Here is a 139,099-nt window from a genome sequence, read left to right as displayed (position 1 = left end):
CCCATGTGATCCAATGGCAGATGAAGACACGGGCTCAGAGGGAGGGCTTGCCCAGGGCCCTGCAGCCCAAAGGGACAGAGCTGCCCCTCTTCCCAGACACCCTCTCCCTCCCGGGGTCAGCCCCTCGGACTCTGCTCCCCACCCGCCCCTTCCCAGGCCTCCTTCCTGCCGCCACCCACCTGGGACAGCATCCTGGGCTGGGAGGCATCTGCGAGGTCCTCCTCGGCCTGCCTCAGGGCACAGCTCCCACCCCCACAACGTGGGAGCCGCTGACCTCACCACTGACACCAGCCGCGTGCATCGTGGGCTGCACCCTCCGATTTCTTCACTGGGGAACCCCAGTTACCTGCAACAGGCACAGACGCTCATGCCGTGTCCTGGGTCACCCAGCTGGCGAACCATGGGACCGGCCGGGGTGACCCCAGCGTCCAGCTTTAGAGCCGAGAACCTGGTGGGGCTCTTTCCAGTGGGCTCTGGGCCGCAGGTGAGGCCCATGCAGGGCACCAGGTGGACGGCACCCCTTCTCCACCTGCCGCCCGCTTACTCCTTTTCTTCTCCCCTCCCCAAGTTGGCCAGGATCCCCCTTCTTCTACTGGCCTTCTGTTGGTTGGCCTGTGTGGGGACCCGCCGGGACCCTGCAGGTGGAATAGGGAGGCAAAGATAGGCCGGCGCTGTGGTCCATCCTCAGGGTGGACTCCCTTGGCCAGCGAGCGACTGCAGGTGAGTGGGCTCTGTGGGCCGTAGCTGACCGGCCTCGGTCCCGGGACCGGAAGGCTGGCTGTGATGTCAGGCTGGGGCACCTGTGGCAGCTAAACCACTGGTGGCCATCTGTGGCAGCTAGACCAGGAGCCCCGCGAGACAGCAGTCCCTCCCCCACTGCGCTCAGGGGGGCCACCCCAGTGCCTGGCCTGTGCTGGGCACTCATTTGACATTTACCAGGTGAAGGGAGGGAGGGAGACAGGAGTGGAGTGAGGACAATAAACGCTTCTCCAAAGCAGGCTTCATCTGGCCGTGTGGCTCCCCTGCCTAGATCTCACCCGCTCCTCCCCGTCCTGGGGTCGAGGCCTTGGCTGGCCCCTGCGAGGCCTCTGGTGCCCGTGCTTGTCTCTGCCTGGAACCCGCGCGCCCGGGCCCTCCAACCTGTGCTTGCCGGCTCCTTCCTATCCCCGCCCAAGCACCACCATCTCAGACACCATTTTCCCGTTTACCGAACCCGAGGACAGTGGCTGCGTCTCTTCTAGCCCCTTGTCCCTCCCCCACCCCTACCGCACCTGACGGTGACTCAGGGCCTGTGCTCCTCTTCTGATTTCGTATTTCTATCCTATTTCTAGCAGAGGTGGTTCTGAGCCCAGGGCTCTCCCTGTGCTTTATAAATAAATGCTCAGTTAATCTTCATCACAACCATCACAAAGAGCAGGTGCTGTTTTGCAGGTGGGGAGCAGAGGCACAGAGTGGCTCAGTAGCCTGCCCAAGGTCACACAGCCCGCAGTGGAGGAGCAGATCTGAGCCTGAGCTCGGAGCAGGAGGGGCCTGTGGGACTGGACCACAGCTGGGATGACCACAGGAGGAGCCAGCCCAGGCCTGGGCCACTCGGCCGTGAGCACCTTGATGTCTCCCATTCCCCACGTCCCAGGTCCCTCCCCAGCACCCGCTGGAGTGTCTCTGCCCAGCCTGGCCTCCCCCTCCCGCCCCAACCTGGCCCCCCTCTTACCCTTGGGTGTCTGGGAGGAGAGTCGGGAAGAAAGGGGTGGGAAGGAGGGAGGAGTGTGAGGTGGGAGGGGGGCCCTGGGGAGACAGACGCAGGAGCAGCTGGGCCTGGCATGGGCCGGAGCCCGGCTGGAGGAGGCGTGTTAGCAGCACTGCCCAGAGGTGGGAGAGTCCTGGAGTCTGATGGGGCCCCTTGACGCCACGTGCTCTCTGCTGGCCTGGGCCACGTGGACGCTCAGAGTGACCACGGAGTGACTGCCCGAATCGAGCGGAAGGAAGAAGGTGGCTGGGTGGCTCCGGCCTGTCTGGCCTCTACTGGCGGCCCTGCTGGCTGGCCTGCTCCATCAGGCCGCCCCCTGATTGCCCCACGTGACCTTCCTCAAATCAAAGCCCCATTCGCCACTGCTGCTCTGAAACCCCAGAAGGCTCCCTCCTGCCAAAGACAGAACCTAAATCCCAAGCCCTACATGTTAATAGGACACCAGCCCACTCCCCCTGCCACGTGGGCCATGTGACCCCCCCACAAGCACCTCCTTTGCAAGAACATCCCCCACCCCAACCCTGGGACTTGCCTTTGCTCCCGTCCCACCTGCCCTGAGACCTGCTGGGTTTTCCCAGCTCCACGCCTTTGTGTGCCATTCCCTCTGCTGCGATTCCTCTTCTTTCCTCAACATCTGGCAAACTCTTATGCATGTTTCAAGCCCCAGCTCAAATGCCCCTTCCTCTGCAAGGCCTGACCTGAACTTCCCAGGCAGAAGTGGACTGTTTCCACTGAGCACCTGTCTCTTTGAGCGGCTGTCCGTTTATGAGTCTGTCTCCCTACCAGGCTGTGAGCCCCTGGGGGCACAGACTGCCTTGCTCACATCTTTTTCTTCCTTTTCCAAGCTGATAGAAGACAGTACATTCTGGGTGCTCAATTATATGTTGAATAAATGAATGAGTCAGATGGTGACAGCCTGTCATGGGGAGCCGTGGGCTGCAGCAGGACTCAGAAGAGCCTGTGTCGTTTCCATCCTGTCTCCCCACCAAGATGGGATCCATCTGAAACTTGAGTTCCATGCAGCCTCCGACATCCTGCCCAGCCCTGCCCCACCCCCACGTGGACTGTCTGGCAGCAGGGAGCAAAGCAATCGCGTAAGATGTGCCAATTCCCAAGCACCAGCACAGCGTGTGCCTTGGGCAGAGCCGGACCCTCGAGGGGGGAGCAGGCTGGACTGCCAGACCCCCAGCCTCTGTGAGGGTGACCGTGCCCCGCGCTGCTCTCCCCAGCGCTCATCCAGGTTTCTACATGCCAGACTCTGGGCTTTCCAGCTCTGTGGTGACCGGTGCACACTGAGGGGTCAGAGGCGAGTTCCGGGGCGACAGGGGGCACGCAGGGGGTGGGTCTGTCTTCGCCCCTCCTCTGGCCCCCAGCCTCCTGGGGTACCCGGGGGATGGAGCCTGTTCTCTGGGAACACTCGGGCCACCCCAGCTTCTGCCTTGCATGGGTGCCAGTACCTCCTGCCCGGGTAACTCACAAGTGCTTGAACTCCAGCAGCCGCAGGGGGGATTTTCCCCCACCCTGAAGCCTGCTTGTCCCTCGCCGCCATGTTCACCTCTGGATTCCACCAGTGCAGCGTCCGTCCGTAACACCCTCCTCCCCCCTCCCCCGCCACTGAGCAGGTCGCACCACCTCCCAGGTATTGGCACCCTCCGCCCTCCAGCCACACGCAACTCACACCGTTTCCCCAAGAGCGCCCTCCCGCCCCCGGTCCTCTGTCCCTCTCCTGCCTCCGCCAGAAGCCTTCCCAGGCCGTGCGGGCTCTGTGTCCTCCCCATGGCAAGGGGCATCCCCAGCTCGCTCGGACCTCTGGATCCTTTGTCCCTGGTCCCCAGACCAGAGCACACTGGCAACACCACAGGCACCTGAGCTCTCCTAAGAATCGCCCTTTAAGCCCTGGTCACCCACTAATGTCTGACCCCAACTGCGATGGACCCTGTCACCTCTACCCCAGGGTCCCTGAGCCTCCATTTCCCCACCTCCTCAGGCCCAGCCTCAGGCCTCTGTTTCCTCTCTTCCTCCTCCCAGGACGCCTCCATCCAGGCTGGTTGAGGGCTCGGGGCAGAGCTCTCTGGGGGAAGGGCGGATGTGGCCTTGGAAGGGGGCTGTGCTGAGTAGCCCCTTGGGGCTGTGCTGGGCAGCAGGGCCCTGGGTGGAGACTTGGCAGGGGGCACTTCCTAACTCTCGTCCAGGAAGGGGTCGTGCTGTGTCTGCCTCAGTGACCCCCTCTGCTCAGCACTAGGGCTGCACCCCTTGGTGTAGACCCCCTGCGCTGAACCTGCCACTGGGCAACTTGCTTTGCCCTAAAAGGGGCTGCTCCCACCCCCCACCTGCCGTGGTGCTCAGAGCTTCGAAACAGAGGCCCCCAGTGCCCACGTATCACCAGGGCCCTCAGCTCAGCCCCTCCCCCTCAGCGGCCTCTGTTGCCATGGAAATGGCACCAGCCTCCAGGAGCCCCACGGACGGAGGTGCTGATTCAGATCTGGGGCCTCTGAGGACCATGCATCCTCCAGGGTCACGTAGCCCCAGTGTGGCCTGGTGGGTCCAGCTCCACCCCGCTGGGATCTGAGGGGTATCAGGGGTCTTTACAGGTCCCCCCGTTACACACCGCCGGGGCCCATTCTGGTACCTCTTCCAGTGGCAAATGGTCCTGCCACAAGCCCAAAGGGTTTGCAGGGACCGGGAGACGCCCGTGTGTCCCTCCAGTGCCCCAGAGCCTGGACTGGGCTGTGTCAGGGTCGTCTGTCCTCCCCCAAATACCCACAGAGGCCAGAGCGACCCTGCGGGCCCTCGTCTGAGAGCATCGGGCAGGGCCGAAGCCTCCAATGTGTCCCCACGTCGCTGCCACTCCCAGGAGGCCTGGTGCTGTGGGCCCTCCCTCTATAGTGGCTTTCTGGCTGCAGGGAGACTGGCCAGCTGCCCGCGCCCCCCGCTCTCCCCGAGCCCCGGGGTCCACCTCTCCAAGGTGCTGTTGGCATGGGGGCACTTATGGTAGAAACCCCCCCAAGTGATCGTCTTGTGGGCTTGCCCCCTGGGTTCCTCGGGGACCTTGCTGGTGGCTGCGGGGCCCCGAGAGCCGGGGTCACTCTTCTCGCCTCCCTTCTTCGTCCCCCCACCTGCCCAAGCCTCAAGACACCTGCGGGCCCACCCCAGTCCAGCCCTCTGTCCGCGGGTGGGCGGGGGCCCTGTTTTATCTCAACGGTGTGTGGCTCTGAGGTTTCCTCAGCCCCAGGAATCGGGGAGCCACGCTGCCGGGCAGAGATTCCCTCCAAAGCATCCCAGACGCCAGCTGGAAACCTGCGACCCCCTCTCTGAATGGGCAGGGCGTCCCGGAGGAGTTATCCCTTCAGACTGCTACAAGAAAGAAAGGCGACAGGGCACAGACCCTGCTGCGGAGCTGCCCTGTGCTAGGGTGTGGGGCAGGGAGGAGGGTTTCCTACAATTTTTCAGATCCCTGGAGGGGTTGGGGGGCCCAGGCAGGGATGGGCTGCTACCCAGATGCCCCGCCCCAGGAGGGAGGAAGCAGCTGGTGTAGCCACGCCCCCAGCTGCGCTCCGGGGTGTGACCGGTGGAGGCGCCAGTCTTGCGGGGAGTACTAGCCGGGTCTGGCCAGGTTCCTGCTCTCCTGGTGGCTGAGAGCCAAGGCTGAGGTCAGGGAGGCAAGGGGGGGACCACACACTCTGGAAGGAACCCGCGAGCCCAAACCCATGGAATGAATGCAGGCGGGCAGCACCCAGCGCTGGTGGTGGGGACATGCGCCGGGCCCTTCCTGCTGGCTGGCGGGAGTGGGCGCGGGAATCCGGAGAGCGAAGCCTGGGGCGGCAGGGCCTGTCCTCGGGCTGCCACCGTCTCAGGGAACTGTCTGTGCCCGGATCGGATCATTCTGGGCCCCAGAGAAGCAAATTCAGGGCCACGCACCTGAAGGACCCCTCAACTGTCACTGGCAGAGGTTGGAGGATGGAATTCTTAGGCAGGGTGGCCTTTGGGAAGCAGGAACTGTGGCTTCAGGAGCCCTGGGACAGGACTCGACTCACAGAGGGGTCTTTCGGGAGGTACCCACCCTACCTATGCCGGCCCCCCCATCCCCCGCCGCCTGCCCCCTTCTGGGCTCCCAGCATCCCCAGACCCCCCCACCGCCAGGTGCCCATTCAGCTGCTTTGCTCAGAGAGTGACACCTGCCTGCCACCATTGGCGACATTGACCATGACGTTGGTCTGCCCACTTCAGTTGTCCTCAGTGGGCCCTCCTGACCTCAGAACGACCTGGAGAGCCTGCACACGCTGCTCCTGGTCGGGGCTGCTGGGCCTTGGGACCCTGTGGCTTGTCTCTGCCCCCACCCTGTGAACTCATAAAAGTCCTCAAAACCTCCTGCCTTGGCCGTCATCAGCCGGGCTTTCTCCGAATACCTTCCTCGCTGCTCTGCCGGCTGCCAGCGTCAAGTGGAAGCCGCAGCCACGTGGACCCAGGCCAACCCGCAGGGTCCTGAGTGACCTCGGGCACAGCCGCCTCCTCTCAGATGTCCACAGGGTGGGCAGCACGTTTACCACCGGCCAGAGGGGCTGGGGTCCTGCCCCCTCAACCTCTCCCGCCACACCAGCGCCTCCGCGGCCTGAGCCCGGCATCGAGTCCTGAGCCCTCTCCATCTTCTCAGGACCCTTAAGGCTGCCAGGCCCTCTGGACCTCAGAGCTGGGCAGAGCCCCGTGCCAACTCCCCCTCTGGCCCCCTGCCCAGCCCGTCCCCAGGACCTAAGGTAGTGTCTGCTGACGTTTTTCATTTTTTGCTTAAACCTCACGTCATCTTTGGTCTTAAATAAGTATTTTTTTTCTCATAAGGGTAATCCATTCTCATTGCAGACAAGTTGGAATTTGAAAAGGATACAGGAAGAAAAATCCCCCCACTCCCAACACCCAGAGATAACTCTTAATTTTAAATTAGAATCGTATGGTTTTTCATTCCACGTGGGATCCACCTCGTTCATCTTCAGAAACAGAATTTTGAACCACTGCCTCTTCCTCCTGTATTTTTGCACATGCGTGGCTATTTTAAACCAGAGAAGAATCCTTGAGTAGTGAATTTTGTATGGAATTCTCATTCATTCCATTGATTGAATTCCCAGAAGTGGGATTCTCGGCCAACTAGTGTGTGCTCCTGGGGGGGGTCTTATCAGAGACTCCCCTCTGGGGGAGGCTGTTGTCTTTTATAACCTTTTAAACAATCATTACATTTGAATAGCACCTTCTGTAAGTGATTTCCGCGCTTGCCTGGAGCTCATTTCTGAGTCCAGGGTTGAGTCCTTCTCCAGGCACCTGACCCTCGTGTTTGGGGATACTCTTCCCTGCTGTGAACGTAAAGCTTCAGGGAGACAGACTGAAGGCCCACCCTAAAGGGGGCTAAAGGGAACCCCAGGCTTGGAAGGATGGGGAGGACGGGGGGTGGGGGGCACACAAGGGGCAGAAGGGCAGGAATGTTCCAGGCATTAGCACAGCTTGTGCAAAGGCCCCGTGGCAGTGGGAGTGGCAGGGCTGAGTGCAGGAATGGAAAAGAAGGCCTTTGTGGCCTTTGTGGGCGGGCCCTGGGGGCCAGCAGTGGCCAAGGCGGCAGGATGGGCAGGCTCCATGGGGCTGCGGCGGTTCCCTCCCTTTGACGGCAGAGGGAAGCAGGTGGAAAAGGAGGAGGATAGTGTTGGTGGGACCAGCGAGCAGCGGAGCTCGAGGCGCCCGCGCTCTCCCCTCCGCCATCTGCTTTACCAGCGGACCTCTGCTCTCCGGCCAAATTATCCTCTCTGGGGTTCAGTTACCCTGGGCCACCCTAACATTACCTCCTTGGGTTCACCGTCCCCTTTGCTGACTTGGGTCTTACTTCCGCAGACTCTTGCCCACTGTGACTTCCACCCCAGGTGTGGAATGGATGACAAGGGCCTATCCATCCTCCATGAAGGCGGTTTGGGGAACCAGTTTGCAGAAGGGGGGGTTCAACCTCCGGAGAAAACTGTCTCCTCTAAATAGGGCAACAGCCCCCCAGCCAAAGCCAAGAGCTGGTGTGCGTGGAGGCGGGCGCTTCTGTGGGCATGGCTGCTGAGGGGGCACCGCTAAGAGTCACACGAGACTGGGGACCGCTGGGTGGGCAACAGGGCCGAGGGAGGAGTGGACGCTGCCACTGAGGGGGAAAGGGCCAGCTCAGGGGCGGTGGGGAGAGAGGAGGGTGGGGCAGGGCCTGGCACCTGGTGGGGCTCGGAGTGTGAACCCGGAAGGGACAGGGCCCTGGAGGGTCTGGACAGGAAGGGCGGGCCAGAGGTGTGGGTTCGGAGGGTGGGGCTGGGATGAGGGGAGAGAGGTGGGAGGGGAGGGAGACCTGTGAGGCTGCAGGAGTCCTGAGATGCAGGTTGGGCGCATTGAACTGGGGGTCCCAAGGACGAGGGTGGGCCCCACCCACCCAGGGCGCCGGGCTGGGCGGGGCAGCGTGCAGGGGTAGGTGCCAGGCGTTCTTCTGGGGGTCCTTTGGGAGGGAGGGAGGGAGCCGGAGCGTGGGCCGTGTGCACTCAGCTAGTGGGGGGCCTGGAGGGAGGTGCTGAGAAGAACGAGGCTGGGGCACTGGAGCTGAGAGGTCAGGGCCAAGAATGAATGGGATGGCGGCATCAGGGGGCATCAGGGTCTCCTGGGGGCCTGGGGAGAGACAGCGCAGTGGGATGGGCTGAATGGGCAGTTTCGGGGAGTCCTTAGGAATTACGGCTGGAAGCGGAGGGAGCGGGGGTGGGGTGGTGGGTCGGGGTGGCTGGTGGTCACGGAGATGCCGCCTTCCAGGGGAGGAGCTGTGCTGTCGGGGCCCTGAGGGAGGTACACCTACCGGGTCTGCAGCCACTACCTGGGTCCAGGTCAGCGAGGGACCTGTGGGGCCTCCTCAGCCACCCGAGACGGGCAGCATCTTGTTAGAGACGCAGATTCTGGCCTGGCCCAGACCTGCCAGGCTGGAAGGGGCAGCGGAAAATAAACGCCTGCCACCCGTCATGCTGGGAAGCGCAGTGGAAGCGTGGGCGGGGAGGGAGTCCCAGCGGCCCCCAGGGGTCGGCACTGGGGTTGGCACCGTCTCCCAGGGCAGGTGACCTGTCCACCCGGGCCCAGACACCCGGGCGCAGTCTGGAGGTGGGGCGGGCTGGGCACCTGGGCTCTGGCCAGCGGGTCCTGTAGAGGCTCTGCTGAGCTCCTCGGGCCGGCCCTCAGCCCCCGTGCCTGGCGGCCCCTGTGGTGGCCACGCCTGAGCTGTGAGTCTAGGCGTGAGGGGCAGGTGGCCACTGCCACGTGGACTCCAGACTTGGAATCACGGAGCTGCTGGGGAAGGGAGCCTGCGGGGCCGGCTGGGGCCGAGGGGCCTTGGAGGACGGGCAGCGTGAGGGAGGAGCTCGAATGTCAGCCTGATTTAGGAAACAACTCCTTGTCCTTCCCCAGGTCCCCTGGAGGCCACGGAGCCGCTGACGGACTGTGACGGCCTGGTAGGTCGGGGTGAGGACCCTGTGGCGGGAGGCTGGCAGGTCGGGATGGCTGACTGAGGTGGGGGACCAGGTGGGCTGGCCCTGCTCCGGCAGGTGTGAGCGATGTCGCCCACCCTCTGTCATCCCAGGACCCGTCTCCCAGGAGGGGCCGCTCTCGATGGCAGCCACCCCGGCGACGGCTTCCACCGCCCCCCCCCGGCAGTCCTACCGCCTCTCGCCCGAGGAGCCAGAGATGGACACTGGTGACAGGGCTGGGCGGGGCCCCGGGAGGCCCGCTGAGCTGTCTCTGGGCAGCGCTGCCCAGCCCCCGGGGCTCCGAGCGGATCCCCTCTTCTGGGTCTTGGTTCCCATCACCATGGCTAAGCATTAGCTCTGTTCACACCCTCCCCTCCGGGATTCTCTCCCGACACTTTGTGGGGGAGCGGCAGACAGAAACTTCTGGAAGGGCTTCAGTGATCACCAGGGACCAGCCTTACAAGGCAGGCGAGGTCCCCCCCGTCACCCTTGAGCCCAGCAAAGGGCCACAGCTGTCCCTGCACCCAGGAGGTGAGCCCAGGGGCCTGTCGCCCGGGCTGCGAGGCACCTGGTCCCCCCTCCGTGCCGCCCTTCCTCTCCCCTGTGAGGGAGGCACAGGGCAGTTACCCATCACCCTTCGAACTCTGGGGGCACAGACCCTCCCCAAGAGCCAGGTAAACACGAGCCTTTTGCATTTGTTTGGGGCTCCAGGGCCTGGCAGCTCAGTGCCAGCAGGGAGGCCACCTAACAAGCGCCCCTGCAATGTGACGTGGCCCTGGCTGTGGGTGGCAGCTGGGGCCTTCCCAGAGCAGACCGCCGCCTGGGCCAGCATGAGCCCAAGGCTATGGGGCTGGCTGGGGAAGCGTGGGGCCCTGCAGAAGGTGGGCGACACTCGCACCTGGCCACAGGTGGTACCTGAGAGGGCGGGGCCCATGTTGCACCTGACCACCTGACTTGTTTCCATTCCCAGCGGGACACTGGCTTCACAGCCCTGTTTTTTTTTTTTTTTTTTTTTTTTTGGATCAAAGAAATATTGATTATCTTTGTGAAAGTGAGGGACAATTAGAAACCCGTCCTCACTGTTATAGAGCTTCCAGGCTTTCTTCTGTCCATGAGAGAGGAATCCTATCAGCTGAGTGGTCTGAACATGCTTTTTATTTGCATTTGAGAACGGTTGCTAAATTATCTTTCAAACGAATGGTTCCTCCTCCCACCCCCAGCCGCATGAGGAGGTCTGTCTTCACACTGGTTCATCTTTGTCTCGCTGACAAGAAAAGAGCCTCTCTCCTCATTCCAGTTTGTGTTTCTTTCCTCACTGGTGAGGGGACCCCCTTTTGGTTTAATTATTGGCCAGCAGGATTTCTTCTGGAAGCGTCCTCTCCATCCCCTTTGCCTGAGTTTGAAATGATGGTGCAAATCCTTACCAACTGAGAGATAGGAGCCTTTTATAGATTGGTAGTAACCCTTTGTTATAGATGTCACAAACATTTTTTCAGTGTTTAACCAGTAAACACTGAATATAAGGCTTGCTTGGGCCCCAAGTTCACGTCGCCAGCTCTACAAGTTCCTTCCTTTCGGTTTCTGCCTTTGCGCCATATTTAGAAAGCCTTTCTCTATCCCAGGATTCAGAGATACAAACCCCTCGGTCTCCTCTGAACATTCACGGTTGTAGTTCGGAAATTCAGATATCAGGACGGTCTGCTGTTTACTTTGGTGCGAGGAGCAGGGTTGGGATCCAGGTTAATTTGGGCCCCAAATGATTAGCAAGTCCTTGGCACCCCCTTCTCCCCTTCATCGGAGGTTCTGAGTTCCTGCCCTGCGCCGTGTCCCCCTTTCCTGGACTGGGTGCTGGTTCGGCACCGCGCCTCCTGATTGAGTCTCAGCATCTGGGGAGGCGTGGGCCCTCTGATGCTGTGTTTAGAGTTTCCTGGCTACATTCACAGCAGATGCCTTGTGCACCAAGCAGCTGGGCTGCTGTGACTTGGGGCTCCAGCTGGAGCTGGAGCCGGGAGGCCTGGCTCCTCCTCGGTGCCCCCAGCACTGCCGCTCTGCTTCTCTGGGCTCTGCAGACCACTCGGGCAGCGTGACTCTGCACAGGCCCCTGAGCGGCAGCCCGCCCGGGGAGGAAGCCCTCGTCAACGAGATCAGGACCCGGTCAGCCGTGGAGAGGAGCTGGTGTCGGAGTGCAATCTCTGCTGCGTCCAGCAGCGCGGCCAGGTGGGCCGCTGAGAGAGGCCTGTGCCCTCGCAGAGGCTCACACCCCCCCCTCTGCCACTGAGGGTGGGGTCTTCTGGGCCTCAGGGTCCACTCCGCCCCTTGGCTACCACTGGCCTCTGCAGTTCCTGAAGCCCCTGACCTCCTGGCACATGCAGGGGAAGGTTCCCCAAGGCAGGAGGGAGTCAGGGCACGAGTGGAGGGCAGGTGGGCACACGACCCCACACGTCAGTGCCCATCAGCCGGGCGAGGGCCTGGGCGCCACCTGGAGCCAGGGCCCCGGGGCCCTGGGGGCTCCCGACGACTGGGCGGCACTGGCCCACCTCTGCAGCGCGCAGGAGACTCCTCGGCTCGGGCCTCCTGCGGCTGCTCTCAGACCGACGCGAGGGGACGCCGCCCGCGCTCCGGCCCTCTGTCCAGCGTGAAGGCCTGGGCTGCCGCCGGACTTCATTCCTGTCCCAGATTCTCTGGGGGTCTGGGGCTGATGGACAGGACCAATGGGGAGGGGTCACAGCAGGGCACGTGTGCTTACAGAGGGGGACAGGCTCCAAGCATAGCTCGGCTCTGCCTCAGGGGAACCTGGCTGACGGCTGACCCAGGCACAGGAGATCTGGCTCGGGGTGGGGAGAGCTGTCCAGCCATGGGAACAGCCTGTGCAAAGGCCGTGAGGCTCGAGACAGCAGCACAGAGTGGGGGGAGTACTCTCTGCAGATACTGCAGGGCCAGGCCGGTCTCACCAGCCACATCAAGGGACTGGGCCTCTGTCCTATGGGTAGCTGGCTGCCAGGGGTCAGGCAGGGGTGGGCATGGCCAGAATCCACTTAGAATGAGCGCCCTGGAGGGTTGCTGGAGGGGTAGCATCCTGGCCCTCGCCTTACCCGTTCTGGGAACAAGTTGTGTGTTCTTTGCCTGCCCAGGGGTGACTGCTGGCCCTGGAGATTCCCAGCGGACTTGGCCTCCAGCTCCCTGTCTCAGTCCTGGTGGGGCCCTGGCTGCCCTGTGCACTCTGGTCTCTGTCCCGCCAGCCTTGGGGGTGGGGGGTCTGAGCACTGCGCTCTGCCTGCAGCTCATCAGGAGGGAGAAGGTTCTAGATGCCAGCATCCAGGAGCTCCTGGAGCCCTTGAACCTGGACTTCAAGTCTCCTTTGGAGAAGGTCGGTGCCCAGGTGGGGCTGCCAGGGCTTCCCACGGGTGTGGCTCGGAGACCCCTGGGGGGCTGTGACTGCACAGATCACCCCCCCCGTTCCCAAATGCCAAGCCCGGCCCGGAAAGTGCTGGAAAGAGAACGGAGAGGCGTTGCTCATACCTTGGCAGCTCCAGGACACCCAGACCCAACCAGCGGGGCAGGCCACCACTTTCTTTGACGTTCAGATCTGTGAAAACAAAGCCAGCCAGCCATAAACCCTGCTCTGGCCTTCCCCATCCTAGGAGCCCCCATCACTGAGAGACAGCAGATGGGGAGGCAGCCAAGCAGGCACCTGGGCTGGGCCCCTGGGAGCAGACTGTGAGCTGGGAGGCAGGTGTAGATGTTAGAAGACAGGTGGGGTCCCAGGAGAAATGGGCCACCTCTGGCCCAGGGGACACTCAACTGGGGCATTGTCCAGCCCCTGAGCTGACCAGTCACTGGCTATGGCTCCCTCGGTAAAGGGGCATAATACTGAAGGGCAAGTCCGAGCTGTCGGCAGCCAGGAGTGGGTGCCTGGATCCTGGAGGGGGCCTGGGCCAGCACGCACGTTCACCCGTGTGTCTAACTGGAGCCAGTCCTGGCGCATCGGAGGAAGGGCCACGGGGCGTGACGCTGGGCAGGCACTGGTTTTGGTTTTTGGACAGATTTGACAGTTGAGGAATAACTAGCATACCCAAACTGGACATATTTGAAACGTACGATTTCACACGTTTTGACCTATCACTGTGAAATTATCACCCAAATCAAGATAATGAGCAGATCCACGACCCCCAAAACTTCCTTGTGCCACTGTGGAACCCCTCCTTCTCCCCCCCTCGCCAGTGAAACCACTATCTGATTGCTGTCACTATAGATCAGCTTGCATTTTATAGAAGCCTGTACTAATGGAATCGCACACACACAGTTACCCTTGCCTGGGGTCTTCTTACTCGGCACAATGAAGTTGAGATTCGTCCACGTTGTACGTGCATCAATATCGATAGTTCACTCCTTTTATTGCTGAGCAGTATTTGATTTTATGGCTTTACCACCATTTGCCGATCCACTCGCTGGATCATGGGCGTTGGTTTTGCTCCCAGTTTGGGGCTGTTACACACAACGCTGCCGTGGGATTCATGTAAGGTCTCTGTAGAGACATATGTTTTCACCTTTGTTGGGTGAGTCCCTAGGGGTGAAATGGCTGGGTCATTTCAACCAGTTGCCAAGTGTCCTCCCACCCCTCAGGAGCGAGACTTCCTGCAGCTCCAAATCCTCACTGAGACGCGGTAAGGTGGGTCTTTTAAATTTGAGCCGTTCTAATGGGCTTGTAGTGGTGTCTCGTTGTGGTTTAAATTTTCATTTCTCTACTGACTAATTTGGGGAACATCTTTCCATGTGCGTTTTATATCCTTATATCTTCTTTGGTGAGGTGTATGTTCAAATTTTATGCCTAAGTTTTAAGTCGCTTTATTTGTTTGGCTATAATCTCTACGTGAGCCCTAATCAGTTATGTGATTTGAAAGTATTTTCTCCCAATTAGTGGCTTGTCTTTTTATTCTCTCACTGTCTCCTCTGAAGAGCAGAAGTTCTCAATTTTGAGGAAGTTCAATTCATCTATTTTGGTTTTTGGTATCGTACAGTTGACCCTCTGCATCCATGGGTTCCACATCTGCAGATTCAACCAAACTCAGATAGAAAATATTTGGGGAAAAAAATTCCATAAAGTTCCAATAAGCAAAACTTGAATTCGCCAGGCTGGCAACTATTTCTATAGCATTTACACAGCATTAGGTTACTTATTACTTATAAGTAATCTAGAGACGATGTCCAGTGTATGAGAGGATGTTCATAAGTTGTGTGCAAATCCTGCACCATTTTATACACTAAGGGACCTGAGCATCTGCGGGGGTCCTAGAACCAATCTCCCACGGATACCAAGGGATGAATCTATCTAGGAAATCTTTGCTGAACCCAAGACGAGAGATTTTCTCTATATTTTCTAAATTACGTTTTCTTCTACAAGTTTTGTAGTTTTAGGTTTAACACTTAGGTCCGTGATCTGTTTTTTTTTTTTTTTTGCGGTACATGGGCCTCTCACTGTTGTGGCCTCTCCGCTGCGGAGCACAGGCTCCGGACGCGCAGGCTCAGCGGCCATGGCTCACAGGCCCAGCCGCTCCGCGGCATGTGGGATCTTCCCGGACCGGGGCTCAAACCCGCGTCCCCTGCATCGGCAGGCGGACTCCCAACCACTGCGCCACCAGGGAAGCCCCCGTGATCTGTTTTGAATTAGTTTTTATATGGTATATGGTATGGGTTGAGGATGAATTTTTTGCACGTGGATACCTAGTTGTTCCAGAAGCCCACTTCTCTATTGAATTAACTCTGCACTTGTGTCAAAAATCAATTGACCACATGTCTGGTTCTGTTTCTGACCTCTTTATTCCGTTCCACTGATCTAGAACTGTCTTTATGCCAACACCACATTGTCTGCTCATGGCAGCTTTATGATAAGTCTTGGAAGTTGAGCGCTATGAGTCCTTCAACTTTGTTCATCTTTTTCAAAGCTCCTTCTGCTATTGTAGGTTCCTTGCGTTTCCATATGAATGAGAATCAGCAGACTGGCCGCTACTGAACAGCATGCTGGAATTCTGTTTCACCTCTAGATCAGTTTGGGGATAACTGACATCTCAACATTGTTTTACCTTGTGCTCTGTGACCTCTACCCACCTCTCCAGTTACTCAGGCTTCTTTAATTCCTCCAGACCATGCTTCTCATTTCTTGCATATCTTTTGTCAGATCTTGCCAACGTATTTCATGCTTTTTAGACTTTGCTGATGATATTTAAAGTTTTTATTTTCCATAAAAATTAAAAAAAGAAGAAATATTTTAATTTCCAGTTGTGCCCTGTTGGTATATACAAATGCAATTGATTTTTGTATATTGATCTTGTACCTTCCTGCAACCTTGCTCAACTCACTTATTAGCTTTTTGGATTTCCTGTAGATTCCATAGGATTTGATGCATGACTTCTGTGCGTAAAGGCAGTTTTATTTAATAAAGTCTTCCTCTCCAATCTCAGTGCCTTTTCTGTCTCATTCTTAACTTCCTGCACACGCTAGAACCTCGAGCACAGTGCTGGCCAGCAGTGGTGAGAGCAGACCTCCCATCTTGCTCCTGATCTGATGGAGAAGGCACCTGTCTTTCCGCTCAAGCATCTGCTAGTTGTGGTTTGTGGTGGGTTTTTAGAAGCTCCTCGTCAGGTTGAAAAACTGCCCTTCTGTTCTTAATTTGCGGAGAGCGTTTATGAGGGTGGAGGTTGGACTTTGTCAAATGCTTTTGCTGTATCTACTGTGATGATCGATTTTGATATGTTGTACTTTCCTTTTCACTTAGTTCAAAATACTTTCTAAATTCAGTTTAGATTTTTAAAAATTTGTTCTATGACTTATTTAGAAGTACGTTAATTAGGTTCTAGTTTAATTCCTTTTTTTGTCAAGGAAAACACTTTATACAAGTGTGAATCTTTTAAAATGTATTGGCCCAGACTACAGCCTCTGTCGGTAAACATGCTGGGCAGGCTGACAAGGGCGGTGCCTCCCACTCTCCCTGGGGCGAGCCCACGAACGCCAGCCAGGTGAAGGCGGGGGTAGCGCTGTTTAAATCTTCTGTGTACTCACCAGTTTTGTCTCTTCTATCGGTGACCGAAAGGGGTGTGGGAATCCCAGTACAGCTGTAGATTGTCTCTTTCCTGTAGCGGCATCAGGTTTGCTCCGTTTACCTTGAAGCTCTGTTCCACAGGTGTCTTAGGACACCTGTCCTCTTGGAGTAGGGACCCCAGAACCATTAGGGAACCACCATCCTCACTACGGTTCTGTTCTTTGCTCTGGAGTCAACTTTGTCTAGAGTTAATGTAGCTTCTGATGGTGTCAGCGTCACAGGCCTTTTTCCTTTTAACCTATCTGTGTCTTAGAGTGGGTTTTTTTTCATGGGAAGCATAGAGTTGGGTCTTTGCTCTTCGGATGAACTGCCCGTACGGGGAGGGGAAAGAGGGTCCTCCTGTGATCAGGAGGTGCTGGAGAGGAGGTGGCCCTCCCCTGAGGAGCACTGCCTCCCAGGGACAGAGGTGTGAGCCCCACAGCACCCTGGCAGCATGGACTCAGCGGGAGAGGCTGAGGGCTTTGCAGAGCGAAGACCAGTCAGGTTGTTCCCAACTCAGCAAGGAGGGAGAGGCCAGGCTTGGGAAAGGGGCCTGTCTTAGCCAGCTTGGGTTGCCGTAATGAACCACCACCGATATTGCCACTGAGGCCCAGACCTCGGCAGGGCTGGTGCTCCTGAGGCCTCTCTCTTTGGCGTGTAGACAGCCATCTCCTCCCTGTGTCCTCACGTGGTCATCTCTCTGTGCGTGTCTGTGCCCTGATCTCCTCTTCTTATAAGGGCACTAGTCATACTGGATTAGGGCCGCTCTCATGACCTTGCTTTAACTTAATCACCTATTTAAAGACCTTTTCTCCAAATACATTCATATCCCGAAGTACCGGGGGTTAGGACTTCAACACAGGGGTCTTGGCGACACAATTCTGCCCATCACGGAGATGCAGGGACTCTCTAAAGGGGTCGTGAGTCCAGGGCCCGTGGCTGTTGGGGACTGGTGAGTGAAGGGCCAGCACTCTTTCCTTGGGCGCCCGTCCCCTGGACCTTGAGAGAGGCCGTCGGGGTTGGGAAGGAAGTCTCCGTGGCCAGGGCGTCACTAGCCTCTCTGGAATCTTCCTGTGAATCGGAACAGGATACCCACGGGGCTTGGGGAGTGCAGACTGTCGTCGGGGCACCGCTTCCACCCTCGCGAGCACAGCTGCGAGTGGGGTGCTTGCCGGGCCCGGGGCCTCAGGCAGGGCCAGGGGGCACGTGGGCCCCCGCCCGATGCCGACCCCATCTCTCCTCCCCCCCGGGTGGAAAGCAACTGCAGCAGCTACCAGCAGTTTCTCATGCAGGCGCTGGTGCCCCTGGACAGCCCCGACAGGCGCCTGAAGCTCACGGCCATGCAGTTCATCGGTAGGTGCCGGCCATCACCCCGCCTACGTGGCAGCCACACTTCTGGGCCCTGGGGTCCACTCCAGCGGGCAGTCCCGTCAGCCAAACACCAGCCTCCTGTCCGTGCCCGGCTCGCCTGCAGGGGCACCACACCTCCACCCTCCCTCCCCGCAGGGGGAATCCTGCAGGACTGCTTCACCGATCTCTGCTTCTGCCTGAAGAAGGGTGACGTGAAGACCCTCAAGAAACGTAAGCACGGGGCCACCCTGAGCCGGGCTGGGACCCCACACAGGGCCTCTCGTCTGACGCTGGGGGGCCTCTGCTGGCTTGTGTCCAGCCTCAGCCTCTCCCGCGGGCAGGCCAGCATCTTGTCCTTGAGAACTGCTTCCGGGACAGGCCGTGACCATCCCCCGACACACACACCCCACGTGGGCCCGGGGACAGGCCGGGACTCCCCCATGGACCCCTGAGACGGAGCCCCCTGGAAGGGCAGTGTCTGCACAGACCGAGGTTTCCCGTCCCTCCATCCGTGCCTGCCCTCGGCACCACAGCAGGCCGCGCTGCGGCGGGAGTGGCCGTGCAGTTGGGCACTTGGGTCTCCACTGCAGACTTTGAGATGCTCGAGCAGGACCCAGGCTCCGTGAGCCGTAAGTTCTATAAGAGCTTCTTCGAAGACATCGTGGAACCGTCCCAGCATGTGCTGATCTTCTGAGTCCGTGGCTGCTGATGGCTGCGGTTGATTTCGTCGTGTTGCGTTGTGTTTTTTGGTTCGGTATTAAATGTGACAAATTCCCTCCGGCCTCCCTGGGCTCTTCCCCCGCGCCCTCCTGCTGCCCCTTCCTCAGCCAGGCCCTGGCGGCCTCCCCTCCAGACCCAGACACTAACTGGCCCTGGGGCCCAAAGGGCCTTGCGACACAGGGTCCTCAGCAGCTCGGCTGGGTGTTTCCTTTGGTCGCACGAGCCAGGGACCCACCCGCGGGCACTGGGCCCAGAGCCTTGGGGGTCATCGTTGGCACCCATTCCCTGCCCCTCCCCGGCCTTTCCAGATCCAGGGATGCTTTCTCCCAACTGCTAGAAGCTTCCCACATGCTTCACGTCGGTCCAGGGCCACGAGCCTCCTGCCCTGCGCCCATGCATTTCCAAATGCACGTCCCACCCCATGCCTGTCCTGCCCTCAGGGTCCTGTCTGACTCTGGAGCGTGGCCCTGGGACCCTCGGCGATCTGGTGCCCGCCTTCCACTGCCTTCTGGCCTGAGGTCTTCTCCCTGCCTCCCCAGTGCCCAGTGGGCAGTGCCCGGCCCTTTCCAGAGTGGTCCTGCTGCCCGACCTAGGCTCCACCACTTCCAGTTCGGGGTCTTCCCTCCTGCCCCAGGCCCAGGTGGCGGGCCCTCGAGCAGTGCCCCATGGCCCCTGAGCTCCCCGAGGCTGGTCTGGGAATGGCTTCTACAGCTGCTCCGAAAGCTCCTGGCCCGAGGTCATCCCTCAGTGAACGCGAATCCAACGAACGAGTGAGGACGGTGCCCGGGACGCGGTTCGTGTCTGCACGGGGCACCACAGGCCCTTTTGGGGAGAAGCACAGACGCGCCCCGGACAGCTGTGGGGAATGGACCGTGTCGAGGCCCCGGCATCCCCAGAGACTTCCACATCCAGCCAGGGCAGGGAGGGAGCTCGGTGGGAAGGGCCTGCTGTCCCCGGCCTGGAGGAGGCCCACACTGAGGGACAGGGGGTGCTGGAAGGCGCTGAGCTGGGAGCCCGTCTTGCTGCTTGAGGGGAGGGGAGGGTGGATTGTGGGAGGCCGGCTGGAAGGGCAGCTGAGGATGCCTGCCTGGGGGGTCTGGACCTGCGTCTGCTGAGGATGTGGGCCCGTGTGGGCGCTGGGCAGGAGAAAATCCCCCCACAGCCCTTCCCCAATGGAGGCCAGAGTGCTCCTCCTAACAGCGCTGGTCCTTGGGTGCTCGGCCGGCCCCACTGCGGCATCCAAGCTCCGTGTGAAGGTGGTGCGGAGGGGCGGGGGCACCAGTGCACCTGGCCGGGCAGAGAAGCTGAGGGCAGCAGGTGTGGGCCTGGCGAGGGAGCTGTGGAGGGGCGCCTGCAGCACCAGTGCACCTGGGCCCCAAGGAGGAGCAGGCCGGCCAGCGTCTGAGGAATTCCTGCTTGTCAGGGCTGGATGGAGGAGAGCAGCCCAGCGGGGACACTGCCTGAGAGAGGAGGGAGCGGGGCAGCGTGGGGCCTCAGGAGCCGCTAACGGACGCATCTTCAGCCAGACGGGGGGCGGGCTGTGCGGAGCGCTCCCGAGGCTGGGGATGAGGAAGGCGAAAGGGCTGAGCTCTTCCCGAGGTCACTTCGGGCTCAGCAGGTGGGGACGGAAGTTTCCCAACTCCGCGGTGCACAGACTAGATGCTCTGAAGATGCCTCCCACCAAAATACAGCCAGATCTTGGATAAAGTACAGTAACTGTACTTTTTAATGTATTGCTGCCTCTCAGAAACACTGGTGTGGGCAAGTGGAGAGCAATCTGACCCCTGGACCAAACTAAGAACACACATATCTGATAACCCAGGGATCCCACTTCTGAGTTTACAAAACAAAGCAATCCCTGTCCAAGTCCAAAAGGGGCTCGTTGTGAGGATATACGGCACAGCAATGCTGGTGATGGTGAAGCGTTTGAGAAGTGGACAGACGGAACACAGGGAAAGCGTGCCACGTAGATCCCCGCCCGAGACAGTAAGAAATAATGGACGAGAGCCAGCCCCGATCTGGGCAAGAGGGGATGAGCGCCCTCCACACTGCTGTCCTGTGAATGCAGCTGAAATTCCTGGACCACGTGCGTGGGGCAGCTCTCTGAGGACTTTGCAAAGTAAATACCAGCATGTGGATTGTGGAGCTCCAAGTACCGCTGAACTGGTGATAAATGTCCTGCTTTATCCTCTGGTATTTCCAGACCTGGATGCGTTCACCAGGTGTAGACAGAAAGAGCTTCAAGAGAAACCCTCGAGGTCTGGTCCAAAGAGCTGGAAATTGGGTTCCTACGTGGCAGGGGAAGAGGTGGGGACGTCTTAGGCTTTTGTTTGTTTTCTGTTCTCTGCCCCAGGCCCCAGAAAATCTGCAATGAGGCCGTGGTTGTGACCGAGCCTCTGGCAGTACAGGCACCTAAAAGCGAGTGTGGGGAGAGAGGGCCCATTGCGTTTTTGTTTTGCTCTTTCTATTGTCTTGGCACTTGGTGTGGGAGAAAGAACCACTCGCAGAAGGTGCACAGCAGGGCGGGAAGCTAAAAGCCCAACTTTCTAACCAGAAGGCCAGGATGGGGGTGGGGGTGGGTCCCCTAAGAGCCAGAAAGTATAGGGAAATCACACAGAGGGTGGAGTTCAGGGGAGCAAACACACGAAGTTGCATGTGCACCCTTGGGCTCCCCCGATCTCACTGTTTGCATCCGACCCTAAACAACGTACCATAGCCTTTCAGAATTGATCTAAAGGGTAGACCACTGCTCAGGTCCCAGACTTGCCAGTGGGTGATGCATACATAAGACACATCTGAATAGCTCTGGAAACCTCTCTGACCTGAAAGTGGGACCACAGCTCACAGAAAGTGGGAGCAGCAGCTGATTGCCCACAAAAACAAACCCCCAAATCAACATTCTTCATGGAATCTGAACAAGACCCGGAGTCTCACAACCAAATATTTACAATGTCCAGGATGCAGTCCAAAATTACTAGGCATGTGAAAAACCAAGAACATCTCAACTGCAAGAGAAAAGGCGTGCAACAGACACCAACTAAGAGATGACACGGACGTTGAAATTGTCAAAGACTTTAAAGCAACTGTTGTAACCATGATCTAAAAAGCAGTGCCGCGAACAGAAACCTAGAACAGAGAAATGGAAGACAGACGAGAGTAAAATGCCAAGACTGTGGTATTGGCGAAAGAATCCACACATGGGTCAATAGAACAGAACAGAGGGCCCAGAAACAGACCCACCCAATTACACTCAGCTGATACTCGATAAAGGGGAAGAGTCAGTTCAACAGAAAAATGATAGTCTTTTCAATAAATTGTGCTGGAACAATTGGACATCCATAGCAAAAAAAAGAAAGAAAAGAATCCAGACACAGCCATTCACAAAAATGAACTCAAGTGGATCTTGGAGCTAAATGTAAAATACAAAACTATAAAACTTCTAGAAGTTTACATAGAGAAAATCTGGATGACCTTGGACGTGACAATGAGTTTTTAGGAAGAACACGAGAAGCGCAATCCATGAAAGAAAAAAATGATGTTAGAGTTGTTTTTAAAATTAAAAAATCCTGCTCTGCAAATATACTGCCGGAAGATTGACGAGACCAGCCAGGGACTGGGAGAAAATACCGGCAAAACATATATCTGATGAAGAGTGTTGCCCAAAATATACGAGGAACTCAAACTCAACAATGAGAAAACTGACGCTTCCGGGCCCCACTTGTGTGAAGGTTATGAGTGACTCCCTCTAGGCCCCACCCCAGTCCTAATGGCTGCGAGAGTTATACGTTGTCAAAACTCATCAGATCCTTAAAATGGGTGAAACTTCTTATATATACATTGTACCTCAACGAAGCTGAATAAAAAAATGTAAAATTCAAGGATCTACATCAGCATTAGTTATTATGCACAGAGGATGCCGTTATGTACAGCTCCATGGAATCTGTGCTACACGTTTGGCAGGATTTTTTATTAAAAGAAACTATGTCAAGAAAAAAAAAGAAAAAGAAATAACAGATCAGATGCACACATAGCAACCCAGATGGATCTTTAAGAAAAGAAGTGCTTAGTGGAAAAAAAGTAAAAAACAGAATGAGATATATAATTTAGATAAATTTAAAATATATCCCCTTGGTCATTGTACTGTGGTTATAGGAGATGCTCACATTAGACGAAGCTTGCAAAGGGTGTAAGGAAACTCTCTATACTATCTCTGCAACTCTTCTTTTTTTGTTGTTAAAGAAGAATATTTTTTAATATTAATTAATTAATTTATTTTGCTGCATTGGGTCTTTGTTGCTGCGTGCGGGCTTTCTCTAGTTGCGGCGAGTGGGGGCTACTCTTCGTTGTGGTGCGTGGGCTTCTCATCGTGGTGGCTTCTCTTGTTGCGGAGCACGGGCTCTAGGCACGTGGGCTTTAGTAGTTGTGGCGCTTGGGCTCAGTAGTTGTGGCGCATGGGTTTTGTTGTTCCACAGCATGTGGGATCTTCCCGGACCAGGGCTCAAACCTGTGTCCCCTGCATTGGCAGGCAGATTCTAAACCACTGCACCACCAGGGAAGTCCTATCTCTGCAACTCTTCTGTAAGCTAAGATTATTTCAGAATAAAAAACTTTCAGAAAACACTTCTTTTTTTTCCCCAAGAGCACTTACAAACCAAAAAAGGCACATTAACTAAATTAGGATAGTTGCTTATAGGTTGGTGGGAGGATTACGGGGATAAAAGAGAATAAATAAACACATAAATAAGTCGGAATGGGACACGCGTGGGCCAACGGTGATAACGCGCCAGACTCCAATCCTCTACTTGCGGAAAGAAGAGAGCGTTTACCATCAACAGACTGAAGGACTCAGAAAAATGCACTTCAGGAAGAAGGAAGGAGGCATGAGATGTATCAATAAGATGACATGCTGTGATACGGTGATTTATAGTAAGAAACATATATTTGGTCTTCCTCCTTTTCCTGGCACAGAGTTCCCCAAACCCTTGGAAATTACTAAGTGATGACAGCTTAGAGGAGTCTTTCGTATGCTAAAGAGGTGACTTTTGGACCACCAGAGGATGGGGCTGGTTGCCAGGAGAACTAACCTTGGTATCAGAGGGCTGGAACTTTCAATCCCACCCCCACCTCGGGAAGGGAGAGGGACTGGAGGGTGAATCTTCTGCCAAAGGCCAGAGAGTTAATCAGTCGTGTCTCTGTAATGAAGCCTCCACACAAACCCCAAAGGATGGGATTTGGAGAGCTTCCACGCTGGTGAACACGTGGAGATTTGGGAAGAGCAGGTGTTGAGAGAGACCTTGAGAGCTCCAGGCCCTTTTCCCGTGCTTTTCCTCTGCACCTTCCAGCTGGCTGTTCCTGAGCCTTTCCCTTTTAGCACAAACCAGTGATCCAGCAAGTGAAATGTCTCTCTGAGTCCTGAGAGCCGCTCTAGCGCATTAATCAAACCCGAGGTGGGGGCGTGGCAACGCTCAATCTGCAGCCGGTGGTCAGAAGCACAGGTGATGCCCTGGACTTGAGATGGGCGCCTGCAGTGTGGGTTGAGGGGGCAGCCTTGTGGGCCTGGGCCCTTAACCTGTGGGAGCTGGTGCTATCCCAGATAGATGGTCAGAACTGAGTTGAATCAGGACACCCAGCTGCTGTCTGGAGCATAGCTTGTTGGTGGTGTGGGGAAACACCCCCCTACACACCCACAAATCGGAACTGGGTGCAGAACCCGGTTAAATGGTGAGCAAAGAAACTTACACACATAAGTAAATATAACCAAATGTTGCTTATTGTTTTACAAAGATGATAATAGTGTCTAACTGATGGCAGTAAAAAAAAAAAAAAAATACAGGACGAAAATCATAGAAAACGTTACCATGTAAGCCCCAAGAAAATTATTTAAATGTTCTGAGGTCCTTGTATTGTATGAAAGGGGGTAATATATTGATAAATTTTAGTCCTTGTTAAGTTATATAACTGGTTAAATTTCAAAGGTAAGCTGAAAGGGAATAGAAAGAATCTGTACAGTTTACTGACCAATAAAAAAGTGGATTCAAACTAAATATTTTAAAAATGTAATCACTTCAAAAAAATCAAGAAAGAGGATTTTTTTAAAAAAAAGGTAGAGTGAGAGCAGGGCCAATATAGAGCACTAAAGTAGATGGGACACAAGCCCAAAGAGGCCCGTGATTATAAAAAAATAAGTGAAACACCAAGCCCAGAGTTCGTGCTTTATAACTGAAAAACAAGAACAAAAGAAAAGAGAGGGCGAAGGTGCGATTCAGACAACGAGGGGTGACAAAGGGGACCCAGCTACAGACACGTCAGAATCAAAAAGCAACGGGAATATTATGGGCAATTTAATTCGAATACATTTGAAAACTTAGTTGAAATAGATGAATTTCTGAAAATACCTGCCTTACTAAAAGTGACTCAGGAAGAACCAGAAAGACTGAATAGTTCTGCAATTAAATGCTGATGAGCAGGACTAGTTAAGGGAGACGGAGAAGAGAGAGGGGGAGGGGGAGGGGAGGGAGAGGGAGGAGGAGGGGGAGGGGGAGGGAGAGGGAGGGGAGGGAGGGGAGGGTGGGGAGGGAGAAAGAGAGAGTGAGGGGAGAGAGAGGGAGGGAGGGGGAGAGAGAGAGAGGGAGGGGGAGAGAGAAAGAGAGGGAGAGAGAGGGAGGGAGAGAGAGGGAGGGAGAGAGAGAGGGGGACAGAGGGAGGGAGAGAGGGAGAGTCAAGAGAGGCAAATCCCTGGTGTAAAGGGCAGACAGGCGGAGTGGAGGGCGTCCGGGCACGGGGAGGGGTGCGGGGAGGGGTGCGGGGAGGGGTGCGGGGAGGGGTGCGGGGTGGGCAGGTGGAGTGAAGAGAAGATGCTGTTGCCCTCCGGCCTGAGACCCGCATCAGGGCCAGGCTTGGGTGCAGGCGAAAGGCACGTTCAGTTGTGCCCAGATGGCCAGCACAGTGTTGTCACTCCACTACCTGCAGGCCAGTCTTCTGTGAAGGCGGATGATAGGAGCAGCATGTGCCCCGCTGCCACCACCCCTCAGTCCCAACAGACGGTCCTGTGATGGCTCTGGTCCTCGCTGAGGTCCACCCGCTCCAGGAGCCTCTGCCAGGAGCCCTGCACCCACCGTCACCGCCCCTGCAGGCCTGGCGCACAGCAGGCACCGCGTCGATGGGCCAGTGAGACCAGCGGAGCAATTTGCCTGGACTGAGGCTGCCTTGGCTTCGAATGTCCGGAGCAGCCCATGCCCTGGAGGCCTGGACGCCGGCCTCTGCCTGTCCTGCCTCACTCTGCTGTCCCCCTCCTCTGGCGCACGCCTGGAGGCAAGTAAAGGTGGTCTGGGGACCCTCCCCAGCAGGCTCCGGGGGCTGCTCCCCCAGGTCCTCTCAGGCCCCCGCAGCTGTCGGGAGAGTGGATCCCGGGTGCCTGCTGGGGTTTGGGTTGGCCCCTGTCCTAAGGGGGACCGGACGCCCAGGCCAAAGCCTGATGCAAGACGCGGGACTCTGGAGAGACTCAGGACCAGGGAGGGGCAAGGACGGGAAACTCCAGCAAGACTGGGCCAGGAGAGCATCTGGCAGCCGAGGGCGGAGACTGCTGGGGGCTGGCGAGGGCCGGCGTGGGGACGGGACTCAGGGTTTCTGGGACTGGCCGAGCAGCAGTCCTGGACCCAGCGTGTGACCCGGGCCACACCTCCCTCTTAGCCACTAGGTGGTGACCTGGGATGGGCCCCAGAAGGCTCCTCATTCCCCAGGGCCGGGGTCCAAGAGTGGACTTTCTGTCCTCCCAAGTGCTTGCACCCACCAGCGGGCCCCAAGCCTGTGTTCAGGCGGCCCACCTGGGTGTCCAGCTCCCGCCCCACCGCGCTGCGGGCTCAGCCTGTCCCGTCCTCCAGGAAGCCTTGGTGGCTCACGTCCCTGTCCTGGCTGCCCCCACCGGCTCTCAGGATCCCACCACCAGCCGGCCTCCCCTTCCTCTCCTCCGAAGAATCGGCACCCCAGCACCTCTCCGTCCCTCCTCTTTCCTGTCCGGGACCCCTGCCCCCCCACCCCCCTCCGGCGCAGAGGCTGCCTTTAGGAGAGACTGGGGTAGAGTCTGTCAGCTGCTTCCCCTCTATGGGTTGGGGGACCCTTAGCCTGGAAAGGATCTAGAAGGACACAGGAGGTAAGGCGTGGGGATGGCAGATGAGGACAACTGCGAGGGGACGGGGCCCCTGAGGCCACCACCACCCACCATCTGCCACCCAAGGAACTCGCAGTGGCGGAGGGAGGAGGGAACTGCCGGAGGAGGAGGGAGCTGTCGGGGCGCTGTCTTCTGCCTCAGGCTGACTCCTGTTGGGGCGGGGTCCACATGGCTCCCGGAAAGCATTCTGAGCAACACCTCCTCCGCCTTCCTGGGCCGGCTGGGCCCCACTCCCCCGTGGCGGGCTGTCCCCATCCCTAGTCGGGGTGTCTGCTGACTGGGAGGGCGGCTGGGGCTGTGGGTGTGGGGAGGGGGCAGGAGAGGAGCCCTCCTGTCCCCTGAGCTGGGGTGAGGGGTCTGAACTTGATGGTGCTAAGATTCCACAGTGTAAAGGCAGGTTTCCAGACCAGTCAATGTAGGTTCTGTGTTTTAAATTCCGGGAGCCAGTGCTTTTTCATCAAGCAGTGGTGCCCAGCCCAGGCAGCCTCTGGGCATCCAGCCTGAGCCCGACTTCCAGGACCCCTGGGCCGCACCCCGCCCCAGGCCTGACCGCCTTCTGGGAGAGCCCCGGGGCTGGCATCCCTGGGAGGAAGTTTCTGGAGCTGCACAGCTGGGAGCTGACGTGAGAAGTGCCAGCTGGGGGCTCGCTTCCGACTCTGCTGAGGCCTTATTTGGAGGTGCTTCCGCTCCGAGTGGGGCAGCGACTGGCACAGTCAAGAGTGTTCAGAGACACCCCTCCTCTCCGGGTTATTTTTAGGGCCTGACAAAATAACTCGGGAGCTGCTGCTACCCACGCGCGGAGACGCATGGAGTCAGACTGCGGGCCCAGAGGGGTCTCAGCAGCTCAGCCCTGCTCCCCACACCGCTGCGGGGGAGACCGGGCCTCTCTGAGCAGACCCGGCCAGGGGAACGGACGCCCCAGTGGGCAGGGGAGCAGCAAGCGAGGACGCATCGGAGGACGTCCTGCAGGGGCCAGACTCACCCCTACCATCTCCTATGGGTCTGCAGGGAGGGGGCTGCGGAATTCCCGCTCTGCGGGGCGTGAGAGACCTCCCCGGCCGCAGACAGCAGGTGGCAGAGCTGAACCCTCACTTCCCTGACTGGTGCACTCTGAGGTCCGGGGGCAGCTCCAGGCAGGGCCTTGATGCCCAGGGCCTGGGAGTGAGAGGATAATGCCTTGAGCCAGGACACTTGTTGGGGCCTGGGAAGGATGGCAGGCAGCTCAGGCCTCCAATTTTACGTTTATCAGAAAGAGCGGCCTGGTCGCCTCCCAGGGCGGCAGATGGCCGAGATGTGGCACTTTCCAGGCTTCTTCAGTGTGACCCCAGCTGCCTTGTCACCTTGGGGTGTCACACAGCGAAGGTGCAGGGAGGTGGCAGCTCTCCCAGCCCTACATTCTCCCACACAGGGCCTGGTTTCAGGAGGTCACGGTGAGCTGGGGACGGATGGAGCAGGGCTGGGAAGGACACTCCCAGCTAGTGGAAGATTCTGGAACAAGTCCTGGAGCATGAAGCGCACGTGGATTTGCTGTGGGAAGCCTTGGGGGTTCCGTCTTTCCTCTTGAATGAGACCTAGAGGAGCCAGCAGAGGCTGTGGGGTGCCCTACTGGTGGTCACGGAGCAGCCCAGACGGCACTGAGGGACTGGTTGCCAGGCTGCGGGGAGGGTGAGAACTGAGTGCATGTCATCTAATGCGGACATGAAGCTTTCCCACTGCAGCATGAATTTAGACCACAGGAAGGACTTCCCGACAGAGAGTGTGTTTGTGACTGCGTTGGGGCCAGGAAGTAGGCACGGAGAGGCGGGTGACCAGGTTTGGCCAGAAAATGTCTCTACCTGCCTGGAGGGAGGGCCGCCCCAGGGAAGGGGGGGGGACTTCTTGGGTCTCCCTCTGCTCCTGCACTGTTGGCGTCGGTGACACGAAAGGGAGTGAGCAGGTGGAAGCCAGGTGAGGAGCTGCCTCCCGTCTCAGGAGTGTGGGTGCTGATGGAATGCCAGCACCTGGCAGCTGCCACTCCTGGTGGCTCCACCCCCAGGTGACTCAGAGGCTCTAGTCACTGTCCTTATGCATCCCTCCTTCCACCTACCAACCCATTCACCCTCCACATGCTCCCAGTCTGTGGGCGTTGGGGACAAGGTGACCTGGTGAGATCCTATTTTCAATCCCAGAAGCCTCACCATCAGCAACATAGATCATGGTGGCTGCCATCTTAGGCATAATCAGCACCAAGATCACTCAGCACCATCACTACTTCCATCTGCAGCTCCACCAGCACCACCACCATCACCAGCACCACCAGCACCACCAGCACCAGCACCAGCACCACCATCACCACCATTACCACCACCACCACCACCATCACCACCATCACCACCACCACCATCACCATCACCACCACCACCACCACCACCACCACCACCACCACCACTACCATCACCACCACCATCACCACCACCACCATCACCACCACCACCATCACCATCACCACCACCTTCACCACCACGACCACCACCACCACCATCACCACCACTACCACCATCAGCAGCATCACCACAACCAGCATGACCACCAAGACCTGCAGCTCCATCCACAGAACTGTTACCACCACCCTGGGCTGCACATGTCCCTGCTCGTCATGGTAACCACACCACACTTAGCCCCCCCCCCTTGGGCATGGTGGTGCTGCTGATGGCAGATGAAGGGTAGCAGAGGACGTGTTCTCAGCTTCACCAGTGACAGGTGGCGTGGCTGCCCTTGGGTAGTCTACCCATTGAGGGGAGGATCCAGGAATTAGAACCAGGAGAGCTGGGTTCAGACGCAGTCCCACCCTCACTACACGTGAAGCACTGGCAGCATCCCCTCGCCGCCATGAGTTTCAGCCTTCTCATCTGCACATCCATCAGGACCAATGCCCTTGTCCTGCGTCGGGAGCCCAGCAGTCTGAACAGCTGGATGAATACAGAGGCAAACCTCAACCTGCAGTGGTCCCTGCCCCAGCACTGAGCACCTCACTGTCTCTGGCCCGAAATGCTGCCCAGCACAGGGCTCACCACCAGAAGGTGATGGAGGACCCGAGGCAGGGCCCGAGGGTTTTGGCAAGTCTTGTGGGAACATCCCTGGCAGGCTTCTTGCAGTGAGAGCAAGAGAGCAGAGAGCAACTTCTGTGACTGGTCACCATGCCAGGCTGTCACAGAGCATTGAACCGCTGTGAACGTGGGGCCCAGGCAGAACAAAGTGTGTGGCCTATCTCAGAAAGACACAGTCTTCTTGCAAAGAGGACCTAGGATGGAGGGGAGATTGGAGTCTGGTCACAGAATGATTCTGACCTGGTCACACCCTGAGCCCTGACCCTGGTCACATGCTGAGCCTGACCTTTGTTCCACGGTGAGCCCTGACCCTGGTCACATACTGACCCCTGAGCCTGGCCTCTCACTAAATCCTGAGGCTGGTCCCACGCCAAAGCCCTGACACCAGTGGTTCACACCACCAGAGTCACTCCTTTTGGAGGCAGGGAGTGTGTGGTTTGGGTGCCTCTTGTCTTTTTCGTTTTTCTTTCCGTTTTTCTTTTGCACGTGGTGCTGAGCATGAACAGGGCAAGGGAGGTCAGGGAGCTGGCAAGACCTTGCGCTGGTCACTCCGCAAGGACGGTGGCGAGCCCTCTGCAGGAAGCCAGCCTCGCAGACCCTGGCCTGGTGCTCTGTGCTACCTTAGCAGAGGGCGTCGCTGGGGGCTCGGGACATCGTCCACCTGGACCCTCTGCTCCTAGGTACCCTCTGGCTTCCTTCTGTAACAGCCAGAGGACGAGGAAGCCAGCGCAGGCCACGGCCCTCATCTGAATCCCCCAGACCAGATGGGCTTGGGTTTAGAGCTAGTACAGCGCACGTGTGAGATTTCACCGAACACCCCGGGGGGAACACGCTAAAATGTGCATGCGTGCGTTTAGTGGTTCAGATGAGCTATACAAGCTTCAGTTTGGGTCAGGTCTTGCTGCCAAATCTCACCGATTTTGGCTTTTTGAAGTGTTGAGAATCGGACTCAGACACCATGTGCCCTCGTGAAGCGCTGGTTCCCGAGCGCTGGCCGCGTGTGACCGGAGGGCTTAGCATCACGTCCTCCTGCTGCTGCTGCTGTGGCCACACTTCCCTCCCTCGCTGTTGTCCACTCATGTAGGGCCACTTGTGGTCACGGTCACTCAGCCCCTCCCAGGCACGCGTGGTCACCAGTGTCTCTCTCCATCCTCGGTCATTCGTGATCACCCGCGGGCACTGTGGTCACTCACGCAGGAGGCAGCACCCAGCGGGCCCCTCCCCATCCCATCGTCACCTGCTGGTGAGGACTCTGGATGGGGGGTGGGTCACAGGCGCATCCACGCCCGGTGAGATTCCCTCAAGCTGAGCCCTGAATGGGGAGAGCAAGGCCGCCATGGGAACCCCGTGCTAGGCAGTGCCCCCGGCCTTTCTGCTGGGCCTGCCATCGGTTTCATCTTGGATCACATGGTTGGGGGCCCATAATCTCGGGGTGCTGGGCCTCCAGATGGCCCACCTGCACACCTCCTCTTTGGACAGGCGGCCTCTGTCTGTTGCCTCTCGGAGCCCAGGGGTTCTGTCTGGCTTCTCGGGGCGGGGTGCACAGCCTGAGGGGAGGGGATCTGCATAGCCGCCCTCCACCCCCAAGCCTGGAAGTTCTCCAGCCAGCTCCCTGCGGCGGCTCCGGCTGCCCCCTGCTGGAAGCACGGAGGAGAGGTGGGATCCCGCACTTGCACTCTCGGCGAGCATTTCAGAGCTCAGGCTCAGAAATGGGCCTGACCGCAGGCGGGGGCGCAGTGCCCACTAGGCCTCCCCAGCCCCCCCGGACCCAGGGACCGAGGTCAGCAAAGACCTCCCCCAGCCCGCCAGGGTGCTGGCTTGCGTGCTGGACAGAGGAGGGCCACACAGTGAGGACGTGGGTTTTTAATTCTTTTTATTGAAGAAAAGAAAAGGAGAGAAAAAATAGATTCCCCACCCCTGCTTCTTCCCGGAGTGGGCTTCTGGTCCTGCCCCTGGGGTGGTGTAGGTGGGAGGGCTGTGCTCTCCGCCTGGGTCTGGGGAGGGGCCCCTGGGCCCTGGAAGGGTGCGGGGGGGCTGGCTGCTTCCCGAGGGGTGGGGGGGTCTAAAAAACGGTGCCAGGCTGGCCAGGCCAAGCAGGCTGGTCCTCTGCTGCAGCAGCTCAGGTGGGCACCCCAGGGATGCTGGCCGCACCCGGCCTGGCCATTGTCCACGGCGGCCTGCCCGCCCGCCGGGGCTGGGCCGGAGGAGGGCAGAGTCTGAGGCACCTTTGGGCCTCTGGAGCCCTGTGCCCACCGGAGCCGCCGCCTCCTGTCCCGTCTGGCTCTGGTCCCAGCACTGCGGGCCTCTGCCTGGCCGCCGTCCGAGCGCCCTGAGGCCGGGGCGCGGGTCTTGCCCGCCGCCCGTGAGCGTGTCTGTGCCCGTCCTGTGGCAGGAGCGGGCAGAGCAGCATCCCTCCTCCGTGGCCCGGTGCGTGGCCGCCGCCCGCCCGCTCAGACCTCGGTCTGGAGGTCAATGATGTCCTGGCCCACCAGCGGGATGGTGGCGCCTGACTTCTCCCACTCCACGCTCCGCAGCTCTAGCGGCGACGGCGCCAGCGGCTCCAGCTCTTTCTTCACCCAGGCGGGGGGCCCGTGCGCTTTTCGGAGACTCTCCCAGGGCCGCTTGTTGGGCGTCTGCTGCTTTTCTGGCTGCTGGCCGGTGGGCAGCGGAGGGGGTGAGGGCCCCGACGTAGAGACACAGAGCAGAACAGATGGGGAGTGGAGAAAAGAAGGCGAATAGTGAGGAAGGGACCAGACAGGTAGGTGCGGGCGGCAAGGAGACCCCGGCACGGACGGGTGAGCGCAGGCGCAGAGCCTTTCCTGGACCGCGCGAGGGTCGCGACCCCTGCCGTTGGGTGAGTCGGGCTGGCCTGCAGGGAAGGGCAGCTGGAGGCCGCCTCCCACCCAGCACCCCTCGCTTGGCTCTGAGTCCAGCTTACCCAGGCTCCCCCAGCCCAGCCACAACCCAGCTTCTAGATGGCCCCTGGGACAGACCCATCCACCTGCCCTGTCCCTCTAGGGTCTAGCATGGGCTGGGTCAGGCCAGTCCTTGGGAAGGGTTGAGTGAAGGAACAAATGAATGAACGAAGTAGGGCCGGAGGAAGGAGAGAAGAGCTTACCTAAGGGCTGTCCCACAGCCCCGCCCAGGCTCCGCCCCTGAGACCCTGCCCCCCACCCCTCCCCACCCTCAGCCCCGCCCTCCAGACCTTGCTGTCCGGGCCCAGCGGCGCATCCTTGTCCTTCTCCGCGGCGTGCTGCAACTTCCGGTTCAGGTCCTGGAACATGTCCTGGTGCCGCTTCCGGGTGTGCATGATTTTCTGCAGGGGGAGGAGGGGCGGCGGTCCTGAGCCAGGAGAGAGGCTGCCCTGCCCCGCCCCCGCCCAGCGTAGGCTCCTGGGGACTGGCCTCCCCATCAGGGCAGGGTCCTCCTCCCCAGCCCCTCCCTGCCTGTTGGAAGGCCTGGGCCCAGGTAATCCGGACAGGGCACACCAGGACCCACCTCGAAGTCCAGTTCCGCATAGCGCGATTTCCGCCGCTGTGGGGAGAAGGGTTCGTGCACGCTCGCAAGCAGTTCCCCAAATCCCCCAGCCCACAAGCTCCTGCCTGAGGATGAGGGAGGCCAGGGCCCCCTCACCCCCGCCCACCCTTGGTCCTGGCAGACACACCTCTGACTACACTGAAGCTATCGGTCTCAGTGCCCAAGCCCCCTGTAGGCCAGCCCTGCCCGGAGACACCGGGAGCCCAGCCGGGGGCCCTGGAGGAAGAGGGTGGATAGAAAGAAGGGCCACTGGACGTAAGGAAACAGAAGCCCAAGGACCCAGAAGGCAGGGGCACCCTGTGGGCGAACCCTCATTCACCTTCTGTGCCACCCTGAGGCCAGTGCCAGGGCTGGGCAAGGGTGTCCAGCTCAGGCGGCCCAGGACACGCTCCCAGGCACAAGGAGACCTGGACAGAGGGCCGTGGCACTGCTAGCCGGCCACAGAACTGGTACCCGGGGCTGCATTCACCAGAGGCCATGAGCCAGGAGGTGGGAGCCCAGCCTGGGGAGGGTGGGGCTCCCCGAGGGTGCTGGGCCTGGCTGCTCCCCACCCCGCCGTCTCCGAGCCCCTGTCCTACAGGCTAAGCAGGGCTCGGGGGTCAACTGCAGGTTTTAGGTTGGTCTAAGGGAGCCTTGCTGCCGCTGAGTGCCCAGCCATGGAAGGAACTAGACTCAAGCCGCTTCAAGTGTAGCTCAGTGTCCAGGCCGAAAGCTCTCGAGCCCTTAAGTGATGGGTGAGACCACCACCGAGGGCGACCACCTGACAAGTGGCCATTTCAGCACAGGCGCAAGCTCCCAGTCACGGTGGCCCAGCAGGCCCGGCGGTGCGGGGAGCGTGGCTGGAGAACAGGTAGATGCTGCCCCCTCCAGGCAGAGCCCTGCCACTCGCCCGCAGGGGAAGGGGAAGGGGAAGGGGAAGGGAAGGGATGGGGAAGGGATGGGGAAGGGGAGGGGAAGGGGAGGGGGAGGGGGAGGGGGAGGGGGAGGGGGAGGGGGAGGGGGAGGGGGAGGGGGAGGGGGAGGGGGAGGGGGAGGGGAGGGGGAGGCAAGTCCTCCCCTACACAGGCCTCAGGTTCCCTTCCTGCCAACAGGACTCATTCCAACAGGGGTGATGCCGGCCCCCGGGCTTCCCAGGCCTGGGCTCCTTGAGGGTGGCTGCCAGCCCCACCTGTGGAGCCACCGCCCAAACCCGCAGTGCCCACAACGCACCTGTCCCTTGTCCACTAGCCCCCAAGGCTGCCCTTACCTCCAGGGAGCTCGCGGACAAGGTGGAGACGTTCTCATTCTTCGTCCCGGCCCCCGTGCTGGGCCCCGGGTGGGCAGCGGGGTCCCCAGCCTCCCCCAGGCTGGGGGGCGCTGACTCCAGGGCGGGGGGCGGGGGCAGGGGCTGCTGAGGGGGCGGGGGCGGCGGGGGCGGGGGCGGGGGGGGCTGGGTGGGGGGCGCCTCGGGGGGCTGGCGGGAGGGCGGGCTGCGGGCGGGGAGGCCGGCGTCGGGCGCCATGTTGAGGTGGATGAGGCGCGTCTGGGGCATCTGATCGATGTGGATGCTGTACTTGGGCTCCTCCTGGGGCTTGGGCCGCAGCACGGCTGTCGCCGTGGGCAGGATCACGTAGCTCGTGTCCAGGGCCTTCTCCTGGGCTCGGCTCAGCTCCGAGTCCAGCTTCTTGAAGATGTCCCCATCGCCGACAAAGGACGACTTGGGCACCCTGTCCTTCTTGAGGGTCAGCGAGTGGTTGGGGAAGTCGGGCAGCGGGCCGCCCGGGCAGCGGGGCGAGCCGTGCAGGTGCAGCTTGGACACGTTGGCCGGCAGGCTGTTGAAGTTGGGGGGCGCCTTGGCGTGGGCTAGCTTCAGCTTCTCTTCCTCGGGCACAGATGGTCGCTTGAGCGTGCCCGTGATGGTGGCGGTGCGGCAGGCTGCAATGTCTTTGTTCAGCACTGTAGGGACAGGCGAGGGGGGTCAGGGCGGCCGGAGGCGGAGGGGCTCCGGGTCCCGCTGGGTCTGACCTGCTGGCAGCTCTGGGCACCCGCCCTGTGCTCGGTGCTGCTGCAGCTTCTCTGTCCTTTCAAACAAGGCTGGGACGCAGGGGCGCCTCTCTGTCCTCTCCACAATCCACAAGAGGACAGATGACCTCCACCCGCAGTAGCTGGGAAGGGCAAGTGAGAGGCGGCCCGAGCCACCTGGAAGTGTGGGGACCCAGCCCCTCACTGTGGGCGGGACAGCCGTTCCCAGGGGCCAGCCTCTCTTCTGTTCAGCAGTGGGGACCAGGCTGCCTGGACCTCCGACCTGGGCTCAGGCTTGCCAACCGCCCGGCTCGCCCCTGCCAGTCAGTGCAGCCTGCACTGGCCCACAGAGGGCCCAGAGCTGCAGTCCACAGCCCACTCGGGGCTGATCCTCTGGAAACCCTCTCACGCTGGCACTGCTGGGTGGACAGGCCCCCACGTCACACCCTCGCCCGGCCTCCAGAGCTCACCAGCTGCTCCCCGCGGCCCACCTCCTCAGCACACACCCTCCGAGCTGCCCAGGCCGCTGGTCACTTGCCCGCCCTGGTCCTCCTCCTCCGCCTCCCCGATGGCCAGAGGTCTCGGGCCCCTTCTCTTCTCCACCCTCCGGATGCCAACACCAGCACCCAGGTCTGCAGTCCTGCTCTGCCCCCAGTCCCCGTGGCCCAACGAACCTACCATCTTCCCTGCCAAACCTGCTTCCCACCCCTCGCATCAGGGTCAGGGTCAGGGTCAGAAAAGGCTCCCTCCCTCGCTGCCTCTCCCTTGTGTGTCCCTTCCTGCCGGCTGTCTAAGTCGGAGCCAGTGTCGAGCCCCGTGGGCCTTCCCTGCTCAGATCCAGCTGCAGGAGGCCTCCTGTGCGCTCGCCGGGGCCCCCAGCTGCCCCGTGCCGGTCCCTGCCTTCTCTCCACCCAGCACCACCCACCCACAGCTGCAGGCCGCTCACTCCTCTCGAGCCCAAGGGCCAGGCTGGGCCATGTTACTAATGACGGAGGAACTGGAGGCTCAGAGAGGCCGGTACTACAAAGGGCTGTGCCCAAGCCCCCAAAGGCCCCTAAGTCTTGGGGTCACCTCTCCTCTCAGGGAGGTTGGCTGGAGCACACAAGACTAAGATGGGGCAGGAAGGATGCTCTGTCCACCTCCTGTCCAGCCCAAGCCAGAGGTCACCTCCTCAACGAAGGCTTCCTGGGGTCCACCTGGCAGCAGCAGACACTCCCCACCCAGGGCTGTAAGCCCCTCCCCACGGCTATCTCTAGGAAAGATGCTCCACAAATATCTGACAGAGCAGAGGAACCCAAACCAGCTAGTCGTCCACAGCCCCAGACACGGCCTTCCACTGCCGCAAACGCCAAAACCAGCTAGTCGTCCACAGCCCCAGACACGGCCTTCCACTGCCGCAAACGCCAAAACCAGCTAGTCGTCCGCAGCCCCAGACACGGCCTTCCTCTGCCGCAAACGCCAAAACCAGCTAGTCGTCCGCAGCCCCAGACACGGCCTTCCTCTGCCGCAAACGCCAAAACCAGCTAGTCGTCCGCAGCCCCAGACACGGCGTTCCACTGCCGCAAACGCCAAAACCAGCTAGTCGTCCGCAGCCCCAGACACGGCGTTCCACTGCCGCAAACGCCAAAACCAGCTAGTCGTCCGCAGCCCCAGACACGGCGTTCCACTGCCGCAAACGCCAAAACCAGCTAGTCGTCCGCAGCCCCAGACACGGCCTTCCTCTGCCGCAAACGCCTGACTCATAAGAAACGACGACTGCCAGCTTCCTGCTATTAGGCGGTTGATTCCCTTTTTGCACTTTCTTCCAAGAAGCTCATGGCTAGCCTGGGGCTCAGCAGCGGGTCCTTCTCACTGCTCTCCTCCTGCTTCCACTAACGGCCCCCAATCTGAAAGCTCGACCAAACCCTCTTCCATGGCTGGAGTAACAGTGAAGAAAAGGAGGCAACACAGAACATGGGCCCTTGAGGGAGGGCAGGCAGGGTGGGGGAGGCGGGGCAGGGGGCAGGGCAGCTCCGGGACTCACAGAGCTGGCCCAGCCTCACTGTCCCTACAAGGAGGCTGGTGGGCTGAGGGCTGGGGCGTGCTGAGGGAGAGGAGAGGGCCAGGGCTGGGGCGGGGGAGGCCCCAGGTGGTTCCTTCCAGCGCTAAGGGCTCCACCACCACTGGACGTGCCGCGCACCTGCCAGGCCTGAGCCCCAGGACAGTCTTCTGCTCCTGCCCCCACAGACCTGCCGGCAGCCTCAGGGGAGCGGCTGGGGGATGGGAGGCATGGAGGTGGTTGGCGGGGGTGGGATGAGGACAGACAAGCAGACAGACGCACGGAGAAAAGAAAAGGCAGGGGGCCCGGGGAAGGGCCACCTGTCGCTCTCACCTGTCAGGCGCTCACCTGATCTACAGGCCAGATCCACATCCTTCTCGAAGTCGGTCTGCAAGGCAGAGACGGGGCAGAGTGAGTCCGAAGGCGAGTGGGCAGGGCTGGGCTGCTGCCCCGCACACCGCGCTGCCTGTGGGCTGCGGGCAAGGGCCGCCCTGGAGCTGCAGCCACGCCTCGGAGCGGCGCGTATGATGCCGTGTGTGGGCGCGCGCGCGCACGCTCCTGAGGGCCGAGGGTGCCCACGGGCTGACGTGTTCACCCACAGCGAAGCCCCGTGCGCCGCGTGTGCACAGCTGTGGGCGTGTGAACGTGCACGCACGTGTGAGCACGCGCTCCCTCCAGTGCATTCGTGGATTAGGCAGAGCTCACTCATGCCCTTGGCCTCGAGTCCCTCCAATGGGACGGGGCACACAGAGGGCCCCACGCCAGAGGCCCTGCTGCCCAGGCCACCACCACCCACTGATGTGCCAGGAGGGGGGGCCTGTCCCACATCACCCCTTTGGTCCTCACCACAGACCTGGGGACGAGGAAATGGAGACCAGCTGGCCCAGCAGAGGCAGAGTGGGGTTGGGACGCAAGTGTCCAGTGCCAGGGTGGGACCAGCTACCCCTGGAGCAGTGGCTGTAGTGCCTGCTGCGGCACCTGCCCCGTCCCAGGCTAGGAGCTGGGGGAGGCGGAAGTGGGTGACCTCGGCCCCGCCCTCAGGGAGCTCGGCCGGTTGGGGAACCCAGCTCGGGCCACCCCAGGCTGGAAGGTGGCCTTCTCCAGGGACTGTGGGGCCTCAGGGGATGGTGGGGCCCTCAGTCAAGCCTGGAAGTTCCTTCCTGGCAAACGCAGACGTCAGGTTGTCGGGAAGATCACAAGATCTTTGCCCAGAGGTCAGGGATCAGGCCAGGAGAAGTGTCAGGAGGTCCAGAACCTGGCTTCCTCCCACCGTGGGCCCCCGCCTCACCCTTGAAAACGCCTCCCTGAGCCTGGCTGCCGGCTTCTGCCAAGGCCCTGCCTGTGACCCTCACAACTGTCATGAGGTGGCCAGCAACCTAAAGACCGAAGGAGCACCTCCCACCTGTCAGGGGGCACCCAGCGGGCCGCAGGCATCAATGACAGCACAGGGAATTCCCCCAGCACGTTACCAACGTCTGAACAGGTGGCCTGATGGGGGTCAGGGAGGGCTGCCTGGAGGAGGTGACACCTACAAAGTGGGCAGCAGGAACAGACAAGGGTGTGCAGTGCCTGGGGCTGGACAGTGTGTGTAATGCCAGAAGACCAGGGAGTCAGGTCCTTAGAGGATCTGGTTGAGGACGAGGCCATGGTGGGGTGGGGAGTGAGTGGACAGGCTAGGGCCCGTCCCGGGTGGAGCGCAATGAGAAGTCTGGAAGACGTACAGAGTGGGGCAGGAGCCGAGATGAGGGCCGGACACCCAGAGAGTGGTGTCTGGCCAAAGGGCACAGCTGGTACCAGGGGGTAAGCTTGGGTGGACGCCAGCCCCGCCCAGATCCCTCGTCACCTGGACCCTGCCCATCCTCAAACCCTGGACTGGGGACTTCACCTCGGCGAGCCTCCGTTTCCCCAACCTTAAACTGGGCTTGGAGGTCCTCCTAATTGGGCTGCTGGGGCCTGGTGGAGACGCCCAGTGGGGGTGCCAAGCAGGGGCAGTCTGCGTCCCGGCCCCGAGCCCTACCATGAGCTGGGCGTGGCCATTCTGGAAGGAGCCCCCCGAGTCCCCGTTGCCCTCCTCCTGGCGATCCACCACGCGGCACTTCACAGCGTCCTGGACCTGTGGAGCAGAGCAGAGGCGGTCAATGGGCAGCCCGCCCCCCGCGACCGCGACGGCAGGAAGGGGAGGCTGAGTCCCACCAGGGCAGCATTTCAGTGAGGGGCAGCCCTGCCCCCCGGACGCACACGGGCCCACGTGCCGTGGGGAAGGGCCTGCAGTGTGGGAGGGGGTGCTCCCAAGAGCACAGGCTCATCAGCGAGCTGGAAAAGGGACAGCGGCTCGGGGCAGCCTTGCCAGCAGCCAGCCTTGGGGCCCAGCCTCTCCTCTGACCTTTGACACCCTCTCTATGCCCGTTTTGGGTGAAAACTCAAAACCATGGAGCTCTGGGCCCCTGATAATACGCTGCAGGCCCTCCTAGCCGGAATCTGCCGTTAAGAGCCCACTGTTGGCCTAAGTGGGTCACCTGGTGTCCAGACCTGTCCTGAGTCACCGTGACCTGCACATCCCTGAATGTCCGGGGCAAGCTGGGGTCAGGCCCCCACTCCCTTATCCCTGAGACCAGCGTGCTCCACCAAAGGGAAATGAACAATTACGGCCTCGGACTTTTCAGAGGGGATGGTAAGGGAGGCTCCAAGCGAGGGGCCGCGCAAGCAGCCAGCCCAGAGCTGGTCAACAGAAAGGAGCTGCCAGAGGAGGAGGAGGAGGCCCGTGTATCCAGGGACGCTGCCGGTCAATGCGGGCAAGAGCCACGGGCAGCACCTCCACCTGCCATGGAGGGCGCCGGGCACTGGGGGCAGCAGTGAGCAAAGTGCCCGTCCTCAGGGAGCGGATGCTTCAGAGGTCACCGAGGGAAGCAAAGGGAGTAAACGAAGGGGCAGCCTGCTCAAGCACGGAGGGTGGGGTGGGCTGAGCACAGAGGGCTTCCTGGAGGAGGCGTCCTGAGTGAAGGTGGGGAGAGCTGAGAGGAGGGCTCCCAGTAGACCCACCATGGACCCCCGGACTTGGTCCCACTCACCCCGGCCACTGAGCCTGTGCTGCTGTGAGGGACTTGGTCAGAGGCAGGGCCAGGGTCTTGCCGGCCTCAGAGCTCCGGACACTCAGAGCAAACCCACCACAGGTGTGCCTTCCTCCCATCCTCGCACTTGCTGACCCGGCTGACAAACACCTGCTAAGCCCTGCCACGCGCCCAGCAGGGGTGGGCCTGCACCCAGGGGACGGCAGACGTGAGAGCACGTCCTACGCTGGCCTGAACAGCAGTTGGGGTTCCCCGATGCCTAGCGTCCCCACTCTGCCCCCCTCAGGACATCCAGGCTCTGCTGGCGCAGACGAGGACCCTGCTTGTCCACTTGCTGGAACGCTCCATGCCCCCGGGGCCGGCCTCTGTCTGCCCCTCCTGGCCCATCTTCCCTGGCATGGCCGAGCTGGCCCAGGCGGCAGGGCCCCTGAGCGTGGCCCCTGCACACAGGACCCTAGAGCTCACAGAGGGCAGACAGAGAAGTCTGGCCCGCGTGTCCTCTGGCCCAGCCCCCGCGGGCGTGCTTGGGGTCTTTATCCCGACCCCACCTTCTCGTTTCCCGATGGAGCGGCCCGGTGCTCCAGACACCCCCGCGTCCGTGCTGGCACCCGGCAAGCCCTCCCTCTGCACCTCCTGTTCTCGCTCGGGGCTCCTTCACCCGACCCCACCTTCTCATCACTTTCCGTTTTCCACCTTCCCTCCTTGCAGGGACACGGCCCCTGCCTGCCCCGTCTACTGAGCACTTCCATTCCTGCTCTTGTAATTCCTACAGGCTCTCTTTCCGTTCTCGGGGTGTCCTTTCGTCCCAGCTGTGGGCCTTGCTTCACAGAAGCGAGGCAGCTGAGAACCACGAGCCTGGGTCAGCCCCCCTCCCGCCCCGTCTGTCCAAGGGGAGCAGGCAGTAGCTGCTTTGGGGGGCTGTCCTGAGACTCCCTAATGCGAGGAGGTCGGGGGCCGGGGGCACGAGGGCGTCAACGTGGGTCTGTGAGGTCGCCTCCTCCTGGGCTGTCTCCGTGGCTCCAGTGCTGGCGGATCCGCGGCTTTCCCGGGGAGACTCTCCTCAGGCCCTCAGGACTTGAGAGTGGCCGCTCGGGACCGGCTGGACATTTGCAGGTGGTGGAAACGCCGTTTCCACATGAGAAACGTCAGGTCTTCACTCCTCCTGTCTTTCCTGCAATGGGAGCCCCTGGAGAGGGGTGGCCCGTCTCCCCCAGGTGTGAGCTGGGGGGACACTCAGCTGTTCCCAGCGTGGCATCCCCATCTTCAGCTGTGCAGGCCCCCAGGCCAGGGCCCTGGTGTCCACCCCCTGGACAGGAAGTTCCAGGCAGGGGAGGCTGGGTGGGCAGCGCTGCCTCAGCAGACAGATGCCCAGTCGTCCACTCCAGACTCTCCCTTGGCATCCGGGGACGCTCCGGCCTCATGCCCCTCGGCTGCCCTGTGCTCCCCGCTGCTCTCCCCACGACCCTGAAGCGGGCTCCCACGCGCTGACGTCCAGAGGCGTGGTTTTTCACATTCCCACCCGCCTCAGATAGGGGCCCATCCCGAGCCATTGCTACCGGTCAGGGAGCAGTCGGGATGGTTTGGTAAAAACCTTCTCTTGAACCTCCTGGAGAAGCCCAGAAAACGCCAGAACGGGAGTCTCAGGTGCCACAAGAGCTGTTCCCACCTCCGGCGGCTCCCATGCTCCTGGGCCCCGGGAGGACAGAGCCCACCCGCTACCTTGGTCTGAGCCAGCGCGGGGCACCAGGGCGTCTTCTAGAAGAAGCTGTCACCTTAATGAGTGACCATTCCTGGCAGCCGTGGCCGCGTGCTGGGCCCAAGTCCAGCCTTGCGGAAGAGTCTGGGCCAAGGAAGCAGCCCCTCCCCACTAGCGGGCCTCCTCCCAGAACCTTCCCGCTGCAGCACGTGGGGAGGTGGCGCCTGGAAAAGGCTGACTGCCCGCCCGTCGGCCCACCTCTCTCCGCAGGATGCAGTGCACCATCACGATGACGAAGCCCTCCAGTGAGTCAAAGACGGCAAAGAGGATCTGGAAGAGGGCGGATCGGCGGTCGGTGACAGCGAGCACGGCCGACATCCAGGTCAGCGCCAGCAGCGGCAGCACCACGCAGGAGCTCCACAGCGAGGCCCTGCGGACGGGGCGGCGGGCGGGCGGCATGAGGGCTGCCCTGGGCCCTGCCACCCACGCCGTGCCCCTGGGAGGGGCCACCCAGGCCGGGACCCGGCCTCAGCCCGACTCCCTCACCAGGGCCGGGGCCGGGGCCGGGGCCAGGCTGCCCGTCCCACCTGGGGCACATCTCCCTTGGGGCCCCACTGGGCCTTCCCTGCCCTGGGCTGCATCCTCTCCTCCCCATCCCCTTAGAGACCCTCTCCCACTCAGTCCTGCTGCCGCCTCTCCTGGGGAGCAGAGTTCTGCCCCAACACCCCCAGCTCGAGGGCTCCCAGGGCGGCTGGGGACTCAGGACGGTGGTCCCAATGGGCTGGGCAACAGTGAGGGTGGGGGTGAGATCTCTGGAAGATGAAGGTTCCTGACTGTCCAGGAGGCCCCAGGGAGCGAGGCACACTGGAGGGAGGGGGGACAGCTGGGGGAAGGGGGAAGAGGTTTCTCCTCCCAGAGCCCTCAGGCCCCCAGCCAGGGGTCCAGGGCCAGAACTGCAAGATGGCCACAGGGGAGGGCGTTTGGTGAGGCCTCTGAGCTCTGGACAGAGAGAAGCGGGGTGGGGGGTGGGGGGAAACCAGAGAACTCCTCAGGGAGAAGGAAGGAAGAAACCTGTGAGGAAAGAAGACAGATGACAGACAGACAGGGCCAGGCAGGGAGGGCATGGGGCGGACAGACAGACAGGAACAGAGACGACAGGCGCTTCCTCCTCTTGGCGGGCCCTGCTCTGCCCTCCCCAGGGGAGGACCTGCCTTTGCTCCGAAGCCTTTGCCCCTTCTTCCAAGTAGTGCTCCAGGAGCACCCCCAAGGCAGGCATGGCCCTCTGCAGTTGGCCCCTCCCTGCACCGCCTACACACATGGCCACTCTGAGCCTGTCTCCTGGTCCGCACAGCAGGGACACTACGCCAGCCAAGGGGCTGCGTGGGGACAGAAAGCGCACCCGCAGGATGCCTGAAGTACAGTGTCGGGAACCTGCCTGACCCACCCCAACCCCATCCCCGCCGCTACCACCAGTCTCAGGGCCACTGCTGCCTGAGGACCATAGCCAGGGTCAGCTCTGCCCCCCGGGCCGGCGACTGCCTGCAGGGGCTCCCGGCGTTCCTGCCACTATCACCGGGGGGGGGGGGCATCGGGACCCCCTCCTCCCTCATGGATCACCCTGGTCAAAAGGAGAGGCAGGAACAGGTGGGACAGAACCTCAGGGAGGCCACCAGGAAGGAGCTGGGGGGCACCGGGGCTGGGGGGAGACAGGCTGGTATCCGGCCAGGTCAAGGACCCCCAAACCAGCGGGGCCTTGACCGGGGCGGGGGCAGAGGTCCCCCCCAGACTGTACACTCTGTTTCTCCACCCTCTCCAGCCTGGCTCAGCCACTGAAGCCGTGTCACCCCTGCAACTGGACCTGCAAGGGGCCCAGCCCCATGGGGAACTTCTGCCCTCCGCCCCTAGGCAGGGCCCTGGGCCTCCACGTCCGCCTCAGCTCGTCTCTGTGACCCGGGTCCCCCGTCCCAGGGCCAGCCCCGTATCTCCTCCAGGACGCAGCCTCTAACCCTGCCCCTCCCAAGGCCTGCCCCAGCTCAGGGGACAGCTCTCCAGCCCCTGCCCGGCGGCTCAGGCCAGAGCCACCGCTCACCCTGAAGCACCCACGCCTCTTCCCTGGGCACAGCACGGGCCCCAGAACTAGACCGCGGACCGCTCTCCTCGCCTCCCCTTCCAGGGCCCTGCTGCCCCCCGGCACTGAGGACAGGCGATCCAGGCGGAGGCCTCCGGGGCGGGGTACCTGCACCTGCGGGCGTTCTCCCCTCCATACCTGCTGTGCCGCACCTGGCACAGGGCCTGAGAGAAGGGGGCCTTCCCGTGACGGCAGCCTGGCCTCAGTGTGCCCACCACGGCGGGTGGGGCGCTGCAGTCTGTCTCCTCCCTTCCAAAGCAGGCCTGCTCGAGCCAGAGCCCTGGACACGGCTCCTCGTGTTCTGAGCAAGAGGCGCAGACCCCCCCCCCCACCCACCGAAACTTCCCATCCCACCGTGAGTCATCTTCCCTTGGGCCTGAGGCCTGGCATTTACTGCCTGATGCTGCAGCAGGCTGGCAGATGGCCGGGGCTTGGGGACCGTAAATTATTCAAATTCTTGCAGCCCAGCCTCTGCAGTTTCTGAAACATTTCTGCAGAGAGCCTTGTGGAGGGGTCACGCAGGTCCAGGCGTGACTGCTGGGGAGGACAGGAGGCGGGTGGGGGAGAGGCCCGGCAGCTGCACCACCCGCCCCCCTTTGGAAACTCAGATGCCTCTGGGGGAGGGGCTTTGAGTGTGGATGGGGGCAGGGGGGCGGGCAGGGCCGCTGGGAGGCTGTGTCCTCCACCCCACAGGCCTGCGTGTGTAACAAAGGAGACCCAGGGCGTCTGGGCCGTGGACCCCAGCACGGAGGAGCAGCCCGCCCTCCCGGAGGTTTCTGGCTCCACCGGACAAGTCCCCACCCCGGAACCGTGTCCACCTCTGCTCACTCGCTCCCCGCGGCCAGAATGCCCTCTCCACGGGGCCCCTGAATCCCAGGAAGCAACCAGGAGGGTCCCAGGGGACCTGTGTGTCTGGGGACAAGACGACCACTCTCGGGTCATCTGAGCCAAGGTCCCTCCGGATTTGGCATCCACCCTGGACCCCAGGTCGCACTGGCCCTGCCCTGCTCACAGACCCCTGGTGGCGGCCCGGGCTCAGCGAACAAGCCAGCTGCCCCAGCACGTCCTGTTTCCAAGGTCACGCCTGCCTCTCGCGCTCCCATTCAAATTCGTGACCGACACGCACACGCACACGCACACACGCCGCACCCCTGCACACTCATGCAGAGCGCTGCGACCCCAGCGTGACCACACGCTGATGACGGCCACCAGCTGACCGTGTTCTCGCGGCCCGAGGCCTGGCCCGGCTCCCTGCCCTCCGGTCAGTCTGATACCGCGAGGCCCCGGAGGATGGACGGGGGGAGCCTGGCCGGGGAGGGGTGGGGGCAGGGCAGGAAACGAGGTGCCAGAGCATGGGGAGGGTGGGCAGGGGCTGCCTAGGCCCCCTGGGGTGGACGGCAGAGATGACAGAAATGACAGAAAAAGCTTAAAACAAACAAAATGTAACTGAGGCGAGCAGAGCCCGGCGGGCGGGCGGACGGGCGGGCGATGAGCGGCACTAACATGGCGTTACTGGCGGCTTCGGAGGTGGCGGCGGCCGCAGAGAGGGCTCCACACTCGGCACATTTGAGGGCGCGCCCGAGGGGGGCCCGGGGCAGCTGACTGCAAGTGAAATTAAAAGACTGAAACGAAAGCAAAACTGTTCTCGCAGACACGGGGTGGGGGCGGGGGGCGGGGACAGCAAAAGCAACCAGATGGCGTCCAGCCCGAGCCTCCCCCGGCGGGGACAGGGTCCCGGGGCGCTGTGGGCGGGGACGGGGTCCTCGGGCCTCTTTCCACCTGACGCACCCGGAGCCCGGCGGGGGCAGGGGTGGAGAGCGGGGCGCCAGCTCTGTGGCTGGCCGCGGCTGGCCTGAGGGCAGGGCAGGGCTGGGACCGTGCGCGTCCACGTCCAGCGGGAGGGTGACACTATCCGCCCACATTCACACAAAAAAGCAGGACATCTGGGCGCAGCCACTGTCCCTTCCCTCTGGTCGGCCCACATCTGGTCTGACCAGGCACTGCCCCCGCCAAGGAGCGAGGGGTTCGCCAGACGGTCAACGGGGGCGTCTGTGAGCTACCTGGGCAGTGGCCTCCCTGCCAGCCCTGAGCGTGTGCCTGTGCGCGTGGGCACAGAGAGCACGGGGTGCCTCCCGTCTGGGTGGGAGCAGGGCTGCTGCGGCCTCACGGGCGGGTCCGCGCGAGCTTCCGTGCCGTGGCACCGCTGCACCTGGGAACGGGGCCCAACGGGGCAGGGCCGCCCGGACACACTGGGCTCTGATTCAGCGCCCAGCCCGGCTCCACCAGCCGCTCCCAGGCCTCAGCCTCCGTCTGCTCGGCTGTGAGTGGGCACAAGACAGCAGACCCTGCCTCTAGAGTTACTGCAGGGAGCAAATGAGACGGTGCTGCGGGGTGGGCGCGCCGCGCCTCACTGGCGCCCTGACCCCTGCGCACCCCGGGGCCGCCTCCGTGTGTGACCCACTGTTCTGGGAGCACGTGTGGGTGGCAGTGTGCGGTGGGCTGGGGGGGGGGTGAGCCTGCCAATCCCCACTTCACAGACTCAGAGAAGAGGCCCAGAGAGTGTAGGACCCAGGCCCACAGACGGCCAGGACAGGCTCCCAGCCACCGCAGGCTCTCCAGGGTCACACTCCTCCCCCAAAGCAAGTTTCTAACCAGGACAGAACCCACCAGGGACCCAAGGGGAAGGATTCCAGAAGCTCTCGTTCCCGGGGAAAAGCAAGAGCAGGAAGACAGGGGGAGGGAGAGAGACAATGAGACAGAGACCAAGCAGGACTGGCACGGAGGGGTGGTGGAGGAGGGGGTGGGGACCCCCACGCAGACACCAGTCAGGGCAGAGGGACAGACAGAGCAGCGGGCAGAGGCGAGGTGAGGACGGCTCAGTGCTGGGGCAGGAGAGAGGGGGCCTGTCCCAGCCCACAGTTGGCCCCACCCGTGATGGCAGGGCCGCCGAGACCAGGGTGCTCCTGTCCCCTGGCAGCCGGAGGAGAAGCGCCCTTCCAAGCTTGCTCCTCCCCCAGGGCTGGGCACCACAGCCACTCAGGACCGCCCACCTGCAGTGCTGTGCGCCCTCTGGCCAGGCACTGCCCTCTCTGAGCTCAGCCTCCCAGGTGGGAGGAACATCCGGCCCGGCCCCTGCACTGTCCCCATGCTGAAGGCATCACAAGGATGGGCAGGCCACGTCCTGGTTCAGGGTCATCCAACCCCACGGTGGGGAAGGGAGAAGCCCGGGGCACCCTCCCCCTACTCTGGTGGGCCTGGGGTCTCCAAAAGTGATCAGTTCCACCGTTTCTGAGAACTTACGGAGGCCCTGCTCTGTCATGGGGCAGATGGGGAAAGTGAGGCACAGAGCAAGGCGGGGCTGGCCACGCAACCCTCCGCGCCTCCGTTTCCTACTTGCTTGGGAGGGGGGTGGGGCTCGAGGGTGGCTGGGCTCTGGGTCGTTTCGACTGCAGGTGGGGCGTGGCGCGGCGGCCCCGTCCTACCCTGCTCTCTCCTTCAGCTTCTTGTCAGTGATGCCGTCCTTGGACACGAGCTTGTTAAACACCAGGATGCCGATGACCATGTTCACCTGCGGGGCAGGGAGGGGCGGCTGTGGGGGGCCCCCGGGTCAGGAGAGGGACCATGTTCACCTGCGGGGCAGGGAGGGGCGGCTGTGGGGGGCCCCCGGGTCAGGAGAGGGACCATGTTCACCTGCGGGGCAGGGAGGGGCGGCTGTGGGGGCCCCAGGTCAGGAGAGGGACCATGTTCACCTGCGGGGCAGGGAGGGGCGGCTGTGGGGGGCCCCCGGGTCAGGAGAGGGACCATGTTCACCTGCGGGGCAGGGAGGGGCGGCCGTGGGGGCCCCAGGTCAGGAGAGGGACCATGTTCACCTGCGGGGCAGGGAGGGGCGGCTGTGGGGGGCCCCAGGTCAGGAGAGGGACCATGTTCACCTGCGGGGCAGGGAGGGGCGGCTGTGGGGGGCCCCCGGGTCAGGAGAGGGACCATGTTCACCTGCGGGGCAGGGAGGGGAGGCTGTGGGGGGCCCCCGGGTCAGGAGAGGGACCATGTTCACCTGCGGGGCAGGGAGGGGCGGCTGTGGGGGGGCCCTCACGCTGTCGTCCCTTTACCCCGCCGTCTCCTCCCACAGCCCCAGCCGCTAGGTGGGGTTCTCCGTGCCACACGGTCCCCCCCCACCCCGCCCAGGGCTGGGCACCGCGGCTCGAGCCTCCCACATGACGGGTCCCCAGGACCATGGCCATCGCCACTGGGGTCGGCAGTTTATGAAGCTGGGATTCCATCAAGGATGGAGTCCAGAGGTCAGAGGTCGGGCTGGGGTCACGGTGAGGCTGTCCCTGCCCGGAGTGGGACTGACCAGAGCAGTCAAACAGGCGAGCGGGCTGGCCGAACCACGCTGCTGGGGCACTTGTCCCACTCAGACCACAGAAGGGACCTCAGGGGACCTCCAGTCCAGCCGCCGCCCACGCCCAGGCTCGCCCCGCGTCCCCTCCTTAGCGCCCCTCGTGCGCCTTCCACACACGAGCTCGCCCAGCTCAAGCGGGACCTGACGCCTCGGGACACCTCCTGTCTGGCTCTGCCGGGGCCACACTGCTCTCCGCACCGCGCAGCCCTTTCGGGACCTTAAGCCAGGGCTGCCACCCCACAGGCGTCTTCCCTCAATCCCCCACCCGGCACCCGGCCCTGGAGGTGCTTCTGGGTGTTGAGGCTACTCTCCTACTGCCCCCCAGATGGCCGCCTAGACAGAGAAGCTGCCCCAGCGTCCCAGCAATCCAGCTCCTCCACGGCCTGCAGGCCCTGGTCTCCCCTCCCCTCTGGCCTCCTCGCCTGCGTGGAGGGGGCTCCCAGCTCACACCCTCACTCCCCTAGGGCTTCCACTCTGCACAGAGGCTGCCTGACCCCCAGCCACGTTCCTGCGTCTCAGGCGGCGACGGGGACTCCATGGGTCCCTGGACCCAGAGGTCTGGGGAGGCCGACTCCCCGCAGCCCCCCAGAGCCAAGCTCGTGGCCGCACACACACCCCAGCCCTGCCTCCTGGCCGTATGGGTGAAAGCAGCTTTCCCGGGTGGCAGCGCTGGGGCGGGAGAGGGCAGGACACCAGTGGCCGCCGCCCCGCCTGCAGCAGGCTCTGTGCCTGCCTTTCCCTGCATGTCCCCGTGTTACGGGAGGAGCCCCGGGCAGGAGCGCACGGCGGGTCAGGACCAGCCCTGCCCTCCAGATGCTTTGTGGGAAGGGACCTGGGGGGCTCCTGCGTCTGACATCCCCCCTCCTGCCCCTCCTGGGGCGCCTGCCCTTAGAAGGCCCGGCCCACTGCCTAGTGGCATTCAAATGCCCGGCCCACTGCCGCTTCCCTGCCCGCCGTCTTCTAGGAATAAAGGAGCTGGTGCCGGCTGGGGCTGGCCCACGGATTCTGCCCACTAACGCCACCCCCACCCGGCTCCCCCAACTCATGCCCCCTGCAGGCTCAGCCTCCCCTGGGTGCCCTGGGCTTCACTTTCCTCTGCCCTGTCCAGCCTGCGCCCAAGCCTGGCTCAGATATAGCAACAAGGAGGTGTGGCCCTGCCCGGACAGCAGGACTCTGCAGATGTGATGCCCTTTCCTGGGGGCAGGCAGGAGGGGAGGGCGAGATGGGCTCTGAGCCAGGCCTGGCAGAAGCCATCGATCTCGGGATACCCCCCAGCCTCGCCCTGCTCATCCGTAACCGGGTGACAATAACCCCATGTACGTGTGGCACTGTCTCTCAACCCTCACTGAGCGGACGTGGGCACAGCGGAAAAAACACCCACTGAGGGTCAAGCAAGGGGAGGTGCTTCCCTCCTCCGGGGGCGACGGGCTCCCCATCGAGGGAGAAGTCCCAGGCCCAGCCGCGCCCCTGCTGCCCCGGTCGTCCGCCTGTCCGCCTTCCCCGCCCTACGGTCACTCGCTCATCAAATCCAGAAGGCCTCCTGGCAGGTACACCGCCGGGGTCCAGCCCTCACGCAGAACGTGCTCAGAGAAGCACAAGGCCGCCAGCCCAGCCGCGCCTCCGCACGCCTGCGGCAGGTTGGGGGCGATCTGTGGACACCACCCACCCCTGGTGACCAGGGCAACCCTGATGGGGCAGCACGTAAAACCCAAGTTCGAGCCAGGGGGAGGCGAGGGGCTCAGCCTGGGATGTCGGGACGGGGGTCAGTACCAGCACGACGGCCGCGGCCGGTCCCACGAAGGCATACAGCAGTCCCCCCTCCAGGGAGAGCCAGCAGCTGGGGAGGGAGACAGGCTGGTTAGCGGCCAGGCGTGAGCCCCCATCCAGTCACACCCTGGGCACCACCAGCTTCCCAGGAGGGCGGCGTGACGCTGAGAAGGGGCAGGAGGAAGCCAGGTGACCGCACGTTCTTTAGCTTCAGAACCCACGGGAGCCCCCAGGCAGCTGACAGATGACGTTTACGGATGAAGAAGCAGGTCCAGAGCAGGGGACCACACAGCAGAGGGCCAGGCCGCCAGAGGAAGGGACCCTGACCGTCCCCCTCCCCCGACTCTCCCCCCAGGCCTGGGCTCCCCAGCTTGCCTCACAGACCCTCCCCAATCTCACGTGCAGACCCTCTTTCCTGACGTGATGCCAAAATGTTGGGCTGGGTCCCCGGCCTGGACTTCCACCCACCCACTCAACCCAGGCCCTCTGCATCAGGGCCCCTGCTCACACCATGACCTGGGCCCTCCACCAGACTCGGTCACCAGCCCCAGCCTTACTTCCCCAAATCTCCTGGGCACCACCCAGGGCGTCCACAGGAGCCCTGAGCCCAGTGAAGGCTGCTCGGTTTCCTGCACGGCCACACCACGTGCCAAGTGCACAGCTCTCCACCCTTCAGAACCCGGCTGCGACACCCCGCCTCCTCCTGACGCACCCCTGAGCCCGGCAGGCTGGGTGCTCCTTCCTGTCAGCCCTGGGGACGGTGTTCGTACTTCCTTCCCAGTACTCACCCCACGGGTCCTCATTCGAGTGCAGGGGGCGCCTCAGGGCCTGGTCACGTCCTGTCCCCCTGGGGCTCTGCAGTGGGCCAGGCCTGCGCAGCCCTGCCGGCCCCTCCTCCTGGCTCTCGCTGCCCGTTTTCCCCACATCCACAGCCATGGCCCCCTAGGCTTTGGCTCCTTTCCCCCCGTCTTGGGAAGCCACACAGCCTCCAGGATAACCCTGAGCTTCCTGGCTTGGCATTCGAGGCCCCTGGAACTGACCCAGCCGACCCTTCAGGGCCTCAGTGACTTCATCTGTGAAACGGGCACACCCACCTGCCCCGCCTGCCCAGGGGCCATACAGCCCCTCTTATCCCCACACCGGCGCAGGGGCGCATCCCCTATCGTGCGGATGGGGAAACTGAGGCTCTGAGAGGCTAAGGCATCTGTCCAAGGCCATGGAAGGAGGAAATGAGGCTCCAACCGCCCCAAGCCCTGTTTCTCTTCACCCCGCTGCCCACTGCCGGGAGGAGCTGGCTGATGGGAGGCAGGTGCCTCCCCAGGGCCCGGCCTCCAGCTCCCGGGGCCCTCACTCTCGCCCAACCTTGACTCTCTCATCTGTGAGATGGGCGCCCAGCCAGCCCTCACCTCCTAGGGCAGGGGGAGGGTCTGGGGGAGCCGTGCGGCCTCCACCACGTCCCCACCGCCCCGACTCACTAGTTCATCGTGCTGTACCCTCTGGCCTTGGTAAATCCCACGGAAATGGCCACGACCAGCGCAGGAAGCCCTAGGGGAGGAGCAGAAAGAAAGGGTCGGTCTCCCCACTGCCCAAGGCCCCGCCCGTCTCAGGAAGGGGAACAAAACGCACCTCTGAAGCCCCTGAACAGAGGGTGACACTGAGCATGTGAGAAAGGGGACAGGAGGTGGACAGGATGAGGACCCACAGAAATGGGGGGGGGCGCCGGATCAGCAAGTAAGATGGGACGCCTGGCCGCGTCTGAATTTCAGATAAAAAATGGGAAAACTTTCTATCAGAAGTATAGCCCCAATACTGGATGGGGCGTCCTCATACCACAGAGTTATTCCCTCACCTGACATTCAAACACAACGAGGCAACCCCTTGGAGTGGAGGCCTGGAGGGAAGCTCAGAGGAGAGAGAGCTGCCAGGGGCCAGGAGGAGGGCCGGGTCAGAGAGGGGGGCCCCGCCGCCCGTGGGCCCCGTGGCGCTCACCCCAGCCCAGGCACAGGAAGCGCTTGCGGACCAGGCGGTTCCGGAGGCGGCCCGTCACGGCCATGTAGGACTGCCAGGCCTCGGTGAGCACCCAGCAGAAGGAGGACAGAAAGAAGAAGTGCAGGAAGGCGGCCACCAGCGTGCACACCACCTGAGCGGCGGGAGAGGCGGAGAGGTGCTCGCTCACCCGACCCCGCCTGCCCCGGCGACCCCGCCTGCCCCGGCGAGGGCCCAAGTCCAGCGTCCGCACAGTGACCAAATCAACTCCCCAGGTAGGACGCCAGCCAGCGCTCACCCGCTCCACCACCCTGCGACGGGCTGTGGTACATCGCGGTCCTGGTGGGTGCTTGCGCGACTCCACCCACCAATGCCAGGGACAGACACCCCTCTCCCCGGCTTCCTCACCCACTCACACGTGCACCGAATGCCGCAGGAGCCCACCCAAAAGCCCCGGTGTGAGCCCACCCGCTCAGCAGCTGGTCCCCCGGAGGCCACACGGCGACAGCCTGGTACCGATGGTGGGCCGGGGCCGGGGCTTGAGCGGGCTCGTGTCAAAGCGCCAGTCCAGCTGGAGGCTACAGACACCGAGTCCCCACCCCTGGCCAGGTGACGGGCCCCTCCGGACTGAGCCACGCGGCTGCTGCGGCCAAAGGACAGCAAAGGGGTCCGCACGGCTGTGGCACCCTCCTCCCTAAGCTTCTGCGTGGAGGCTCACATCACCGCCACCGGCGCCCCCCAACCTGGGACGCGGGGGCGCGCGCGGCACAGCACAGGCTGCTTACCTTATTGCGGGTCTGGGTCTGCCCGATGAGGATGAGAGCGTTGGAGGAGATGATGGACAGGCAGAAGTTGATGAGGATGACGGACCGCTCTGAGCGGATGTACCTGTGCGAGAGGGTGGGCGGCCATGATCGGCGCCCGGAAGGGTCTCAGCTTCACAAGAACCGGGGTGCTGTGGCCACTAAGGCCAGCGCCCCCTCCTCCCTGCAGGCACCGCTGCCAGTACCAGCACCGTCATCCCCACCATCTCCAGCTCCACCACCACCACGTTCCCTCTCAGGGTCGCCGACTCCACGGGGTCCTGAACACAGCTCACAGGGAAGGAGGTGTTTGAAGACCGTGGGCCAAAACCTCAGAACCACAGCTGCCTCGGGGGAGGGGCTGGGCCAGGGGGCCAAGCACGCCTCCAGGGGATTCAGGACGGATGGTCTGGGCAGGGGCTGGTGGGGGGGGCACTGGATGTTTCCGGGTCGCTGACCCTCTGGTGCCTCTGACCTTGGGCAGGACGGGGTGGTGGGGGGCAGGAAAGCTGAGGCCACCCCTCCCCCAATGGCCACATCGACCCCGCCTCGCTGGCCTCTGGCTGACATCGTGCTGCCCTTGGAGCTGACACACTGGGAATCTGGCTGGGCCCAGCGGGTGGCTGCTGGGCGGGTGACCTTGGCTTGACCCTCCCTGTCCTACTGTCCCAAACCCCTGCTCCTCCGGGCCCAAAGTGGGACGCTTGGGGGAAGGGAGTCTGTGCACACGTGTCCCTTGCCCCAGGGCTGGTGACCGGCAGCGACGGGGTCGCCCCACACCCCAGGGGCCAACACTGGTCAGACAGCACCCAGGGCACAGGGGTCTGTGAAGAGGCCTTGTGGCCTGGGGGAAAGGGTGTGGGGCAGGCGGCCCAGCAGAGACCCCCATCCTGACACTTGACCCCGGGCTTGGGGAGTGACCCTGCACATCCACGTGACGGAACAGACAACAGGCAGGGAAGTCATGATCTTGGGGTCCCCGTGGTCACGGGGCAGGGTGCTCAGCTGGGGAGTGGGCTCGGGGCGCACCTGCCAGCCCCTGTGAGCGGTGGTGCGGGCCCAGCGCCATGCAGGAGCAGGCAGGCCTGGCATCCCTGGCCTGCACCTGTGCCCCCGCCATCAGCGCCACGCAGCCTCCACGGAGCAGCCACCAGGGCGGGCGGGGTGGTGGCGACGACGGAGTGACAGGTGCTGCTAACTGGGAAGCTGGGGAGGAAGGATGCTGGGTCCCCGCCCCCCACGGCTGCCCTTGATGGGAGAAGGGATGCGACTCGACCCCAGTCAGCCCCTTCCTGGGAAGTGCCTGCACCGCCCGCTCCCCTCCCCCCCGCTCCCCTCCCCCCGCTCCCCTCCCCCCTCTGCTCCCCTCCCCTGGCCCGCCGGAAGCAGCACCTCCACACGGACACGTAGATGATGATGAGCATGAGCAGGGTCAGGGACGACACGCCGCAGCCCACGATGAGCGCCACCGACGGCACGATCGCCTTCTCCATGTTCTGGTGGGTTCCGGAGCCGGGGACAGAGAACAGGGTGAGGGGGCCCAGGCAGACATGCAGACTGAGGGTCCTGCAGGCCGTGGGGGACGCCGGGGGAGCCTTCCCCCTCCACCCCTGCATCCTCCGCAGGCGCCCCTGCCCAGCAGCCCTCGGCTGCCCTCCTGCAGCGCTCTGAGCCCCCCCCAACGCCAGCACCTTCTGGCCTGGGCTGTCCCCGGCGAGGGGTCTCATCCCCTGCTGAGGGCAGGGTCTTTGTCTGTGCCCCGCCCCGGCCCCACTGGTAGAATGAGTCGTGTGCCCAGCCTGGCAATACGCCCCCCACCAATCCCAGGGAAGGACTCCCCCACCCTGAGTCACAGGTGAGATCACGGAGGCAGCAGGCCCAGCGCCCCGCCACGGACAGCTCTCCCCGGCTCCGTGGCTCTGCAGTTCCGGCCGCGGGCAGAAGCCACCGCTCTCTGAAAGGGGCCCAGAGCTCCAGCTGCATCTAACGGGGCACTCAGCGCCCACCCCTCCAGACCTGGCCCCTCCCTGACAGCCGCTCCACCCACAGCCTGCACCAGGCGCTCATCCACCTCCTCCCTCCAGCGGGGCCCTTCCGTCTGGGCTGGGCCTCTGCCCTCCATGCCCCCAGGCCAGCCCCCGGGCTCTTCCCCAAGCAGGAGCCAGTCTCAGAGTCTCCCATGCCACCCCACCACGGCCCAAGCTGTGTCCGAAGGCCCCAAAGGCCACCAGGTCTGGCCCTGCCCCCCTTCAGCTCGTGAGACCAGCCCCCCGCACTGGGCTGCCCCCTCGTTCCCACTCCGCGCCTGGCTCAGCGATGCCCTCTGCCAGGAAGCCCTGCCCAGCCGTTGCGTGGCAGTGCCTCGGGCCGTTCTGGTCTTGTCCCCTCTCAGAGGGGCCAACGGACCCCACTGCTCCCCACCACGTGGCCCAGCGCAGCCCTAAGCACCGGCTGGTCCTTGCTTACGCATCCCTGTGTGCCCCCCGACGTGACCGCGTGAACCACGGCCACACCACAGCGCAGTGCCTGGCACACACGGCAGGCGGACCGCGTGTGCTTGCCGAGGAATGACCCAGGTCCCTCTGTGTCCAAAACCCAAAGACAAATGGAGGGACTGGAGAGAGCGAGTGCCCAACGCTTCCAGGGCTGGAGATGACGGGAAAGCTCGGCCAGGGGACAAGGGGCTGCTCGTGGGCTTCCCCGCCCCAGAGCTGACACCTTCCTGCCCGTCCCAAGTCTAACTTGGCCGACACCCTTCAGACCCCCTGCTGACCCCAGCACGTGGCAGAGCGAGACTCCCATCCACTTCCTAAAGCCACGGTGGCCCTTTCCGCCCTCAGATGCGACCTTCCACCTTCCTTGGGAGCCTAAGGTCCCGGGGCTCCTGCACAGGGCACCCCAGGGCCCACCCCACTTGACACAGCTGCCTCCCCCCCCAACCACGGTGACCGTGCTGTGCTCTCCATCCGAGGCCTGGACTGCCCTTCCCCACACCGGAGGTACCACCTCCCGCCCCCAGGTCCCTCTGCTGTCCCTCTGTCCCAGCTGTGTCCCATGGCTGGGGGTGCCTGTCTGTCCCTGCAGCCCCGCCTCCTCATGTCTGTGAGCCCCCCGTGGGCAGGCCTGGCGTGGACGCTCGGTCAGTGTGACTGGCTGGATGAATGGAGACCAGGAAGGCAGAGGCTCCGGGAGAATCGAGAAAGTCGTTCAAGGTCACCCAGGCATCCGCGATCCCCGGGGGCCTGGCCCGGGTGAGGCGCCAGCACAAACTTCTGCGTTTCCATACAGGCGGTTGGAGGGCTCCGGGTTGCGGCCAGCACCCCTGAACTCACCCGGTAACCTCAGAGGCCCGGCCAGCCACGCAAGTCATGGGTGGCCGAGTAAGTGGCTCAGGCCTGCTTCGTGGCTGGCTCCGGCCCCGACCTCGGTGGCCATCTGCCTCCATCTGCCCTCATTAGGCCTGGCAGCCGCACGCCCGCCAGCTCGCCCACCTGCCCTCCCGTGCCCTCCTCCTCCTCTCCGCCTGGCTCATCCGTCACTCCTGACAGCCCTAGCCCTGCAGGTTCTCAACAATGTGGACAGGGGTGTCAGGGATCTCAAGGTCTTGTTGGGAGGGCTGGACCGGAGACCTTAAGGGTGAGAGACTGGTCCCAATCCACACAGAGATCAGGCAGAAGCAGGCCGGCCTCTTGCTGGAGACTGGCTCCCCAGCCAGGCTCCGAGCCACCCCAGGGCCTTTGCACATGCTGGTCCCGCCACCCAGCGCTCTTCCCCTGATCTTCACACGGCTGGCTCTTCTCTCGCCTTGGCTGTCACCTCCGCACACAGGCTCTCGCTGGACATTCAAGCTGAGCCAGCCCCTCATCTCTCTGCCCGCCCCCTTGTCTTGAGTCTCTTCAGGGCACCAGCCCCTCCCCCCCCCACCTTTACTTGTTTGTCATTTACGTGGTTGTTGTCAGTTTCCACCGCGTGAATTCCCTACCTGCAATCTTCTCCCAACTCTTACATGTCTCATGTGCCCTAAACACTGATTTCCTTCCTATGGTGCTGTCTTTATCCCGTCTGCGCTCCAACACCACACGTGGCTCACAGCTACCCACGCGAACGAGCCCTACTCCAACACTGCCTGACCCCTGACGCCGGGCACACGCTGAGCCTTGATTCCGGTCAGATCAGTAGCCCAGTTTCGGGCACGTCACAGAAGCGATGCCTCCAACAACTACGCCTTACAGACTGTTTACTACACGCCAGGCTGTGTGGATGCTGTAAATACCTCAGCAGGTTCGGTCCCCACCAGGCTGAGGCAGGTGGCCTCGCCCCCTCAGATGTGACTCAGAGCAGTTACTCAACCCTCCGTGGTCACAGGCCTGCAGCGGCACAGCCGGGACCTGACACTCCGGCTGCACGCAGGCGGGGGATGCCTGCGTCTCATCCTCCTCCACTCCATGCCCACGGATCTAACCCTTCCCTGGCTCCTGGGCTGTGACCACAGCACCCCTTCTCTTCCGTCCTCTCTGGGGGCCTTGCTCTGGACTCTGGTCCCGAGACCACTCCATACCCCGAGATGCCAGCGGCCTCTGCCTGCTCAGACCGAATGCCCACGCCCCACGCACACACCCGACTCCGCGGGTGGAGACGGGCAGCATCCGCCCCCACCCACAGCCCAGCTCTCCGCTGCCACCACCCCACCTGCTGGTGGGTTATTCTGCCCTCATGCCTGCTGGGATCCCTCCAGGACCCAAGCCCACCACCTCCCAGCCGCCCAGCTCCCCGGACCTCGGGCTGAAGCTCTAGCTCGCCGGGCCCCCGCCCCGCCCGCCCGCCGAGCTCCACCCGATCTTCCGCTTGCTTCTTGCCTTTCTCCCCGTCCCTGGGGCGACCATCCCTCCTCCCCGCCAAGCCTGCTGGGAACTCCTGCTCACCCCTCAGGGCCCTACTCCGCACCTCCTCCTCGTGCCCGTCTCCCAAGCTACTCCTGGAAGGAAGGAGGCTGGCGCTGAGCCCCCAGAGCACCTCCTCCCTCCAGCCTGGGCTTGTCTCCCCGTCAGACCCCGTGCCCCTCGAGGGCCCAGTCGCAGGCACTCAGAGGGGTCGGCACAGCGTGATGGGCTGCAGGCCAGCAGTCTCCCTCTCCCTCTCGGCCCTTGCCCACTCGGCATCTCTGGGGCCAGAGCTGGCTGGGAGAAGAGAGGAAGGTGGCGATGGCTCTGAGAGCAGGTGAGCACAGGCGAGCAACCCAGCACAGGCCAAGCCCCCCCCCACCCCGCGCCCTCCCAGCATGCTCCTCTGAGCCACGCCCAGGCCTTCAGGGGGTCACAGGGTCAGCCAGAGCCCACTACTGTGCCATCGGACAGAGGAGGAAACCGAGGCTCCCAGCGGCCAGGCAGCCGCCTGCCCTTGGTCCCAGGGCCAGTGGGTGGCTCTGTGGCCACTGACGGCTCCCGAACCCTCAGACTCAGCTGCCTCTTCTGGGATGTGGGGATGGGGTGCCCCGACCTGCCAGCCTGCGTCTCACCCTCCCGTGCAGATCAGGCTGACACCAGATGCCCCTCTGACTGCAGCTGCTGAGCGCCCTGCCAAGCAAAGCCTTGAACCCTTCAGAGACCAAAGCTCTGCCGGCCCATCCTGGCACAGGGCTCCCGTCCGCGCACCCTCAGAGGCACCGCTACAGGTCAGCTCTTCCGAGAAAGGCCCCCTGGGCATCCCACTCCTCCACCCCCGAGTTCCACCAGCGTCAGCTGCTCATCCCTCACCCAACACGCTCTCCATGCCAGGTGGCCCTGGGCTCAGCCCCCGAGCGGGATGCCACCTCTCGAGGATGCAGTGGCCCTGCCACGCTCCAGGCCCCGTCCAGGAGGGTCCCTGTCAACCGGCGAAGCCCTCGCAGCCACCCGGAGCAGCATGGGGCCATTTCCGTTTTACAGGTGAAGAAACCGAGGCTCAGAGAGACTGAAGGCCAGTCTAGGGTCACCGTGTGTAAGGGACAAGCCTGCATTTCAAGATTCGACTGGCACTGACCTCCTACAGGCCAGACCCTGGGTTGGGAGAGGGGATCTGGGCATGTGTCCCGCTCTGGAGCCCCCCCTGCCCCCCAAGGAAGGGCAGCCCCCAAGGCGGGCCCTGCCCTGCTTGCTCCGGCCTCGCAGGGGACCCAGGAAGTCCCAGCCCCACTGGTTGCTCCCCTGTGCAGAAAGCCATCTCCTCTGGGGAGCCCCCAGCATGGCCCCGGCTGCTGCCTTCAGGGGCGGGTCCCCAGAATCAGCAACACCGACAGTCCTGTCACAGGGACAGCCTGAGGGGGAGGGCACACTGGGATCTGGGCCAAGACCACAGACCCCTCCAGCAGAGTCACCCCAAGACTCTGAGCAAGCCCCCCACCCCAAGCCTCGATTTCCCTGCCTGTCGATAGAAGGGTTAGTGGCAATGACCTCTAAGGTCCTGTCCAGCTCTGACCCTCCAGGGGATCCTGGCTGACAATATCGCTCTCTCTCCCCACGTCCCAGAGGACAAAGGAGGGGGGCAGACTGTTCTCAGAGAGGCCTGGGACCATCTTCCACATGGAAACTGGGGTTCCATGAGCAGAGAGCTGCGCTACCCCCGTCTGACGAGGGCCAGCCACCTCAAACACCCCCAGATCGGTGTCCCACTCCCAGTCCGCCCTCCATATCTGCCGCCTGAGGACACTTCCACACCAGGCCGGGGCCAGGGGCCTCAATGAGCAAAGACCCCTACCCTTTCCCTCCTCGGGGGGCCTAGTGACCCGGCTGGGGGATCCGGTTTTCCTAGATCCAGCGAGTGCGGCTTGGCCCTGGGCAGTAGCGCCCACCAGCCCCAGTTGGCTGGCCCCGGCCAGCAAGCTGGCCCCAGATGCTGTCGCCATAGAAACTGGCAGCCCCCACAAGAATCACGAGAACAAAAAGGAGGCCCCTGAGATGATGGGGCCTTCCTGGGGAGGGCTGCCAACCTGGGCCAAGCCCAGCACCCTCTCCACCCCCGGGACCCGTACTTGGGGACGCAGCTGCCTCCAGAGCCCACGGTCCACTTGGGGTGGGTGGGGAAGGACTCCAAGGAAGGTGGCAGCTCCTCCCCCTCCGTGTCCCAGGCAGGCCAGGAGCCTGCAGCCAGCTGCGGGAAGGAATCCCACTAAGTGAAGGTGTCTACCCGCCTCTGCCAGGCCAAGCCTTCCTCCAGCCCCTAGGGCCGGGGGCCCAGACTGCCCGGCTCCCCTGAGGGTCGGCTTCCTCCAGGGTCCCAGGCCCCCAAAGAGATTGGGTGGGGGACTCACTCACCCATCAGTCACTCTCTGGGCCCCGGCCTGGCTCCTCCCAGGTCAGTCCCCAACTCCACATCGCCACCCACTCAGCTCCCACCCGCCCTCTCTAGAGGCCCGGGCCCCACCGGCCAGGCCACGGGGGGCGGCGGGGCGCAGCCGCCCTTCCCCACGCCGGCCCCGGAGGCGACAGTCGGCCCCGGAAGCCCCCGCCCCGCGCGCCCCCGCCCCGTCCGCCCGCCCGCCGCGCGCCCGGCTGGGGTCTCACCGCGTCGGCGCTGAGCTGGGCTAAGATGGCGAAGGTGGAGAGCCGGTCACAGAGGCAGCGCGTCCGGAGGGCATCGAGGGGCACCGTGCGGCAGCCGCGCCACGACCAGGGCCCGAGCTGCGGGGGGGCGGGGGAGGAGGGTCTGGGGGGCGGGACACACGGGGGGAGGGGAGACAGGGGCGGCGTGAGCGGCTGCCGGCCGCGCCCGGGCCCCGCGTCCCCGGCCCGCGTCCGCACCTGCGCCCGCCGCCGCGCGCGCCCCGCCGGCCCTCGGAGCCCTGCGCCCCATGGCCGCCGCCGAGCCACGGGAGAGCGACTCGCGGGAGCGCGGGCCTGCGGGGCCGGCGGGGTGCCGAGCCCTGGCCCCGCGCCCGGAGAGCGCCCCGCCCCAGCGCCGGGCCGGGAGGGGCGCGTGGGCGCACGTGGAGCCGGGCGCCAGCTGGGGGGCGCGGCAGCCTGCGGTGCGCGCGCGGGCCGGGGCGGGATGAGGGGCGCCTCTGCGCCTCCGCCCCCCCGCGTCGCGCTGGTGACCTTGGGACCACCCCGCTCCCACAGCCACCTCCCCCGGCCCCGATCGGCCTTCTCCCCGCTCCCCCTCCACCCCGGGGGTTCGGGGAAGCAGCCTGAGCGTGTCCCCTGCCGTCTGACCCAGGGCCCTCCTGCTGTCTGCCGCTGGGGTGGCTCTGGTTCCCTTGAAACCAGCGCTTGTTAGGGCCTCAGTGCGCCGGACTGAACTATTCTGCGAACCAGTCGCTGTTGATCTAAGTCCCCCACCCCCATGCCGGCCCACTTGTCTGGCAGCGTCCAGCCAGGGGCGCCCGCAGAAGGTGCCCATGGAGTGCCCTCCCCAGGGCCCTGGGCCTGCAGGCTGGAGGGCTCCAGGCTGGAGACTGAAACCGCTGTTCGGGAGCCACAGCTGTGAGTGGTCTCCTTCTGACCCCAGGGCCGAAAAAGCCCCCTCAGCCCCCAAATAACTCAGACCCGGTGTCTGCCCCGGGACTTTGGGGGGGAAATTCCAGGTCTCTGCGGCAAGGGTCCACCCCCGGCCCGCCCTAGATCCCTCAGCCCCAGCCCCAGAAGGAGGGAGCTGTCAGCCTGTCTCCCCCATCCCAGGCCCTCTGTATGGAAGGCGGGCTGGGGGTGTGCACTCCCAGGGGAGCCCTGACCCCCACACTCTGAGCGGGCGTCTGCTCAACACCTGGATTTGCAAGCAACCATCCTGGGCTACCTCCTGGCTGTGTCACCTGGGAAGTCAGCTACCGGCCCTAGCTTCAGTTTCCTCATCTCTAAAATGGGAAGGAGACGGTCGGGAGGCTGACGGTGGGACACCGTCAAGGCCCCCCCGCCCCCCAGCCCAGCACCTGCAAGAACGTCTTTAGGAAAGCTTAGGGTCTCAGCTCTGGGCATCCCAGAACCCAGAGCTGCTTCTGTTGAATTTGGGATGTTATACAATCTCCTTTCTGAGCTTCAGGCCCCAGGGGAGAAGGGACACACTCTGGGCCGGTCGAGTTTGCTTTTCTCTCTTCATTTTCCCCCCACGGGGAAGGGCCTGCCCCTGTTTTACAGAGGAGAACTGAGGCCCAAGGTGACAGCTAGGCAGAGGCTAGGCCCTGGCTCCGTGGGGGTGCATCAGGGCTCTGTGGCATCCCTCTCACTAGCACTGGCCCCTGAGCCCATGGGGGCCAGGGTTTGGGGGGCCCAAAGCGCATCCATCGTAGGGGCCCTCATAAAGAATGCCACGGGACGGCCCCCGCGGCTTCCACCTCTTCGGCTCCTGACCACGCCTCCGCCTGAGCCTTCCCACCTTGGCCCACCTGAACCCGTGCTGGCCCCGGGAGGAGCCGAGGTGTGCCTGACTACACAGCACAGCAGTGCCCAGGCAGGGCCAGGGCCAAGGCCACAGCCTTGACCGCAGCCCCTGGGATGGAGGCCAGGGGCTCAGCTGCCTGTGTGGTCCCACCTCCTGGGCCGCCATCCCGCACACCCGGCGTCCCTGGCGTGGAGTGGAGCAGAAGTCAAAAGCTATTAAGGGCCCGGTAGAGACCTCTTCTCCCCTTCCTTCCTCTAGAAAAGAAGACCCCAATGACCACAGAACCAGAAACAAGACCTGGGGGATGGAAGGATCAGGAAAGGGAGTGCGGGGCCCTGGAGAGTCCTGGGAGATCCAGCGTGGTCCCCCCGCACCCTCAGCTGTGCTGCGCACATCACACTCCTGTCTCCCCTCATCCCCCAGCACTACGCAGAATGGACACAGAGTGCTGAGCCCCAGAGCACCCCATTCTCACTCCTGGGGTGCGCGTGCAAGCCACTGACCAGACGCCAAGATGGCCAAGGAAGTGCAGGCCAGGAGTCCCCAAGACCCAGGACGCTCCGGGGAGGAGGCCTGTGGGCTGTTCCGGCCTGGAGACAGCGCCTCCCTCTCTCTCAGGCTTGTCCACGACATTGGCCACGTGCCCGCTCCTAAGAGCAGGAGTCTGTGGCCGGCCGGTCCTGGGTTCAAATCTCAGCTCTAGTGTTCTCACAGTCCAGCCATGACGCTGCCTCAGCCCTCCTACTCTGAGTGAGGGGGGGGAGCCCGAACCCATATTTCTGCCTGCTGAAGGCTGCTGGGAGGGTTGGGAAGGGACAGCACCCCAAGGGCCGGGGTGAGGGGAGTCAGGCTGGCTGGGGCCGGTAGGCTGGCAGGTTCCCAGGCAGTGCTGGCGCCCAGGGTCTGCAGGGCGCCAGGCTGACGGCTGCTGGCCACCTCCTGGGAGAAGTCCAGCCCAGACTGCTGGTTCGCCCCACAGGACTCCTGCTATGGGCACCAATTAGCTTATCAGCCTCCCAGGGAGGCGACAACGAGGAGCAGGGCCCACCCTGCTAACGTTCGGCCAGGGCCTGCCCCTGCAGCCTCAGGCCACGGAGGGCACGAGGAGGCGTCTGCCCCTGGTCCAGAGGACCAACTGCTGGGGCTGGCAGCCTGGGAGGTGGGCAGCTCCTGGGCTCACCCAGACCCTGCAGGACCTCTGCAAGCTCCCTGGCCTTGGCCCCTCCCCACTCCATGGTCCCCCTGGCTCTGGCAGGCCACTGACACGCGACACAGGGACAGGGACCCTCTCCTCGTCCCCTCCCCCACCTCACCTCAATATTAATCGCTTCCTGTGCATTTTATCATTTAATCTTTGCAATAATCCTCAACTCAGCTGTGTAGATAGAGAAACTGAGGCTCTGAGAAGTGGTGTGATTGCCCGAGGCCACGCAGCAAGACAGCAGGAGGGCCAGGATTCCAGTTTTTTATCTGTCTGACCAACCTACAAGGCCTACAGTATTTGAGCCACTGAACTCTGCGGAGCAAATCTGAAAGGGACCCTCAAGGATGGCCCAAGGCCCAGACCAGGCGGAGGGGGGGGGCCTGCCTCAGGCCCATCCCACACCAGGGCAGAGCTCGGTCAATGGAGCTCTCCCAGGTCATTAGCTGTGCTTTCTGTGCTGCGCTGGGCATCAGTTGAGGGCTGGCTGGAGCAGGACAGGTGGGCGGTGGTCCCTGACCCGTGGACCCTCGCTTGCATCGTAGGCACACCCTGAACTGGGAGAGGTCGGGGACCCTCAGCCCTCTTTCTTCAACAAGACCTCTAGGACGTATCCTCTTATACCCACAACATCTGGAAGTTCTTCACCGTGTCTGACCGAAATCCCTCCTGCTGCAGGTGACACCTGTTGCCATCTCTGCAACACGGGCAGGCTGTTCCCTCCTCACACACTCCCACATGTGGGAGACCATTGGTCGCCTCTCGACTGAGCTTCAGAAACTTGGAATATCTGGGGCACAGAGCCACGCCCCCTCCCAGGCCCAGGCCCGAGGAATCTGGGTCAGTGACACCCACCTGCGCCTCCCCACCCCCAGGTCCAGGGCGAGAGAAGGAGCTGGAGCCGGGGCCCCTGCCAGCACGAGGAGGGCGGGAGCCCCTCCCTGCCTGAGTTGACTGGAGGTTGCAGGGGGCCCTGGGCCCCTCAGATCAGAGCTCCCAGAGAAAGCCTGTGCCTCCCCCATCGACCAGGGCCCCCAGGAAGGTCCAGCCATCACCCACCCCTCTGCAGGCCACCAGTTCCTCACCACAGGCTCCTCCCACCCTGCTCCTAGCAAAGCCCCCGAGTCACCAAACCCAAGGGACAACTTCCCATCCCTTTTGCTCCACTTCTGAGCTCTGAGCTGGCACCCCTCCACACGGGCCCCCACCGTGCGTCCTGACCCTGAGCTGAGACCTGAGTTTCCTCTGCCGCCCCCGACCCCTTGGACGCCTTGGGGTCAGTCCTGAACACACGGTGCATCCTCCCTCCACCACCACGCCACCCTCACCCACCCACCTCGCTCCCTGGGCAGCTGCCTCCTGCTCCGGCCTCCCCGGCCCCAAGTGCTCCTTGAGAAAGTGTTAGGCCAGTCACCGCCACGGTGAGCGCGGCCCCTCCGGTGGCTGTCCGTGCCCTGCACACCGGCCAGCTAGGCCCGGCCTGGACGGCTCCGCCTCCACGGCCACAGCCACGGGCCAGCGCCCTGGCTCTCATGGCGAGGCCGTCCCTGACCTGTGGCCTCCATCCGTGGGTCCTGCCGCCTCGGCCCGGTTCTCCCGCCACGTGTGATGGCCTGATGCTCCCACCTGCATCCTCCTCTGGGAGGGCAGGACTGGGGCCTGGCTGGCTCACCCCGCTGCCCGCACCCCAGTGGGGTCGGAGTGCTCAGCCAGGACTTGCTATGGGTGGACAAGCAAGGCCCCTCTTTACCGCTCCAACCTGGCGGCCGCCTCCAGGACCCTCCCTCCCTCCTTCCTTCTCATACCTACAGACCCATCTGCAACTGACCTTCCTTGCACGATGCACTGAGAGTCTCACTTCTGCTCCCCACGCTGTGGCTGCCACCCCGGTGGGACCCACCACTGCCAGCCTCCGCCCTGCCCTCCACCGCCTGTCCCCGCGCCACCATTTGAAATATCCCAGGACATGTCATCCTCTGCTCAAGACCTTCCCCCGGCTCCCTCCTCACTCAGGGACCCACAGCCCCTGGGGACTGGCCACCCCCTCCCTGAGCCTCCCCGCTCTCCCCCTTGAGCCTCCCCTCCAGCCATACTCAGACGGTGAAGCCCAGCTCCCCGCAACTCGCGCCCAGTGCAGACCCGCCTCACTCAGCGCCTGTCCCAGAGCCACAGCCGTATCCTGGTGCCCAGGTGAGTGGCTCAGAGCAGGCAGCCGGGCCCCCGCCCTGCTCAGGAGACCCCGCAGGGACCTCCCCTGGGGCCCAGGCTAGGTGGGGGCCAGGGCATGTCGGAGGCCCTGGGAGGAGGCTCGGCCTATGCTACCCCTCCATCCCGGTCCCTGCCGTGCCCGGACGTGCTCGTCCATCCCCGCCCCGGGAGGAGGAACTGGGCACCTGAGGCCTGTTCCCACCTCTGGGCCAATTCCCTACCAGCCACTCAGAGCTGAGCTGCCTCCCCTATGAAGTGGGCATAAATCCTCCCCCACATGCTGTCCAGGGAGACCACAGGGACACAATGCCCAGCACAGGCCCCGGCACACTCGTGGGACATCAGGGGACAGTAACAGAGGGTGCGTGGAGAGCCCCCCGCCGGCCCGCTGAGCCAGGGCCTCCGGTGCATTCAGGATGCCTCCTGTCGGCCCACGAAGCAGGTGCTATTATGGGACTGTGTGCATCAGGGTCCCCTGGGGTTTGATGGGCTAATTCACACTGGAGTGTGAGTGACTCAGGTGTCCCCCCACACAGCAGAGAGAAGCCAGAGTGGGCACAGCTCACCCCAATGAGGGAACAGGGAGTGGGCAAGGTGTCTCTGCAGGCAGGGGCTTCTAGGAGCCCCTGAAAACTCCTCAGACTGGCCGTTGTGCTCCCCAAACCATGCATTCCAGGCACAAGCCCTGCTGAATCACACTTCACACATCCAGGGTGCCTACCTCCCACCTCCGCCTACTGACCTCTGACCCACAGACCAAGGCTTGTGCTGAGCCTCCTCTTCCAGGGAGCCTGCCTGGATAAGCCGTGAGTTCCTGAGTGCTGCACCTGGCTCCTCCAACAGGTCCTACCCTGCCGCCGTGCTGGGGCTCCCTTCTTGGGTCCTACCTCACCCAGCGGCTGGAGCTCATCATGACTCCCAAGCACCCCCTCACCCCCACTATCCCAGCCCTGGCAGCCCTGCCTCCATGCGCCAGCCCAGAGGAACCACCGGTGACTCAGAACACAGGCGCCCTCTCCTGCCTCCAGGCCTTGATCTTGACCAGTCCCTCTGACCACACACCCGCCTGCCCCCTGGCTGACTCAGCCTCGTCCTTCGGGGCTCCCCCGGGGCATTGCCATCTCCAGGAAGTCTCCTCAGCCTCCTGCTCTGTGCCCAACCCCCTGAGCTGAGACCTGAGTTTCCTCTGCCACCCCCGACCCCTTGGACGCCTTGGGGTCAGTCCTGAATACACGGTGCATCCTCCCTCCACCACCACGCCACCCTCACCCACCCACCTCGCTCCCTGGGCAGCCAGAGTGGGCACAGCTCACCCCAAGGTGAGCTGGTCACTGGCCTGTGAGAACCCCCAGGGCGAGCCCAGGTCGGCTCCGTCCCCTCTTGGCTCAGGGCCCGGAGGCAATGCTTGTGGCGCTGGGGACCCTGGGGGATGGATATCCACCTGACCTGGGTCTTGCTGAGTGCATCGCCAGGTGAGAGCCATGCCCCCGCAGGCCTGCGCTCCTGCGCATGTGGGGCTGGCTCTCGCGCCGCTGATAGTGTCTCAGGCTGGCTCAGCATCTGTGGCGCTGTGACCAGGGCCTCTAGGGCTTCTCACGTTCCCCACGATGCCAATCTCCTGGCTCCCAGCTGGCACCAGCCACGCTCTGAGTCAGGGCTTCCGGCCGCAGGCCTGCCCCCAGGCTAGCAACCTGGCCATCCTCAGGGCTCAGCGGCTCTTCGCCTGACCCACCCCACCCACCTGGGCAAGGCCCCTGGGGCCCCTGAGCTCCCCAGCCTCACAAGGAAGTCATCTGGCCTGGGAGGGCCAGGGCCCTGCTAAACCCCAGCCTACCTGCCACCTCCTCCCATCTCAGAGCCCGGCACCCCAGGAACCCTCCCTGAGCCCTTTGCCCCTCACTCAGACCCTCGCCTGGTGCACCTCTGGCCCAGCTCTGTCCAGCCTGTCACCTACTCCTACCAGCTGAGGGGCCAGCGCCTCGACACCCCACCCCCTCACGCTCCAGCCGCTGGTGCAGCTGGGGCTCAGGCTGGTCCATCACTCACTCATTCAGCAAGCGCGTCCCTCGCCCGCCTGCTTAGGCCCTGTGCTGGGCACTGGGCACCTCCACAGGCACTTCCCTGGCTCCAGGAGACCCCAAACCTCACCACCCTCAGCTGGCCCAGCTTTGCCTCCTCCAAGACACCCTCCCAGACTGCGTGGCCTCGTGAGCGCTCCCCTCTACCCTCCACCCCGCCCTCTCATCTCCTCGGGCTGGCGTCTGACCCTGTCTGCTGCAGTCTACCTCCAACACTGTGCCATGGGAGCGTCCTGGTTCCCATGGGGGGGGGCTTCAAATCCCCCAAAGAGCTGAGACCACCACCACCTTAACTGTCACCACAACCTCCACCCTCATGGCTCTCACTGAAACTACCACCAACATCAGTAACATCACCATCACCATCACCACCACCACCATCAACATCAATACCAGCACCACGTACCAGAGAAACGCAAATCGAAACTACAGTGAGGTATCACCTCACACCAGTCCGAATGGCCACCATCAAAAAATCCACAAACAATGCTGGAGAGGGTGTGGAGAAAAGGGAACCCTCTCACACTGCTGGTGGGAATGTAGACTGATACAGCCACTGTGGAGAACAGCATGGAGGTTCCTTAAAGAACTACAAATAGAACTACCATATGACCCAGCAATCCCACTACTGGGCATATACCCTGAGAAAACCATAATTCAAAATGAGTCATGTACCAAAATGTTCACTGCAGCACGATTTACCTACTGTATAGCACAGGAAACTCTACTCAGTGCTCTGTGGTGACCTAAATGGGAAGGAAATCTAAAAAAGAGGGGATATATGTATACGTGTAACTGATTCACTTTGCTGTACAGCAGAAACTAACACAACACTATAAAGCAGCTATACTCCAATAAAAATTAATATAAAAATACAATTACTACATTGAAAAAGAAACAGCATTACATTATCAACAGCCCCACCACCAGCATCAAGAATGACACAATAATACCACCACCATCCACATCATCAGACCATCATTACCACTGCGTCACCACCATTGCCACTACCAACACCACCAATATCATCAATACCACCACCACTTCCACTCCATCGCCACCATCCCCACTACCAACACCACCACCATCACCACCACCAACACCATCAGCACCACCATTACCACCATCAGCAACATCATTAACACCGCCACCACCACCAACAGCACAATCATTACTACCACCACCACCACCAACGTCATCAGTACTGTCATTACCACACATCACTGCCATCGCCACTCCCAACACGATCAACTTCAACGCCACTATTATATTATCAACAGCACCACCATCGTCAGCATCAAGAATGACACAGTCATACTACGACCGTCACCATCATCACCATCACCATCATCACCACCACCACCATCATCACTAAGACAGTCATTACTCCCACCATCACCATCATCACCATCACCATCACCACCATCACCACAGTCATTACTCCCACCATCACCATCACCATCACCACCACCACCATCACCACAGTCATTACTCCCACCATCACCATCACCATCACCACCACCACCAACATCACCACAGTCATTACTCCCACCATCACCATCACCATCAATATCATCATAAGTACCGCTACCATTTCCACTCCATCTCCACTATCCCCACTACCAGCAACACCATCACCACCACCACCACCACCACCATTATGTTATCAATAGCATCATCATTACTACCACCCTCACCATCATCTCCACTACCAACGCTAACAGCAGCAACAATAACACAACCATTATTACCACCATTGCCACCACCACCACCAATCACACCATCAGCAGCGACACTACCATTGCACCAACATTATCATCACCACCACCGTCACCATCTTCACTACCATCAACAACACACCATTTCCAATGCCGTCACTCTCACCACCAATACTACCACCACCAACAGCACAATCATCACTGCCATGTCACCACCATTTCTCCATCTTTTTGGTCACCACAATTACATGATCACCATGGTCACCAGCCTCACCTCCGCTGTTAGCAATACCACCCTGACTGCCATCACCTCTGAACCGGCACCATGTCTGTGGACCAACACTAGGGTGATGGTAACCCCCATCACCAACACTCAACCCGCCACGTCCAGGGCACCGTGTAGGCAGGACCCATCTTGCAGGAGGCCTCACCACCAGCCCCATCAACCATGATGGGCTGAACCCAGGCAACCACGCCATTGCCATTATCCATCCCACCCGTGACCACACCCCACTCTCCAGGCATCTCCTATCTCACCTGCCTCCCAGGATGAACCTCAAGTTTGTTTCATCATCCCCCATTTCCAGGTACCTCTGCACCAAGGCCAAGACACCCACGGTCCCCCTGCCTCTCTGCCAAGTTCTCCTGTGTCTACCCCACACCTTGCCCTCCCGCATCGCTAGTCAGCTCCCTGCAGAGATGAGGACATTAGTCCCTGCTCTCCCAATACCACACCAGCAAACCACTGAGCCGCCTGGCAAGCTGGTTTTTTTTTTTTTTTTGTGGTACGCGGGCCTCTCACTGCTGTGGCCTCTCCCTGTTGCGGAGCACAGGCTCCAGACGCGCAGGCTCAGCGGCCACGGCTCATGGGCCCAGCCGCTCCGCGGCACGTGGGATCCTCCCGGACTGGGGCACGAACTCGTGTCCCCTGCATCAGCAGGCGGACTCTCAACCACTGCGCCACCAGGGAAGCCCCAAGCTGGGGTTTTGATTAAGACTTTCCTGCCTCAGGAAACTAGCAACTGCACACCCCGAGCAGAGGGGAGAAAGTGTCTCGAGGGAGGAGGGTCACCGTGCGCCCTCCAGGCCCGTCCCAGTGGCAGGGACCCTGCAATCCCCCAGCCCTGTCCTCACCAGGCCTCTTCAAGATCACTGGGGCCATCCGGGTTCAGGGCTTTGCAGGGTCAGGACCCGCAAAGGGCTGTGGGACCCGCGCAAGCCTCTCGAGCACTCTGAACCTCAGGCCTCTTGCGTGAGGTCTGGGGCCTGGTCTGAACTTGGAGTGAACTTTTGGCAGAAGGACCAGGCCCAGAGCAGGTGCCCAGGAAGTGTCACTCTGTCCTTCCAAAACCCAGTCCCATTCTGCCTGTGCTTGATTACCTCAAGGCCAGAGAGCTCACCCCTCTCTGCTCCTAAAAAGAGGAGCTGGCGGAGGCCCCCAGGCCCACCTCTCACTGGACCCCTTGTACCCCAGCACCCCAAATGCTCTCTGCCTCGGTGCCTTTGCACATACTGCGCCTTGGGCATGGGGGGCCTCTACTACCCTCCTGCCCCGGGACTCCAGCTCACCCTTCACCATCAGCCCAAGCTCCCCCTCCCCAGGAAGCCCATTCCTAGAGGTGGCCCCTTATTCCCAGCATGTGGGGCAGCCGTGCCCCATCCCCCTGCCCCCGAGGGCACGTGCTTTGCCTGAGTGGCTCACTGCTGTCCCCCCGCAGGCTTCTTGGAACGGGGCGGGGGTGGGGGTAACGACAGCGTCTACTTGCCGAGCATTTCCTGGTCCAGCTCCTTAACACAACAGCTCATCAAGGAATCGCAGCCGCCCCTTGGACAGATGCAGAAACTGAGGCTCAAGGAGGCTAAAGGGCTCGCCCACAGTCACCCGTCAGTGAGAACAAGGCCAGGACTGGCGTCCAGGCTGGAGGTTAGAGCTCTGCCCCGTCCCCCATGTCACACAGGGCCCCGGACATGTGCCAGGTGAAGCACCTCCCATCTGACACGACCGCGCAGGGAGCGGATGGAACGACCCTGTGACACTGTGGGAAGAGCAGGGCAAAGGCCTGGCAGCCCGGGCGTGCGGGGGACTCTGGGAGGATGCGAGGCAGACGGGGGCCCTGCGGGAGGTGGCAGGGTCTGGGCAGGGGCAGCCCCCGCACTGACCCCTCCTCCTGGGAGGACGAAGGGGGCCCAAGTGCTGGGCGTGGGTGAGCGCTCAACCGAGGGCTGACGTCACTATGAAGACACGGAGCTCGGGAACATCGAAAACAGAAGGACAGACAGACAGATGAAATCCCTGCCAGGAGCGGCCTCGAGTACCTCTGTCTCCAGCCAGGCCTGGTCCTTCCCGGAGAGGCCCCTGCTCTGTCCTCACCTGCGCCCTCCCTGCACCAAGTGGCCCAACAGGCAGCTGTCCCCCTCCCCCTAGGCGGCCCCTCTTGGAGCCACCAGGTCTCAGTGGAGGAGGGAACTGAGCACCCTCCCCACTTCCTGGCACTGCCCCGTGCGCTCAGGGCCCGGCACTGACCTCCCTGTGGGCGCCCCCTCCTCCCTGAGGGCAACGCCAGGCTCTCCTCCTTGTCTCCCCAGCGCCGCCATCACCAGTGCGGGCACAGGAGGCAAGGAGGAGGCGAGGCCTTGAAGGGGCCCCGCCCAGCCCCAGGCCCCGGCGGTGCCACACTCCGCTGACCCCTCGGCCACTTGACCAGGGAAGACAACGTGGTTGACTCAACCTGCCCCCACCCGCAGCTGCCCGGTGCACCCTGGCACCCTCCCAACACCGAGCCACCCAGCACTGCCCGGCGTGGCCCCTGCTCCCATCCAGCAGCCCCCGGGAGCTCAGGGCTGGCCACATCCTGTGCCTCCCCTGACCCATCAGCCCCGGCGCCTCACCCTCGAGTCTCCATGGACACCACGCTCATAGGGGCGCACACCCACACCACTGACACAGGGGCACCCAGACACACGGGGCCCCGCATTGGTGGGAAAGCACAGGGATGGGACGCAGCTGGACACGCCTAGCAGGAGACTCGTGGGCCCTGACTCCGCCCCGGAAAGCCCCCCACGCTCAGGAGACCCCCCCGACCCTCGAGCACACGTCTGTGATGCTCCCAGCCTGCTCCTGGCACCGGACCCTGCCCCCCTCCCCAGACGCGCCTCACCAGGGCGCCACTAGCCCAGCAGTGCTCTTTCCAGCCCAGCAGTGCTCTTTCCAGCCGGAAGAAGAAGAGGGCGAGGGCAGGGGCTGTTAGAATGAGCCCTCCCGAGGGCTTCCTGTGTGCCCGCTGGGCGGGGAAGGTGGCCGGCTGCATGAGGAGACCCAGGCCCTGCGCGGCGGGCCTCACACTCTGCGGATACACGGAGTTGCTGCAAATGGGGGTCAGAGCTGGGAGGAAGGGGACAGGGCTGGGGATGCAGAAAAACAGGCAGAAAGGCCTCCAGGAGCAGGTGGCTTTTGAGGCTGGAGAAGAGCGCACGGGGACCACGGACAAAGGCGCCAAGTGTTCCAGCGGCACCAAAGCGAGGAGTGGCGAGGGGCCCATGGGGCGGCCGGCGGTGGCTGCGGAGCTGGGCTGCCAGCAAGGCAGTGGGGACGCTCACTGTCCCAGGTTCAGAGCACAGCTGCTGTCCCTGGGCCGTGACCTCATGGCTGTCTGTCCCTTCCAGCTCCCAAAGCCGGCAGGGAACACGCAGGCCCAGGGCTCAGACGCCCCTCGAAGAGAGGGCAGGCCCACCGTGGGCCTCTGCCAGCCCCCCTGCTCCCCAAGGACGAAGTAGGGGGCGGCTCAGAGAAGGGACGGGCGCTGGGGAAGGGGCTGGGCTGAGTCCAGAGCAGAGGCTAGGACGGGTGGGTGGTCTCGCCTCTGGGAGCAGCTCTGCACCCCTCCCCCAGCCCCAGCCCCCATCCAGGTGGGGGGAGCAGAGCACGTCTCCCCACCTCCCTCCCGTGCTCACTGGTGACGTGGATCCCGAGGCCCTACCCAGGCCACCAGGGAGGCCTTCTGTGTCGAGCCTTCTCCTACCCCATCCCCCTCCGTGTCCCCCTCTGCCGGCCTCCTCTGCCCCCATCAGGAACCAGCCGGCGTGGGAGAAATTGGGCTGGGAACCGGCTGCTGACAGCGACCTGGGGACCCTGCCAAGACTCCCTTCCGCTTGCCCCCCTCGGCCTGGCCCCTCACCGCCCTCTCCAAGGAAACCAAGGAGGGGGAGGGGCAAGGCTCTTAAAGGGACCAGGACACGTACTTGGGCAAGGACCCCAGGGAGGGGGCTGGGCCTGGGTCCTCAGCGTCCCCCAGGACAGCTGCACCCAGCAGGGCTGGGGGTCGGCACGGGCTGGGAGAGGGCGACCCTGGGCTTGTCACTCTGAGCCCCGGTCCTCAGCCGGACAGAAAGCTTGTGTGAGTAAACGAGAGGGTTCTGAAGGTGCCTGGAGTGGGCTCAGGTTTCGGGAAAGGACCCCACAGACTCTGCGGGAACATCACGCCCTCCACCAGCCTGTCCCAGCATCTGCTCTGCCGGCTCAAGTTACAGAGTAAGGGTGCCAAGCGCCCCAACCCGACTGAAGAGGAGGCTGTTGCAGGACTTCTCAGAGCCTTCATTGACTTGAGTGTGGGCCCAGGAGCACAAGACACAGTGGGCATAGGACCCTGCCCTCCCTGGAGCCCACGCGGGACTGGTATCGGGCAAAACACCTCCCGAAAGAAACGCTGGCGCCGCAGGACGAGCACCGTGGAGCGCGTGTGGCCCAGGCCTGGCCTGGCCTGGCCTGGCCTGACGTCCCCACACCGGGCCTCAGCTACACTATTTCCAAGTGAGGGCGGAGCAAGTGATTCCCGAGGATCTTGCCAGCTCTGACTTTTATGCTCTATGTAACTCTTGTCTGTTTTTAAAAAGGAAACTGCAAAACATTTGCAGCTTCTACCAGTGAGAGATCCAGGGAGCTGTCCTTTCAGAACCACAGAACTTAACTCCAGGGATGTGCTCCTGCCCTTCATCAACCCCGTCACCACCAGCCCATCCTCCCTGCACCCATCCTCCATCCACCCACCCATCCTCCATCCACCCACCCATCCACCCTCCATCCATCCATCCACCTACCGACGCCCCCATCCTCCACCCCCCATCCACCCCTCCATCCCCCTAAACATTGGAGAATTCTGCAAAGTCCCCCTTTCCCTCCTTAACAGCCCTGCTCCCAAGGCCCTCATTGCCACTGGTCAGGCTGGCGTAGGGGTGAGGGGGTGAGGGGGGGGTGGCCTTGAGCCTCGCTGTGAGCAGTCGCCTCGGCTGTAAATGTTGAGTCTGTGTGTGTGTACAGCTGGGGGCGAGGTAGGAGGGGGTCTGCCCTGTGGGTGGAAGCCTCTGACTCAGACTTTCCAAGACGACTGTGTCACATGCTGGACTGTTATGTGTGGCTGGAAGAGGAGGCAGCCCTCCACGCACATGACACGTGAACGACTACACGTGAACATGCGTGATGACTCCAGATGAGACACAGGGTAGGGCTCAGCGTGGGACCAGGGTCAGGGATCAGAGTGTAACTAGGGTCAGGGCTCAGCGTGTGAACAGGGTCAGGGCTCAGAGTGTGACCAGGGTCAGGGCTCAGAGTGTGACCAGCGTCAGGGCTCAGAGTGTGACCAGGGTCAGGGCTCAGAGTGTGACCAGGGCCAGGGCTCAGAGTGTGACCAGGGTCAGGGCTCAGAGTGGGACCAGGGTCAGGGCTCAGAGTGGGACCAGGGTCAGGGCTCAGAGTATGACCAGGGCCAGGGCTCAGAGTGTGACCAGGGTCAGGGCTCAGAGTGTGACCAGGGTCAGGGCTCAGCGTGGGACCAGGGTCAGGGCTCAGTGTGTGACCAGGGCCAGGGCTCAGAGTGTGACCAGGGTCAGGGCTCAGAGTGTGACCAGGGTCAGGGCTCAGCGTGGGACCAGGGTCAGGGCTCAGTGTGTGACCAGGGCCAGGGCTCAGTGTGTGACCAGGGTCAGGGCTCTGAGTGTGACCAGGGTCAGGGCTCAGAGTGTGACCAGGGTCGGGGCTCAGAGTGTGACCAGGGTCGGGGCTCAGCGTGTGACCAGGGTCAGGGCTCAGCGTGTGACCAGGGTCAGGGCTCAGAGTGTGACCAGGATCAGGGTTCAGCAGGTGACCAGGCTCAGGGCTCAGAGTGTGACCAGGCTCAGGGCTCAGCGTGGGACCAGGACAAGGGCTCAGCCTGGGATTGGGAAACTAGGCTCCTTCAGTGACCGGGGCCCAGTCATGGGTCAGAGATCACTACTTCTCAGCTGATGGTCACTGACGGCTCTCACCCCCCACTGGCACGCCCCCCACACACAGAATTCTGCAGACACGTGAGACCCTTTCTCATCCAAACACACACAAACACAAGCCCACACCAGCACAGACCTGATCCCTGGGCACACTGGTGGAAACAGACCTGGGGCCCTGTCCCTGGTCCCCATTTCAGGTCACCTGGGAAACCCTTGGCTCCTTTGAGCCCATTTATGTGAGAAGTGGCCCCGCCCTGCGGTGGAAGGAGGTGCTGTCCCGCACAGAGCATGGGGGGAGGGCGGGGGAGGGGACAGAGCCAGCCCCCCTCTCCCGTGGCCCCCTCCCCCACTGTCAGCCTCTGGGTCCCAGGCTGTCCAGTCTGCATCAGATGCCTCGTCCCCACTCTGAGCTGGACCACAGTCCTTCTGGAGCCTCAGATTCCCCAGCGGTAACAGGAACAGTCAGCAGGGCTCCCAGGGCTGCACCCAGAACTGAACAGGGAGCTTGTGGGCAAAATGCACTTCAGGGGGCTTCAAACACAGCACAGCTGTTGCCACCTTCCCACTGTGCTCGGGGCCCTGGAGCGAGGTGCAGAGAGCTTAACAATCCCATCTATCCAGAGGTGACCAGTGGTGGGCAAAGCAGGCCTGGGGCAGTGGGTGGGCTCCCCACACCTGAGAGAGGAAGGGCAAGTGGAGGCCACGGCCAGGGGTGAGCACCCCATGGACCTGGCCGCTGTCCTTTCCCCCACTCTGCTCTCACACGCAAGCAGGCAGACTCCGCCACGGGGATGGAAGGCTGAGGCTTCTGGAGGGTGGAATCTGCCCCAGACTATGCAGCCCCAAAGGACAGTGAACTTGACACTGGGCTGGCCAGACCTCTCACGACCTGCTGCCCTGGGAGAGCAAAGGGGACGGGTCCACCTCTCTGGAAAGCAACTTACTACCAAGACCTTGAAATGGTCTGGGGGACTCGAAGACAAGCAAACAAAGAGAAACGTGAGCCGCGCTGTCCAAGCGAGGATGCTGGGCCGCTGGGTGAACCGGGCACCGCCGGGGAGCTGCGGGCAGCCTTTGAACAGCCTGTTGGGAGGGTTTCTGGGCTGTGGGGAGGGGCCTGTGCTGACATCAGGGATGGACTGCAGCCGCTGCACAACCTCCCACGACGGCCAGGGGGTCCAGCCTGGGTACTGTGAGAACGTGGGCCCTCTTTCTTGTTTTTTCTTTTTTCACCCTTTTCTGTTCTGATACCCCATTTTGTACAAAGAGTTTATGCCGCTTGCGAAATCCAGAGAAAAACAGTCGACGACAACCAAAGCCAGAAGGCCAGTTTCCCAGGGTTCCAGGGCCCGCCCCAGCTCTCCCCCAGCCCAGCTCCCGGCCCCAGACCCTGTCCTCACACCCTCAGAGCCAGAGTGGGAAATGGCAGTGCAGTCTGCCCTATGGCCCTGCACACTCCCTGCACACACAGAGCCTTTGCACTGCCTGTTCCTTCTGCCAAAATGCTTGTCCCCAGACACCCATGTGTACAGTGCTGTGTCAGGCCTCTGCTCAAACACCACCCTAGAGAGGTTTCTGTGAACCTGCTCCGAAAGGCACCTCGCCCCACCTGCCACTAGATCCACTGCCTCCACTTCTTGGCACGTGGCACGCCCTGACAGTTTCACAGGGATCTATACGTTCCTAATTTCCTGTTCCTACTCATCAGGCACAGGAGGAGGCTGAGGGCCAGGACCTTGTAGAGGAGTGCCTTCTCAGTGGTCAGTAATCACTGGGGGATAGGTGGGTGGGTGGATGGGTGGGTGGATGGATGGATGGATGGGGGGGTGGATGGATGGGGGGTGGATGGGTGGATGAGTGAGTGGATAGGTAGATAGGTGGGTGGGAGGATAGGTAAGTGGGTAGATAGACGGATAGAAGGGTGGGTGGGTGGATGGATAGATGGATGGATAGATGAATGGGGGATGGGTGGATGGATGGGTGGGTGGAGGATGGATGGATACATGATGATCACATCCCTCCCCAACAGTTCCCATAGTTCCTGACACACTGTCCCTACAAACTGGCCCCATGGCCCTTGCAGCCTCCCTGCAGCCCTGCACCTCTCTAACTGCCTGTTCTTCCTGGCCACGGCCCGTGTTCCCCCTGTACCTTCCGACCTCCACACTTCTGCTCAAACTGTGCTTCTGCCCGAGACCCCTCCCTCACGTTCTCTTCAGGGAAAAGGTGTCCTCCTTGAGTGCCAGCCACTCCGGGAGCCCCCCCTGACCTCCCGGGACGCACCTCCGTCACTGCACTGCCCATAGTACGAGGGACTCGCCGCATGTACCCCCTGGCCCGGGTGCTGGCCTGGGGACTGGCGGTGCCAGGGCTGAGGGAGGCGGGTGGTAACAATGACACGCAGCTCTCTGACTACCCCTTGGGGGGAAGGCCCAGCCCTCCCCAGGCCCACCTGGCCCGTCAGGAGCCAGACGTTAAGCTCTCTCCTGCCCGGTCTCCCCAGATTCTGACCCTCCTCCCCTCTGAGGGCCGCCCCCACTTTAGGGCCTTTGCAAACTCTTCCCTGTGAGTACACGAGACCCCACCCACCTTTCCCTCTGCCTCCTTGTGTCTGGGAGGACACCCTGCTCTGGGTGCCCACACGGCCCCGTGACCCCGAATCACAGTCCGGCCAGTCCAGACCAATGCCCCGCGCCCACCTGTACTCTCCGCACTGTGCGCAGGCCTGCGCCACGTGCCGCACAGGAAACTGGGCCCGGGACCCCAGAAGCCCCCGCCTCTGCTTCCTCTCTGACCCCTCTGGGTGTCACCCAGCTGCCCCGGTCAGTGGCGGCGCTCCTGGTCCGGGGGACTTCCACACCCCTCGGGACCCCTGACCGTGGACTTCCCTGGGAAGAGTGTGAGGCCGGCTGGGTGGGCCCCCTGCTGCCTCAGAGCCTGAACTAGGCGGGGAGAGACCGTGCTTGACAGACGGGGTCGGGGGGACGGTCGGAAGCCCGGAACCCGAAGCCCGTGTCCCTCCCCTACTGGGTCAGCCTCCTCCCCCATCCGCCCACCAAGTCGGGCCGAGGCCACAAAGCCCAGATGAACTTACACATCCGTCTCATCCCACAGGATACAGGTCTGGTTGGTGGTGCCCTGGAGAGAGGGGAGGGGTCAGGCCACCTGCCGCCCTATGAGCCGCACCCGAGGGTCACTGTGGGGTCCACCCGTGGGCGTGCCAGGCGCCCTCCCTCCGCTGTTCCCCAGAGACAGAGTTTTAGGAGGAGGAACTGAGGCCCAGAGCAGGGAGGGGACTGGCTCAGCCCCTAGCCCTGCTGTGTGGCTTTGGGTATCTTCTGTCCCCACTCTGAGCAGAGCTGGGCAGCAGTGGCCGAAGCCCAACTCTAGGCGCCCCGCTGACCAGTCCAGCTGAACGCAAAACGGGCTAACGCCGAAAGCCTGGGGCCGGGGGCACAGGTGGGGCTCAGCAGACACCCCCGTCCCGAGGGCTGCGGTGCGGTGACAGCAGGGTTCCCACTTGTAAGGGAGGGAAGCCAAGGCACAGAGAGGCTGAGCAAAGCCCCAAGGCCTCACAGCGGGAAAGGCAGGCCCGGCTCTTCCCACACCCTGGCCCGGCGCCGCCCTGTCCTGGCTGGGTAACCGGGGCGGCTCCCGGCGCTCGGCTGGTCCCAGGGCTTCGTGGCGCCGGCAGCTCTGAGGCCGGAGGGAAAGCCCCGAGGAGCAGGGTGTAGAGGGTCCGTGAGGCCGGGGCAGGTGCGTTTCTCAGCAGAGGACGACTCTCTCTTCCCCGAGGGAACGGCCAGGCCGACGGGGCTGGGTTGAGCTCCCACACGGCCCTGCTGGGTGACCCTGGGCAAGTCCCCGCAGCTCTGCCAGCCTGCACCCCCACCTGTCACTCGGGCGTAAAGGAGCTCTCCCTCAAGGCTGACGCGAGGTGGGGATGTGTGAGCACGCACCACACGTGGGATCAGGCAGAGGGGCACGCGCACGCAGACGTGCACACGGAGGGCACTCACGTTGTACATGTGGGCGAACTCGATCTCCAGGGGTGTGAGCAGGGAGCGGGGAGGGGGCTTCACGGTCACCGAGATGACCTTGGAGTTCAGGACGGTCGTGTTCCTGGGGGAGAGCCGGCGGGCCGTGTCGGGGTCGGGAGCCCTGCGCCCTCACCTCCCCCAGGCCTGGCCTCCCTGACCCCCACCCCGCGTGCCCGCGGTGCCCACCTCTGCAGCGCCAGGAAGCTGCCCAGGTTTCTGTAGAGCACGGTGCCCACCACGAACACGGACGAGTCATCAGCCTCTGGAAGAGAGCACCGCGGTCACCCTCCTCCCGGCCACCCACAAACCGGGACGCTGCTTGGGCAAGGGGAGTGTGTTTCCCCCCACCGACTGTGGACGCAGCACTGCCTGGAGCTGGGGGGACTGCCTGGGTCCCCCTGAGTGACTCCTGAGACCCGGGGGCTGGCAGGGCACAGTTCATCTTCCTGGGAACCAGAGTCACCTTCTGTGTGACCCAGGCAAGACCCTCTCCCTCCCTGTGGTGAGGGCGTCCATTGGTCCATTCAGCCAAGATTGCCTGGGAGTCTCCCAACACAGGGAGGGCAGGGAGGGCTTCCTGGAGGAGGGGGCAACCTGGGGAACACTGAGAAGAAACGGACGCCACCCTAGCTCTTGAAGCAGCAGGGCAGACTCCAGAAGGAACTTCCTGGGAGGTAGTCTCGGACTCTGGGGGGCCCCTCCCACACCCCGAGGCTCCTCACCTGCCAGCCCCGTGGAGAAGACGCTCTTGGACACAGTGACCCTGTCCTCTGGCACCTTGGCCCAGTCGCCCGTGGCCCGCCAGCCCTTCATAGGGAAGCTGATGTCCGTGGCTCCGCTGGCCGGGAGCTTGTGGATGCTGAGAACTGGGGTTCGGGAGGGAGTGAGAGATGACAGAGACGAAGGGAGACAGACACAGTGAGACGCAAAGCCGGTTCACGAGAGGAGCCTCGGCCCTGGGACGGGGAGTGGGCCCCGGAGCCCAGGACCATGACACGCGGGTGCTCCCGGCTCAGAGTGGGTGCAGCGCGCATGGGGCCACCCAGCCAGGCGGGAGCCTGACACCAGCCTCCCCATGAGGTCCAGGGCCCGGGCGGCTTCCTGGTTCCTTCCAAGCCCTCAAATGACACTCCCACCCCAGCAGGAGCCCTATGGCCCTTATGAGGACCCAGGCCTGGACCCAGTCCCCGTGGCCCCAGAGGTGCCAGAGACGGGTTCTGCGGGCAGGTCTGCGGCCACAGAGGGACCCACAGGGCGTGGTGTCCACCTTGGTGCCCCTCCCTGGGACACTGGAGCCCAGCCCTCCCCCTTCGGGCTCTGCTCTGTAACAGGGACAGGGACAGATCCCCCCTCACAGGGCCGGGACTGTAAAGGGGCCAACAGATGGACCAAGGTGGAGTGGGGACCCGGGAAGGAAGGTGCTGGGTGTGGGGAAGGGCTCCACTCAGGGTGGAGGGGGACGGGCTGCGGGGACACAGCACGTACGGGGAGAGGCCAGGGCAGGGAGAGCTGGCAGCGTGTAGCTGTTTCTCCCGAGCTCTCCCTGTGGGCGCCTGGCAGGCCTCCTGAAGACACCAGCCCCAGCGGGCTCTGTCCAGCCCCGCCCCAGGCTTCCCAGAGGTGGAGCGGCAGACGGGCCTGGGAGGACAGGAGGGGGTGGGGTGGGGGCCCATCGTCTCTGAGCCCCTTCATTCCAGGCCCACTCACTCCAGGCAGACACTGCTCCCCTCACCCAGCACCCACGGCCTGGGTCGGGGTCTGCACCGGGGCGGCCTTAGGGGTAGGGGGAAGGGGTAGGGGCTTAGGAACCAACAGCCTCACCTGCCCGCTGTCACCTGGCCTTCCCCCAACCCTGGGGCCTCTTCCCCAGCAAAACCCCACTGACCAGCGGATGCCCACCTCCATACCTTTGCTTGTGCAGCGCCTGCCCGCACTCCTGTACCCCTCCAGGCCTGGCTTACCCGGCCGTGCCCCCTCCCCCACTGGCCGTGCCCTCCCTGCACCTGTGTGGTCAGCTCTGGGGCCCAGGGCACCTTCCCTGCAAGAGGGACGGGCGGCCCTCTCTGGGCGTCCAGCCCAGCACATGGCTGGCCCTCTGTGGCTGAGGTCCTCACCAAGGACAGAACAAATAAGCAAATTCATCCGCGCCACACGCTTCCGAACCCCAACCATGTGCCTGGGACTGTTGTAACGCTGAGGATGCAGAGGAAAGCGAGACCCTCTCCCAGAGCTGACAGGGAGCGGAGGAAACAGACAGTGACCAAGTAGAGAAGAAATAGATGGACTGTGGTCTGTTGGGCAGTGATGACCCCGGGGTGGGGCACTTCCAAACAAGGTGGTCAGGAAGTCCTCCCTGAGGAGTGGCCTCTGGAGGCCCCTGGAGGAGGTTAGGCTGCTTGGATTCCTGGGGCAAGTGTTCCAGCAGCAGGGCGTAGGGAGCGTATGATGTGTAGGGTGCGTGGGGTGTACAGGGCCTATGGGTGCGCAGGGTGCGTGGGGTGTGTGAGTATATGCGTGGGGTATAGGGGGTGAATGGGGGTGCATGGAGTGCACGGTGTGCGGGGTGCGTGGGGCGCACGGGGTGTAGGGTACACGGGTATGTGAGTATATGACGGGTGTAGGGGGTGAATTGGGGGTGTAGGGTACACAGGGTGCATGGGGTGCACGATGTGTGGGGTGTGTAGGCGTGTGGGGTACACGGGTGTGTGAGTATATGGGGGGGCTAGGGGGTGATCGGGGGTGTGAGGGTGCGTGGGGTGGGATGGCTAGTGAGGACTAATGGGAAGGACTCCAGGGCCTCCTTTGGTGACAAAGGGTGGGCCCTGAGCGCCCCTCCAGGGACCACGGGCGGGGCTGGGCGGCTGGGGAACCAGACTCCACAGTGAGGTCCTGGGCCAGGGGGGCTGAGAGCTGCAGTAGCCACCCGGTCCCATGCCCGCTCACGCAAGGCTGCATGAAAGCCCTCCCCTCTCTGGGCCACTCCCATCTCACCGTGAAGAAAGGCCCAGTCAGCCCAGCGAGGGAGGGAAGGAAGGCAAGGAAGTCCCAGCCGGCCTGGTGCCACCACTGATCCCACCTGCCAGGTGACCTCCATTAGCACCTGACCCCCAGGCCCGAGTCTCCCCACCTGCGAGATGACGGCTGTCCCTGATCCCCTGGCCTCAGAGGTCTCCCCAGCTCTGGGGTCCTGAGCCCTAAGGCAGAAAGGCAGGGCCAGCCAGCACTCTGGGAGCCCGCAGTTTAGCAAACGTTTGTCCTGGCCCAGGCAGGTCCCCAGGTGTGTGCTAAGGCAGCACAGCTGAGCTAGGGTACGTCACTAGAGGCCCGAGTGTCTCTGCAAGGGATGTGACAATCTCCCTCCTTGGTGCTGTCAGGACCACAGCCGGGTCCAGCGCCCACTCCTGGGTTCCCCACCGTGAGGAGGAACCCTGACAATGGAGACTGTCGGGGGAGGCACCCCAAAACAGGGAGGACTTGACAAATGAGGCCCAAAAGAGCTATTTAAGAGGACGCGGATGACAATCGTTAAATGTAACTGCTCTAGTATTTGTGCCGACGGTCGCCACCGAGCTCTCAGGTCCCGGCCCACTTACTGCTCCTTCGGACCCACAAGGCCAGCGCCCCTGCCTTCCCATCAGAGAGAGTCGCTCAGTGCCACGGAGCTGGGTGGAGCCAGGCCCCTGTGACGAGGCACTTCGGGGAGCGGAGGACCACGGAGTCCTGCCTTCAAGGTCCCTGCACTGGGGGCCCCAGGGCGGGGTGGGGACAAGTACAAGTGGGCCCCCAGCCCCAGGGAGGTGGAAGCAAGGGACTGGCTGTGGCTGGGACTTCCTGGTGTGTCCCACAATTCGAGCTCTCCAGGACCTTGTATGGGTCTGAGAGCCCCTACACCGACCCCCTCCCGGGGTCACATCAGACCATCATCAGAAGACTCGGGTCTGTGCACCTGAGGATACAGAGGTCATCTTAGAACCCGGCCCGGGGGTCCTGCAGGAGGCACCTGGCGCTGCTTGTTTATAGACAAGGAGACTGACCGAACCGCCCTGCCCATGACTGCGGGGCAGGGGCCTGGAGGTCGGCGCAGCGAGGGCTGGGCTTACCCAGGTTGTCTGTCACCTGGTACGCGTCCCGCAAGTCCTTCATGCGGAAGCCGATGACGTCCACGAAGTCCTCCACCAGCCGGAACAGCTCCTTGGCGTTGGGGCCCATCTGGAGGGGAGGCGGGGGTCAGGGACATAGCGGGGAGCAGCCGCGCCGAGAACGCCGACAACCGGAGCTCAGGGTCCGCAAAGACCCCTGCGCCCCAGCAGGGACACGCCCTCTCACTGCTCTGCCTCCGCCGGCCTCCTTCCCTCGTCTGTTCCCTCCTCATCAGGGTCCTGTCGGTCACTCCCTAGCCCCGCAGGGCTCTGGACCTGACTTGGGAAGCAGACGGGGACCTGAGTCTCCATCGCCACTGTGTGCACGGGAACCCTGAGCCCAGACGGGCCGCTGCGCTCCAGCCCGGTGGCCAGGGGTCCAGCTGGGAGGAGAGCGGAGGGTCTCCGGCCACTGCGGTCCCCACTCCGGGTGCTGCCCTGGGCACAGGAGTATTGGCAGGTTCCAGGTCAGCCTGGGAGGAAGGGAGGCGGACCAATTTCTCCAGATGAGAAAACGCCACGTCCCGGTGTGTACCCCACGGCCAACACGTTTTCTCATGCCCCTCCCCAAGCCCCGCGTGGTGCGTCCTCTGACGGGCGGGGAAGCCGAGGCCCGGAAGGATAAGTGACGTCCTCAAAGTCACGAGACTGTCAGAGGCTGTGCTGGGATTTGAACCCAAGACCCCACCCTGAGCTGGCCTGGGGCTCAGGGAGCCACCAGAGAGGCCCGCGCCCATCCTGCTGCTCTGGCCGCAAGGGTCCCGGACTGGCATCCCTACCAGCTGGGCCTCCTCCCACTTGTCCCGGTTCTCCTCCGCCAGCAGGTTGCTGATGATCTGGACAAAGTTCTGAAAGGAAGAGGGAGAAAGGCCAGTGAGCAGAGGATGAGGCACAGAATCACGGCCCAGACGTGACCAGGGTCAGGGCTCCATCTGCGGTCAGGGCTCGGTCTAACGCTGGGGGGGAGGACCGCCCTCCTGGGCGCCCACCTGTACATCCCCCGGGGTGGGGCTGTAGTACGCCCTCCGGAAGATCTCTGTCATGTTCCTCAGGACATCGATGGTGGAGAGCAGGTCCCCGCTGTAGCTGGTCCCGTCCTGGGAGATCTCTACCAGTGTCTGGATGACCTCGGAGACCCCCTCTCCGGGCAGCCCGCGCTGAGCCTTTGCCAGGTGCTCCCGGGTCTGGGGAGGTGGAGGGTATGAGTGCCATGATTCTGCAGGTACCAAGGACCTCCCATGCCCAGAGGGTCCTCTGCAGCCCGCAGCCAGTGGCCATGGCTGACTCACGTCCACAGGGTGTGCCACTGGGGACACAGGGCTATGTCTGAGGACGGAGGGCAGAGGCGAGCCCTGGAGTGACGGGTGGGGCGGGAGACCCCGGGGCCGGCCTCACCATCATCTGGATGTTCCGGTAGTCGATGGAGACACAGCGGATGTAGGTGGGGGGCTCCCAGTAGGCGATGCCCACCTCGTCCAGCTCACAGCGTCGCAGGATGAGGCCTGCGGAGACGGTGGGTCAGCTCCGTCTCCCACTTCTCTGGTAGATGCCCGTGTCCCGGGTGGGCGGCCCACCCCCGGCTCCCAGGCACAAGCCCCTCTGGATGAGACCCTGCAGCCCTAGGGGCAGGCACTCGCCTGTGGCCTCATTCCAAGAGCAGAGCTGGCGTGGGGGCCAGGCATCCCTTAGTTTCTTTCACTCAAAACATTTCTTTTTTTAAGTGTTTGTTTGTTTGTTGCTTTGTTTTGTTTTGTTTGGCCGTGTGGCTTGTGGGATTTTAACTCCCCAACCAGGGATTGAACCCCGGCCCTCAGCAACGAGAGCTCGGAGTCCTAACCACTGGACCGCCAGGGAATTCCCTCACTCGAAGCATTTCTGAGCAGACGCCACAGGCCAAGCACTGGCACCTGGCAGGAGCCAAACCTGCAGGCATCCCACCGGCGTGGAGGCAGAGCCCTGGGCCGAGTGAGGGGCTTCAGTGTCCAGCCCAGGGCCTCTCCTCGGGCCCCTTCCTATCCAGAGCCCCAGGGAGAACCCAACGGCCCGGCCCCTGCCTAGCTCCACCCCTGGGATCAGGGGGCCCCCGATGGCCCGGGTGTGCTGCGGACACTGGGCAGCCTCGGGTCTGACTGGCATCAGGTGTCGACGGCCTGGAACACAGGCACAGCCTATGACTCAGAACTTACTCCCAGGGAGCCAGGCACAGCTGTGCACACACAGCGGTGATGACCTTAGGGAACTGCCACAACCCTGTCACCCAACAGGAGCCACGGGGCAGGACAGGACACCACACCTGCTGCACAGCATGGCTTAGAGTCCAGACGAGAGGCCGCACATGCAGACAAGAGGCCAGGGGAGTCACACCAGTCCGTGACGTGTATTTATGCATTTGGCTTCCCTGTGTTTGTAAGACGCTACCCAGAACATGTATTATTCTGGGTAGGGGGGCTACAACCACAGCTGGAAATACACAGCCTCTACCACGTGGACCAGCCCTGTCGGGTGGTGGGGAACTCAAAACACACTTGTTTTACAGAAGGAAAACCAAAGTTCAGAGAGGTTAAGTCACTTCCCGGATGTCACAGAGCAAACAGGGGTACAAAACTGCATGTACTCCTCAGATAAGAGGGGCAAAGAAAACCAAGCCAAGCTTGATGCGTCCGGCCCCTTCTGGGAGCCCACCCTGCTTCTTCCACACCTCCCATCACTCCACAGGGCTGCACGGGGATTAAGATGACCGTGTTCAAAGCCAATTTCCTACTTAATGGCCCCCAAGCCCAGGGCAAGTGTGTTAATTCCTCTGTGCCTCAGTTTCCCACGTGTAAATGGGTGACTTTGTGGGACATCGCACTAAAGGGCTTCATGCTGGCGCTGGCTCCTGGTGAGCTCTCAGGACGCGGCGGCCCCGGACCCCCGCCTGTACTGTGCCAGCCTCTGTGTGCACAGGGCTGCCTGGGCAGGGTCTGGGTCACGTGCCCTGAGCTGACAGCTCCGTGGGCGGGCCTGAAGGGGCATCTCGGTGCCTCCCCTGCACCTCTGTGAGGAGAGGACAAGAGCCCCGCACAACACCTGCCCCACCGGCCCTCACCTGTGGCGTTGCGAGGACACCGCACTGCAGCCACCTCTCCGGCCGGGGTCTCCTTCCAGATCACAGTGCCCAAGCTGTCCTCAGCGCAGATCTCATGCGGCTCTGCCAAGGGGCTAGACACGTGAGTGGGGGTGGGGCACGGGGGGCGGGCCGAGACCTGGCAACAGGGTCAGGAAGGCCAAGGCCCTTGCGAGACATCTACCCTCACGAGGGGGAGTCCTTCCCCAGCAGAACTAAGCTCCAAGCTCCCTCCCCCGCCACTCAGGAGGCCCCTCCCCAGAGTCCAGCGGTGGGGTGGGAGTGCGGGACGCTCACCGGGACACCGCTGGGCACTGCACTGCCGGTATTCATCTTGTGGGCCCCGGCAGGCTGCTCCCCCGAAGAAGGGCCCCAAGCAGGCGCGCTCCCGCCGCTGCGTGCCACCTCCACACGTGACGCTGCAGCCGCCCCACGGCGTCCAGGCCTGCCACTTCCCGTCCACTGTGGGACACGGCCATGCACAGAGCCATGAGAATGGGGGTGAGGAGGGTGCGGACACAGGGACGCAGGGGCAGGAAGCCACGAGGAGAAAGAAGTCGAGACCCAGGGCGGGGAAGCCAGAGCCCAGACTGATACAGGATCAGACAAATGCCTCCTGTGCACTGGTCCCTCACGGTCACCCCCCCGCCCCCCACACCCCCAGGGCCGTGTACAAGGGCCCACCAGGAGCCCCCCGAGGTCTCACCCCTCCCGAGTGGCTCACGCCCACCAGATCCCCCCACCCGCAGGCCCTGGAGCATGGCCCTGACCTGGACACTGCTGCAGGAAGCAGTCTCGCGTTTCCACCCAGTGGCCCTGGCACTCGGCGCCCCCGTACGAAGGCCCGTTGCACTCGCGCGTGCGCTGCTGCCGGCCCTGAGAGCAGCTGGCGGAGCACGAGCTCCAGCTTGACCACTCATTCCAGTTTCCATCCACTGCCCGGCCCAGGGGAGGAAGGGGACAGGAAGGCAGCGTGAACACCCAGGGCCCACACCCAGCCTGGGGCACAGGTGTGAACACCCCACAGGTGTGCCCCCCCCCACGAAGTCTGAGGCATGGGTGTGACACCCAAGAGGGCCCATCACCCCAACGCCCACGGTACGCGAGTGAGAACGCCCCAAGGTCTCCAACCTTCAGCCTGATCACAGCCTGAGCTTCCAATCTGAGCCCCCTAGCAGGTGGGTCTGAGCGGGCAAAGCGGGGCTCCCAGGGCAGGGCTGGCCGGTGGCCCACTGGGCCCTTCCCTTCCCTTCCCGCCCCTGTCCCACCTCACCCAGCGCCCTCCCTCTCACCTACCAGGGCACAGAGCGATGTTGCAGAACTTGGTTTGCTTCTCCGGGCCCTCACAGGGGTTGCCTCCAAACTGGGGTGGCCTGCAGGTGCGCGTGCGGTCCCGGAAGCCGCGGCCGCAGGTGCTGGAGCACAGGCTCCAAGGCGACCACTCGTCCCAGGCGCCATGCACTACGGAAGGAACAAAGCACTCTGCGACCCCTGTCTGCCCGAGCCCGCAGCCCGGTCGCCCGCCCCTGATGCCCCGCCCTCTGACCCGGACGCCCCGCCCCCTGCTCCTGTTATTCCCCCGCCCCCCACGGCGCGCCGCCCACCTGGACACACAGCGGAGTTGTTGCACAGCCGCTGCTCCCGCAGGGGCCCGCTGCACTGCGTGCTGTAGGAGGACGACACACAGAAGCGCGTGCGAGTCTGCCAGCCCTCACCGCAGGTGCTGGAGCACACGCTCCACGGGGACCACTCCTCGGCCGCGGGGTCACCTGTGGGCCCAGACCTACAGCATCACAGGCCTGCTGCTGCCCCTGCACCCGAGCTACGGTCAGACCGTCGTCAGGCGGCCGCAGCAAAGCCCTTGAGCACCCCACCCGTTTTTTATTCTCGACAGTCCCCTTCTCCTCACACCACTTCCCCTAAATCCAGTGTGCCTGGAGACAAGAGCCTGGCACCTGAGAGGTTAGTCTAATTATGGAAAATTATTACAGTCATTACTTAGAAGCAACAGCAATTAATAACGTATAGTACTTGCCCAAAGACCTAGTCCCCTGAAACCAACTTTCCCCACTTCCCAGGGTTTTAGTGCATTTGCGTTGTCAGCCCCGCCCAGCCGCTGCCACTCACCTGTCTGCGGGGCAGGAAACCCAAACTGCTGCAGCTCGTCTCCCAGCTCCTCGCGCCGCCGGGCATCCGTGGACCGCAGGGACTGGCTCCGGGAGTTGGTGCGCCCGGCGGCTGCAGGGCGGGTTCAGGTAAGCGTCCAGGCCGTGGCCTGCAGCCCCCGCCCTGCAGCTCTAGAGGGGCGCTCTCGGCCCTTGGTCCCTCGGTCCCCAGCCGCAGCGGGGTCCGGGCTTGTCAGCACCAGGGCCACTTGGCCGCACCGGACAGGTGGGAAACTCGGGACCAGGGCACCCTGGCCTGGCGCCAATCCCTGTCTGGTCCAGTCTCCCCTGCCCTGCGCCCCTCCCTCTCTTCCTCCGGGGCCCGCAGGAGTCACCTGCGGGTCAGCACGTCTGAATGGCTACTGCTCTCCGCTGCTGAGCATCCCGGCAGCGATCCTGCCCCCCGCGGCCCAGCCCCGACACCCCAGGGCCCTCTCCAGGCTTCGGAGATGAGCTCCTCTCCCCAGGAAAGTTCGTCGGGGAAAAAACAACCCGAAAAATGACAATCTCATTATAACTTGATTTAATTTTATGGAAGCAGCTAAAATATGCATGAGGTCATTAGAGAGCCTTATTAAAGAAATACATCCTGGAGGCAGCATCCGGCTGGGACAGTCGGGTCTGGCCAGGGCTAGGGATGGCGGTGGCGGAACAAGCCCCTCAGCCGGCTTTCCACGTGCACCCCAGAATTCCCAATCCACAGTTGCTAAGAAAGGCCCATCCAGTCCTAACACCGGGTCCCACCCTTCCTCCTGGGACCTTACTTCTACTGGTCCCGCCCCTGGAAGGCTCCACCCTCTGACCCCGCCCCTGTCCCAGGTCCCGCCCCTCGTAGCCCAGGCCTTGCCTGGCCCGGCCCCGCCCCGAGCGCCCTCCCTCCCTCCCTCACCTGGCCAGGCCCTGCCCGCCCCTCCCCGCCCTTTTCCCCGCCCGGCCCGGCCCAGTCCGGGTTCCTGCCTCCACCTGACCCCGCCCCGAGCCCCTCCCTCCCCCGGCTCCGCCCGGGACCCGCCTGTCCGCGCACTCACGGCCGCAGGCCTTGCGGTTGCACAGGCGGCCCTCCTCCAGCACCCCCTCGCAGCCGCCGCCTTCAATGCCCGGTGCGGGCAGGCAGGTGCGCGTCCGCGTCTGCAGGCCTCCCCCGCAGTCCCGCGTGCACTCGCCCCACAGGGACCACAGCTTCCAGCCGCCTGGTGGGGACCAGAGGGCAGGGGTCAGGGCCAGGGGCAAAGGGCTGCGGTGTCTTTCGGGGAGTGACCTCTAGGGGTCTCCCAGGCAGGGATCCGGGGCACAGCAGCCCCTGCGAAGAGGCCTCCGCGTCGGAACCAGCATAGCACCCTGGAGGGTCAGCTAGGAGGCAAGTGTGGGCCTGGACGGGGTTGGTGATGGAGTGTGAAGCAGAGGCCGACAGGGCCGGGAGGGGCAGAGGTGCCAGGCAAGTTGTGGTCCGGGGCCCACCCCACTTCTCTCTGGAGTCTCTGTGCTCTCCGGCTCTGTCTACAGGCACCTGGGCCAGGGTCTCCACTGGCTTTGAATCCAGGTCCCCAGTGTGGGGCTGGACACAGAGCTGGAGCCCCAGGTGGGTCTGGAGAATGAATGAATGAATGAATGAATGACACCCCTGCCCACCCCAACGGCTGCCTTATATCGAGGGCCGGGTGATGGGCTGGGGGCAGAGGGGCTCTCCTGCCTGGCACCGAGCCTCGCGCCCTGCTGAACCCCCTCCCCATGGTCCTCAGTCCAGTATCCTCTGAGCCTCAGTTTGCTCATCCCCCCATCCCCTGCCATGACCCATGTGCTCATTCCCCCGGCTCCCGCAGGGACACCAGAGGTGACCGAGGTCCCACCCCTGGTAGCCGAGTGGGGTCTCACACCCAGGGCCCCTCCAGACGGAGCGTCCCCCAGACCCAGCAGACACTGGCTGCTGAGGGCCTCCAGGCCCCTATGGCCACCCTCCTTCAGCCCTCTCAAGGGTCTTCTCCATCCCGGCCCCGTCCCCCCAACCATCATGACCTCGTGCCCCTGAAGTTCTGAGCCCCTTGGTGGCCCCAGTGCCACCAAGGACACTAAGAGGGACAGCCTCAAAGTACTGGGGAGCCATTGAGGGGTGAGAAGCAGGGAGGCCACACATCTTGGGCCAGAGCTGGAGGCTGCACTGATTCGCTCAGGAAGGGGCCGCTTCATCCAGGCTTTCTGTTCAAAGGCCACACTTAAGGTGCCCAGATCACTCCTGCCTCGAGGGACTCTGGTGCCGCCACCCCATTTGTCCTGGAGAACCCCAGGGCCCCTACACTCCCAGCATAGCAGGGTCAGGGCAGACTCAACAAGGGCACGCAGCCTCACCGAGCACCTACTTTGCGCCGGGCACCCTGCACACAGCCAGCCCCCCGACACGGCACCCATGTATGAGGAGGCGAGGAGATGGCATTGCCAAGGCCCAGCACTGGGAGCTGCACTAGAGCTGGGCCACTGCCCCATGCTGCCTGCTCACCCGGGGCTGGAGCAGGGGAGCCAGGCTGGCCGAGGGCAGGTCACACCTGGCCCAGCAGGAGCGTCCCTGATGCCTCCTGGAGGCTGGCTTATCTGGGGAGCACATAGGGTGGGAATGAGGACTGTGCAGATCCTGGAGGGTGGGCACTGGAGCCGAAAGGCCAGGTTCACATGGTGGCCCCAGCACCCACGACCATGGGATGGTTAAGTCCACCCTGCCCTGGCCTCACACCCCTCGCCAGAGGACGAGGGCACTACTTCCTAGGACTTACACCTGTGAGGGTAAATGGCAAGAAATGGCTGGGCGACGACAGGTGTGGGCGTCACTGGGGTCGGAGTCGATCCCAGAGAACTCTGATTGGCAGCAACTTGGGCGTCCAGGTGCTCTGGTCTGTGGAGGGCCGCTTGAAAGGTGCCAGAGCCCCTCCCAGTGGTCCCTGCGCCTGTGCTGGGAACCGACCAGCAGGGGGCGCCGGAAGCAAATGAACGGGAGGCGGGGGAGGGAGCCCAATTTCCCCAGTTTGGAAGGCGGGGCTCATTTCTCCCTCCACGCCCCCAAGCCCTTGAGGAATCTTCTCTCCCCTTGCAGAACCCACCCTCCCATACGTCTCACTTCCCCCTGAGCCCAGAGACGAAGAGCATCAACGGGCCAAGGGCACACAGAAGTCAAGCCTCCTGTCCTCCAGACTTGCCATGCTGGTGGGTCACGCAGGTGGGTGGGGCAGGTGGGCGGGCCGACGCACCCAGACAGGGACCCGTAGCGGGGGCCGGCTCGGACCTTAATCGCTGTCGTCTGGGGGTGGGCGTGGACCCGGCTCTGCCCCTCGCGCACGCGCAGTAACACTTGGTTCCTAGCCGTGCAGCGGCGGCCCAGGGAGGAGCTTCTCACTCTGTGGGAGCCCGACTGAGCTTTGCAGGGACCCTTGCTTCAGGGGGCCGAGGGGCCCGGTTCTGAGCCCCTTCCTGGGTCTGGGCGTGACGGCTTGTGCTCCCACAAGGGAGGCCTCTCTGCTCCCATTGTTCAGATGGGAAGATCGAGGCCTGCCCTAGTGACGGGATGCGCGTACTCCCCCAGTTACGAGGGGGCCGAGCAGGAATCGCCCAGGTTGTTGGACCCGGCCCATACACCCTTCAAGGACGGTTGCTTCCCTCAAGGCCGGCTCTCAGGGCGGCATCCTGGGCAGGCGAGTACTGACTCCCCCACCCCTGTCTCCCCCACTCCGTGCCAGATGCCTCAGGAACCTCGAGTCCCAGTCCACCCAGGAACCAAGTGCTCACTCCACTTACAGCAGAGCAAACTGAGGCTCAAAGAAGGGTGGTCCAGACAGTCAGGGGCTGGCGATTCCCCCCCCCCCCGGAAGGAGGATCTGCCCTAGAGTTGAGGAGGCATGGAGGCCCGAGCCTCAGAAGACAGGCGCCAGGGTCCCCAGGGCTGAGTAAGAACCAGAAGTATGGAGGACGCTACACAAATACGACTTCCTTGTGGACAGAAATGTCCATGCCCTGGGGGTGAGAGACAAACAGGCCAGGGCCCCGGGGGAGGGGGTGGGGAGCCCCCAGGTGCACACGGCAGGACTGGTGGGCAGGACTGGTGAGCGGCTCGGCCCTGAGGCTGCGCAGATATGGGGCCCTCACTGCTGCCACTCTAGGCGCCTTCACTCTGGGGACCATCAGCCCCGCAACCACGCTCACCTGGCAGGTGCAGACAGGGAGGCCAAGTTACCCACCGGACGGACAAGGAGAGGAGCTGGGACTGGACCCATGATCAGATTCCAAGCGCTCCCCCTACACTGCCCCCCAGGCAGAGGCTGCCCGCCAGGACCACCCCCAGCCTGGCACTCCAGGCCTCAGTGGTCTCACCTGCTGAAGCCACCCTGTCCCGTCATACTGAGACAAAGGAACAGGGAGGCCTGGAGTTCAGGGAGACAGGCCTGCCGGCAGGGACAAAGTGGACACGTCCTGCCTGGCCCCCCTTGCTGCCCCAGCCCAGCCCCCGCGCGGAAGCCTGAGTGACGCGGAAGCTGGAAGTGGGTGGGAGAGAGAGGGTGTCCATGCTGGCTAATCGCGGGATGCCACTTGGTTCCCATGGCAACTGCCGCAGAGCTCAGTCTTTCAGGATAGACTCAGGTTAGGCCTCCGCTGCCAAAACACCCACAATTTCAGGGCTGGTTACCTTGGTGACCCAGGGGGTGGGGATGTGGTGGGGGGAGGGGGAGGAGAGGAGGGGTCATATCGGGAGAGGCCAGGCAGGGGGTCCACTGGCTCAGAGCACAGACTGCCCCCCAGGCCTAGCCCTGACCCTGACCACACACTGGGCCTTAATCCTCTTCACAGATTGCCTTCTGATCCTGGACACAGGATCCCTGATCCCCTGTCACATACTGAGCCCTGATCCCAGTCACGGACCGATCCGACCTTGGCCGCACTCCCACCACCGATGAACACTCGGTTAATGGTAGCTGCTATCTTTGTTATCATTTTTATTTTTAACGTGTGTCCCCCCCACGGCTGACACCTGATAAATGTTTGTCAAGCAAATGCAGCCACGACCAGGGAATTACCCAGGCAGGGCTCCTGGGGCCCGCAGAGCTGGGCACAGGGGAACTCAGGCCACCCTTTCCTGGGTGGCCACGGTGCTCCTGGGCCGGGTGGGCTTTGAGGGGGCAGCAGAGGAGTGGGCAAGGCTGGGGGGTGGGCTGCCCCTCCAGGCCCGGAAAGAAGCCGCCATTCTTCCCGGGCTCAATGCCCCCTCTGTCTGGAAGCCTCATTTCCATCTCATTAAGGGATGAATAGAGCCAATTAATGGCCGCCAGGCAGCCTTGGCCGCCCAGGAGAGAGAGCACACGGAGAGGGGGGCTCCTGGCCCCCTTCCCACCCTGGTGCCCCAGCCTTCAGGCCATGGCCTCCCTGGTCCCTGCGCCCTCAGTCAGCTGGGATGAGGGCGCTGGGGGGGAGGCCCTCTTCCCGCTGGGCCTTCCCGCCTCCTGGGTCCCCTTTGGAGGAGGGGAGCGGTGCACTTCCCGTCTCCTCCAGCAGAGGTCTCCCCAGTCTAGCAGGTCAGGCAGCACCCGGCTGGGGGGTCAGCCCCTGCCCATTTCCGCCCCGCCCCTTCCCCGACCGTCAGGCCGGGTTCCGTGCACATCCACCTCGGCGAAGTCCAGCCCCTGTGCGGACCCCTACCCCCCACCGAGTGAAGGTGTGTACTGCGGCATGCAGGCTCCTCCTCTCAGCCCCCTACATGGATGTGCAAATGAGGACCACAGGGAAACTGGACAGCTCCCTGAAGCCCCTCTCCAACCCAATCCCCAGTCCACAGCGCCCCTGGCTCCACAGGTCCAGACCTGGTGCATCCTTCACCAAGGCCTGCAGCTCCCACTATCGGGGCCCGAGTGACCAGCAGTCTGCCCAGCTGCCGCAGGCACCCCTGGATCTCAGGACGGGCTGAGAGCCGTGCCCACTGCCCACGGGGCCACTTGCCAGAGAAGGAGGACAAGGGGGTCTCCTCCAAGCGTGGCAGAGGCGCCAAGACCCTATGAGCAGGAGCTGTGCCATCCCTGTTTTCACAGAAGGGAAGCTGAGGGGCGACTTGGCCCCGTCTGCGGGGTTGCTCACTTTCTCAATGCTGCTTTCCCTGAGCCAGGCAGGTGCCCCCTAAGAAGGGTGCCCGTTACAAGCTCGAAGGGCTGGGTCCCACCTGGCTTTGCCCTTCGGCGCTGGATGACCTGGGCAGGTCTCTTCTCCTCCCTCAGCCTTGGCTATACGACCGACAGCGCTTCTCCCCACCTTTTAGGGAAGTGGGACCCCAGCAGGGCCACAGCTTCCAGTCTCCCTGGCCACCGGGTGGTGTGGGGTGAGCTCTGGCCTCTCGTGGCAGTTCCTCTGTGGGTGATGCCCCGTGCGTACTTATTGTTTTCATGGGGTCACATCTTGCTATTTCCATCTGGAATGGGGGCTGTCTACAATGGAGCCTGAAACCTTGTTTTCCAGATTTTTCTAAATTGCCCCTTGTGCAAAAGCGCAGCTCCCCTGGCTGGGATGACAAACCCAGTCCTGGCAGGGAGGCCCTAACCCTTCCTACTCCCACCCCGACCCTGCTCCCCACCCCCAAGCGCCCAGTTGCCCCCAAACTCCAGAGACACGCCCTTCCCCCTGGGATTCCCCACTCGTCCCTCCCCCCAGCCCAGCTCCCCTCCACAACCTGCAGGCCCCAGAGAGGGCTCGCAGCCTCCCCCTGAGGGAAGTTGTGGGGCATTTAGGGTTGGAAAGACTCCAAATCCCTTGGGGTGGGGGGGTTTCAGGGCAGGGGCGCCCCAGCTGAGAGGCGAGGGGCCTGGAGGAGGCGGGTGGAGCGCTCGGCATCTCCCCTGGCGTGTGGCCTTGGGCAGGTCACGGCCCCCAGGCCGGCATGGCGGCCCAGCACATGCCCGGGATGTCACACACTCACACGCTCAGGCTCCAGCCCACCCCCCACCCCCCGCCCCATGCAGGCATATGGAGGGGGCACATGGGCACACACACACAGGGACACACACACAAGGAGACACACGCACGCTCACCCCCAGCCCTCAGGATGCGGCTTCTTCATTATCTTACATGTCACTTCTGCAATAAAATTCTTTAATTAAAACGTGAATATTTAAAACAACCCTTGAGAGAAACGGCACATCTCACCAGAGGCAGAAAAACGCAGAGAGACTCTGGGAGGGGGAAGGAGGGACAGCCCGAGAGCACGCGGGAGCAGGCAGGCAGCGCAGAGGGGCAGCCGGCGGGGCAGGGGAGAGGGAACAGTTGCTCTGGCCTGAGGAACGCTTGCCAGTCGGATGCGTGACGTGGCCATGTGGCATTTGGACAGGCCGGGCGGGGGCAGGGCTGAAAATGGGCCACGGGCTGGCCTGGGCCTCCTGCTTGCTCCGGCTCCGGCTCCGTGGCTATGGAGGGACGCGCCTGATCCAGCCTCCCCTGGCATGCGTGAGGGGACGCAGCTCCCTGGGCACAGGCTCGGCAGGCAAGATATGGGGTCTGGATCTGCTGTGTGTCTTCTGAATTACTGCTGGACCTCTCTGGTCCGTATACCACCCCACCCCTACGCACACATGAACACACACACACACACCCTCTCCTTCTTGCAGGAGAAGCCCCAGGCAGGACCACCAGGTGACCAAGAGCTGGCTCTGCTCTCTGTCTCCCCCTTACAAGCTGTGTGACCCTGGCTGCTGCCTTAATGTCTCTGTGCCTCCTTCCACTCAACAAGAATTAATCAAGGGCCTGCTGTGTGCCAGGTACTGGTCCACACACGGGGCTTCGTCAGAGAGCAGGGCAAGCTCCCCTGCCCTGTGGTGGGTACATCCTGGCAGGGGCGGAGAATAAGGACACAGGAAATTCTCCAGTGCTCACAGGCGATACCGTGTGGGAAGAGAGAGAAAGAGGGAGAGAGAGAGTGTGAGGCGACAGCAGGGCTGCGACTGCTGCCGCTTTCTGCAGCAGGGCCAGGGCGTCTTGAGAAGGTGCTATCTGGGCAAGCCCTCAAGGGAGGGAGCCCTGTGGGCACGTGGGGAGGGTGTTCCAGGCCAGGGAACAGCCCATGCAAAGGCCTTGAGCAGGGAGGTAGGTGCCTCGCTGGGGAGCCATCTCTGGGCAACTGGCAAGAGTTAACTGGTTAAGATGTGGGTGCTTCCTGCACAAAGGAAAACGCAGAACGCGGCTACTGCCACTACTAAGATCAGGTTTACTCCCAAGGTCTCGGAAGCATCAGGACCTTCTGAGTCCAGGGCATGGGCACGGGGTCTGAGCTGCCTGTGGGCCTGGGCGACCATGTCCCGTGCCCCCCGCCCCGCAGAGTCGAGCTCCTCGCTTCATGGTGGCAGCCCCAGCCCTCATGCCCTCCGAACTGTCTTCCACGAGACTGCCAGCCCTGCCTCGTAGCCTGGACTTCCGCTTTGTCAGGATTGCTGAAATCGGCTCGCACAGAGCCAGCCTAACACACACACACACACACACACAGCAAGTACATACCACAAGTGCACACCTGCACATGCTCACATGCACACGCGCACAAACACGACGCACTGCACACAGGCACGCACACATGTATACACCAACCATACACTCATGCACAGACTCACACACATGCCCGATGCACTGCACACACGCACACATACACCGTGCACGCACAGCACACATACTGGCAACGTGCATGTGAACACACATAATACATGCCGTGTGTACACACACATGCACGCGTGCATACTTGTACACATGGATGCATGAACACACACATGCTCACGTAACACACGGCACACATACATGCACATGGACGCATGAGCACATGCACACACACACGCACGCCTGCCCACCCCTTTCCAGCACCAGTTCCAAACGTGCCCATTCTCAGAATCTCTGTGCAAGCCCGAAGCACCCAGCTGTGGTCTCCAAACAGCTCCGCTCCTCCAGTCTGCCTCTTTGCCCCCCAAGCCCTCTAGATCCTCTACCTCATAGTAAACACAGATAGTGGCATTTCATCACTGACGTTGCTTCTGCTTAGAAACACTTTCACCCCAGTTCTCATTCCTCATAACAATCAAGAAAAGAAGACTTTTTACTCTTTCCATTTGAAAGACAAGGCCCGGGGACACAGCGAGTGTGGGGCGGGCTGGGATTTGAACCTGACCTGGTCCTATCCTGGGGCGCCAGGTCCCAGGCTCCCTCTCAAACGACGTTCCCACCAGATGACCCACGGGCCTGTCACGGTCAGGTCCCGCTCTGTCCTCTGGATCTTCCACCCCAGCCCGGTCCTCCCCGCCACTTCCCCACCTCAGCCGAGGTCCTCACTCCTGGCCAGAAACCTGGGAGGGGTCCAGCCGTCTCCTGCCTCCACGCCCACATCATTTGCATCAGCAAGTCCGTCAGCTCCACCCCCCCAAGATCCTGCCCCTTCCTCCCACCCAGGCCAGCGTCTGCTCCCTCCTGGATGCCTGCAGTGCCCTGTCCCTGCCCCGGATTCCCCCTCCGAGCCCGACATTGCATGTACAGCCCCAGCGATGTCACCCTTCTGCTTAAAGCCCCCCACGGCCCTTCAGCTCTCATGATAACATGCAGACTCCGGCCAGGAGGCCTGTCTACCACCGTACCCGACTCCAGCAGCAGGGCCTGCTCCCTCCAGCACCAACGTCACAGCACCACAAGCTCCTGCCACTTGCCACACATGTATCACACCAGCCCCGTCCCCTTGACCTTCTCCCGCAAGCTCCACACGGCTCCAGCTGTACCAGGTATCTACCCGGCACGGTCACTGCCCCGAGATGCTAACAGAGAGCAGCTCTTGCGCTTTGGTTTCCAGTGTGGGCCAGGCCCCAGGGCAATCAGGTCTGAGGTGACTGAAGAGTCCCTCAAAGCACTCAGCACTCTGCCAGCGAAGACGCTGAGGCTCAGGGGCAGGTGACCACTGGGGAGTGGCTGAGCGACATGTCCGGCCAGGCCCCTGCCCCACTGGTCCTCCTGCATCCGCCCACCTCCCAAACTAGCCGCCGGCCCGGCATCTCTGCTCCATCCTCCTCCCTGCCACACCCTGAGGACCACTCCCACCACCACGCTGCGGGGTCTGCCCACGCCAAGGTCACAGTGACCTCTACCTTGCCCAGCCCGAAGGTCAGCCCTCCCAGCCTCCCACGCCATCGCTGGGGGCCCTGACACAACTGATGGAAGATGGGGCTTTTCTGCCGGCTTCCTGGACACCACACCGCCTCCACCTCCCGGGGCGCTGCCCGCCTCTTCCCTCCTCTCCTGATCCCCTCCAGCTATGCTCACCGCTCCACGGAGGTTTCTAATCTGGGATCCACGGCCCGGGGCCCATGAATAGAACCATGTTCCAGGATAGCTGGTTTCCTCTGTAACCCCATGTAGCTTCTCTGATGCCTTTACAGACGTCACTCGGAGGAATCCATCGGCCTTACTGGCTCCGGAGACACCAAGAGCCCTGGACCATGTCACCTGGTCTCATGGTGACCTGCCCGCATGAACGCCCAGCCCAGCCTGGCCCCGGACGCCTGGCACGCTGTCTGGTGTCTCAAACTCCACGTTCGGTGAAGAGCTGTCCCCTGACGCGGCCCCAGCCTCCCGAGACACCCTGGGCGTCCCGCTCCAAGCACGCACAGGGTCTCCCTCCTGCCCGATGCCAGGGGGCCCGCTCGGTGTCCCATTCCACTGATGGCGCCCTCCTGTGCAGGTGGCCGTCTCACCGAGGAACCCAAACTGCTAAGAAGGTGGGACCAGCTGAGCACACGCCCAACCCCACCTTTGCCCTGCCCTGCCCTCTGACCCGCACGGGGCTCACCCGCACCCCTCCCAGAACCTCGAACATGGCCCCCTGACCTCCAGGTGACATGCAGCCCCGCCACCAGGGTCCCTCCCCCTGCGGTGTCTTCATCACCACCTGACGTGCCTGTTTCTTGTGCTTTGCCGTTTAACACCGCCCAGACCCAGAAGGCAGCTCCACGAGAGCGAGAGCGGGGCTTTTGTTTTGTTTTGTTTTGTTTTTGTTGTTTCTTGTCTTCCTTGCATGTCCCCGGCGCCTAGAACACCTCACAGGCGCTGGGTAACTAACTGCTGCTTGACGGTTTGCATGGCTGTAACCATGTGCAAGCCCCACACTGCATCTCCTTGACCACATGAGTCCACTCTGCTCACTTTTTCTCCCGTGTCCCAGGAGGCCCCTGCAGACCCCGGCCACAGGCCACAGCAGCCTGCTGGCCCATGAGAATGGTCCTGCCTGCGAAAAGGGAGGGACCGGGAGGGACCCTCCCCGCAGCCAGGAATCTAAAACTCCCTCATCCTGGGAGAAATGAGACCCGCTCTTCCTTCCTTCCCTCCCTCCCTCCATCCCTCCCTCCCTTCCCTGAGCACTTGGCAAGCACCACCCATGAGGCAGGCACCCCAGCACCCTGGGGGCCAGAGGCAAGCACCCAGGCTGCCCATTCTCAGCGAGCCTGCAGAGAACTTCTCTCTTTGCACTTGGCTTCCCCGAAGTGCTCGGGGGATCGGTGGCCAGGGCAGCCCTGCAGAGAAGACCCTTCCCACCCACCGTATGCCCAGAGAGCCACCCCAGGGCCTCTCCTAGCCGTCACTCACCTGGAGCGCCATCCCCACCCCGGTCCTGGGTCAGGCTGGTGAGGCAGTTCTCGGGGCCACCAGCCACGCCGTCCCTCAGGCAGACATCCCCGCGAGGCACCAGGGAGCCGGAGGCAGGGTCGCCGGTGTCCCCGCCCAGGCAGGCACAGGGGGTCTGCATGATGCCACAGGGGTGTGAGCTGCGGCTGCCAGCCAGACAGGCGTCCAGCCAGCGGCACAGCATCTGGCAGGCGGCCCGGCTGGGGTTGCGGTTGCCCACGACCAGGTACTCCACAGAGAAGTCGTCGCTGGGACCGGGGGGCCCGTCCTGGGGCGCGGGGCCGTCGTCCTGCGGCGGCCGCTGCCGCTGCATCTGCAGAAACTGCTTGCTGGCCTGCAGGAAGGCCAGGGGCGCCGAGGGGTCGCAGAGCCTCAGCACCTCGTCGAAGCTCTCCACGCCCAGGTAGGTGCGTGTGGACTCCAGGAAGGAGTCGAACTGGTAGGTGCGGACGCGGCTGGGGCCGCTGCAGGAGGGCGCCTTGGCCACCTTCACGTAGAGCGTGTAGCGGCGCGGGTCCGGGTTGCGCAGCGTCCAGGAGCAGCGCGAGGCGTTGGCCGGGAACACGGCGGCTGCCGAGAAGTACCCGAAGAACTTGCCCTGCACCAGCGTGGCGCACGGCTCGGCCCCGGGCCCCGCGTCTGTCCCCGCGGCCGTGCCCGCCTGGTGCCCCAGCAGCAGCAGCAGTGGCCCGAGGATCCAGAGGGCGCCCGGGGCGGCGGCCTGGCCCCTCATCCTAGCTCGCGGGGCCGCCAGGGTTCCGCCGGCTGGGCAGGCAGGCGCGAGCCAGGCCTTGACATGCCAGGGTCCGGCAGCAGCGAGCGGAGCGGGCCGGGGCCGGGGGCAGGGCCTTCAAGCGAGGGCAGGAGGAGGAGACGGCTTCAGGCGACTGAGTGGGCAGGGGCGGCTCCTACCGTCCGGGGCCCCAGTGCCTGCCTGTGGCCGCCAGCAGCAGCTGGAAGAGAAAGAGCAGAGAGGGTTCGTGTGAGCCCCCGGGGGAGGCTGGGACTTGGCACGCTGGGGGCAGTGCCCGCCCCGGGCTCTGGGCCCCCGACACAGGCCCTGGCCTCGCTCTCAGGCACCTGCTCTGCCCACCTGTCTGTCTGCCACCTGCCAGCATGTCCACCTGCAGGGGCAGGAGCCAGGGGCCGGGGCCCCGCCTCCCCCACCAAGCCTGAGCAGGAAGCGGTGGGCTGCCCTGGCCAGGGCCGCAGGCCACAGGGGCCTCGGCTGTGCCCGTCTGGCTGGGCAGCCTGGCGTGGCTCCACGGTCTCTGGGCCCGACCGCCTGCCGTGGGGTGGCCACGGAGGCCATTCTGCCCCTGGGCCTCTGTGGCCTCTCAGACCGTACCCCTCTCCAGCCCTCTTTCAGGGAAGCATCTGCAAACCCAGCCAGAGGGGAAGCAGGGCAGGGGAGCAGAGGAGACAGGTCATTCCTGCCGTTGCCCAGCTTCCCTGCAGCCCCGCCCCTCTGGGCCTTGCCCGGTGCAGGGGCAGAGACCCCGCCCACTTCTGCTTCGTCACAGCAGGAGTGGCCAGTTTTGGGGGTGAGGGTAGGATTGGTGCCCCGTCTCTGGGCCTCTGGCTGTGACTGTGACACCCACCCACCTCCTATTGCCCCCCTTCCTGCTCACACAGCCACTCAGGTGCCCCCTTTGGCCCACCCGCCATGTTCCTGCCAGGGAGCCTCCCTCTCCCCGCCCCGGAGTCACCTGCCGCCACCGGGACCAGGCTTCGGCCTGCCCCTCCCCACTTAGCCAGGCGGCTCCCTGCCTCCCATCTCACGATGAGGAAATCAAGGCTCAGACGGGGTCACAGGCAGGGGGCGGCAGTACCCACACTTGAACACCCCCAGATTGACCCCAACCTTGTGGCCCTGGGGTCACCTGCGCTGCACCAGGAGTGGGCACTGGCTGCGTGCCGCCGGCTCACACCTGGGGTGGGGGCAGCTCCCGGGCCAGGTCAGCAGGGACACAGCGGAGCCGTCCCGGGCCCGGGGAGCCAACGCTGCCCGTCCTGACGCGCCTCCACGTGGACCCTGCAAAGCTCCTTCTGCCTAAACCTCAGCTTCCCCACCCTCCCCCCAGAGCCCCTGCTGGGCGTCGTCCGGGCAGCAGCAGCTGAGCATGTGGGCAAAGGGGGGGGAGCCACGGCAGCCCCCCGCAGCCCGCCTGGCCTGGTGCCGGCGCCTCGGCTCCGCCGACCGTGCGCACGCCAGCCGCCTGCCCACAGGGACCCGCTGCTTCTCGCTGCCTGGGCCCAGCTGGCCGGCGACACAAGGTCGGTCACTGCTCTGCAGTCCCCTCCTGGCGTCCTTCCTGGCAGGCCTCGTCGGCAGAGCAGGGAGCTGGGCGTGGGCGGCCTCGGGCTGGCCAGGATGGCTGGACACGGGCTGCCCCGCTCATGGCAGCGTGGACTCGGCCAAGGCCCTCACTTCCCAGCCTCATTCTCCCGGCATGAGGTCAGCGCTGGACCTGCGGGTTTACCCAGAGATGGGGCAGAAGGCACCCGCGGCAGGGGCTCCGGATCACCAGGGGCGGCCCTGTGGGGCTCTTCAGTGGCCAACGCTCAGGTCCCCTGAGGAAAGGACTTGCAGACCCCTCATGCAGACCCTGCACTTGGCCCCTGCCTCCAGGAAGCCCCTCTTCTGGTCGCGCCTCTAGGCCATCCGGGGGCCAGCCTCGGACGCCAGCATAGCACAGCCGCCTGCCCTGGCCACCCACTGCCACGTGTGGGAACCGAGAGGCTGGGGCCAGGGTCCCACAGTCAATCCCAGACCTAGGAGGCTGCCTGCAGGGGTGGCCATGGCATCTGAAACCTCACCTGAACCCCAGCCCCGGCTGCAGCGCCCCCTCCCTTGGTCCCAGGCTGGGACCTAATGCAGCCACCAGGCCCCCAGCTGGGGCCCCAGCCCCGGGACAAACCCTCTCCGATGCCCCGGAGACTCCCAGGTGGAAGTCGGCAAAGCCCAGCAGAAACCCTGATCACAGTCGGGCGTTTCCCCAGCACCACCCTGACCCCCGCCACGCGACAGCCGACTCCTTCTGACTCATCCCCCTTGACCTGGGGTCAAGGCCACCCCAAAACACAGCACCTTCCCCCAGAGGGGCCTGCCCGGTCCTGAGATGGCCCAGGCCGGGCCCGCACTCTCCCCTCCCCACCCCAGCCCCTGGCGGCCCACGCCACAGCCCTCCCGTGTGGAATGTGGGTACAGCCTGGCGCACACACCCGGCCTCAGGTGTCTCAGACACTCAGCCTCAAGGCTGCACAGCTGCCTCCACCACCCTGTGGGCTCGCAGGCCTGGAGGGGCGTCCCAGCCAGGCCCAGCGTGGAGGGAAAGCACAGGAGAAGCAGGGCTCGTGGCGGGGAGGGGACCAATGTTGGGCTCGATCCTGCGCGGGGCACTCTGTCTCCGTAGGAGCAATCCTGGGGCCCCTGCTATGGCGCGGTTGTGCGGACGGGCACGTGGGGGCCACAGACGAACAACCCTGGTGGGGGCTTGCTGGTGCTGGGCGCCTGAGGCAGGGTCTGGGCCCAGGTCTGCCGCACAAAGCCCCTGCCCTCTGAGAGCTGGCACTGCCCTAGGCCCGGCAGAACCGGCCCTGATCCTGCCCCTGTCCCAGGGCCCGCGGGAGCTGGGCCGAGCCGGGGCCCTCCTAGCATCCCTGCTGGCTGGCCCTCATCCACGCCAGCTCACTCCGCTCCTTGAGGGCCTGTCAGGGGAGCGAGGCCCAGCCCAGGGTCCCGCACAGCGGGCGAGAGGGAGAAGCGAGGATGAGGTGCAGGGCAGCGCCCCGTTCAGAACTGCCCCGTAGAAGGGCGGCAGCACAGGGCTTGGCCTGGGGGCGAGGAAGGAGGCAGGGCAAGGATGTGCAGGACGCAGAAGAGAGCGGCCCCGGCCCCGGCTGGGCGCTGCGATGTGGAGGCGACGCTGCTGGCCTGGACCCTGGGGAGGCGCCCATGGGGACAGGGGCTAAGTGGCCGCTCAGGACGCCTCACCCCCGGGACTGAGGCTCTGGTGTGAGCCTTCGACAGGCTCCTGGGGCCAGGAGACGGCCTAGCAGGGCCCGCCCATGGGGTGTTCACACAGGGTTCCACAGCGCGGACCACTGGGGCACCAGGGGCCAGGCCTCCTCTACGTCTTGAACAGCTCCACACCCCGGGCCTTGGGCAGGGCTCTGCTGGCCAGAACGCTGCCCCAGCTCCGAGTCTGAGTGCCACAGAACTGGCCTGGCCCTGCCTCTTCTGGCTGGGTCTCGGGGCAGAGCTGGGCAGGAGGCCCAGGCCGTCAGCACGGACAGCTCCCGTGCCTGCCAGCGGTCACTCACCCTCCACCTGCCCGCACCCCACACCCTGCCCTCCGCCCCGCCCCCAACAGACCCACAGGTGCTTTCCAGAGGCTGAGGCCTCTCCATCCCCATTAACTGCCTGCCTGAAACGCTCCAACAAGGCCTTGGATAAATGGCTCAGAGGTCCCCTCTAGCCTTGGTCCGGGGGACGCCCGTGTCAGGCCCCAGGTCACACAGCCGTGGTGGAGGCCGCCCAGTTGAATCCATCCCAGGCCCGGGCAAGCAGAGCTGAGACGGGGTGGGGCGTGCAGGGGAGCCCCTGACCCCACCTGGCACCCAGGGATAGTGTCCTGGAGGGGGCAGTGCTGGGGAAGGGTCCCGGGATGAGGGGGACAGCATCGATCTTCACTGGGGGGATTCCTCTGACGGGGGAGGGGGCACAGGCAGGGAGAGCCGGGGGGAGGCTTGTGTGGTGTCTGGGCCGGGAGGGTGGTCAGAGGACAAACAGGGTCATGGAGGTGACCAGGCTTCTAGCTTGAGCATGTGGGTCATAGGCGGTGGGGACCCTCGCTGAGCTGGGGGGAGTAGACGTGTGCCCGTACATGTGCACGCACGTGCGTGTGCAAACACCTATGTCTCTGTGTGCGCACATGTGTGTGCGTGCCTGCACTGTGTCTGCACACACACACACGTGTAGTAGCACGCTTGTACAAGGCTCCCAGCAGGAGGAAGGCTCAGCTTTTAATCATGGGATGTGCAGGGCAGTGGGACAGGGACTGGGGCTGGGAGAGGAGTGCTTGCCTGGAGGGGGAGCCCATGGCCAGGACGGAGCCCCACGGAGGCCAAGGCAGGGCCTCAGAGAAGGGCCAGGCCGGCAGAAGGCCGGCTCCACACTGGGTGCAGGTGACTGGGGCTGTGGCTCCCCCGGGCTGGCTCACGCCTGCTCCCCTCAGCCACACCCAGCGCCCAGGCCTCCGCTGGGGGTCAAACTCTACAAGCCTGGCGACCACAGGTGAGGGGCCTGGAGGAGGCTCCTGGCCTCGGGGCCGGGGTCCAGCGAGGCTGCGGGTCGCTCCTCTCCAGAGGTGCTCACGGGGGACTGTCTCCCTGGGGCTGCAGGCCCCCTGTCTGGTCCTTGGGTTCCCATATCCCAACCTGGGTCATTGCGGCATCCATCACCCCCTGCCCATCTTGGGGTCCCAAGGACGGTGGCCAATTAGCACCCAAGCCCCCTCAGGCCCCCGCCTCTCCCATCACCTTCTCAGGGCCAAACTGCCCTGCTGCAGGGAAACCCTCCTGGTGTCTGGTCCCCATCCCTTTGGCCAGCCTCTGCCCCGAACCTACCACGCGGCCTCTCAGAGCCTGCAGGGTGGCCTCGGGGTGAGGGGTGGGGGACCCCAGAGAGCCGGCCCCGGCAGGCGGAGGACGGGGATCTGGAGTCACGGCGACGAGAGAGGGAGACGGTGGCTGGTTACTGAGCGCTGACCGCACACGGGACCCCAGGAGGCAGGAGCAGCAGCGGCCCCACTTCACAGCTGGCAGGGTCGCCGCCCGCTGAGGGGTGACGCGCCCTCCTCCCACCACCGTCCCAGACGTATCTGCGCACGGGGGACCATCCAGCCCCTGGCCTCGATCAGAAGCCCTGGGCGCCTCAGGGGCGTGGGCTGGATGCCCACCCATCAGCCTCCAGAAGCCTCCAGCCTCACCTCAGTCCGTGGGATCCCCCCCCGCCCCCACCGCCACCCCACCGCAACTGTCCAACACACAGGCCTGACCCAGGCCCTGCCTCCATCCCTCCCCACCCACCCCAGGCCGCCAATGGCATCCCCCGACACCAGCCACAAAAGGCGCTCTGTTGTCCCGCCCGGCACTCTGAACAGTGCCCGCCTGTGTGTCCTGGGGAAGGCTGCACTGGGGGAGGGGCGCGTGGGCATCCGTGGCTCGGAGCCGGCGGCCGGGTGGGGCTGGGAGAGCACGCAGGGGAGGGCCCCCCGGGGGCACCTGACCGCCCAGCGGGGGCCGCCCTCCTGGGCCGTGGCAGGTCAGGCCGACAGGCAGAGCCTCCGTTCATGAGCAGAGCTGGGGGCGCCGCTCGGAGATCCTGCCCCCAGCCCTCCTGACTGGCGTGTGGCGCACCCCAGGCCTCCCCCAAGGAGGCCCCGGCCATGTTCCACTCACAGCAGAAAGGTGGAGCTTGACAGTGAGGTATCCCCCGGGGCGGGGAGGGGCCACCTGGGCGGGGCTGGGCTGCCGGCAGGGAGGCCTCCTTCCCCTGCCTACCTGCCTGCCTGGGCACAGGGGCTGCCAGGGGAATCTGGCCGGAGGCCAGGCAGAGCTCCCCAGGAGGAAAAAGAAAGGTGCCCCGGAAGGTCCACTGCTGGGGGGTGGAGGGAGGGCCCTCTGGCTCTGCTCCAGGCCTCCCCGTGCACACCCTCACCCTCATCACACCTCTTCTTGCCCAGGAGCCTGTTACCCCAAACCACCTGTAGGCCTTGAAGACACCCCGTGCCCTCAAGCTCCCGGGCTGCCCCCGCTGCCCTGGCCCCTGCCCAGCAGACACCCACCTGTCCTTCAGGACACGGGCCAGATGGCTGTCCTTCAGGACACGGGCCAGATGGCTGTCCTAGAAGCCTTACCTGAGCCTGCCGGACCCCTCCCGCTCTGAGCTCCACTGCGTCCTGCGCCCCGGGCATGCACACACGTGGTTGCATACACACGCACACGATGCCCTCGCGTGCACACAGACACGCTCTCTGGAGAGTCCCAGGCGGGGACAGTGAGAGCGTCTGCCCCATCAACTGGGGCAACCCCCGGAGCGGGGAACTCTCCTGAGGAGGGGAGGCTCCTGAAATTCTGGGTGTGACATACGTCACTGCCCTCTCCCCTCTGTGTCCCCCTGCTCGGTACCCAGATTAAGCCCCTGTTCCCAGAGAGGGAGACACACCTTCCACGCCCGCTCAGCGGCTGGCCTACAAGTGATGCCCACCCACACCCCACGCCAGGATCCGTGCCTGAGGTTCCCAGGAAGGGGGCTCATCCAAGGTCACCTGTCCAAGGCCACACGGGGAGGGTGTGAGGACGGTGACAAGATCGGAAGAGGCCGTCAGGAAGGGCCCTGGTGGCCGGCAGACAACACTGAGGTCCCAGGGATGTCCCGGATAGGCCTGGCCAGGTGGGGACGCAGAGGTCCTGACAGCATGGAGTGGGGAGAGGGGGGATGACAACAGAGGAAGGGGGTGCTTAGCCTGGACGTGCTTCAGGAAACCCAGGTCTCCTGGCTCCTGACGTCCCCTGTACCCACCCTAATGGTGCCAGCAGCTGTGGCAGGACTGGCCGTCCCAAGACGTACCTTGGTACCTGGTGCCCAGAGGTATCAAGGCTCCGGACCTGGGCCTCCCCGAGACCCACGGGGCGCCCTCTCCCCTCTCTCCAGGACGGCCGAGGTGAGCGAGGGTGGCAGAGGGCGGGCCCGGAGGAGAAAGGGCAAGCCAACCTGCAGCCCACGGTGAGCGCCGGGGAGGTGGACCCCAAGACCGGGACAGGACTGCGGAGGGACCAGTGTGCGCGCGCGGGGGCGCCTATGCACGTGTGCAGTGCGTGAGGGAGCGTGTGCGCGGCAGCAGGGAGGGTCGCCGTGTACGGGGCGAATGTGTGCAGGTGTGCACGTGTGTGCGTGGAAGGCTTTCCGGAGGCGCCCCTGCGCGCTGGGACCCAAACGGTCAGGGCTCTGGCGGGGAGCAGGGACAGCGCTCTCTGTGTTCTGAAGGCACTCGCATCCCTCTGGGACAACTGGGCCCTCCCCGAGACCTGCACTGGCAGCCCCGCCCCCCAGGGCGGCACCCTCCCGCCTGCGGTGTGCTTTCCCCGGCGGCGCCCGTCCTCCCCTATCCTGGGAGCCAGGAGGACACTGGGACGCAGGGACGGCTCCCTAAGAGATCTGAACCCAGGGGTTTACACTCAGCTGAGGCCACAGGCCCTGGGGTCTCCCTGCGAAGCCCCGCCCTGCAGGGGGCGGGCCTTGTGCCTCTGTCGCCTGCAGCTGCGCGGAGGCAAAGGCCTGGAATCAAAGTTCCAATGGGAAGCTCTTCCCCTCTCTGGCCTTACTTTTCCAACAACCGTAAATGGGCAGTGGGTGGGAAGAGGGGCTCTCCCGGTGCCCTGCAGCCCCAGGGTCCTCGGAGCGACACCATGTCCCCGGACATGAATGTCTACCTCGGGGCCCAGACTCCAGGGCAGCGCACGCTCGCGTTCTGTGCTGTGCTGTGGGCTGTTTGTGGTGCACACTGATGGGGCTCTCGGGTGGTATCAGGGTGATGGCTGTTCTGTGGTGACAAGTGAAGTCTGGAGTCCAGTGCAGTTGTGGGCGGGGCAGCCCCATGCAACCTGGCTGCCCCGAGGAGCACCCGCTATCTTTGGCGTGTCCATCAGGCCAAGTCATCACCTCTGTTTACACCCCCCCGTGGCCCCCACCACTCCCAGGACATAGCCCGAGGCCTACAGGGATCTGCGGTCTGGCCCCGCTCCCTCTGAAGCCCTGGTCCTGCCATTCACCTCTTTTCCAGCTCCTGTCTACGCCTCACACCTGCCACAGGGCCTTTGCATGGCTGGTCCCATACTGAGACCCTCCTCATCGTCACCACCACCACCGCTCTTCTCCCAGCTTAGCTGCCACTTCCCCGTGGAGGGTTCTCGGGGAGCCCCACCTCTGGGCTCCTGCAGGCTGCTGTCTTCCACCCCCAGGGTCCATTCACTGAGCCGAGCAGGGTCTCCTTCCTCCCGTATTCCCACCAGCCTTCACACCGGGTGGGGGGCATGCCCTCTTCCTCGTCGGGGCTGCACCACTAGTGCGACTGTGTACACGTGGGCACCCACACATTCAGTATGTGTGTGCGTGCAAGCTGTGCACAAGGGTATCCAGGCCGTGTGTGTTTACACAGAAATCACAGCTCTGACCGATGGCGCAGCTGCAGCCGTGGAGGCTGGAGGCCAGAGGGTTCCAGAGGACAATGGGATAGTGTGGGTTTGCTGGCTCGGATAGAGTTAACAAAACCCTCCAGGTTTGAGGTTTGGGGGGCGGGGTTAGAGCTTTACTCCCAAGGGTCCACCTCTTGCACACAGCCAGTTACAGGACCTGCCACAGGTAAAATGTGGTGCGGTTAAATACTGCCATCCAGGGCGCACATTCACACAGACCCGCTCCGCGCCACACACACACACACGTGGCAGTTTGCATGCCTGTCCACACATGCCGCCAGCCTGCCGGCCGGACACACACCTGCACGCGTAGCACACATGTACACAAACATGCTCCTCACGCCCGTGCACAGGGCACGGAGGTCCGGGGGCCAGGCGAGCGTGGAGAGACACAGGTCACAGCGCTCCCGCCCAGACGCGGGAGCGGAGGGACCGGCGGCACCGGCGAGAGGGCGGGGGCGGCCAGGGCTGCCCAGGATGGGGCGGGCGCCTGGGCCACGGAAGAGACGGAAGGGGCGGGCAGGCGGCCGGCGGCGCGGGCGCCCTCTCTCGGCCGAACGCGACAGCGCGCCGCCCTCCGCCACCGCCACCGCAGCCCTGCGCCCGCCGCCCCTGCCTGAGCTGGAGGCGTCCCCAGGGGGCGGGCTTGGGCCCCAGGACTCGTTCCGGAGGCGGGGCCGGACCGGGCGGGCCGGCCAGGGGGGCGAGGACTCCACGGGAGGTTGCTCGAGCCCCGCTGCTCGTCTGGCTTTGCCGGGTCCGCCTCGTGCCCGTCCCCGCGGCCGCGCGTCCGCAGGCGCCCAGCTGCCTCCGGACCCGGCCGGTCGGGACGCCGCAGACCCAGCACGCTGCGGGCCCAGCACGCTGGACATCGGGACGAGCGCCGAGGGCCTGAGCCGGAAGGGCTCCGAGACCCCCACCCTCGCCCCCATTTCACGGACGCGGCCACAGAGGTCCGAGAGGGGCCGGAGCCGGACAAGGGAGGGCTCGACAACTTGGCTGCGTCCCCTCCCGGCCCAGGGTCTGGAGGAGACCGGCGTTATGCCGAGGGCGACGAATCGTCTTTTCCGCCCCCGCGCGGGAGCGTGGCGGGGACAAGCGCCCTTCTCCGGGATCGGAGGCGGCAAACTCCCTGCTCGAGCCTCCGCGCCGCGCCCGCCCGCGGAGCCGCGCGCCGCCCTGGCGCATTCCCGCCGGCCTCGCGCTCGGCCCCCCGCCGCCCGGGCTCCGGTGATCCCAGGCCGGCCCCCCCCCCGTACCCCGCATCCAGGAGCAACAAGTCTGAAAGCAGCGCCGAGCGCCAGCAAGCTAGCCGGGAGGAAGGGCACCGGGCCGGGCGCGGGGCGCTCCGGGATCCCGGAACGCGCGCAACGTCCGCCTCCGGGGACCGGGCGCGGGCAGCGGGCTCTCGGGGCTGACTCGGTGGGCGGCCCACACCCCCTCCCAAGGCCCCGACTCTGCACGGGCGGGGGCGCGCCCAGGAGCCCCCGCCCCCTCCTTCGCCTGCTTGACCTTGCTCGGGTACTCAAAGCAGGACCCGGCGGCACCCGGGCGTCCGGACGCAGAGTTTCGCTGCCGCCTGCGGTAGTGAGGGAGCGGCTCTCTCCCTCGCTGCCTCCGCGGCGGCGGGGGTCGCCAAGAAATGGAAGGCTTCGGGTTCTAGGAGACGCTCTGGCCGCCTCCTCAGACCTCAGATACACCGTATGCCACCTCCGGATGTGAAAAGGGACCCCAGCCTCCCGTTTGCCCTCTCCACCCTGCCCGCGCGGCCGCTGCTCGTAGGGGGCGTGTGTCTGTGTAGTGGCGGAAGGCACTGGGGGTCCCCGTAGGTCCCGAAGGTGGGTTGGGAGCGCAGACCTCCCGGCTCCCTCCCCACCACGTTTGCCAATCCGCTCCTCTGGGGCGTGGGTGCGCGCCCCCTGCCCACCCACACACCTGCACACCTTTCAACTCCTCGGTAGTTGCCGCTAAGGAATCCTCGACCCAGACCCGGGGGAATGGGACGTGTTGGGGAGCGCGCGGAGGGAAAGGGTGCTGAAGGAGGGGCGGGTTAGGACTCGTCCGGTCCCATCCTGCCTCCCTGCGCTCCGAGAAACTTGGAAGCCGAAAATAAAAGTGGGGAGGGTAAGGTGCCCAGCGGGCCGGGGTTTGGGTGCCTGAACGGGCGCTTTCTCTAGGCTGCCTGGGAAGTGACCCCAGCAGGAGCCGCCGCGGCCCGGCAGAGGTACTGGGGCTGGGAGCCGCATCCTCTGACGAGCCTTCCTGGCCACCTTGCTTCGCGGCGATTTTCAGCTCCGCCGCCCCCTCCCGAGGCAGGCCCGAGACGCGTTCTGCCCTGCCCAGGGGGCCGCGGAGACTAGTGGGAGAGGGCACCCGGCCGGGCCCAGAGCCCCAGCCTGCCCGGGAGGGGGCGGGGGCCAGGCTCATTCCTCGAGGCAGCTCCGCGCGGCTCCAAGCGAGCGCGGCGGCCGCGGAGGGCCAGCGGCCTCCGCCCGCTGGGAATGGGGACCGAGGAGTGCCCGGCGCCTGGCCTCCCCGCTTCCCGCGGAGAGGGCACAGGGCCGACCCAAAGTTCGGAGCGGCTTATCCGCGCGGCCTGTCCGAGCGAGCGGAAAAGAAGCCGAGAACGGAACGAGTCAGGGCTTTCGTGTGTGTGGAGGGGGGCGGACGGGCGCTAGGGTAGCCCTCCGCCCGATCTGGGGATAAGAGAACCTCCGGGGAGTGTCCACCGCCAGTGCCGGGTCTACCGTGAGGCTTCGAGGGAGGCACTGTGCGTGGGGGAGGACATCTCGGGCCCCTACAATGTCTGTAGGGGCTCTGGCTATGATGAGGGGAAGGGGGACACACTGGGGTGTCCCTCCTGAACCTACCTGGGTCTGCGTGTGGCTGTGGGGACATCTGGGGCTCCCTGAGGACCCTGCCAGCGTCCGTATGTGGTGAGGACACAACGGGAACGCCTTCCCCAGCCTGCCCTGGGTCTGTGCCTATGACGGGGAGGGGGTGTCTTCCCCAGCCTGGCCTGCCACCCCGGCCAGGCTGCGTGTGTGTGGACTGGGGGCAGGTGAGCAGCGCCGAGGAGCCTCTCCCACGTCCAGGTCGCCCCCTCCTCAGCCTCCCAATGCGGGCGCGCGGAGACCTGCCAGATTCCGTCGCGGCCGCTGGAGGAGGCAGGGGGCGGGGGGAGAGGGGGGTCCAAACTCCCGTGCTCCGAGCGCAAACCTCGGAGCTGCGAAGCTCCAAACGGCGAAGTTAAGAAGTCCGGGCGTCCGCCCCTCCCCCGGCCCCCTCCCACCCTCGCTGCACCCCCTCTCGCCGCGCCCCCAGCCCCCAGCCGCCCGCCGGAGCCTTCCTTACCTTCCCGGCAGCAGCGGCCCGGCTGGCGAAGACTTGATCCGGCGAGTTGCAAATACCCAGGAGCGCCGCGCGTCGCCGGCGGCCGAGCCGGGCGTCCGGGCGGACGGGGGGGTCCTCCTGCCTCCGTCGCCCCCGGCCCGCTCCAGGCCTAGCAGCGACGTCCCCGGGAGCGCACCCGCCGGCGCGCGCAGGCCCCCTCCCCTCCCCCCGCCTGCCGGCGCCCCCCGGGCGCCGGGGAGGTCCGGATGCCCGGGCTGCGGGCGATGCGGAGCGCGCGGGCCCGGGCCCGGCCAGGACGCGGCGCGGCCGCCTGTGTTCCCGGCTCGCCGGCTCCACGCTCGCTCCGCCGGGGCCGCCGCCAACGCCGCGCCCGCCGCCGCCTGCGCCCGCCGCTCCCTCTCCGGCCGCCGCCGCCGCTCCGCTCCTGTCGCCTGCCCCGCTCCTCTCGCCTTTTTTCCCCTTCCTGGGGGGGGGGGGCGAGCCGAGCCGAGCCGAGCCGGGGGCGGGGCGGCGCGGGGAGGAGGAGGAGGAGGCCGAGGACGAGGAGAAGGAGGAGGAGAGAGGCGAGCTGCTTCCCCCCACCGGGCTGCCGGCGCTCCCCAATCTCTCCCTCTCTGAAACTGGATCCCGAATCGGGAGCCAGAGACTGCATTACGGATTACATCAGGCTTTATAGAGCTTCCAGATCACACATTAGAGGGGAGCGCGAGCGGGGGGCGGGGTGTGGGGGAGGGGAGAGAGATAACGGGGTTGGGGCACGGGTAGAACGCACACAGGCGCGCACGCCGAGGAGAGCCCGGCTCCTGCCCCATGCGGCAGGAAACCAAGAGTTGGGTCTCAGCCCTCTGCCTCTTCCAGGGGCCGAGGAGTGGCTGCCGCCGGCCGGCTGGATAAATGGATGGGTGGATAGGTGGACAGGGCGATGCATGGGTAGACAGAGGGCAGATGGATGGAGGGAAGGAAGTTATATGGGGTTGTGCGTGAACAATGCACAGAGGTCCATGAGAGGATGGGATGTGTGGAAGGGTGGATGAGGTAAGTGGGTGTAGATTGAGGAGGTGCTCCGGAGGCTGGGTGGATGGACAGATGCCTAGAGAGACGGGTGGGACGGTAGATGGAAGGGTGGAGGGTGGGTGGATGGATGGAGGAAAGAGGCGGCTGAGGATGGGCAGGGTAGGTGGGTGCATAGATGGGTGGATGGCACATGAGTGGAGGGCTGAAGAGATGGGGTGGGCCGTGCAATTAGAAGGGTGATGCATGGATAGGTGGATGAGAGTGGGTGGGCGGGTTGGATGGAAGATGGAATGAGTGATGGGCAAGAGACAGAGTCAGAGGCACAGACTCTGGACCCCATCCAAGAGGGTCAGAGGTTGGCGGACGTGGGAAGGGCCAGTTTGAACTGCCCAGGTTGGATTTGTCGAGTCTCCTCAGGGGTACTCTGTTCTGAGAGACGCTGAGGGAGGGGATGGGAGAAGAGCCAAGGGTTTGAAAGTGAGGTCCAGACCACCATTTACCCTGTGGAGCTGTCCTCAGCCCTTCCATCCACATTCACACCCTCCATGCATCCTCCTTTGACTTGGTGACAGTGAGGACATCCCAGTCGCATATTTCGATTTTGTTTTCCATAAGCTGATGGAAATGGCCCCTTTAGCTGCTTCATCTCCCATCTTAAAGTGACAACAGTCCCTCTTCTTCTGAGACCTTTGGCCAGATACCCATAGGGGGCCTCCCTAGAATGAAATACAGAATCTTGGAGGAATGACCTCAGGGAGATTACTTCAGGGTCCTTCTCTACCAGGATGTTTATGCCTCCCAGCCCCTTGCTTCTTTTTCATAACTTGTGGTCCACTCTGAATGCAAAATCTTCTTTGGGTCCGCCTGAATATCCAATACTATATACATTTATCATCTTAGCAGTCCACTAATGCCTTTGCTGCCCAAGCCCAGCATCTGGTCCAACCGTCTGCTTTTCTCAGCTTCCTCCCAGGAGGCTCCAGCAGGGTGTCATCACTGTCACCACCAAACATTAATCCGCAATCATTGTCACCATTCTCAACCTGAATGTCAGCAGCCACCCCCACACTGCTCTCTCCATGCCCATTGCCACAACCCCCGAACAGCGCCACAGTCAGCCCCATCTCTGGTCACTGCACATTGCTCCCCTCATCAGGTGGAGCTCCGTCCAAACCAGTCCCTCTCGAAAGGCCAGCCTGTGGCCTAAGCCTCTAGGGGTGTCCTGAGGGGCTGGTCGGAAGAGCTAGGGAGACACAGATCCCAAGGCAATTGGGAGGGCAGGGGAGGCCCCTTTCCCAGTCAACCTCCAGGCCAGCCTTATTCTTCCCCCTCCCTCCCGGGGAAAGGACCTTCTTCCCAAAGTCTTTGAACTGGGGGAAGAGATGGAGGTGGTGCCCCCGGCGGGGTGGGGGTGAGGTGCTGCCCCATCTCTGCCTCCCACCCTTCCTAGCCCAGATCCTCTCTGCCCGCTGCCCTTGCTTCCATCTCCTCCCTGCACTAGCAGCTCGTGGCCACCAGGGGTCCTCTGGTATTCGGCCACAAGGCCCCGCCAAGGGTGCCGGTAGCTCTGAGTCAGGATTTCAGCTGCCGCTTTGCCACCAACCTTTCTCCCGTGGATGGGGGAGGATAGCAGCCATCCCACTCCTCTGCTTTGGGACCCCCGCCTGGGGTTCCCAGGGCAAGGCTGGGACCCCCTCCACCCAGGCCATCCAGCGCAAGGTGGTGTCCCCTCAGACGGGGCTTCTCAGCAGGGCCATGTCTCCCCCTCCCTGCTCTGGGACTCCTTGCCTCTCTCCATTACTTGCCCCTTTTAGAAAAGTGTCCCCTTGCCCCAGTTCCTGATCCAGACCCCAGACAGTTCCCCCTCCTAGAAGCAGAGGTGCCTAACTGCCCCCATGCTCCTCCTTGAGGAGGGAGCAAAGTCAGCATGGCCCCTGAAATTCCAGGGCAGGGCTTCTATCCACTGCCCCAGGCCCACACCCAGCTGAGTGCCCTGAAATGAACAGAGTCACACCGGCCCTGCTGCAGCCTCAGTGTCCCGATGGGCGCGTGAGTACCGGGACGGAAGGGTTCTGAAGGTTTCTTGCAGCCCAGACACCCCAGGAGTCTAGAACTCTAAGCCAATGGCTACTCTTCCAGAGATTTGCTACCAGTTTACATCCAGCACCCTCCACCAAAGCTTGTGCAAACCCTTGACCATCTCACAGCCACCTGAGGGCGGGGCCACAGCTTGAAGAAACCCAGAGTAGGCTTAGCACAGGACGTTGAAACTGACGATCCCCTGGCAGGTCAACCCTACCCAGGTTCTAGAACTTCTTCCCCCAGCCGCAGAGAGCGCATGACATTAAAAGCCCTCTTCATGGCCATGAACCAATCCCTCACCACAGCCACTGACTCACTGATCACTGACCCTGGTCACACATTGACCCTGACTGTGGTCACACGCTGAGCCCTGACCGTGGTCACATGCTGAGGCCTGACCCTGGTCACACACTGAGCCCCGACCCTGGTCCCATGCTGAACCCCTACCGTGGTCCCATGCTGAACCCCTACCCTGGTCCCATGCTGAACCCCTACCCTGGTCCCATGCTGAACCCCTACCCTGGTCCCACTCTGAGCCCCTATCCTGGTCACACTGAGCCCTGACTGACCCTGCTCACACGTTGAGCCCTGACCCTGGTCACACTCTGAGCCCTGACCCTGGTCACACTCTGAGCCCTGGCCCTGGTCCCACTCTGAGCCCTCGCCCCACTCTGAGCCCTGACCCTGGTCACACTCTGAGCCCTGACCCTGGTCACACACTGAGCCCCGACTCTGGTTCCACGCTGAACCCCTACCCTGGTCCCACTCTGAGCCCTGACCCTGGTCCCATGCTGAGCCCTGGCCCTGGTCCCACCCTGAGCCCTGACCCTGGTCCCACCCTGAGCCCTGGCCCTGGTCCCACCCTGAGCCCTGGCCCTGGTCCCACTCTGAGCCCTGGTCCCACTCTGAGCCCCGCCCCTGGTCCCACCCTGAGCCCTGGCCCTGGTCCCACTCTGAGCCCTGGTCCCACTCTGAGCCCTGGCCCTGGTCCCACTCTGAGCCCCGTCCTCATGGCAGTCTTACGCATCCAGTTCTTTATTCCCAGGCCTGAGTGTCCACGCTCAGGCATCCCTGAGGGGTGAGAAACAGGAACTCTGTGGGGGGCTGGGAGGACCCCCAGTGGAGCAGCAGGAAGCACTCCTCGAGGCCCTGTCTATTTCCAAGCATTTTCGTATAGGACAGTCCTCTCCTCAGGGGAGAAGGGGGGATCTACGTGCGGTCGCGTGCGGAGCAGGTGGTCTAGAACCAAGCTCCCTGACTCCTGGCTCCTGGGACAGAGGTGGAGCGAGAGCCCTTAGCATCTGGCAACCCTTCTCGGGCCTTCAGAGGCCACGTGGGGGCTGGGCAGTAGGGGACTGCACAGGATTCCCAGCCTGGGGGCATTCGTGGTCCTCTCCAACCACTCTGTGAACTTTGCCAGCCAGAGTTGGGGTGGCGGGCGCTGAGCATGGTGAGTAATTAGCTGATTCACATGCACATAATTAGTTGTGGATGCAACATGCCATGATTAGCCTCCCAGCCAGGACACAAAGGACTTGCACTGCCACTCAGCAGAAGCGAGGCCCCGCCCTGTGGTAGCTCTGCCTTCTGGGTCCCCCCTCCTTCCCAACCCCACTCAGCCCTGGTCCCTTCAGGCTGTGCAACTGTGAGGGGAGGAAAAAGAGGAGGGATGGTTGGGGAGGAAGGACAGCAAGGCCAGGGGCTCCCAGCTCCTCCGGTTAACCACGGGTTCTAAAGGATGAAGCTCAGAAGGGCGCCTCCTCCGGGAAGTCCTCCATCCTCCCCGGTGATCTCCTCATCGGCAGGCATGGCCCCTCGCTGTATCCCGGGAACACACCAGACACATCTCAGCCCATCCACAAAGTCAGACAGTCCGAGACCCTCCCTGGGCCCAGTGACAGTGACGGGACCCTCCACAAGGAGCTCTGCATGCCAGGGCCAGCCCAGAGCTGGGTGACTGGGCCAGCACACGGTGGGTCTTGGGCAGATGTGCCGCAGCTTCCATCCCGTGAAGTCCACAGTCCTGCGTGGACCGTCACCCTTCACCAGCCCAGGCCAGGTCTGGACACACAGCAGCGACCCAGTTGTGGTCTGTGTTCTAGCAGACTAGGTTCAGGGCCAGGCCAGCGTCAGGGTGAGTTACCAGGAGGTGGGCAGTGAGAGGGCCCAGGGAGGCCGACCTCCCCTCCCACCATCCCCTTGCCCCTCTCCCCAGGCTGCCTGCCTCTGGGCCGGGGGCGGGAGTGGCAAAGAGCAGAGAAGGCCCGTCTCCAAAGATGGTCCAATAGAATGGATGGTGGCCACGTTCTGTGTTGCACCGTCCAACACATCCACCACTGGCCACGTGTGGCTCCCGAGCCCTTGAAATGTGGCTTGTGCGCCTGAGGAACTGAATTTGTAATTTTACGTACTTTAGACTAATTTCACTTTAAACAGCCACGTGTGGCTGGTGGCTGCCCTATCGCAGCTGTGGCCGGCCATCCCCGCCGGGGTCTGGCATCCGGGAGTCCTGAGGCTCCCTTGGGAGGGCGAGCACGCGACCTGCGGCTCCAGGCTCGGCCGCAGAGCTGGTGAGCCACCCAGCATCTCTCCCCTCCACACATCGGGGGTCCAGGTGAGCGTGGGGTGTCCTCAGGGCGTGCTGGTGCAGTGGCTGCAGTCAGACCGGAGGCTGGGTTGTGTCCTGACTGCTCCACTTTCTAGCTGTGTGACCTCAGGCAACTTACCCACTCTGTGCCTGCTTCATCTGTAATGGGGACGATAATAGTACCACCTATGTGGTCTTTGTCAGGATTAAATGAGTAAATCAAGGAGGGCCTGGCACAGATGGCAAATACCAATGGAGGTGTGGGCTCCACGCCAGAGCCCCAGTTTTCCTGCTCTCTGGTGCCAAGCTTCCTGGCTGGGGCCCAGCTCCTGCCCCAAGCCCGCTTGCCTCCCTGCCCTGACTCAGCCCAGCCCACAGGACAGGACCCCCTCCCTGCAGCCCCTTGGGGTCAGGCGGCATGACGGCAGCAGACGGCAGTTGGCTGCCCACGGCTTTGTTCCCTGTCTGGCCCCAACGCCTTGAGCTCCTGCCACCCGCCCCCAGTGCCGGGGAACGAATTTCCCGTGGACCACTGTGCACACCCTCAGTGTGGCCCTGGCCCCGGGGGTCCTCTGGGGCCACCACCCACGCCCGGGCTGGCTGGCTGAGTGATGGGCCTCGGGAGTGGCAGGGCAGGAGACAGGAGGGAAGAGCTGGCCCATGATTCCAGCTGTCACAACCTCAGCCCTTGGAAGCTCCTCCTATGCCTGACCTTAAGCTCTCTTGCTGCAGCACGGGCCCCAGCGCTCCACCTGCTCCCCGCTCACCACCTCTGCCTAAGGCCCTGGAGAACAGCAGGCCTGCTGGACGCAGAAACCTCAGGTTGAGGGTCACTCGGGGGGACACCAGGCCTGGAAAGACAGAGTTCCCTTCAGCTTCTGTGGATGGCATCGAAGCCATGGGGGCACTGGGGTGTGGGCACCCAGGAGAGGGACATGCCTCCTGAGCGGGGGAGCAGGTGGGCAGAGGTGAGGGGCAGATCGGCCAGTCTTGCTCTGGACCCTGCCAAGCCTGCCTCTGCGGCCGAGGCTGCCCTTGTCGGCTGGGCGGCGTCGTTTCTTTGAGCTCTCCGGGAAAGGCTCAGAGTGGCGAAGGCGCTGGAGGGTCTCCATCGGGCGGGACTCAGGCGGGCTTCTGGGGGAAGGAGGAGGAATGGGGCACTTGTTTGGGGGACTCAGGACCAAGGGATTGGAGAGTTTCGTCCACCTAGTCCTCAGGCCCGGGAAAGTCTGCGCGGCCAACCGTGCCCCGCAGCTTCTGCCGGGCCCACAGCCCGTGCCCTGCCCGCAGGACCCGTCCGCAGGCCCAGGAGACCTGGCTTCCCGGCCATGGGGCTGAGCCATCTGCCTTCTCCCGGGGAGCCCAGGGCGCCCAGGGCGCCAAGCTTATGTAACCCGAGCGTGCTGCCCACTCCTCGGCACCCCTCGCCTGCCCTGCCCTCGCTGGGGAGGACGAGGCTGGGATAGTTTCAGACTATTTTCAACCACTCATTGTCACAACTCTTGACTGAGAACCAGGTGCGAGTGGCGGGTTTCCCTCCCCACCCCCACGGGGGCCGGCAGAGGAAATGCAGGTCAGGGAGAGGTGCGGTGGCGCCAGCCCACAGCTGGCACTGTTGCTGCTCTGGGGACCCGGGGTGGGGCCGGCTGGGGACGCCCAAGGGCCTTCACGGCCCTGCCAGTGGGCAGCCTGAAGGCACCCTCCTGACATGTCCAGACTCTTGTTAGTCTCTCTCCTGGAGCCCAAGTGCCGGTGGTGGACACCAAGTCCGGGGCCTGCAAGGGCCCCCAGGGAAAGTTGGAGGAAGGACAGAAGGGAGGAGAGAGAGGAGGGCGGAGTGGCGAGGACGGATGCCACGTTTGAGACGAGGGAGGGAAGCTTGCAGCTCAGGAAGACGCATGGATATTTTGTGGAGCAGAGACAGGGCGAGAACATGGACCTGCTGGGTGCTCTGTGACGTGTGGTGTTTCCAGGCCCCTCCTTCCGCCTGGACCCCCACAGCCCTGTCCCTCCACCACCTGTCCTGAACAAGAGCCAGGGCAGGGCAGCCCAACCAGGACCAGGTAGGGCCCTCCCGAAGGAGGAGAGGGAATTTGCTTGTTCATTTGCATGTTGTTTGCATTCCAGTCAAAGGTGGCGTCAATCTTCCAGCTCCTGGGGTTGGTTCCTGGAACCTCACACTCCCAGGACCTGGTAAGTGTGTGGTTGCTGGGAGGGGGCGCAGAGAGAGGGGCTCAGCTGGGAATGGAATCTACATGCTGAGAAGAATGCATAACATTTGCTCACCACTTTCAAATTTACGTAACACCTTCAAATAGTTCAATTTATTTCACTCTCAAAACAACATCGAAAAGTAGTGGGGTCATGGAGCATAACCCTGCTCTCAAAGGGCGGGGAGCTGAGGCTCAGAAATGACAAGTCAGTTGTGCGAGGCCACATGACAAGCAAGGACCCCGGCAAGGATCTGGATCCCACAAATCCTCTCCTGCTCTTCCCGCCGACTCCTCATAGCCCTGGCTATCCAGCTGCCTGCTCTGACGTACACAGTCCTCTACCCAGAACCGAATGCGGGAGGAGAATGGTGGTGGTGGTGATGGTTCTGGTGGTGCTGGTGCTGGTGGTGGTGATGGTGCTGGTGGTGGTGATGGTGATAGTGGTGATGGTGATAGTGGTGATGGTGGTGATGATGGTGGTGATGGTGGTGGTGGTGGTGGTGGTGATGGTGGTGGTGGTGGTGATGGTGATGGTGATGGAGATGGTGGTGATGGTGGTGATGATGGTGATGGTGGTGATGGGGCTGGTGGTGATGGTGGTGGTGGTGGTGATGGTGGTGGTGATGGAGATGGTGGTGATGGTGGTGGTGATGGTGATGGTAGTGATGGTGGTGGTGATGGTGCTGGTGGTGGTGATGGTGATAGTGGTGATGGTGATAGTGGTGATGGTGGTGATGATGGTGGTGATGGTGGTGGTGGTGGTGATGGTGATGGTGATGGAGATGGTGGTGGTGGTGATGGTGATGGTAGTGATGGTGGTGGTGGTGGTGATGGTGATGGTGATGATGGTGATGGTGGTGGTGATGGTGATCATGATGGTGATGGTAAGGACAGTGGTGATTCTGATGATGTTGAAGAGCGTGGGCCTGCCTGGTGTGGATGACTCATGAAGCCAAAGTCAGGAATCTGTGCCTCTTTCCTCGAAGATTCTGGAGCCAGTGGCTGGCTTATTTTATGCCTCTGTCCTTCTGCCTGTGGCTAGTCCACCATCCCCTCCTCATCTGGAGCTCTGGGAGGGTGGGGAATTGCTCCTTTCTCAGTGCTCTCCCCATATCCTGTTCTCCCAGGCAGCCCCCTCAGGCTGTGCTGTCTCTCTCAGCACTCGGGTGGCATGGCCTGGGCATCCTTATTTCTTCGTCTGTCTTGGCCCCTACCTCGAGGAGCTGCCTTACTTGGCCAGTGTGTGATGAGTAGATGCCTGAATGAGTCCAGATGTGGAGATACGATAAGACAAGGGAGCAGCTCCTTAGACCCCAAGAGCCCCCACCACTCTGCGGCCCTCTTCCCTACCCTGCCCATGACCATGTCCAGGGCCAGGCAGGCACCTGCTCCTGCCCCTCTCTGCCCTCGTCCTAGAACCTGGCTCCCCAGGGCCCGCAGGGCTCTGTTGGTTCCAGGTTCACTGCTGGTCTCAGCCTTGTGCACACACACTGGCACACAAACGCAGACACCAACCCCCACCCCCCCACTCACACATGATCACACACACCCACATCCACACACGACCCAGCACGCAGGCCCAGATCACGCTGCCAGGCAGAGCAGAGCCAGCCCGGGGGTCTGTTCTCCTGAAGCCAGGATGTGCTCACCCTGCTGCACCCCATGTGGCCTTGCATGCCACCCCCGAGCCTCCACAGGGTCCAGCCACTCTCCTTATGGGTGTCACCCAGCCGGACTTGTACATTCCCAGGGAGGGAGCTGTGGCTGCAAAGGATCCTTTCTGAGAATCAGCCAACTTGAGCGCCCCTGGGAGCTGGCGGGGTCAGTACCGCAGGGAGAGAGAAAGGGGGGCCCATTCTCCCTGAGCAGGTTGGGGTTGGTCCCTAAACTCTTCAGACAGGCTTAGATGTAGACTCTGCCACCTTGGGAACCAACCCGCTGAGATGTTTGCAGAGGGTCCAGGAGGAGCTCCACTCTGAGCCTGCCACCTTTGCTGGTCAAGGAGCCCCATGGCCCCCCATGAGCCCCTGTTCCCTTTAGGGAACGCTGCGCTTGCCCAGAGCCTCCAGGGCTGCTGGGTCATCAGCATTTTACACCTTCATGGTGAGGAGTTAATAGATGCATTTTTCTCCTTTGAAACTTATATCACTTTTTTTTTATATATATATCACTTTTTTTAAAAAAAATTATTTATTTATTTATTTGGCTGCGCCGGGTCTTAACTGCGGCACGTGGGATCTAGTTCCCTGACCAGGGATCGAACCCTGGGCCTCCTGCATTGGGAGCATGGAGTCCTAGCCACTGGACCACCAGGGAAGTCCCTATATAACGTTTCAGGTATGCTGATAAGTATGGGGGGGCAACAATTATGGGGGAGCCCCGGCCCAGGACCCAGCTTCATCAGAGCTTAGTGTTTGGCCTGAGATCTTTCTGGTTTTAAGGGGAGAAAACCTCGCCAACGTGGACAGGTTCTCTGTGACTTTCCCAGCACACATGGCCCCTCCTCTGCCTGTGTTTGAGCCAATCACACCTCTGCCTCGTTCTTTACATCTCCGGGCGGTACGCACTGATCCAAACAGTGGACTGACGCGGTCTATGGGCCCCTGAGACATGGGTGAGTGGTGTCCCAAGCTAACTCCTTTCAGCAATTAACTCAGCTCTGTGGGGAGAATGCACACGAAGGTTGTAGCCCAGTGCTGCCTCATCCTCCCGGCCACGAGATGCTCCATCCTGGATGGGGCCACAGGCCTTGTATCCATCCTCTCTCCCATTCCCGCAACTTCCGTTTCCCCAGGTGCGGCTCTGTGGACAAGCTTCCAGCAGGGCCTGGCTGCCGTCTCCACAGCAAGCTGGGTGGAACGTCCTGCGGGTGACCCCTTGGTGCACGGGGTGGACTTTCTCTGGGATGTGCATCCAGGAAGAGAAGCGCTGGGCCAAAGGGCCCATGAAGCTTGAACTGTCCAGTGTGGATGAGCCCTGGGGCGCACACACCCTTGGGGAGCTGGCCGTCACCTCCCCTGTCCTTGTAGCAGGTCCTGCCTAGGGGCACGAATGAAATCTCACACGGTTGCCATTCGTTATTTCCTGTCCCTCAGGTGTTCCGTCGGCTTTGGAAGCTGAGTGGGAAGGGACAGAGATGGGCAGGTTGGAGCAGGTCATCAGTGAGGACCTGGAGAGGCCTCAGACCCGCTGCCTGGAGGCCCTGGGACTGGCAGAAATGCCCAGGCCAGCGCAGGCCAGGCCCTGGTCCAGGTGTAACCCAGATTCAGGTTCCTGCTCTGAGCAGCGGTGGGAGTGGCAGCTGTGACCCGTGAGAGAGACCCCAGGGCCTGGGGGCTTGTCTTCACTCCCACTGCCTCAGCTTTAAGCACACAACCTTCCTGGCTTCAGAACCCCATCTTCCAACACAGCTCATTTCTGAATCCCTGGAGCCCCTCCTTCCTGGCCAGCCAGACACTTTTTGGACCAATGAATGAGCAGATGACCCATGAATGCATGAATGAATGAATGAAACACAGACTAGCTGGAGAAGACTTCACTTGGGAGGCAAGACGTCCACTGACTTAGGGATGTTAAATCACCTCCAGCCAACTGCTTAAGGTAATGGGTTCCAACATGGTCTTTGGGCGAGTGGGGGTCTGAGGTCCCCCTGGGTGAGCCCTCCAGCCTCATCAGAGCCAGGCCTGGCCAGGGGACACAGGGCTGGGGCTCCGGCTTCCCGTCCTCTCAGGCACCCTTGCTTCAAGCAGGCCGGGTGCCACCCCTCACCTGTCACCTGTCAACTCCTGTGACCTGTGGAACGTACGGCCAGGCCCAGCAGCTTGGTGGGCAGGGGAGAGAGAGCAGAGTGGCAGGCCCCAGGCCGGGGTCAAGGATGGCAATGCAGTCGGGTGTCGGTGGTCTCCAGGGAGGTGACAATGGCCTCTGAGTGGTCTGAGAGGAGCCACCCAGAATGAGGTCCGCCTTGCTGACCAAGCCCTGCAAAGGGGAGGAGGGGCCAGAAATATGCCCACGGAGACCAAGAAGGGGCAACTGCTACCGGCCTGGGGGCCTCTACCCGCTCACCTGCTGACAGGCCCTCCTGCGTACATGGCCCGGCCCTGGAGAGAGGAAGGTGAGTGACGCTGGAGCCCTCGGGCTGGCTTTTCGGGGCCAGTGCTTGGGGCCAGGAGCCGCCTATGGGATTCCTTGGCGGTGTCCTGCGGCCTCTCCAGGAAAGGACACCACTGGGGGAGGGCACTGCCACCTGTCCCAGGCCTGCCTCCTGGGAACGCGGCCCCGAGCCCTCTCCCCACGCAGCCCCTGGCAGTGTGGGCGGGGGCCGGCGTGCCTGGTGAGCTGGAGTGTGACTCAGCGGAGGTGCATGCCAGTGAGTGGCGGAACGTTGCCTGCCAGACTAAATTAGGTGCCTCAGAATTAAAACTACATGTTTATTCTAACCGGTCGAGGTGTTCGGAGGGAGATGAAAGGGAGGGGAGATGAAATATTACAAACTAGATGATTAAGACTGCAGCGAGGTGCGTGTGCTGGGAAGGGAGCCGGGAGGGTGAATTGTGAATCCCCCTCTCGTGCCAGTTTAGAGTGAGAAAAGGGAGTTTGACACAAAGAGGAAAGAAATAAACAGGAAACTAACACCCAGCCCAGCCATCCGAGAGGGTGCGTTAGTGCTCATTCTGGGAAGGGGAGCGGCCAGCTGAGCGCACAAGGCCCGGGCACCGGGCGGGGGGAGTGCGAGCCCGGACAGCGCCGGGTGAGGCTCACCTGGCACCTGGAGCAGGGCCCGGCCGGCCGCAGGCTCCGAAGAGTATAATGTGTACTGGAGGGTCCCGCGCCCCGAGGGAGAGCTCGCCATCCGTGGGGAGGGGAGGGCAGGAGGGTGATGCCGCCTACGGGCCTGGTGAAGGTGGAGCTGGCGGGACAGGTGTGCCGCTGGCCGCCTGTGCCCTTCTCCCCGGTGCTGCTGCCACAATGTGTGACGCGACAGAAGTAAAGCCGGGGGTGCTGGGGCTGGCAGGGTGGGGTGCTTGTTACGAGGAGGAGGGCATGGCGCCAAGGAGATGGATGGCAAGGTGGCTGGTGGATTGGGGGCTGGGTGGTGTTGCTGTCAGGCGGGTGATGGGAGTCCCCAGCCGGGGCGGGGCTTAAATCCTGGCTCTGAGCCCGAAAGGTCATGAGGCCTGGGGCCGGTCACTTCACTGCTCGGTAGGTCGTCTGTGTTGCTCGACCTCTGACTTTTCCTGTTTCTGCAGCCAGACTCTTCCCCGAAGGCAAAGGCGGCGGGGGTGGGAGGGGACGTGGCAGGCGGGGCAGGGTGTCTGGTGGAGCTGACGGACAGAGGGCGCGGAGGCAATGAAATGGAGGGTCCGCCCTGGCCCGGGATCACCCCGGGGCCTGGCATGAGGGGCTGCCTGGTCCGGCTCCTGCCCAGGACAGACCCAGAGCTTCTCAGATGAGGTGTGGGGAGAGAGGGGCCTAGGGGACACGCCCAGGGGCCATCTATAAGGAGAGCAGGCCAGTGCGTGTGTGTGCGTGTGTGCACGTGTGTGCATGTGCATGTGTGTGCGTGTGTGTGCATGTGCGTGTGCGCGTGTGTGCATGTGTGTAAGGAGTGATGGTCTCAGCACACCCCCACCCCCATCCCCAGAATCACATTGCACCCCGGGGGCGGCATCCCGAGTGCCATGGGCGGCGATATGGGTCACAAACAGGGTCGGGGCTGTGCAGCTTGTCCCTCCTGGGCTGACCTCCTTAGTGCCCTCGGCGCCCGCGACCTGCCGGCCCCAGATTTAGACGCGTGAAGATCAGCAGCTCCCCAAACCCTGAGAAGGTGGGGAAGGCCATTTCCCAACTCATAAAAGGAGAAAAGACACAGGGCTTCTCCCCGCCCCGCCCCCTCCCTGCCCTTGGAGCCAGAGCGCTGATCTGAAGGTGGGTGGTGCCTTCACCTATGTGCCCACCCCCCAAAGCACGGGCACCCCTGCCTCCTGGTGCAGCCAGCCGGCCTGGACCCACCCTGCCAAGAGCGGAATCTGGGTTTCCTTGGAGGGGAGGGGCTCGGCTCCTGGGACCTCCACTGGCGCCGAGGTCCCCTGGGTCCTGGGAAGGAGCCGTCTGGCCTCTCCCAGAGCCGAGATCAGGGCCACAGCAGAGAGCTCTGGGGCTTCAGTTCCACCGTCCCGAGTCTACGTGCCAACCTCCTGACTTGCGGAAGCCTCGCTTCAGAAGGCGAGGGCAGTGGGCACCGTCCCGGCATCGGGCGAGGTGGGGCAGGGCCGCCCTGACTGGAGGGCTTCTTGGTGTGTCCACAGCCCACGTGTCCTGCTTTCCTCAGAGTCCGCGAGGGAGACGGGACACTCATTTTGCAGACGCGTGGTGAGAGGTGACGCGGTCTGAGGATCTGGACTGAGCTCAGGCATTGCCTGGAGGGTAGGCACTGAGCTGGATTTCCTGACATCTGCCCCTGGCCGCAGCTGTGCCCAGAGTCTGGTCAGTGACCCCTACGACTCTGCCACAGTGGGGGCCTGAGCGGGGTGGGCAGGACACCCCTCAGTCCAGGCCGGGCCTGGGCCCACCCTGTGCCACCCCCAGTGCTTCTGTCACGGCTGACTCTGGAGGGAAAGCAGGTGTATTGGCACGTGACTGTGTGTGCAACCCACGTGTGCATGCATGTACACTGGTGTGTGCACACACGATACGCAGTGCAGGTGCGCATGCACAGAGGCACAGGCACGCACACCACACCCATGCATACGTGTGCACCCACGTGTATGCACACGGGCAAGGCCACAGGTATGGTGCACTGCACAAACACAGCCGGCGTGCACACGTGTCACACACGCGGACACTCATGCATGTGAATGTAAACACAAATACACGAGGTCTGTGCAGACCTCACTTGTATAAGAGCGCGGGCACGTGGCTTTGTCACATGTATGTGTGCCTGCCTGCCACGTGCTGTGGCCAGACGAGGGAGGAGTGGCAAATCTGTCTGCCCTGGAGAAGCTGGTGTTTGTCCACCACAACTATCAGGATACGAACAGTCTCGTCCCCGCCAAAACTCCCCCAGGCTACCCGTCCGTGGTCACGCCTTCCCCTGACCCCTCATCCCTGGCCACCACGTGTGTGTCCTCCATCACTACAGTTTTGTTCTTTCGAGGCTGTCCTGTCCGGGGACTCACACAGCTGCCGAATTCTGAGGCTGGCTTCGTCTGCTCCGCGTAAAGCTGCGGCGATCCACCCGCACTGTTGCTGTTTTCTTTTTCCTGCTGGTGACCGTTCCACTGCACGCAGGTACCACAGCTGGTTTAACCATCATCCTTTGAAGGACATCCTGTTATTTCCAATTTGGGGTTATGACAAATAAAGGTGCTATGAACACTTGTGTACAGGTTTTTGCGAACGTGAGTCTTGGTTTCACTTGGGTAAATTCCTAGGGTAGGTATCCACTTACCAGGAATCTTATGGGCCCCGCATTATGTGTACGTCTAACTTGATCAGAAACCACCAGACTGTGTTTCAGAGTGGCTGTCCTAGTTTACATTCTCACCGGCAGTGAACGTTCCTGTTGCTCGACGTTGTCAGGTATGGTTGGTATTCTTTATTTCAGCTGTTCTAATAGGTATGAAGTGGTATCTCAGCACGGTTTGAATTTGCATTTCCCTAGTCACTAGTGACGTTGAATATTTTCCCATATGCCTGTTTATAATCTGAATATCTTCTTCGGTGGTGTGTCTTTTCAAATCTTTTGCCCTTTTTATTCCCTCAACTTTTTATTTCAAAACCATGATAGACCCACAGGAGGTTATGAAATTTCCACAGAGAGAGAAATCCTTCATTTGGGAATGTCTTCATTTCACCTTCATGCCTGAAAGGTATTTTCCCTGGACATAGAAGTCGGAACTTCAGCTCTTTCTTTCAGCGCTTGGGAAATACTGTTCTCCTTCTGTCTGGCCTCCATGGTTTCTGATGAGACAGCAAAGCCGTCTGGGTAGTTTTCCCCTTATAAATAATTCGTTGCTTTTCTTTCTGCTTCATTTGTCTTTAGTTTTTAGCAGTTTGATCTTGATGTGTCTGAGAATGAATTTCTTTGGTTCGTGGATCTTCCTGAATCTGTAGGTTTACGTATTTTACTAAATTTGGGGAATTTTCAGCCATTCTTTCTTCAAATATTTTTTTCTGCATCACAATTTTTTGTTTCCCTCTGGGACCCCAAGCCTGTGAAGATTAGACCTTCTGATATTACCCTACAGGTCCTAGAGCTCTATTTTTCTTCTTTAAATCTATCTTCCCCTCCTGCTCACGTCAGATACTTTCTATTGATCTGTGTTCATGTTCACTAGTAATTTCTTCTGGCATCTCCGTTCTGCTATTGAATTCATACCCTGAGTATTTTTACTTTGGTTATGTACCTTTACTTTGGTTATGTATTTTTCAGTTGTCATGTCTCCATTTGGTTCTTCTTTATGTCTTTTTTTTTTTGCTAAGGCTTCCTATATTCCTGTTTATTTCAAGACCGTTTGCCCTTACTTGTTGGAACATTTTTATAATGGATGCTTTTAAGTCTCTGTTTGATAATCCTGACGTCTGTGATATCTCAAGTTGGCTCCTGTTTATCATTTTGTTCCATGAAAAATGCAAGTTGTGATTTTCCTGTTTCTTCATATGCCAAATCATTTTGGATTGTATCCTAGAAATTTTGAATATTATTTTATAAGGCTCTGGGTATGTTCTAAGTCCTGTGGAGATGTATGAAATAGACACTTAGACTTTAGCAGGCAATCAACACAGTTGGGTCCAGGCTGCAGGTTCCGACCCGTCTTCAGGGGTTGTGATTCCCACCTCAGGTCAGAGTTTCGAGCATTTCAGTGCTATTCAGATCCGTCCTGTGTGAGCATCCAGTGGACATTCTGGGACTGGGCGGTACCTACCCTGAAGCTAATTTCTCAGAATTTTTGGCTCACCGTTTGGGGTCCACGACCGCTTAGCTTGGGGCTGATCCTCAGCGATCATAAACAAGTAAGGGGGCACTTTTCCAAGCCCCCTCTCTGTGTTCTCCCGATCGCTTGTTTCCTGGGATGCCTCCCTTTGGTCTTCTGGCCGAAGGATGGGGTTTTCACTAGGACACTCTGCTATCTACTTCCCATGTCTGTGTACACATCCAGGACCAAGTGGAGTGAGGAGGGAGTGAGAGACAAAAAAAGTGGGTCCACCTGGCCTTCTTGAGAGCACAGCTCCTGATTAGGGAGGGAATCTCCCCTCCTTTAGCACACTTAATGCTCTTGGGCCTACTGCTGTTGCCGTTGCCAAGCTGGCCACTGCAAGGACTGCCTGGGGGCTGGGTGTGGGACTACAGAGAAAAGAAAAATAAATTGGGCACCTCTCCCACTCTCTTTCAGTGTTAGGAGTCCTCTTCTTTGAGCCATAAGTAGGGGGATTTTCTTTGAACTCTCTCTGGTGGCACTGATGCCCATTCCAGACTTCAGGCGGCCTTGATCTAAGCTGGAGGACATGAGGGAAAAAGGGGGGAACTGGCCAGTGAGTTGAGGGTGCTTCAAAGTCCAGTTTTCTTCCCAGGCACCTGCTAACCTTTACTTGTGAGAGCCCCTCACACTGCTGCAGGCGCTCCTTCTGGGTTTGCAGCCACGATCAATGAGGGTGTGTGTGTGCCTGCACCGTCCTACCCGCAGCTGAGCCCCCAGAGACTTTAACACCAACCTCCCTTCCCCACGGCCTCAGCCTCTGGGGCCCCCCACCTGTCTCCAAACGGGAGGAGAAGGCAAAAGGGGATGGGGTTCCCCCATTTAATTATCTGTCTTTCCAACACAGAGGAGTCATAGACCCTCCATCTGGGACACTAGGGAGGGCCTAGGCTTGACCCGCCAAGCCAAGCATCACCCCACGCGCAGAAGGCTGGGGTGAAGCGAGCCAGGCCACACGACAGGGTAGGCAAGATGCGAAGCCCTCGCTGGCCACTCGGCCTGAGTACGGCTCCCAGAGTCATCCGGAATTCAGGAAGGACAGGTGGGAGGAGAATCATCGTCTGACCTCCTGAAGGTTCTTGGACTCTCCCTGCACTGCCTAAAACTAAACTTCCCTCCTCGACCCTTAAGAAAAGCCTTTATCTTCTCATGAGATGCTGGCCCTCTGTGCCTTTAGATGTTTGTTCCAAAGTTTGCATCCTTTTCTGTCATCAAAGGGGTGGAAAAACCAAACGTCCATTAGGTGAAGGACAGAATTCCCAGGCCTGAGAGCTGGTGGGCCTCGGGGGTGGGGGTGGGCGATGGGGCCGAGTGTTGGTGACTGCACAGTGATGGCAGCAGGGGGGACGTGAGAGCTGGTGGGCCTCCGGGGGGGTGGGCGATGGGGCCGAGTGTTGGTGACTCTGCACAGTGATGGCAGCAGGGGGGACGTGAGGTGGCACCACGCACAGCAGTGACCGTGGGGACAGCGGAGTTGTCGGTGGTCCCGTGGTGGCGGCAGGGATGGAGCCCGCGGTGAAGTGAAGGCAATGGCTGACGGTGGTGCGGGATCCCCACTGTCACAGTCACCGCACGCCTGGTGCGTGAGCCCGACCTGACTTCAGACGGCGGAGGCTGGACGGTGACCACGCCTGCCTTGTGGGACCCGGACAGGAGTTTGGCCTAAAGCTGCTGGGGCTGTCGCGTGGAGGGTATGGTCTTCTGCCCGCTGCATGTGTCCTCCGATTCCTCCCGCCCCTGCCGGAATCAGGAGTGGGGACGGGCCATCACCCGGTAGGATCCCTTCACAGTCTGGGGTGGGGGACGGGAGGTGGTGGTCCACAGCCAAAGTCCCGTCTCTGGGTCCTGAGAGATTTGCCTGCTGGAAGTTTACTGTGGAAAGCAGACGGGAACAGCTCCTGGGCTGGCGGGGGGTGGCTGGCCCGAGGGAGAGACCGCACTAGGTGCCCTCGACCCAGAGACCTCAGCTGGCCTCACAGGAGGGGGGACGACCCTGTAGAGCTGTCCCAAACTGGGCCTCTGCAGAGTCTATGCACCAGTCCTGGGCTGTGGGCTGCCCTGCGTTGGACGGCAAGGAGGCTCCTTCCAGCCAGGCTGGTCCCACAAAGGGAACCGGATGGGGCTGGCAGCACCCTAGCGCTGGAGAGCCGGTGCCTGGCCTGAAGGAGAATCAGGGGGTGTGTCCCCGGAAGCCACTGCAAGCCCCGTGACCCGGGGTGGGGTCATTGCTGACCTCACTCCTCCCAGCTCCTCCCCAACATGGTGACTTCATGGGGCTGAATTCAAAGCAAAAATAGTTGGGATGGAGCTGGAGAGGAAGCTTTACCCCTGGAGGACAGGGTTGGGGGCCTTCGACAGGGAGGGCCAGCAGGGTGCCCACCTTCCGCACAGAACTGCTCTGGTTGATCGTGAGGGACTCGCCAGGAGAGTGGCTCGGAGGGGATCCAGACCCAGCGATGCTTGCTGGGGACACTCTCACAGGCACCCAGGTTCCCAGACAGGACCTGAGCGCTGTTCCTCCTGGGGTTCCAGGACCGTGGGAGACCTCCCACTTCGGGGCCAGACTGAGACCCAGCCTCGGCGCGCGCCGAGCCCTGAACCTGGTCACAGGCTGACCCTGGTCCCAGTCTGAGCCCCTACCTCACTGGACAGCCCAGTGGCACAGTCCTTGGCCACAGGGAAGCCTGGGGAGGAGAAGCAGAAGGGCAGTGGTTATGGGGACCCCACCCTGAGCTGGGCACGTGGCTCTACTGACATCCACCAGCAGGTCCACACCTTGTCCTGGGCCCATGTGCCCCTACTCCCTCCCCACTGCCCCCGAGACCCTGACTCCTGGCGGGAGAGGCAGGGACCACGCACACTCGCGGTGCTGCACGATGACTCCTGCAATGCTCCCTCACTTTATTTTTATCCCCATCAAGCCCTATAAATACAGCAGTGATCACCAAATACAGTCAATGTGCCCAACGCCTCCTGCCCGCGGTGTTGCCACCCACACAGCCGGGGGCCCGGGGCAGAGGGACAGACACACGAGGCTCTAGGGGAGGTGCGGCAGGTCCTCAGCTGGGAGCCCTGGGACAGACCCCGTCTCCCCCACAGTGGACATGCTGGCGACTCTCGTCTTTCTTCTCATGTGTGACGCCAAGGACATTTTCTTTCCCTGGGATCTCTGGATCTCAGTTTTTCCATTAGAGAAATGGGGGTGACAACCTGAGTGGACATCGTATGTGGTCATTTCCCCACGCCCAACACCCACTCCTGGAGGGGACAGGGGCTTCGCTGGTTTCAGTCTCTTCTGTCCCCAGTGCTTGGTCAAGACCCTCTGTGAATGTTTGTTGAGTGAGTGGATGGATGGATGGATGAATGGAAGGAAGGAGGGATGGGTGGGTGGGTGGGTAGATGGATGGAGGACAGGAAATAATGGCCCCACCGAGTACATGATGGGGTCAGTGCAGCCCCTCCTCACGGATGGGGATCTGTCAAGGCATGGAGGGAGGAGGGGCGCTGCAGCTCACCTGCAGGACTGGTGGGAGGTTCCCAGGCAGGGGCAGGACGAGGGGCCCATAAATCCAGAAAACCAACGTGGGTGCTGTTCCCCAGCCAGGAGGCTCTTCTCTGTCCCCCGAGGTGACGGTGCCCCCAGGTGAGACCTGGAATCAAGGCCAATGTCTTCTTTTTCCAGATGGGAAAGGAACGTCCGGAAATGCTGATGTGGCTCAGGACACGGGGGTCAAGTCAGGCTGGGGCTTGGTCTTCCCTGATCTCACCCCACTGACCACCATTCCTGGGCCTGGCTGGCCGTGCAGGGGCCTGGGCACTTGTCCCCGGGGCACCGCTAAGGGCTCGGCCTGAGCCGGGCACAGGGGAGCCGCTCTGGCACCGTGTGCCGCCCCTCCCCCAGGTTCCCCCATTACACGGGGACTGTGCTGGAGCCCCACGCGGCTGGCCTCTGTAATCATGCCTTGTTAAACACCCAACTTGATGGAAACAGGGGAGACGCCTGGGTTGTCTGCTCCATGGTCAACACCAGGATAACTCCACCCAGTACCTGTGCACTGCCCAGGGGGCTCCAAGACCCTCATCCCATGGCCGCATAGGCCCTGGGAGCTCCCTGCAGATAGGCCGAGGAAGCAGCCCACTGTGGTCCAGCCTGGATTCCCTTCCTCTAGGCCTCCTTGACTTCTGAGGGGCCAGAGACGCTGTTCGTTCTGGTGTCGGACACCTCCGAAGGTGAAGGCGCGCAGGGCCCACCAGCTCCAGGGAGAAGCCCCCAGCCATGCTCTTAAGCCCCCCAGCCCACCTGTTTTCAGAGCCCACAGCTCGGCCAGGGGGCAGGTACCCGAGAGGGAGGAGGGATGGTCATGGGTCTGCGCTGAGAGGGAGCTGATGGAGCTCGAGGGTCGTGGGGACCCCAGGAAAGGGGACAGACCATCGTAGCAAGGGCAGAGCCCCCAGCCCTGGGGATGTCAGCAGTCAGAGGAGGAGGGAAGGGCATCGGACGGGCAGGCTCCAGGCCCAGTTCTGCCTCATGGCTAGGCAGCCTTGGGGGGCCACCTCCCTGCTCTGGGGCTCAGTTTCCCCCAGAACAGGCCACATGACCTCCAAGACCTCTTCAGCTCAGCCACTCCGTCTGTCACTCATTCACTCACTCATTCATTCCTTCCATTAACACACAGTGAAAAGCAGCCACGTGACAGATGCTGCCGACAGGTCGCTCTCTGTATGCTGGGGTTGGGGGCGGGGGTAGAGGCATGGACAGTGTGATCAGTGCTGTGAAGGAGGCAAGCCCGGGGCCGGGGAGCTCGGAGGAGACCCCAGCCCCAGGCTGAGGTGCAGGTGTGTGGGAGGGACAGCTTGAAGGATGCGGACGTCACCTCCCAGGCAGAGAGACCCGGCTGGGCACAGGTAAGAGGATGCACCTGGAGAGTTAGTGGCCGTGGGCTTGCGGCAGCGTCCGGCAGCGCCTGGAGTCTGCTCTCCCACTCTGCTACCTCGCAGACCCCTCTTACTTCATCAACTACCCGGGAGGTGGGGCTGGCGGGTGCTTTCTGCCCACACACAGCGCTGTCGTGAGGTTTGGCAGTTCACTTGCCGGGAGGTGTCCCTGGAAGCACAAAGTGTTTTGATTTTGTAAAATGCAGTTCTCTCTGAGCTTTACCTTTGCTCGTTAGCATCTCGTTACCGCGGTTCCCTGCGCGTGGCGGGTGGGGATGGGGAGGAACACACTGAAATCAGTTCTTGACTCTGTGAGTGTGAGAATGTGTGTGACTCTGTATGAGTGTGTGGGACTGTGTTTGTGTCAATGTGAACGTGTGCAGGGAGGAGAGGAGGGGAAGCAGGCAGGAGACCGGGCAAACCCCCATGTGTTAGGTTTGGGATAGGAGTTTGGGCAGAATCCGACACAGGAGGTGGACATGGTGACCTTCTTCAGCAGCCACGTTAGATTCATACCGTTCCTGCTGGCAAACTCCTACTCATCCTTCAGCACCCAATCCAAATGCCCCTTCTCTGGGAAACCTTTCCAACACCCTGTTTCCTCATACAACCTTCTAACAACAGACTTACAGCCCAGTAGGTGATTCTTTGGGCCTGTCTGTCTCCTTCTGCTCCTCTGAGACACCTTGAGGGTGGCATCCACATGCTCTTGGCCCTGGTATTTGGCACTGGTGCTCAGCACGCACCCAAGAGATCAATGACAAGTCAGACAGGCCATGTGCTCACACGTGCCCAGGGTCTCCAGCGGACCAGGTCTGGACTAAGGGCAGTGAAGGCTTCGCAGGCGTTGGCCCCCACAAGCCTCACGTCAGCTCCACGGAGCAGGGAACACTGTGATCCATGCCGCAGATCTGAGGAAGTCAAGGCTCAGGGCAGGTGTCGACGGGCCGCCCCTGCTGGCCAGTGGTAGAGCCGGGGGAGGCGCTGCAGGGTTGGTGGCCAGTGTGGCCAGTGATCTGGAGGCCCAGCTGGAGGGAGAAGAGGGACAGGGAGAGGAGAAGGAGTCTGTCTGTCCCTAAACAGAGACTTGGTACCAAAAGAACAAGGTGCCACGTGTGCAGAGCACCTCAGAGGAAATCAAGGCGGGGTGCGGGCAGCAGCCACGTGGGTCCCGGCATGGGGACGCCTCGGGCCAAGAGAACTCACCACACTCCTCCCAGAGGAGCCCAAATGCAGGCCCAGCTCCCAACACCCTACCTGGGGGTGAGCCAGACCCACGCGGGGTGCCGGAGGGGCCCCCTGCTCCCCTCCCCCTCCCCTACGCCCCCTGCTCTTTACTTCTCTTCCTCCCCCACCTGCCAGCTCCTCACCCCAACTCCCCGAGCCCCTGGGAAACAGCGCTGGGCTGACGCACCCCCTTCCCCAAACCCCAAGTGCTGTCTGGGGCTCGGCTAGCGGTCCAGGCCCTGCAGAGGCAGTGCCTTTTCCTCTGTCTGCTTCCTGTAGCCCCACCTTTGTCCTCTCCTCTCACACTCAGTAGCCCATGGGTGAGAGAGCGCCTCGGCCCGGGGCCCTTCCCTCCTGGGGCCTGTCCGGCATCAGCTGGAGGCCCTCAAGCCGGTGGAGCTCCTCTACGTCCTGGTGACAAGGGGGATGACGCAGGACAGCGGGGCAGGCTTGGTGCAGCTGGAAAGAGGCGCCCTCACTGCTGCTCCTGGTCTTATGTCTGGGGCCAGCCACGGGGCCGCCAAACTGCCCAGGAGGCCACAAAATGTGGGTGTGTCCTGGGCAGAGAAGTAAGCACCAGTGAGCACTGGCTGCCTTGGTTGGTCCCCAAGGTGTCCCCTTCAGTGTCTGTCTTCCCGTCCATTCTACTCTCTCCCCCCACGTGAGTACCGCAGGCTGCCCAGGGGCTGGGGGTGTGGCCAGCACGCTTACGGCCCTCATGGGCTCCAAGTGTCACCTGGGCGCAGGTGTACTGCCCATCAGTGCACACACCGGGCACAGGTAATCAGGCCAGATTGTGTGTGGTGGACCTTAAAGGGAGAGGTAGACGAGACCCTCCCTAAAGTCCACTGGGCTGGTCTTCGAGCCCACGGCCCATGATCTGAAGGCCACTACATGCCCATGATCTTAAGCCCCGAGGGGTGCGGGCTGTGATGTAGAGGTAGAGCCCTGGCCTGGGCGTCAGAGACAGGCCTGGGGCCCCAGGGCTGCTGAGGCCCCTTGTGGACCTGCGTGTGCCCCTCGCTGCCAGGGCCAGGTTCCCCACCTGTGGCTGAGGGAGCACAAGGGGTGGTCTGAGCGGCAGGGGCTCTGAGGCCATCAGCGGCTGGAGAGGTCAGGACGCCTCCACACAGGAGGTGTGACAGTGGCACACGGATGTCCACAGGCTCCCTGCCTTCCTGCTGGACACTCCCAACTCACCTCCCAGAAACGCTACCCCTCAAGACTCCCCTGTGCCAGGCCTCCTTGGACTTCCCTGACCCCCAGCCCCCTTTGGATCCCCCACGCCCCCGTTCTGCTCCTGCACAGCTTTCACCCAGGTTCCCAGTGCACATTTGTGCGTTTTGTGGCCTGCGTGCTAAACAGCAAGCGCTGTGACAAGGGCTGTGTCTTGGTGGAGACTATTAGATGGGCCCCATCCTCCCCTTCTTACTTGGTACAAGAGCCCAGATGGCCGCTGGGAACATAGTCCTCAGGAAGACGACATTTCCTAGCCTCCTTTGCAACTAAAAGTACCCAAGGGACCCAGTTTTGGCCAAGAGGGGTGGTGGTGGTGGGGTTGGGGGGGGTGTAAGCAGATATGGGGTGTACAGTATCCAGGAAGTGTCCTTAAAAGGATGGGATTGGGGGTGTGTGCATTCCCACTATCCAGTTCTCCTTCCTGATGTTGGAAAGCAGACGTGATGGCTGGCACTTACACAGCCATTTTGTGCCATGAGGCAGAGGCCCCATTCGAGGGTCGAAGGAACAAGATTAAAGGAGTCCAGGGTACTGATGATTGTGAGGCCCACCCTCCCAGCCCTATGGCCTATTTGGACTTGAATGTGTACCACTGAAAGTAAATGTTGATTGTATTTAAGCCACTGTTATTGGGATTTTCTGGCATTAGCAACCAAATCTAATTGTGTGGCATCCCCAAGGCCTAGCATGTTGCCTGACATCAGAAGGTTGTTGAATGAATAAATGATGGCAAACAGGATAAGATTTGGCAAGAGGAGAGGGGGACGCTGTGCCAGGTAGCAAGCCTGGGTGCTGGGTGACGGACAGACAGACTGGCTCCTTGGGGTGTGGAGATGCCTCCTCCCATGGGGGTGGGGAATAAGCAGGTTCTGCTACTTCCCAGGAGGGGCGGCAAACTCCTCCTTCACAGAGGTTAGCAAAGACGACACTCAAGTGCTCCTGTCGTGGAGTTTCTTTTCTTTTTTTTTTTTTTTTGCCACTCCTGCTTGGTGATAAATCCCTTGGGAGGCTGCTAGGAGTCTCATGTGGAGTCAGTTTTCTAAGCGCCTGAGACTGGTCTCGAACACTTGGGGGTGAGGTGCTTGTGTTGGTCAAGCCCCCGCTAGGTGCTGGGCCTGTGCCAGCCCTTTCCCAGCACATGTCCCCCAGTGACACTGCCCCGTACAGGTGACAGGTGACAGGGTAGCGGTGCGCCACCCTGCCCCTCCCATGCCTGCTCTCCAGCC

The 139,099-nt window shown here is 62.8% G+C and overlaps 1 protein-coding gene across 12 annotated transcripts; it reads right to left on the bottom strand.

Moving 5' to 3' along the window:
- Positions 1 to 31,499: 31,499 nt before the first annotated feature.
- ADGRB1 (adhesion G protein-coupled receptor B1) lies at positions 31,500 to 113,789 on the bottom strand. 12 transcript variants are annotated; one of them, XM_060287484.1, is made up of 32 exons: positions 113,599 to 113,789; positions 100,945 to 101,936; positions 90,360 to 90,521; positions 89,294 to 89,404; positions 88,771 to 88,935; positions 88,463 to 88,627; positions 87,937 to 88,101; positions 87,464 to 87,628; positions 87,149 to 87,250; positions 85,456 to 85,562; positions 85,050 to 85,244; positions 84,840 to 84,908; positions 84,022 to 84,130; positions 80,644 to 80,787; positions 80,108 to 80,183; positions 79,901 to 80,003; positions 78,976 to 79,019; positions 60,609 to 60,750; positions 54,463 to 54,566; positions 53,053 to 53,155; positions 52,271 to 52,421; positions 51,757 to 51,826; positions 50,285 to 50,351; positions 47,598 to 47,683; positions 45,619 to 45,717; positions 42,246 to 42,417; positions 39,241 to 39,336; positions 37,557 to 37,611; positions 34,431 to 35,119; positions 33,146 to 33,181; positions 32,853 to 32,963; positions 31,500 to 32,298 (listed from the first exon to the last, which is right to left on the bottom strand). In XM_060287484.1, exons 2-32 carry the CDS (start codon positions 101,714 to 101,716, stop codon positions 32,098 to 32,100), a joined length of 4,836 nt encoding a protein of 1,611 aa, XP_060143467.1. In that variant the 5' UTR covers positions 101,717 to 101,936; positions 113,599 to 113,789; the 3' UTR covers positions 31,500 to 32,097. The 12 variants fall into 12 exon arrangements, with proteins under 12 accessions (XP_060143467.1, XP_060143463.1, XP_060143466.1 ...); XM_060287480.1 differs by having other exon boundaries at positions 87,937 to 88,111; positions 88,464 to 88,627; XM_060287483.1 differs by having other exon boundaries at positions 31,500 to 32,295; positions 87,937 to 88,111; positions 88,464 to 88,627.
- Positions 113,790 to 139,099: the final 25,310 nt, after the last annotated feature.

This window comes from Globicephala melas, chromosome 17, assembly GCF_963455315.2.
Source record: "Globicephala melas chromosome 17, mGloMel1.2, whole genome shotgun sequence".
NCBI lineage: Eukaryota > Metazoa > Chordata > Mammalia > Artiodactyla > Delphinidae > Globicephala > Globicephala melas.
This window is presented reverse-complemented; position numbering and strand designations above follow the sequence as displayed.

Coding starts and splice junctions, on each gene's coding strand:
- ADGRB1 (XM_060287480.1), bottom strand. CDS start 101,716: ATGAGGGGCCAGGCCGCCGCCCCGGGCGCCCTCTGGATCCTCGGGCCA. Junction 51,827..52,270: donor CTTCCTGTGCCTGGGCTGGG/GTGAGCGCCACG, acceptor CTCCTCCCCTAG/GGCTTCCTGCGCTGGTCGTG. Junction 35,120..37,556: donor ATCAGGTGAGCGCCTGACAG/GTGAGAGCGACA, acceptor CTGTCCCTACAG/TGCTGAACAAAGACATTGCA.